General features: G+C 41.0%; 5 protein-coding genes across 10 annotated transcripts in view; 3 read left to right on the forward strand and 2 right to left on the reverse strand.

Annotated features, from left to right (window-relative positions):
- The window catches only part of FAM81B (family with sequence similarity 81 member B), a 23,195-nt gene extending 407 nt beyond the window's left edge, over positions 1–22,788 (forward strand). The window contains exons 2-9 of the mRNA XM_072860951.1: positions 619–724; positions 1,281–1,524; positions 5,146–5,264; positions 10,675–10,804; positions 14,173–14,279; positions 17,649–17,784; positions 20,035–20,230; positions 22,682–22,788. Of these exons, the coding sequence (XP_072717052.1) occupies positions 619–724; positions 1,281–1,524; positions 5,146–5,264; positions 10,675–10,804; positions 14,173–14,279; positions 17,649–17,784; positions 20,035–20,230; positions 22,682–22,788 (1,145 nt within the window). The remainder of the gene's footprint in view (positions 1–618; positions 725–1,280; positions 1,525–5,145; positions 5,265–10,674; positions 10,805–14,172; positions 14,280–17,648; positions 17,785–20,034; positions 20,231–22,681) is intronic.
- A 1,857-nt stretch (positions 22,789–24,645) lies between these two features.
- SKIC3 (SKI3 subunit of superkiller complex) lies at positions 24,646–74,154 on the reverse strand. Of its 5 annotated transcripts, none has more exons than XM_072860796.1 (42): positions 74,018–74,154; positions 73,630–73,740; positions 72,600–72,694; positions 71,947–72,090; positions 70,775–70,866; positions 70,039–70,114; positions 68,490–68,630; positions 66,457–66,555; positions 66,252–66,360; positions 64,328–64,468; positions 62,526–62,627; positions 59,484–59,617; positions 58,732–58,818; positions 58,539–58,642; positions 58,300–58,426; positions 56,909–57,088; positions 55,962–56,086; positions 55,262–55,515; positions 52,727–52,829; positions 51,740–51,916; positions 50,628–50,772; positions 50,382–50,460; positions 50,207–50,268; positions 50,027–50,083; positions 48,860–48,928; positions 47,811–47,885; positions 47,035–47,176; positions 45,757–45,850; positions 45,080–45,157; positions 43,700–43,824; positions 42,695–42,818; positions 40,169–40,387; positions 39,272–39,344; positions 38,474–38,527; positions 38,256–38,367; positions 36,832–36,960; positions 36,072–36,193; positions 34,079–34,237; positions 31,180–31,332; positions 29,190–29,320; positions 27,361–27,484; positions 24,646–25,841 (listed from the first exon to the last, which is right to left on the reverse strand). In XM_072860796.1, the coding sequence occupies exons 3-42, from the start codon at positions 72,687–72,689 to the stop codon at positions 25,764–25,766; spliced, it is 4,689 nt and encodes a 1,562-aa protein (XP_072716897.1). In that variant the 5' UTR covers positions 72,690–72,694; positions 73,630–73,740; positions 74,018–74,154; the 3' UTR covers positions 24,646–25,763. The 5 variants fall into 5 exon arrangements, 4 of the variants coding, with proteins under 4 accessions (XP_072716897.1, XP_072716896.1, XP_072716894.1 ...); XM_072860795.1 differs by having other exon boundaries at positions 72,600–72,697; XM_072860793.1 differs by lacking the exon at positions 73,630–73,740 and having other exon boundaries at positions 72,600–72,697; positions 74,018–74,066.
- ARSK (arylsulfatase family member K) lies at positions 74,142–98,454 on the forward strand. Its single transcript, XM_072860798.1, has 8 exons — positions 74,142–74,489; positions 79,871–80,000; positions 82,043–82,202; positions 87,854–88,136; positions 91,322–91,493; positions 92,916–93,140; positions 96,175–96,399; positions 96,485–98,454. The coding sequence occupies exons 1-8, from the start codon at positions 74,346–74,348 to the stop codon at positions 96,757–96,759; spliced, it is 1,614 nt and encodes a 537-aa protein (XP_072716899.1). The 5' UTR covers positions 74,142–74,345; the 3' UTR covers positions 96,760–98,454.
- Positions 98,455–99,454: 1,000 nt separating this feature from the next.
- Positions 99,455–104,072, reverse strand: GPR150 (G protein-coupled receptor 150). Its single transcript, XM_072860952.1, has 2 exons — positions 103,211–104,072; positions 99,455–99,489 (listed from the first exon to the last, which is right to left on the reverse strand). Exons 1-2 carry the CDS (start codon positions 104,070–104,072, stop codon positions 99,455–99,457), a joined length of 897 nt encoding a protein of 298 aa, XP_072717053.1.
- A 153-nt stretch (positions 104,073–104,225) lies between these two features.
- On the forward strand, positions 104,226–111,057 carry RFESD (Rieske Fe-S domain containing). Of its 2 annotated transcripts, none has more exons than XM_072860799.1 (5): positions 104,226–105,342; positions 106,282–106,845; positions 107,708–107,888; positions 107,979–108,013; positions 108,243–111,057. In XM_072860799.1, exons 2-5 carry the CDS (start codon positions 106,768–106,770, stop codon positions 108,534–108,536), a joined length of 588 nt encoding a protein of 195 aa, XP_072716900.1. In that variant the 5' UTR covers positions 104,226–105,342; positions 106,282–106,767; the 3' UTR covers positions 108,537–111,057. The 2 variants fall into 2 exon arrangements, with proteins under 2 accessions (XP_072716900.1, XP_072716901.1); XM_072860800.1 differs by having other exon boundaries at positions 106,671–106,845.
- Positions 111,058–125,409: the final 14,352 nt, after the last annotated feature.

Here is a 125,409-nt window from a genome sequence, read left to right on the forward strand (position 1 = left end):
AAACCTTAATTGTGCAGACAAATGTAAAGCAGCTCCTGGTACACACAGACATAAGCCAGCTGCAGAACATCATTGCAGCCCATATGGCTGTAAAATTTGTTGCAGAGTATCCTCAGGCGCACTTCAGTCATTAAACTGTCATCTTTGCAGTTTGTGTATTGATTGAATGGGGCAGCTGAACTTTCTTTTCTTCTTCTTTCTTTTTTAAGAATTATTTTTACATCAGAACTTTTATTTATAGCAGTCTAAAAGCAGAGATCAAGAGAAAACGTGTATAACTTCTTCCCCAAATGACTAACTGGGTATTTTTCTTCATCATTAAGCTACAGAATTTAGTGAAACCACATGATGAAAAGGTACTTCATATAGCATTGAGAGGATAAAAAAATATGCCATTCAGGTTAAGCTAAGACGTAAAGCAAACTTCATTTTCTGGATAACATGCAAGCCCAAGTTTCTGCAGTAATGAAATCTCTCTCTGGCTTTTTACAAAAAAGTAAATGGTAACTCTGGTTTCCCTCAAACTCCAGATTGTGCCTATCTAAATCGAGCTTCATTCTGTACCTGCCAGTTTCAGATCCTTGCAACATCCTTCCTCTCTTCTGTATTTATACGCAGTTTCACTGAGTGTATTCGAGCCCCTGGCTCATTCCCCTGGGTTTCAGCAGGCGGATGGGGAGGCGGGAGCTGTGAGAAAACCATTAGGATTTCAGACTTCTTTCCAGTGGGTAGTTGTAAATAATACAAAGGCAAACCAAGCACAAGTGTTGCTGTACTTGGCACGAGCTCTCCTTCTGCCCTCTCAGCCGGGGCATGTTCCTGGGGATGCTCTGCACGAGCATCACCGTCTCCACTGGAGTGTCTCCAAAGGTGATCACTGGGTGTGTTTGGTTTTGCCTTTATTTGAAATGAAATAGGAAGAGGCTTAAATGACGATTTCAGTGATGATATATTACGGAAGCACCTTGAAGCCTCTGAAAAATAAGTCCAGGTCCTTAAGCTGTATGGGTTTTGCCTAATAGCTGCAAAAATGCCATTTACATCACCAAGGCTATTAATGGGGCCAATACCTAATGCTAGCCCTGCGTTGAGAGGTTGTTATTACTAGCGGCGTTACAGTCATAAGCAATGCACAGGAGCATCAACGCCCCTGGTACAGCAGACAGCCTGGTGAGCCGGGGCTGACACTGGTCCCACTGTGGACAGGAGACCGCCAACACTCACATCCCTTGGCTTGCTTGCCATGACTGGTGTGACACCGGGGTTTTTGGTGTTCACAGGAGAGACCCTTCCCTTCCTCCTTGCCCTGGAGACAGGGCTTGCCTGCTGGAAGAGCGGTTATCCAGCCAGGAGAGGACCACGGCTTTCCTCCTCCATCAGGCTTTCCGAATCAAAGATGACATCGTCTCCTACCTCCAAGGAAGCAAAGGTTATCAGCACGGGGCGACCGCTGCCCAGCAGCTGCTGGAAAACCACATCCAGACCATTACGAGCATCGTTAAAAAGCTCAGCCAGGACATTGAGGTAATACACGCCAAGGAGCATTTCCCTGCTTTAGTGGTGCAGCTCTAGACCGTGGTCCTCTCAGCACTAATATTGGCTTCAGGGGCAGAAAAGTACTCAACATGACCGCTATGTTTTAGTTACATTCTGATTTTTCCTGTATAGTGGCACTTGGAGTTACTTCTGAAAACAGAAGGGAGGGAACTAGGGAAAGTAAAGTAAAAAAAAGGAAAGTAAAATGAAATAAAAAGCAGATTAGTTTTGGGGTTGTTTTAATTCACAGGTTGAGATTCTATTTGCTTTCAATTTTGTTGGAGTGAGGGAGATTGAGTTCGAGGAAAATGAGTAAGCTGTATTTTCATCTAAGGCAAAACATCAAGACTCAAGTTTGGGTTTACTTCTTAGTTTTCCTGATGCAGGTGTTCTACTAGTTTACATAACTTCTGCATGCAAACATAATCAAGTATTGCTGAAACTCTTCACAAAGCTCGCTGCAGACCACAATGGAGGTTCAGGTTCACATTTTATTTAAACTGACTGATGGTTCTGTGCTGGAAATGCATGGGATGCCCTTATTCTGGTAAAGACTTTTGATTATTTGCTATTATTTGTCAAATTTATATGTGAAGTTTACCAACCCTGTTTGGCTTTTCTTTTTGCACAAGTGTGTAAAGTACAAAAATATAATGAAACAGACTTCTCCAGAGATTTGTTTTGTCATTTGAAGTGTTAAATGTCTTACAAATGTCATTAAATTCACAATCTATTTTGGTTTTCATGTACTTGGAGAAATAGTTGATCTTCTGTAAATTTGTCTTAAGAAGTGTGCAATCATGGCTCACTTGACATTGATCTGAATTAAAACTAGGGTCTGCGTTCATTTCATACTGATTTTATTTTCAAAATTTTGATACTATGGTGACAAGCAATGCTATAAAACCACTTACTATTTTAGATCATCCAATTCCTCTAACCCTATCCAGATCAAGTATGTACAGGACTATTTTGCTAGAAAAATGCCCAAGATGCTATCAGCATCTAAATCTAATCTTTTTCCTTGGTTGTCAATTACTCTTCTCTAGGTCCTAATCTCAGGTGCGTGTTTGCTTTGTGTATTTTGGTTATGAGGATTTGATAAGGGCAGAGCTCCGACAGAACAGAAAACAGCACAGTGAGACATGTCAATTAAAGCCGCTACGGAATTAGTGGAGGTTTGGAGAATTGCTCCTGGCACACAGCAAATGAGAGTGATTGAGCAATGTCGATTTCTCAAGCATTTAAAAAAAAAAAAAAAGGATCTGCCAGGAAATATGACTCACTCATACTCCAAATCTTCCCCAAAGCAGGAAGAATATCCTTCAGAAAAGCCTGCTTTGGGGAAGATGCTGGCATGCCGTTGCCACCAGGAATGAAGCTGAGCCCCAGTAAATGCACCCCCCTGCCAGAGCCAGAAAAATCAGGGACGTCAAAGCAATTACTGCCAGGTGGAAAATGACAAGACCCTCGACAAAGACATCCTTCACGGTCCCAGAAGAGGATTGCAAATTGCAAGAGAAAAGCATCGATACTAAAAACCTAGGGGCAGAGGGGAGATGTGCCTGGCATCATCCCTGATAACAGCCAGAAGATAACCACGTCTCAGCTGAGGGGCTGCACGCAGACTAAGGGGTGACCGGCAGTCACAAGCACGATGTTGTGCCCATGGCTGTCTCTTGCCCAGGCGTGGTGAGCTCTTGGACGGGAGCACTGCCAGGAGCCCAGGGAACTAGCTGGAGAAGGACAATATCGATTTCCCTCCATAAACAGGAGGCTGCTGCTTTCCATCCTAACGAACAAGCGTCTCGTGATGCACTTGCCAGCGAGGGAGCGGTGGTCCCATTCTGTGCCTCCGTCTTCGCGGACTTGCGGCATCAGACTGGCATTGCCAAATACACTGCCAAAAATACACTTGAGTTGTGCAGTACATTCAACCCTTTGAGAACGTTATTTTTTCTGACACAGAACAAAAATAGGAATACCCGGTCCCAGCTCAGTATTTCAGTTACCCATACTCTGTGTGCAGGGGAGTCAGGATTATTCAGAAATAACTGCAGATTTGAATTAATATTTTACTCCAGAGTTATTGCAGCTTTCCCTGCTCACCTGTGCCCCACCTTTGACAGATGCTGTCTCCTTTTGCTGGAGAAGTGGGACAGTGGTGCCGCACGGGGACTCGGTGCTGGGGGTATTGGCACGTGCCACTGCACCTTCCCTGCTTGCAGCTGACCGGGTAATGTTTGCCCTGACCCTCTCAGCAGGGGCACGGCTGCGGGGGAAGAAGGTCTGATGCTGTGTCCAGACACACAAGCTCAGGGCACCGGCACAACGCTGCTGAAACCCACTCAGACCGTCCCTGTGCCCTCCCACAGCCCCAGCGGTGGGACGAGCCTCCGTGACCCACGGGACGGGCAAACCCATCTGCAACAACTTTGCCAAAATTTAAGCATTTGCAGTTGAAATTTTCCTTGATGTTTGTCCTTTCTTATATTTTTTTTTTTAAATTCACTCAGTGGAGAACATTTCAAATAAAAAGCCAATAAAAGCCACTCTATTTTTGCACAAATAAGATATTTGCATAAAAAAGGGTAAAAGCTGTGCTTTGACCAGGTGAAGTGCTGTGCAGTACTGAATTACACTGAAATATCGGCCCCAGGCTTCTCCTTTCAACCTGAGAAGTGAAATCGGGGAGATTTTAGAAAGCATTCCCCCCCTCCGCTCCGCATCCGTAAAAGGTCACACTAGCTGCACAAGGGCTTCCTAAAATTAATGCTTGTGACACATTAGATACCATCAGGATGAGCCGCTTCAGAAGAGCCTGCAGGGTGGTTACTCCTTCCATCTGTAGATCAGACTTTTAATACTGTGCAATAAATGGGAAATCAGGCCACATACTGAACAATAAGGATCAAACAAGACATTAAAGAGCTGCTTATACTGACCCGCATCCACGTCCAGGGTGGGGTGTGTATACCTGTAATGCACTTTAACAGCAGGTCCATGCCTTCACCGGAGCCAAAACCTGCCCTGTGCAGGACTGTGCGTGTTAAGGACATGTTTTTATACACGCCAAGTGCGGTGCATTAGCTTGGACATAAGCATGCGTGCACTTGCAGCGTGGGCAGACGGCTCCGGGCAGAGCTCCTGCGCCCAGCTCTGCTCTGCCTTGTCCCCCCCGGCAAAGCCTTGCTGCCATGCCCTCGGGCTGCTGCAAAACACTCGGCTTAGCGGTTGCCTCCCCTAAAACACCTGGTATCCCCTGCTGAAAGGAGCCTGACTTAAAACAAACCTGTGTGTCCTTTATTATGGGCTGCACTCTACTGCGGATGTTTGAGGCGGACAATAAAATTAATTTCCCAATTTTTGCATTTCCTAATTTTTGCTTGCTAGACTTTTCAACATGAAGCACATTTTTTAAGGGAAAAATGGACATATTATTTATGCAAATATAGGTTTGTGAAAGAAAAATATACTGTTACTTTCTCCAAGAAAGAAAAACAAGCTTTCAGACCCGCTGCCATAAATGATGCTTTGAACCCTATTTTGATATGAAAAAAAACCACAAAGCAGAAAACCAAAAGTGCATTAATGGTCTTGAATTTACAGGTTTTGGAGAGGCAAATAAGAACAAGGGATGGTGCCGCAGCAGAAACTAATTTTGCTGTTCAAAGTCTGGACCATAAATACATCCAGGGTCTTGGAGACCTGCGTGGAAGAGTGGCAAGGTAAGGAATGCATAATGGCCCTCATTTTCGTCTCCGCTAGTCGATTTGTGCAGAACAGATTCAGAGTGGGCATGAATGTACTTTGCACTCATTTTATATCTGCATTTTAGTGCCAGATCTGTGCTTCACACTCTCCATGTTAGAAAAATTATCAAGCCAGGGAAAAATAACTATATTTTCCTGTCTCATTCTTCATCACACACTTAACATTTTAGAGAATTTTTTTCTTGTCCAGTCTGGCCAGACTTCAGCTGAAGTGGTTATTTCCTCCTACTTAAACTCTCCTGTTGTTTCAATAAAATCTTTACTTCCTCTCTTGGAAAGTAAGTCTTGTTGAGCAAACTTGATTTCTTCTTTTGGTGAGATTGTAAATTTTCATTGGTACAAGTAATTGCATATACGTAACATAGGTGGACTTCTGTGGGGCACTTAGCAACACAAAATATTATGATTAAAAGAAAGACAAAGTGAAACTGTGCTATGTAATATCAAGAGACCTCATGGATTAAGAACTCTCTGAATTTCTTTTTATACCAGAAAAAGTAATAATTAAGGAAGAAATCTCCCCAAACTGGTGTGTTTCTGATGCCTTTTTTTTCTCCAGAGGCCAGTCATATGCTTTTCGTATAAAACACTGCTACTGACATTTGTGGAGAACACAAAAATCGGTCAAGTGAGGACAAGGTGGTAATTGAGAATAACGAGGAATATTGGCAATGTGGGCTGATTAAGAAAAAAATGTATTTTAGAAACCCAAGGAGAGACTGTTCCTCTACTGAGTGCCCCCTGAAAAGTTTGGGGAATACGGCAAGTAAATAACTTACTGTGAGCTCTTACAATGATGCAGCATGAGAAGTGCCAGGAGTATGGTCTTAGACAAGAGAAGCAGAGGACCAGTAAATAGGGGGGTTGTTTAACTCTATGTATGGCACAGAGATTGATTCCAGAATACTGCACCGAGCCCAGAGTCCCCTTTCTGAAATTAAAAACTTGATATGGTGTAAAGAAGAGCCAGGAATGTGATGGTGGGACGAGGAAAATTTCTGGCTGAGAGAAGTATACATCTGTGTATAGTTTATAGACAAAAATAAATCCAGAGATGTCTTCATTTCCATGTATAACTACCAGGAGAGAAAGGAAAAAAATCATAGGGTACCGAAGGACTCCAGACTACTGCAGAGACACCCAAGAATCCAAAAAGAGAAGCTGAAGCCAACACATTCAAAGTTGGCAGGAAAAAGATGGATTTTTTTAAACCTTGTGGCTGATTAGCATTGGAACAAAGTAGGAGGTGATCCTGCAAGAGCCTCCTGATGTTTTTCCAGTTCGGGTTGGCAGACTCTCTAGACGATACGCTTTTAGCGAAGCCGTAACATTTGACGGGTGAAGTGTCTCGCTCCTCTTTTCCCAGTGTTTTCCTAGGTGTGATGCTTGCCTTTCTTGGCTGCACCAGGGCTTGCTCCCATCTTCTGTGCGGGAGCATTTGTCTGCAGCAAAGGAAAGCAAAAGCACTTGGGGAAAACAGGGTAATTGTGGGGAAAAAAATGACCAGTCCACTTCTACTTGCATAAAGAAAAAAAACAGAAGAAACAAGAGGTCAAGCACTCATGGAGGTCCACAACACTTGTTATGAGGTCCCTCTTCCTCTTCCCTCCTTGCCCATTTTTTGGGTGCACTGGTTGGCCTTTCCCACAGGTAGAAGGGAGGATCCCAAAACTCACATATGCAATTGCACATAAAAAACTATCACGAGGGCACAAAAGTCAGCGTCTTATGATGCTGGAAGCTAAGTCCTTAGAACCCCTTTATTTTTAAGGAGAGAGAAAAGAAAACAGCAGGTTTTCTAGCTTCATCCAAACATACTGGTATTGCAGAGCCAGAGCTGGCATTTTAGCAGCATTTCAACAGCAATATAATAACGCAGTTTTATGCGAATGATTGCCATTAAGCTAAAGCATAGTACAGTTTTATGTGATTCATGAATCATCAGCACTTTCTGTTTTTTCTTGCTGCTGAATTTCCCCTCTGGAAATGCCAAGCCTTCACTGCGTACCTGCCCGCAGCGTCGTGGCTGAGGAGTGAGCTGGAACTGACGGGCAGAGGACTGCTGTTACAGTGACGATTAATATTTTGATTTTTCATGTTTCTTTGACCTTGAGTTTCAGGATTTAAAATTTCTATATATGTTAAGAGAGCCCAGAGTGGCTGGAGACAAATGCACGTGTTCATATAATTTACATTTATTGAATCAATAGAAATCTTCCAAATGCAAACTTTCAATGACAGTTTTCCTCTTGATTTGTAGCCTAACCTTAATCCAAGACTATCTGCAATGAAATGAACCTTAAATGGAGCCACTGCTCTTTCTCACAGCAGATGATTCATCCTCCTGTATTCTGCCATGTGTAAAGGATTAAAGTGGATTAGGTCTTGTAATTAAAATTGTGTCTATTATTTTACTCTGCTTTCCCTGAGAAATAGATGGAGACCTCTTGCCAACTCCTGAAGTGGCTGTCCATTAATTCTTGGACCTTCTGACTACAGTTCTACACCGTGTAAACATTTATATGTCAAATAGCAGTGATATTAAAAAAAAACAGCCTTCGGCATCTCAGCTGTAGTGGCATTCCTATTGAATTAACTATATATTTTATTTGTATTCTAACTCTTAATAAGAATTCCTTTGGGCATGGGAATATGTATTACAGTAATAAGAATTAGGTAATCAACTGTAAGAAAAGCCACACTTCTGATAAATATTAATTCATTCTTTTCAGCCTCATCAACAAAAGAATAACCAAATGCACAAATGAGTAAACAATGCCCTTTACACAGATGGTTACATTTTACTTATTTTTCTCGTGAACTTTTTTGTTGGTCAGAGAAGTCCAATGTAGCACTAGACAATCTAAAGCCCTGGTGTGTACCTGTGAAGTTACTCGACCCTTCAGAAAATGCAATACTTCACCAAGTACAGCAGTCCAATATATAATGTTCCTTCCCCGACTTTGGAGAAAAAAGCTCCTTGAACATACAGCAGGTAGCTACATTCCTGTCTCTAATTAAATGCTTTGATATAACCATCAGAGGCTTTTATTTCTTCGTATTTTTTAATTTATATGCAAATCTCATAGGAGTATGCTTTCTGTACCATTCCCAGTCCGCCTGCATTGCTGCTTGCACACTCTCCAGCCTATGCTTTGTATGACTGGAAAACCATGACCTCACCGTAAGCTGCTGAATGTCTTCGACGTGACATATCAAATTAGAGGAGGATCTAAGCAAGTCCCAAGTATCCCCATTCTCTTCAGGACTCAGTCTGCCAAACAGCAATAATGGATTTAACCATTTTGCACGTAATAATGATATTATGTGTAGGGAAAGTGAGATCTGAGCAGGCCCAGAGTTTTAAGGCACATCAGCAGTGCTGAGGGTCTTTGCCAAGCTCGCCACGTCTGCAGGTCCCCAGGCACAGCTCTGGCCCATCAGGCTACACAGTAAAGCAGATGCAGTTGCATTAATCCCATGCTGCAAGCCTAGTTCCTGGTCTTTTTGGATCCTATCGTCAAATCCTGTATTTTTAAGTATTCTCTCTATAGAATATTCAGGTTTCTTCTCTTGTAACTGAAGTTACATCTTCTTACTGCTACAGATCCGTTAATCCTCCTCTTTCTCACACCGTGCACTTCTTGCAAAGCTTTGCAATCGTTGCCTTGGGGTGGGATTTTCCTAAGGGGCCAGCGAACCCCGATCCTCTGATCTCTGTTGAAAAGCTGGCCTACGTGTAGGTCCAGTCAGTCGTCACCCTTGCATCTGACCTGCAGCCCCATTTCATTTGTGCATGCATACCTCAACGTTTCCACCCAGCCCTGCGGGCACGAGGACCCCGCCGTGCCGGCTGTCCCCTGGGACCCTCCATCCCCTCGCCGCACCCGCTCCTGGCTTGTTTGCTAGGTTTGCAGCCGGAGAAGCTGTGACGGCAGCCAGCTCTGGAACAGCCCCCTCCCTCTCCAGATCCATGTTCACCTTCTCAGCTATTTTGTAGTTGTTTTCCAAATCAATGGTTTCTTTTGATCAAAGTTCTGGCCTTTGTACAAAGCCTCTATTATCTGCAGTAACTTCTTATTTCCTTGATCTACACGCTCTGTAGGTGTATCACAATATCTAAGCATCATCAGGAGATGACAAAAAGCTGGTCTATTTAAACTGTCAAAATTTCTCTTTAGATCCCTTATCTGTCAACAGCACCAGCTTTATTTGGTGGTGGTGCTTTGGAGGATAATTTCTCTGGCATTTTAAAACTTAGCTGTTTTCCTCTCTCAACTTCTATTCCATTATCTATATTAAATTGCGCACTACTTTTTGGCCTTAAAGTATTTTTTTCCACACTCTTGTTTTAAGTATTACCTGCACTGGGGCAGGCAGTTACTCCTGGGGGGCCAACGTGCAGGAGGGGTGCAGAAAGGGAAGTCTATGCCTCCTTGGTCGTGTTAACTATACGTATAATGTTATATGTATAATTTCATATACACTAAAGAGAGTCTTCTTGCTTATGTTAAAAAAAATATATTTTTTATATATATATATGTGCGTATATACATATATACTATATATACACAATGTGTGTGTATATATATACACATTAAAGACAGGGGCTGAAACAGTCCTTCATTCTACCTGGAAAGGATAGCTGGTTGAATGCTATTCAGTCCCTGGGATACTCAATTAATGCCACCACTCTCACATCATTCGTTTGTCCATTTTAAATAGGACAAGATATTTTGATGAATGCAGCTGAAAGAGTTTAAATAGCAAATGACAAATGCTCCTAACAAAACACCAAGTGTTTTTGCTCCAAAAGTGATCTCCCCCAATGTCTGTGTCCAGCGACGGAGGCTGCAGGCTGGGGTGGTTGTGGCAGCAGAATGCCCTCTCTGCTGGTCGGCATCCAAAAGCTGGGGGTGCTCAGAGTGTGGATCAGCCTCTTGATTTACACTTCAGATTTAATTTAATTTATGGAGATTGGATAGTGGGAGATCGGAGGGGACTTGGTCTGGCAGGGTGAGCTGTGGATGGCTCCTGCAGCTCCCCTGGAGCCCGTGGGCACCTTGAGGAGGTCTGTGGTACGAGGAGCCCATGGGCATCGCTGCTGCAGCCGAGGGCATTGCCTCTGGCTGCCTCCCGCTTCCTCGCCGTCACCTCCAGCAGCTCTTTTAATGGGCAGGAATGTCTGAAAGCAGATTGGGGATCAGAGCTGCTGCAACAGGGTGTCTCTGCCTATTTGTCACTTGCCAGGGTGGTCCCAGGGGGCTGGATTTGCTCCGGCAGCAGTGCACGGAGACCAGTATCTGCCTTTGGCCGCCCTCCAGCATCCCCCGCCGATGCTCTCTTGTCTCTGGTTTGACTGCAGATGCGAGGCAAGCATTGCAAAGCTGTCGGGAGACATCAGTATTATCAAGCTTGAGGCCCAGAAGACTGATAAAGAGATTTATGGTCTTCACTCTGCCCTCAAAAATTGTGTTGGTGATTTTGAGAAGAAGGTGAGTAGAAAAGCCTACAGTGAAATACCTGGTGAGTGGTGACTATACATATATAGATATAGCTTCTTTTCCTAATTACTGACCAGAATTAAAGACTGATACGGTGTTTACACAATATGTCAGGATTTTTAATTAAAAAATAAGGTTTCCATTATACTGTGGAATCATAGAATCATAGAATAGTTTGGGTTGGAAGGGACCTTTACAGACCATCTAGTCCACCCCCCCTGCAATGAGCAGGGACATCTTTCACTAGAGCAGGTTGCTCAGAGCCCCGTCCAACCTGACCTTGAATGTGTCCAGGGATGGGGCATCTCCCACCTCTCTGGGCAACCTGGGCCAGTGTCTGGCTCCAACAGGTCCATGTCCGGCTCCAACAGGCTCCAACAGGTCCATGTCCTTCCTGTGCTGAGGACCCCAGATCTGGACACAGAACTGCAGGGGGGGTCTCACCAGAGCGGAGCAGAGGGGCAGAAAGTCCTCCCTCGACCTGCTGGCCACACTGCTTTGGATGCAGCCCAGGATACGGTTGGCCTTCTGGGCTGCGAGCGCACATTGCTGGCTCATGTCCAGCTTTTCATCCACCAGGATCCCCAAGTCCTTCTCGGCAGGGCTGCTCTCCATCCCTTCGTCCCCCAGCTTGTATTGATACTGGGGGTTGCCCCGACCCAGGTGCAGGACCTTGCACTTGGCCCTGTTGAGCCTCATGAGGTTCACATGGGCCCACTTCTCCAGCTTGTCCAGATCCCTCTGGATGGCATCCTGTCCCTCAGGTGTGTCCACTGCACCACTCAGCTTGGTGTCATCTGCAAACTTGCTGAGGGTGCCCTCGATCCCGCTGCCTATGTCATTGATGAAAATATTGAACAGCACTGGTCCCAGTACGGACCCCTGAAGGACACCACTTGCCACCGATCTCTGTCTGGTAGTGGCTTTTACAATAGGTGTAAGGTAATAACAGATAATAAAAATATCCTAGGATTCGGGGATCCTCAGATCATAAATGACCCATTACTGTTTCTCAGGATGATTTATATTCAAGTGAAACTGGAAATTTCGGTTGCAGGCATTTGGGAGCTAAAAAAGGCCATCTAAATCCGGGCCATCTAAATCCGCTGGTTTTTCTTTAGTTTTAAGGTGGTGGCAGGGAAGAATCTACTAGCATACATCTCATTCCATACTAATTTTGGCAATATTTCAAAGGCTTTTGAAACTGTCACACTGAAAATGTTTTGGAAAATTGTGTTTTGTGTGAGAGTGATTTTTTCTCCATGGAGTGGGTAAGCCAACAGCACATAACAACTGTTACTTGCCTATCATTCCTTATAGCTGGCCTTTCCTTGTGGGAGATTCACTATGCTTAGTAGCAGTTTTGGAGCCTCTAGCAGGATCAGGAGTGTTAGCAGCAATATTTTGCAAGAATCCAGCTGTACTGGAAAATACAGCTTTCTAAACCTGCAGTGTGATGGCTCCCTGCTCCTGCTCCAAACTAGATGTTGCCCGTGCCTGCCAGGATTGAGCAGATGTGGGACATTCAATTTCTCATGCACTCTGCTATCGAATATAATCTCATTGCTGTATCTTGACTGCATCTTCTGCTGCACAAGGCACAGTGCCAGTCGTTGTGTACCTTGCCTACCCAAGGTCCTCTTCTCCAAGGAAAAATTACTCATGACAGAACTTAAACAAAGATATCTTACCTGGAATTCTGTTAAAAGACATTGTTTGGACATTTGTGTCCTTAAATGCCTATGAAAAATGCTCTTCTTCACCTGGAAATGGGGAATGGAGCAGGTGTGTGAGAGTCACACGAAACAGTACACAAAATTATGTAAAAATGAGTCAGAGTAGACATAGGGCAGGATGCAGAAGAAACTTCCTTGGCTGAAAAGGGAAAAAAATATTCTGATGTGACTGTACGAAAGAAGAAAGTAAAGGATTTCTGAAAAGGAGTCATCTGTTGCTGTAAAGGAAGAAGTCAACATAACGAGTCTTCAGTGGCACCTTTTTGACTTTGATGTGCCATGGCTACCAAACAGGCGGTTGCATCTCCTTGCCAGGGATTTTTTGTGCTCATTTGGTGCAAAATCTCTGAAGAAAACTGCTAGTATTTCACATCCCCTTTAATTTATTAACCTCGGGTAGGCAGGCTGAATCCCTCATCCCTCGCATCAGACTGCCCTTCAAGATCAAGTGTCTACTTGCAGCAGCCGGTAACGTAACCCAGGTGGCATAGGGAGAACTCCTGGAGGGTGAGGTCATGCAAGAAATGGGTTTCTGGTGGCTTCCAGTCTCCTGCGTCACTCGCACTCTATCTTCCAGAGACACAAGGACATCCAGCTTCTCTGGAAATAGCGGGTGCAGTTGCTGGAGCACCCACAGTGTCTCCAAGCCGCTCCACCGTGCTGCATCTCTGATGCATCGGGAGCCCTTGGCATCACACTTTCACACTAATTGTGATGTGCAAAGGCAGATATTTGTAGATGATGGACCAGCAGCTCAGGGCCCTGGCTTGCCAGACCCTCCGAGGGCTGAAATAACAGCTCTCAGACGAGACGTTTCCAGCTTTTCCTGCCTATAGTGCCCGGCGTGGTCAGGCCACCACAGCCAAAGGGGAGCGCACGTGTGTCCGTCCCCACAGGACGTGGGGTCTTGGCTTCACTTCATGAGTCTCCTGTTCTCTGAGGGCCCTCAGCCCACGGGTCAGGTTGCTGAAGCAGCCTCTCTTTCCCTTGCCCCACCAATGAAGGATCCCGTGAAAGGGGGCATCTCCAACCAAAGGAGCGTGGGCGAGCATCAGGTACCTGGGACATCCCACAGCCCAGAGAGCGTGGGGCTGCGCAGAGCCGGGATGCCTGTCCCAGCCTGGATGCAGCAGGAGGGGGCAGATGCTTTGAACGCGGTGCCTCAGGCACCATCTTAGTGCTGCAGCCACCGAAGCATCTGTTATTGCGGGCGAGCCTCTCCGCTCTTCGCTCTTCTGGGGATCCCGTTAGGTGTCAGACAGACAACGCTTTGCAATGCACACGCACTGTCAAGGATTTACCCCTCGGTTCCTGCCACTGTTGGGGAGATTTGAGCGGCGCCCAGTGCCTCGTTCAAATAAAAAAGCATCGCTTACCCATGCATGTAATAGCGAAGCCTGCGTCCAGAGAGACTCTGACTTCAGCAGGTCTTACAGCCGTGGTGACTCTGAGCACAAGTCTTCAGTCTTTACCAAATGAAATTATTTGTGAGAAAAGTTCGGTTGTGTGTAGGTATACCTTGATGTCAGCTGGTTTTTTCCATGCTTGCAATCATAATGCATATTTAAATGTAAGTGCTCATGGTCTGGCTCACAAAGGCGTTCTCTGTTGAATTCTCATTAGGTAATGCAGCTATTAGGCAAGATAGAGACTTCCAACTCTGATCAAAGCTTGAATTTAAAGACAGTCCAGGGAGATCAACAACACGAATTGCAACTTCTGGATTTCAAGTAGGTGATGGAGGGTTTTTCATTATGATAATTCACCCTGAATGCTTTAGTGTGATGAACAGGTTGCCATGAAACCGCAAAACAAACCTGTTAATTAACATCCGTTCAAAACACTAAGAGAAGGTTAATGAAAATCTATGCCATAAAATAATGAAAATACATAATGAAAGTACATTGTCTTGCAAGCTAATTGTTAAAATGCCACCCTGTAAGAAGAAAGGTATGAAACCAGGTAACTTTGCATACTTAAAAGAAAGGCACCAAATACAAAGACGCTATTTACCACTATAATTGGGGCTAATTTGTGACTTGCTTAATGTGCAGAACAAGGCATTTTCTTTATGCACTTGCACCATCTGCCCATTTCTTGGACAGCCGCCCCAGGCAGAGGTGCTGCCAATGAAGAAAGGTGGGCACAAGGCTAAAGTAGCTGCACAGCCTCATGTGCCCACAGATTTGTGACTTATTTGTTTCTCACTTATGCAGTATATTTTTCCTATTCTAGCTGCAGAAGTACTTTTAGGGTGCCATTTTAATCTTGATGAGTTTTAGAGAGAAGGGAGCTCTATGGAAGGAGGCAATGAACAAAAGTATCTGGCATCCGTAGTCAGAACAATGCAAAACAGCCCAGCATTGAATGGCAGAGCCAGCACAAATAATTTAAAATCTAATTATAATAATCCTGCAATAACGATATTTCAAAGGCAATAGTTCCCCTCCTGAAAATGGTGATGTACTTGAATAAAGATTTATTTTAATTAAGATTTTTTCTGAATTGTATTCAGAGGTAAAAATAGGCTAGAACTTTACACAGAAGAAAGTTCTCATCAAGAGAACAGGAAAAGGAATAGGAGTGAATGGGGAAATAACAGCTAAAGTGGGCAATGAACAAAAATTGGGAAAAGGGAAGGAGAAACAGGGAGACAGACAGTAGTGAATGATGGAGATCAAGACGATGTGAAAGGGACAAGAAATGAAACCAAAGTAAGAGGGAAGGAAAAATGGAACAATGCCAGAAAAGAAAGAAATTGGAAAACTGAATTGAAGTAAATGCTGAGTTTCTCAAAAGTTAATGGGACCTTACTGAAATTGTCATCAGAAACAGGAAGCTAGAAAAGAGGTGGCTTTCAAGACACTGAGATGTGCTGGCATTGTGTATTTAACATAAAATCCAAAATACGTATTTACAAAACGTTGAGATTTTATTCCAGTTAATATAAAATTTAATTAAAATAGCATGTCCTTTGGGGAATGTCTGTCTCCTTTTATATTGCTCCTTTAAAAGTCTACCAGATTTATGTATTCTTTTTATAGAGCTGAAATAAAATTTAACTTCTGGAACAGACTGGAGCTTTCCCATAAAACTTGGCATGTTTAAATCAGCTTTAAAGCCCAGAGTTACCTCTTGAACTGACATGCAGCTGTCTGGGACCCAGCCGTCTTTGATTGCAGTCTGGCAGTTGTATTGTAAAAGTACAAACTGATATTGTTACTGAAAACTCGAGTCATTTTTAGGTTTAAATATTTCCTTCTTCGAGGAAGGAAATCCTTTTCCAACTTCGGAGAAATTGGAGCAAAGTGAAATGCCAGCTGCCAACTACACAAAGTTTGGGTTTGAACCTTTGAACAAAGCTGACCATCAGTTCTGTCATTCATGGTTTATTCATCTTCACCCATTGAAATGATATTCCCCAAATTTGTTCAGTAATCTTAAGACAAACAATGGCATGAGACCTTAGTTCTATGCCTCATGGATTAAAATCTCCTGATTATATGTATACATATATATAAGTGAAAATAACCACATGAAAGATCTATCCGAAGAGGTACCAGTCCTGTAACTGCCTGCTGTGGCAGTCGGACAGAGCTATAACTCTTGTAATGACCAGCCCGTCCACTGATCCTCAGGTACGAAGATCCTGCACCGTGAACGATGACCGCAGGGCAGGCAGCGGTAGCTTCGACAGAGCGCTGTCTCCACCCCTACCTGACCTTTCCAGAACAGGGTTTGGATGGCGATTCCTGTTATTCCAGTTAGACAGCTCACCGTTAGGTCTGAGAAAAGCTTGTTATACCTCTCCTTCCCATGCCCAGGTTGGATACTGGTCTATATCATCAGCATAATATCACAAGAGAATTTTATTTTCTCATGAACAAAGATTAGTGCTCCAGGAAGCAAATTCTGCGTGCATGTTCACACGTGCATGGTAGAACTAAAAATGACAAACTCAATACCACAAGGTTTTGTTCATGAAAAATCAAATCTTAGGACTACTAAAATGAGTAATAGTGATAAACGGACCTAACAGGCTGCTTACGTAGAAGATCTTGAAAAGCTGCTGTCTATAGCGAACTGCAATAACACATCACTGAGAGACTTTTTGCTATCATTAATTTTTTTTACCACATTTTACAGTGACTGCTGATGGTAATTATCACTTCATTAGACTGATACAGAGCTGTTATCAATCACTTGGTATTAAAAACATGTTAACTCCAACACCCTTTTGAATAGTGATATTAAATATTAGAATTGCCATAAGCATTGTCTAGTTGTAAAATACTGCTCCTTACCTGTTGGTTCGTATCCTAACTAAGGCCCAAACAAATTTCAAGCGATCATTGTTTGCATGTGTTAGAAATTAATGCAACTACGTTAATTTTTTTCTCGACACTCCTCCAGTCAGGTCATATGCATAAGCATGAAAATTTATATATATGACTACAACTTGGGCATAAGGTCACGTCCGGTCATGGTTCATGTTGTAAATTACGTGTTGCAGCATAAGAAAAGCAAAATCTAAACCATACAGTTCCCTTTAACTTGACTTTGCAGATTTGATCCAAGCAGCGTTCGTTCACCACTCCCACCTGCGGTTCCCTGTCTCCTCCGGGTGCTCCCTGCTCTGTTCCCTTTGGGTGGGCTTTCACATTTCTATCCAGCTGCTGCCTCTGCATTCTCTTTTTGTTTGTAATCTTCCAGTTATAAACTTTTTTTATCCTTATGAACTTCATTTTCAGACCACGAGTGATGTTGCTGCTCTCCCTGATGCCCAGCAATGCAGTCGATGCTCAATGGGACAGTGTGGTTTCTTCATTCAGTTCAAATAGTTAATTCAAATGGGAAATTAACATTTTTCAGCCCTCAGATATTTTCCTAAAGTAGACTGCACTACAGATGTCACATTTGGGCATGTAGGTACAACCTTCAAGGTCAGGATTAATAAAATAATGGAGCTTAGGAAGCTTCTTAGGAAGCTTTTGAAGAGATTTAGAGTAATTTGATCAATTTACTCAAGTGACTCAAGACTCCCCCATAACCCTGACTAAATCTTAGTCTTCTTACTAAAAAACTAATCATAATTTTAGGTTGACAAGAATTCTAAGTGACTTCAGGGATCAGATACAGATTCATCGGAAGTGGACAGAAGCGCAGTTGACACGGTCTGAAGAAGATGAAGCCCACCACAGGCATCAGCTGTTTAATTCAGTGAAGGAGAGACTGGTAAGACCTCCCCGGACGGCAGCCCGGGGCACTGGGGTGGCCTCCAGCCCTCCCAGGACTGGGAGCGAGAAGCACCGCTCCCGTCACCTTGATCCCAGCAGGTACCAATCATGCACACAAAAAATGAGATCTAGCACAAAACCAGGTGCCTCAGGACACGGCCAGCAAAATGATGAGCTGTGGAAATCATGTAATCATAGATTAATTTATTTGGGAAGGGATATCTGGAAGTCATAAGGTTCAACCCTTATGGGTCGCTCAAACAGGGCCAAAAGCAAATTCAGGGCTCGAGCCTCATCCAAGTGATTTTTGTTTCCGAGGATGGAGATGCCACAATGCTCTGGGCATCCCGGGAAATGAAGTCTTCCCGATCACAGCACCACTTCACGTTTGTGTAACCCTGATGTGCCCGACAACGGCGTTTTCCCGTCCCAAGGTGAGCATCGGTGCCACCACTGAAGACCACCCGGTTTCATTCATTGACAAGCTCAGAAAAGGAAGGGATCGTCTGTGCAAATTCTGCCTGGTTTTAAATGTAAACAAACCCTCACCATCCTGCGGTCGGTACATTAAAACGCGACGCGTTTCGGTTCCACAGCAGCAGTTAGCACTTGGCACAGGACCAATGCCTTTTAATTAATTCTTTCACAGCTTTTAAAGCTTTTCCTCCTTTGCTGTGTGCAGTTCATTCCGCTTCATAGTTCAAAAGCAATCGGCACACGATCACCATGTCTTAGCGCCAGGATGAAGGCTGCTGATCAAAGACCAGATTCAGAAGTTGCTTGGAACTAAAACACTCTTGAACTTCAATCTCTGTTTATCCCGCCTGATGATGATCTCTCGTACTCAATCAACCAACACTTAGTGCAGCCTGGAAGATAGTAAAAACGTTTCTGACACATCAGCCGCTATCTCAAAGCTACTGCTTGAATTCCCTTCCTCTGCTAATAGTTTTTGTGATTATTTTGCAGAAAACACACCAATATGTGCTGCTACTCTGCCCTAAGGGAGGCTGCTGTGCCAAAAAAATACAGCGTTAACAGGAGTTAAAGCTTTCAAAGCCACTCTTAAGCAGGTTGAATAAGGAGCGCATCTGGTTTTTTATGTATGCATACATGTACACCCAGGCATGCACAGTGCTTGGAGCAGCTGGTGGTCCTCTGGATGTCATCTCAGTGAAGCATCTCAGTCCCTGGGAGCTGAAGGAAACCTCAGCATGAAATGGGGACAAAGCAGTCGGAGATGAGCTTCAACCTGTGCCAGGAGGGCTCTTGTCCCCGCTCTGCAGTGGGTCCCGGCAGCGCAGGCAGCTGCCTTCAGCAGCAGTCCTGTTTACGTCCTTTCGTCAGGCTGAGAGGACACACGACCCTGCGAGGGATCCGGCAGGCTACGTAGTGGTGGTGGAGCCGTTTTGGGAGTGCAGGGCAGCAGCTCGGTTATTCGCGGGGCTTGCTCACTCCGCCAGCCACCTGCACTGCATGGCAATGTTTGTAAACGTGTTTCCCCCACCGTGCTAAACTCTGTGTCGGTTCGGATAGCTCTGCCAGGTTTGCAAACACCTTCCTTGGGAGGCAGAGCCACTGCCTCGGGCCCACAGGTCTCCCTTGGGCTGCAAGGGCTCAAGGAGGTCGGAGGATTTGGATCACATTGACCCAATTTGGAGTTGACCGGAGGACTCGGTGCAACTTGAAGAACAAGGAAGGGGTGGGCAGCTGCGCAGCTCAGGTTTGAGGACCCCTCTGAGGAGGGGGAAATGCCTCCAAGAGCTGTGCTGAGCTCAAAAGAGGGAGAGGACCGCTTGCCGTCCCTCAGTTTGGCAGCTCTTACCGGGCTCAGCCTCCTTATTTACGCCGGCAGCCGAGCTGGGTTTACACCACAGCGTTGCACCCCTTAGGTCAGGAAGGTTGGGCTTGAGACGGGGACGTGAAAGCAGCCTGAAAGGGGTTGTTTGAGTTCCCAGTCTGTTGTTGCAAAGTGTGACAGCAAATCACTGGATTTAAAATGAATAAATAAATAAAACAATAACTTTAAAAAGCACCTTTGTGCTGGCCCAGCCCCTCTTTCCCAGTTGATTTGGTTGGTTGGGGAAGAGAGGATTGGCACATCCTCCGTGGTAGCAGACCTCACCTGCATTTATTCCGTGCTGTCTTGCATGGGATTAGGAAGCAAGACTGATTGAATGCATGGTTGGCAGGAGGCAGGTTAATTTGGGCATATTTAAAATGTCTTACCTGTGTTATGTATTTAAAGGAAAGAGCAGAAAAAAGAGTAGAAGAAAAGCTCCTACTTCTGTCACTAAAGCTAGAACAAATGGATAAACCACAGAAATACGAAAAGCAGTTGAAACAGATGAAAAGAGATGAAAAAAACCTGCAGGCAAGAATCACCAGATTTGAAAGACAGATCTGGAAGGAGCTTGAGGAAATCCAAAATGAATACAGATCAGGTGAGTATGGGCTTTCATGCAATTTATTTTTAAAATAAATTTCTACGGTAACTTGCTGCTCCAGAAAATACTTTCCAGTAAAGACAGAAAGACATTAAAATTACTATTTCTCTCTCCCAAACCCCATATACAGAGGTGTATGGGTTAACCCGCTTGTCTTTGCAAACAGCAAGCATGACATTGGCACACAGGTTGCTTTCTCTTCCTAAGAGTCTCAAGGTAAGAACATTTAAAAGGCAATTCAGAATCCGTTTTCCAGATTTTTTAGAGTACCTATTTCTTCTGTTAGCAAGGACACTAACCTTCGTCGGGAGGTACAAGTCATTTCCTTTTGCACAGATCCTGCTGCTGAGATCGTGTTTGATGGTTTTATATAATTTTCACCCTTTACTCCCCATTCTCAACCAACGGTAGCTGGAGAAAGAGGCATCTGGATGAGTAACAGCTACCCAACACAGACCGTACATTATGCACATGAATAGGGGAGCAGTTAGATAACAATGCTGAACACATGGCAGCTGCTTCTTATGGGGACAGTCACATTAATGTAACTCACAGAGCATGAACTACTTTACCAATCTGAGATTCTAGCTGTTCAACTTTCAGCAGCAGTTAGAAAGGCTTTCACCTGGCACTAAGCACACGGCTTTCACAAGGAAGATTTTGCCCACTGTAATCTATCCTGTGTCACTCAAACCTGACCTATTGTAATATCCTCCACTTGCAGCTGATAATGGTAACACAGGGGACACATCAGGGTATAAAAAAAAAAATCACTCAGCCCTCTCTCCAAGGGAACAGATGGCTGAAAATCATTACACAAGGGCTTCACATCTTACATGTTCTCACTTGAAACTCAAGCATCTGGTTCTCATCTTCAAAGCTGTCTGTGACAGAGGACCCCAGCTCTTTACTTCAGCTCCAATTCCTTCATTATCTGCAACCCACCTACAAGCCCTGCTCCAAGGCTGTAGCAAACCAAGCTCTAAATTAGCTGAAGTCTTTGTGCAGCCTGACACGGGAAGGCTTGGCTGTCTCCAAGACCATCTGAGTGGGCACAAGACAGCATCTTAAAGAAAGCTATGGCTAAGAAATTTCAGAATAAAAGATTCTGGTGCTGAAAGGAGACAGTTCTTAACTTCAAATTCCTGCCTGCAGAAATTAATGACAGAGGAGATCTGTTTACACCAAACTTTGGCCATCCTTGTCTTCAAACTCAAGTCCAAGGATTGCTCTTCCCCACGGCAGTCCTCCGGTAGGGGCTGACCCCCAAAAAGGGGGAAAAGAGGACACTGAAGAGGTGTGGAGCAGCACGAAGGGCACAGAGGCAGCCTTTAGACTGCCGCAGCAGCTGTTTGTGCTTCAGCACAGACTGGCATCTTGGAAATCAGAGACATGTCTGGAATTTAAAAAATCCTAAGCACTATACAGTGATTTGGTTGAACACTATCTAGACTGTAGCAGTGACAGAATTAATCAATCTTAAACAACCATTCCAAAAAGAAAAACATGTCATCAGCTGCCACATTACAATAAGCACTTAAGAAAAAAAAAAGAGGCAGATAATTAATTTTAATCCACTGTTAGGCTGCTTGCTTGCTAGTAAGTTAACACCTATGTGACACGCTGGACAAATGTGAAGAACTACTACATTGTACTTTGAAAGCTACTGCCATCTAGAAACGGCTAGGTAACAGCAGCTCACAGTTCTACTTTTCCAGTCTTCATTGACAATATTTGACTGTACAGTGGTTCAAAAAAGGTGCCTCAGGTGCTTCGTAGCTCTGTTTTTGGAAAAAAGTGTGCCTGTACACTCCCATCTCTCTCTTTTTATATACCTGTGCACACATGCACAAACACTGAGCCGGTGAAGCTGAGCTCCCATTCTCCCAGAAGCACAGAACAAAACAGCGTCCATCTCAGATGAAGCGTAACTCTTATTTACAGTCGCTACAACTCCGGGAGATCCGTGGCACCAGCCTCGCTCTCTGGTCGGCAGACTGCAGAGCAGCAGTGTCAGTATCTGATGGGAACACAGACTTGGATTCAAGACAAGGACTGCGGACTTAAAAAACCCAAACCAAACAAAAAAATCCCAATGCTCAATGAAAGAACAATATGCTTTAAGGCTAACAATACCCTTGGTTTTAAAGACAGACATAGTATTTTGTTTACTCCACACCACAAATCTGATGTCAGTTGCAGTTTACAGCCATGCGTAATCATGCTTGGTGTTGTCCAATGTATTGGAAGATAGGATTCCTACAGCAAGGAGCTTGCAACCCAAGCTGCTAATGCATGTCCATGGTATTCAATAAAATGATGAAATACGCTGGAGTTCATGTGCTCTGTATTAAACGTGGGTCAGAAACCTTTGCAAAGAAAAAGAACAATCTTTTAATGTATTGAAAGCAAAGGCTATTTAATTAATTGTTCCTATTCTTCTACCAGGATTTCAATCCATTCACGAGTCTCTGGAGCTGCTCAAACAAATACAGAGCACAGAGCTGAAACTTGAAAAAAAGAAAATTCAGAACGACATGAAAAGGATACAATGAAAGTGACCTCCCAGAAGACTGAACACCAAGAGCAAGCCTTGTCCACTCTTGCAGCGCTCTCTCCAGTGAGAAGCAGCATTGAGTTAAAGAAAGAAGTAGCCTTTAGACACTCCTGATTTTGTTTTCCCTTGTCCCTGTAGGATGTTATTGCTGGTTATGATATTGTGCAGCCACAAAAATAACTTTTTCACACCAATTTTACGAGATCACTTCACTGCAGAAGAAAAGTTAACCTCCAAGGATTGACTTGTAAAATTTTACAAGCAGATTTCATACAAAAGTATTCATAGTATTTAAAGGACTTTAAGAAAACAAGTACTCAGTTATTAAGCGTGGTTAGCCCAGTCCTGCCATAAGCTACATCGATTTTAGATTGGTGCAACTATTGAAATCAGGTCTAGTAAATTCCTCCAGCTGCACACAAGGTGTATGTAGTAATAGCATTAGGAAAACTGGTATCAGAATATCTGATGCATGATTTGGACCTATTAAATTACTGGAGCATTAAAAGTAGCTAATAAATTGGGTATAATAAATTGCTAAACAAAAAGCTAATAAATTGACAAAATGCAAGTCAATTATTAGCAGACGCATTATTCAGGTTTATTTCTCATCTTCTCTGGATTGTCTCATGTTTGTATAAAAGGATATGTAAGAAGCACATAAAAGCCTTCATATCTGAAGTAGCAAAAAGTTCTACCTTGAAATTCATTAGATCTCATTCCATTCTGCCTTCAGCATAAGCCAACATAATAAAACACATTACCGTTGGGGAATGTTTATTTTTTCCCCTTTGCAGTAATAGCAGCCGAACATATGACTTCCCAGGCAGTGAAATCCGCAAACAACTTTCTGTTCCCCAACTCAGTGATGCTTACGTGCCTTCGTACAGTACTTTGCATCCTGAACCTGAGCTCTGCAATAGTATAAAATACAGGGCTGTCTCAACCTGCATGAATTTACAAGTTTTTTCAGTGTTACAGCAGACCTTCTACAAGTGCTGATTTTGTAGAGGCTATACATTGTTAAAAAATGAGGAGAGCAAGATTTTTACCTCATACTGTTGTATTTTGCAGAAGCTTAAATTTAAACTCATGTTCCGTGAGCACTTTTCACTGAGTAGGTGGTAGAGATACGTGGGGTTTTTTTTCCCCTACAGGGCATGTAATACAACTTTGGGCTGTATAATTATCTTGTTCAAGGAGTTCATCAGTGATCATAGTAAAAGTAACTTCAGGGTCTGCTGAAGAGAAAAAACACTGTACTATTTCTTTTCTAATACAGAATCATATTCACAGCTGGCAGTTATGTAGCTGGTTTCTCTGGCCTGTTGTTATTTGTCTGTTCTCCTAGGTGTTAGAAAGTATTCATGATCTTGTGCTCAACAAAGTACAGGCTAACGCTCACGTAGAAGCATTTCTGCCTAATGCATTAACAAGGGCAGGCAGCCACTTACTGAGCTGTCGTCAGGCTGGCGATGATGGCTCTCCCACCACTAGAGTAGGAGGCACAAATATCAAGACCATACGCAAGGATACGAACTCTAGGCTGTAAGAACTTTTCCAGGCTTTTAATAGCAGCAAGCTAAAAAAAGTTACAGCTAGTCTTGAGAGTCACGAGTCTGGCTTTTGCAACATTCCCCTTTTAATATTTGCAGTTACTGATAGTTCAAGACGATGTGACAGCAGGCTGTGAAGGGAACCACAATCGATCCAAATTTACCGAAAAAATCTTTTTAAGGAAGGTATTTTGCATTGAGATGGGTGGGAGAACGAAAGTGTGGGAGACAAGGAGGGATTCTTGCCATTCAGAGAGGTTTCTACTCACCTCCACAGAGTAGAAACCCCAGCCTACTGAGCTCAGTTTTCCTCTTTAAAATGTCAGCGGCACGCTCGTGGCTCTCGCCCGCTTCCCAGAGATCACTGCGCGCGGCTGGTCGCAGAGACGCGCATCCCACGCACCCAGCTCGGCACCCTGCTTTCTTTAAGCCCAATACAACTGGTTCCAAAACCAAGTGTATGTTCAGTGCAGTCCCACTGCACGCCTTGGAAGTGCCCTTCCTTCTCTGTAATATGGGATCGTATAAGCCATCATAAGACTTTGGTGGACAGAGTAATTTTAAGAAACTTTAAACCAGGAAATGGACAGCTATCGTGACTTTTATCAACAGCTTGAAAATCCCCAACGGTAACACTAACAGGTTAGAAACTTTGCTTTATTTTTTTTTATTTTCATGTTCATAAAGGCAAAATAACATCACGGCTTAAGATCCACTGTCATGATTCATCCATTTAAGCAGTCAGCAGCAGAATTACCAAGACATAAATACAGCCTGTTATACACATTTATAAATATGACCCTGTCCCTGATGGTCACAAGCTTTTCCTCATGGGAATGTTTACTGAAGCCTGCAGTCAAGAGGATACACTGCTGTAATTAAGATTAGATTAAAAAAAAAAGTTTAAAAAAGTATAAACTGACACCACACAAGTGGATTTGGGTCTCAACTGCAAAACAAAGTATATCAGTGGAATACAGGCATTTTAAATCTCCAAATGTTTTACAGTATCTGGAAGAGAAGTTTGCTGCTACTTAGCTAGTAAGACTCTGTGCCAAGAAAACCTTGCATCACTGCCAATGCAGTTAATATTGTACTTCTGTGTGTGGCCAAAGGGGAAATACAGACAAGTACTCTCCATTGCAAATAGCGCTGAAGCTTCAGTGAGGAAGAAAACAAAAACAAAATTCAGGGTTTTCCTTTCAAATAAATTGTATTTCTACTGTTGAACCCATGTCAACAAGAAAATAACCTACTTTTGTTTAAGAAAAAGTAAAACTAAAGACAAAGTTGCAATTGATGCAACAAAAAAACAAAACCAGACAAAAAAATAAAAAAGCCCAAACTACATATGCTCCTGGAAGGTGGACTGATTAAGTTGCATGAATGGAAGATTTTTCACTTGAGATAGTCCATACTAGGCACTTGCTGACAATATCTCATTTAGTTCCAGAGCTCTAACATCTCCATTAGCTTTGGCATTTTCTACAAGCACCTGCAGAGAAAAAACAAATAATGAAAAACTGAGAATTTAATAATTTTATTGTTAGTATTTTACTGGCAATCTCAAATGCATTTTAATTTCTGCTATGCAGCTTCCCTAAAACATTAAGGAACCCATGAACCCAGATTGGAAATATTCAACGTTACACATCAGCTTCCTTAAAACATCCGGCACTTAAAAACCCCACCCTCTAGTGACTTGCTAAACCTGTAGTCACTTGCAATGCACTACAGGGGCACCATTTGTCACTTGAGGCTGGGACCAAGTTTGACAAGCAAGTTACCTGCTGGCAACGGAACAAGGAGAGCTAGATGAGACCCATCTCCCTGCCAATGCACACTTGCCTCCTGCTAGACATTTGTATAAATCTAAATTTGCCAAATAGGAGCATTCTCTGCAGCTATGTAAACAAAACTGCCAAGGTATCCTTTTGCCTCCCCCATTTAAATTTACCCTTCCTTGATTTACTTTCCACACCTCCTGTTTCCAGCTTTCCTACTAGTTAAAAAAGCTCCCATGACAGCCTAATGTTCACAGATGTTCATAAGCTTCTGGCACTTCTCTGGTAATCCAATCACATTATACATATTAAAAAGGAAAACCATTAAGTAGAATCAAGCAAATCTTTACTCTAGCCATTATTTTTATTGTACTCATTGGTAGAGTACAGACGACTTTGCAGGAGCAAGTGCAATGAGATCATCCGAACTCATTAATTCTAGCTTTTTTATGAACCTGTGTGTCTGCGTATGGATTTTTGTCAATGCTGAGCCTGCTTGACGTGTTGTACCTCCGAATGTACTTTGTTACGGATTCAACGTTTCACCAGGGAACAGCTGTTAATCTGGGCAAAAGAGCTCATCGTGCCAGTGGCAGCAGTGAGATTATTAGCAGAATGTATTCAGAGTTCGAGTAGCAAAGTGATTCCAATTACCCCAAAATGAACCACTCCCCTTTGCATGACATGAAAGAGCTGTGTGGATTTGTGAGTTTGACCAAATACATTTGTCAAGTACTATCAACAGAAACTACGGTACGATTCACTGTGTACTGAAAATAATGTACCATTACATATATAATAAAAATCTTAAGTACAGGAAGTACAGCACTCTACTGTTCAGATCTTTTGGGTCAAGGATACCACACTGTTCCAGCCAGGCTAGAGGGAATTAACATTTTTGGTGCATTAATACATTCTGGTAAAATTCTGATAAAACGGTCCTCATGTCTACTGAAGAGTCACAAGTAGAGTTCCCACCAGTTTGGATTAGAGAGAGATTTTACTGTTTGTTTTTCATTAGTATTGCATGGAGGAATGGAAGACTTTCAAACAAACTGGATGCAATTTCTAAACTGAGGTACGTTTTGTCGGTATAGAATCCTTAAACATTGCAACCTCTAGAGCAGGCAAACCAGCACCTCCCTAGCCTCCCTCTACCCCACTTCCAAGCTGCAAGCACAATATTCAATGCAAATAGACTGAATTTCTATACAAAATAGACTGTCTTACATCTATTAATTCGTAATCATTTTTGGCATACAGATGTTGCAGGAGGTACCAGCGTGCTACTGACACTATGGTTTCTGGATTCCCCGGTTGATATACCACTCTTTCCAACATTCGACGAGTCTCCCTAGAAGCATAATCAAAACATAATTCAAATGAAATGCAACTGACTAGGTTGCACGTAACATACCAGTATCCCAGAGCAAGCAACAATGATCAGGAGTAATAAGGGAAGTTCCTTATTTCCATACCACTCAATAAAGTGAGGGAGCAGAGTTGTACGTTCCTTTGTTTCCTACGTAGGTGCATCTAGAACACTAAGGAATACTGCCACCGTTGTTACGCTTAATATATTACACTCAAGTTAGTGCTTTAACTAGCAAGTAACCCAAACTAGGTTGACATAGCAGATTTTATGACTGCTACGATAACATGATAAACATTGTGCTGTCTGTGAACTCAGCACAGCCTCTGATTTCAGTATGTGATGTGCTGAACAAGTACAGCAGGTATTCTGTTTAAGAGCTATGAAATAAATCTTTTGGAAGACAGTGCACCTGAGAGAAGCAGGTACCACAATAAATCTTAATAATCCCAATATAATTTAACATTGTACACAAATGTACTTAATCCAGGCACTCACAAAAAGTACTGCAATTCCTGCAAACCCAGAGGCAAGATGTGAAATTGCAGAAGAGAAGGAAATTGGAAGAGTACTACGCAAAGTCTAAAATTCTATTTGGCTGACACTACCTTCCACCACCGCCCATTTATACCTAACCAACACATTTTCAAATTCACCATGTCATTAGAAATCTGGTAAAAACTGGCAATTAAGTTTAGGGATGTCATATTCATTCAGTGGTGCTCCATCAGCTTTGGCTCTTGTTCCAAGAATTCTGTCCTTTATAAGCAATGTGATTTTCCAGTACATTGTGATTTAACAGGCTGTTGAGAGGTTACATCTGTTTTTTGTTTGCTATTTGTAATTAAGATTAATTTATTGTTTCAGGATTTTGAAACACCTAGGCAGATCAATTAGATCTTGTGATATACCTTACTGTTCATGTAAGTTAATATCTGAAAATTGTAGTAAGACTGATTTTTATTGATTAAATGAGTTTTCAGCCCAATTTTGCTACAACTGACAACCTTCATAATCATATTAAGCTGCTGTCACCTTCTTAAAAGTCCACAGAGAAAGTAAGCCAGTTTGTTAGAAATATCTATAAAACCAGGTGAAATTATTGAACAAAACCATCAAGAATATTCCAATTTTCCATAGCTTAAGCAAAAATACTATAAAAGACAAACTAGACTTAATAACCAAACTCACAAAGTAGGAGGCTTCCAAGCCCCCTCCCTCAGATCTTCCTCTCCTTCCTCAAAAAGCCACAATGAGCACCTGGTTGTTTGGGAATGAACACAAACTTTGACTGTGAGCCCAATTTAGGATGAAAATTAATCCCAGCAGCAGATAGGGCAGTGATACCTGTTTCCACTGTGCTATTTAACAAGACCTTTGAGAAACATATAGTCTTCCTGATTAATTTACTTAGGTAATATGCAATTAAAATAAGTTGTCTTACAGCTGTTTTTCTCTTGGTATGAAGTTCATTGACAGTTTTTTTGAGAAAAGGAGGAAGATTCTGCTGCTTCCTGCTCTCCACACTACTAACTCCTTCCTCCCTCTCCCTTTTAACTGCCATACTACTTCAAGAATTAATTCCTGTTTTCAATTTTCTTATAGTTCTTGGAGTTAGATCTGGGGATAATGACTGCTTGTACGTTTAGACAGTGCGTTCCATTTAAACTTAACAGACCACGCATACCTTGCTCCCATTTTGCGATTATACTGTAGCAGTGCTTGCAGGAGAGCTGCCAGGGGGCAAGAAGAAAGTTTCAAAGCTTCAGTTGTTGCCTCCTGAACCAAGGATGGCCAGTGCTCATTTGAGACATTAGCCTATGATAAAAGGGGAGGACAAAAAAAAGAGGGGGCTTTATTGTAGTGTATAGCGTAAATCAGTTTTTGTTTGCAGCTCTTTAAAGAACAGGTTTAATTCAAGCTGTTCTGAGTTATATAAAAGTATTTGGCAGGTTATAGAGAGATTTCTTTAAAAAAAAAAACAAACCAACAACAAAAACCCACAGTAGTTAGAAGATGCTGGAAAAATCACATTAAATATTCTAGGACCGGTCTTGCCAGCACTCCACTTGCTTGTTTAGGCAAAGAATCTTTTTAATTTCTCCATACATGTTTTAGCAATGGTCATTTTAACCACAAATCCTTGTTTGCTTTTCAGCTTGTAAATCTTCATCCCAGGTACAAGAATATTCCAGAATGTAGAATTTACCCCCAGAAGTGACATAATCTTTTACCAGAAGTAAAAACCAACTCCAAGATGGCAATTATCTAATAGAGCAACTATTGAGCAAATCCCTGTATCTTTTGGCTTAAGAAAAATCTTATTATCCCCATTTGTCCGGATAGCATTCAAATTACTGTACTGGAAGGGGTGCCCAAATTTTCATTTGGACAGATAATTGGGAGACAAGCAATTTTCAAACACAGGGCCTTCTTGGATCTCAGCAAGGTTTTCACCACGCTTTTGCACATTTCATTAAGCCAGTGCAGATTAGAGAGGCTGAACAGAAATTCGTGGATGAGCTGCTCTGCTCATGCAAAAAGTAGAAATGAGATAATCAAATTCATACTAATCACATTTTTAAACAAAGTCTTGTATATTCTCATGCAAAAACTAGAGATGAGATAATAAAATTCATACTAATCACATTTTTAAACAAAGTCTTGTATATTCTCAGGCAATTCAGGCCAGCATTTGAAGAAGTAGTATTAATTAAGTTAGAGGGTACCTTGCGACCTGTGGAGACATTTAGGAGGTATAGGAAACAGGGAGCAGACCACTAGAAAATGGCCAGAAGAATCATGGGAGGAAAAATCCTGTCACTTGACAAATTCAGCCGTTTGAAGCATATGGCTTGTGAGAAAGAAACTTGTCTACACTGAGGGGGATTCTCTTTTCCCACCAGAAGCAACAGCTTTGAAGCTTTATCCTCGGTAAAACTGACTGCCTTTTCTTATACAAGCACTCAGGATATATGGGGTTCCTTTGCCTGATTTTGATTATGGCTGCTAGCTCGATCATCTGTTAAAATACATGAAAAAGTGTTAGCCAAGATCACAGCATATTCTACCTTTTACACTAGGGTTTAAAGAAGTCTGGTAGTGCACTTCAAGTTTCTAGAGTGACAATGCTAAAAGAGAAGACACTCGCCAAGAATTTGAGCTATGTTCACCTGGCCCCTCGGTGCAAGGAGAATAATAATTTTCTTTATACCACAAGATACACTTTCCTTAGATTGTTTTTATACGTCAAGGCAAGGCACCATATATAGAAATGACCATACAGCATAAAGTTACTTGAAACTTGACTGAAGTCTCCAGGCACCAGTGCAGGAAAAATGTTTATTAAGGCAGTTGTCAGAACAAGAGAACAGAGACTTGAAGGGTACGTCAATTTGGATGATCAAACTGAATCTGTTATTAGAGAAATAAGTCTTATTGAACAAGTTAGCTCTTTATGTACACAGCAGTTCTATGTGATTATTTCACAGCAACCTCTCTTACAAAGACACCTTCTAAAAACAGTCCACTGCCCCTTGCAGTCTCATTTTATTCTCTGGTTGTCATTCATAAAATGCAAACTCATTTACACAGGGACTTCATTTAAAGACTGCAGAAGCCCTACATCCCAAGAACTCCAGTGAAATCATGCAGTTATGTAATTTTGATTACCCTACCATACAGATTTCCAGTGCGAGCATAGCTAGCCTGAGCAGACTGGATAACTTCCCGTTCCAGCTGCCCTGCTGTGACGCCAACTGCAGACTCTTTCTGTAACACATCTCTGCTCCAACCATCATTCTTTGAGACTGATACACTTTTGCCAGCCACTGAAAATAAACATCCAACAAAATCGGTTATGGAACAACCAAAACACACATCCATTAGGTAATATCTTTTAGTTCAATTTATGAGTGTACCACAGCATACTATTAGCTAACACACCACCACCCACCCAGCCCTCATTCCAACAACTTACTGCGCACCACCCTGCAGGAAAATGTAGTCTGCTGCAGAGCTGGCAGTACACCTCACTACAGTAACTTATTTCCGAGTTCCCTTGACCACCCCCGGACAACTGTTTGACAGCTGTCTTAATCTGGAGATTGCTCACAGGTGAACAAATAACGTGACTGGCTTTGTGAAAGTCATCCTTCAGACTAGAAGACCATTGTGTGGTGCCTCATTTGTCTCTAAAAGTTCTGTAGAGGTTAAAAGATAATTTTCCTCTGGAACAAAGGTTTTTCCAGCCCATTTGAGTAATGCCATGAACATGAAAGACATTACAGTGTGAGCCTGAGCTCAGATGATGGGTTGGGCTACACAGTTTCTGACCCAGAAGGGTCATGCTGGAGGAGCTAGATGGGGGTCAGGAAGTAGACACTGGGATCTGTGCAGAGTTTCATGCTGCTGCTGCCTGCTCTGACAGCAGAAGGGGTCCTGGATTTGCCCATGAAAAGAAGGAAAAGGATTCTAACTCCTCCCTCTTTAATTCTGTAGTCACGTCACATTTTTTTGAAGCAGACACAGCCACAAGTTTGCAAATCCCTGACATGTACATGATATGCATCAAGATGTATAAGCCACATTTAGAAATATTCTTTGCTGGATCACCAAGCAAACAAAGTAACTTCTTCTTAAAAAACAATTCCCTTGATTTTAAGCAAAGGTCCTTAGACTTCTGCTAGCTAAAGACTGCCTGGTGTTAGAAGGGGCAAAATTCTTAACCCTTTCTGATGCATAGAAGTTATTTATCATTAAGAAGAGGCACACTAGAAAGTATTTATTAGCACTAGTGAGACTGTGCATCCTTGATATCAAGCTGCAGGACTGCTTTGTAAAGTAAAACATCCATTCATGTGCAGGAAAAAAAGCTTTCCTTGGCTGCAGTTCTTTGCAGCTGAAGATATCTAGCACCAAAGATGTGAAGGAGAAGACAACCCTCATGCAAAGGCAGAACGGCAGCTCTGCCAAGACCAGCTTTTCTCTATTTTCCTGGTAGGCCACAGCACAAAAAGTAGAACAGCCACCAGTAGTTCAGCCAACAGTAGTTCAGCAGCACTCCTAAATCCTGCAAAACAACCATTTAGATAAAAGCCAAAAACTTAAGCAAAAACCAAAGTTAATGGCCCCTCTAACTTAGTAAAACTGTAAGGCATCAGGATGGATACTTCTGAGTAAGACAAAACATTTATCAGACTCTTAGGAAGTCTAGAGCCAGAAAACATAAAAGCATAGATCTATCCATTAGGAACAGATGTAGCAGCCAGGCTTTTTCAGAATGCTATCCAACCCCTGAGAAATATCTTCTTTAATTGAAGACTGAAAAGATCTTCCTCAGAGGTATCTATCTGTGGCCTGGGTTAAAAAAAAACAACAAAACAACCCTTACCTCCCTCCAAACCACATACACTTTCAGTTCACTTCTTCTCCCTGCTTGTAAGCAAGATGCCACTTGGGTGTGCAAGGGATGCTTGAACAATGTATATAAGCCCTAATCCCATTTTCAAAATATATTACTAAAATAGAGGATACAATCATATCTTGCATGCCCCCACATTTTGCAAATCCAATCCGAGTTCTGCAGTTCAGAAAGATGAAGCCTCACAAGCGAAAGAAAAATGCGTCAAAAAAAGCACCTTTCCACAAATGATACTCTCATGTTCCAGAAGGGAAGAGGATCTGCAGCCTTATAACAAGTGAGATACTGATCTCCACAGCAGCCTTGCACTGATCTTCTAAGACTGAAATCAACTTTAGCAAATCTTATCACAAACAAGGTTTTATTTGTTCCATAGGCAGAGGGAGCATCATAAATCCTGCAACTACATAAAGGAATCTAAAAGTTCACGCAATTTTTCTAAACAACGAGCTGCTAACATTGGTAAAGGAGGATAGTAACTGTAACTAACAGCAACGGTTAGGAAATAAATAAATAAGTATGCTGCATCACCAGAAAGATCTCTTGGCATGTGTGAGACAGACTTCTCAGATTGTCTCACAGAAGCAGCACATGAAGCAAGCTATAGCACCTTCAAATTAACTAAAAATGATCTCTCGTGATGCCATGGAAGGGAGTGAGTGAACACTGTTACTGGGAGTGATTTCCCTGTATACTCAACTTACTCAAAAGAACAGTGACACCCGACACCAGGAGAATATGGAGAGAGAGACTTACTTATTCAGGTTTTCAGACCCTGAATAAGGAATTGTATACTACTATGTTAGGAAACTATTTTCTTCTATCTATTCTTATGGGTTATGAAATATTTCACTGGTTTCTGCTCACATGCCAAGACACAGGACCCTAACGACACAGGTGCCAGGAGTTTATCTCAAGTTTGTAATTCTCCTGCTTCCATGTCTGCTTGCTCTTATGAACAGTCATTATTTCAACTATTAAAGAAAGTTAACATAACATTACAACTTTATAAAGAATTGAATACAAGCTGTTTTTTCTGTCACTGGCTGTCAGCGGACAAATAAAAGCAAACAAGGAAACAAACTCTCCCCCACTTATAGTGCATACTCTGCTACGAGCAGCACACCAAAGTCAGGGAGAGAATCCACACTTACTTGCCAGGCTGCAACCGAAGCTGAACTGGTCATGACTGTCTTGCGAAGCTCCTCCAGGATGGTGTCAGGAAGTTCTTTGTGAGACTGCAATAGCTGCTTACACTGAACTTGTCTCAGAAGCAAAAACAGAGCTGGGTGCTCAGGACAGCTTTTTAAACCCTAAAACCAAAACAAGGCTCAACATATCAGAATTATCATTTCCAAATATCCGAAGATACTTTGATTTTTCCGTTTCAGTCTTTACAGAAAACAGCATTGAAAGCAGTCTCAGGAAGCTTACAACGTGGCATTTTCCTCCTACTCTGCACAAAGGAGTGTTCCAGGAATTGACACGTGAAAATAGAAAATGTTTTTTCTGTCCTTGAAATACATTTGAAGTCTATCCTAAATTTTGTACCTGTCCTACCCTTACAGGTTTCTGAAAGACAGATAGGTAAATGGCAGACCTCTAGTTCTCCGTTGGCTTCACAATCATTACAAGTTTTGATCTAAGGAAGGCAAAAACCTGTCCTGTGGATAAAAGTGACCTTGAGTATGTTCCAACCACTTTCAGTTCTCCCAGTTAAGGTGCTTTATTCTCACTGGAGCAGAAGCACTTTACTAAACACTTCTTCAATAACAGCAGATACCTATAGAGTATTTTTCAGAACAAACTCATGCAAAAAAGCAAAGACAGAAAACTAGCCATCTGTTGCTCTACCCTTCTAAGGTGAAGCATGTGAAGCTTCTGCAAGTCACATTACATGTTACTTTACCTGTTCAAATTACAATACTTCCAAGAATTATAACTCAAATCAGATCTGTTCTAAGAAACAACACTTGTACTTTTCACCTATTTTTTTTTTAAATAAAATATGTTGTCTGTCAGTCCTTAACAAGCTGCTGCTTTGCAAAGAATGCACGGACGTGCAGAGACCTTCTGAAACACAATAGAAGCTGCTGGTATTTGCTGCTGTTTTCCCCCATTAGCAAGTGTGGAATCACATTGCCTGTCTCAAATTGAACGACTGCAGTGCCTGACTCATCATTCCCAGCTATGTTGCTTTCTGAGAATCCTGGGGTCCAAAACTGTCAGTGAGAGTTTGTGGTGCCGGAGGGTGTTAACTCTTGTTTCTTCACAAATTGCAGGCACTGATTGTTCTTTCCCCAAGCTATTTAACTAACACAAAACAAGCAAAACCCACCATAACCTTCCCCCATGCCCAGATACCAGATAACAAGGATATATCCTTGTTAATGTAAGACAGGTCAGTAGACATGCTGGCAAGAAAAGGAAAACACCTCCTCACCAAGCAAAGAAAGAGACAAGGAAGTACTTCCCCCTAGAAAACCAGCATGTTTACAAAATCTGTTTTTTCGGTGTTGTTTTTTTATTTTAACTCCCTTCCCCATTAATACAAAAATGCCATAAGCAAGGAGCACATTTGTATGGAATTAGCCATTTTCCTTAATGAAAGTCAGGAATGTGTGCTGCTGAGTCCAATTGTTTTTTTGCTTATCTTTTGCCAAGTCATGAAACACGTACAGATGCACACACTTCAGGCTTGTTAACACCCCAGTCCTCTTCCCCAACTGTGTTGCCTCAAGACTTTTCTTTTTAATAATTAAACTTGTAGCATCCACTGTGACTTGGAAATGGAGTACCAACACAACAGAGCAGAAGATATTGAAGTCCCCTGCAAGACTCCTACCTGGACTTCTTGCCTTGAATTTCTGTAGTGTTTTGCTTAATAGTAGGCTAATGAAAAAAGGCAGGAAGGGCAGACTTAGCTTTGTCATGTCATACACTGCTTGTTTCAACTATTAACACGGTTTTGGTGTTGCAAATAGAGTAAGTATCTTGGAGAGGGGGGAAAATGCTAACAATTATTGCATCTTGTAGCTCTGATGGGATAGACAGTTGCTAAATCAAATACTACCTTTTTGTAAAATGCACATAAATCATGATTTCTATACAATTCTACTACAATCTGCCAGTATGATGCCATCATACCTTGGTACAAAGAGCTTCAGCTTCTGAGAGTTTACCAGTCTCCTCTAGACTGGTAATAGCTTGACATAGACACCAGTCTTCAAGAGTCCGGATATAATTATGCGGAAGGTTATTTTCTCCAGCTGCAAAAACAGATAAAACACTTAACCAGATTACTGTTTACGCTGCAGTGCCATACCATGTCACATGCTCTAGATCTGGTAAGGGAGAACTTTTAGGAGTATTAACCTGACATGGCTTCCTTCATTAGGAGGAACATTAAGAGACAGTAAAATGAAAAGCAAGAAGAGGCGAAAAAAGAATACACCGTTTAAGTTAACGGTTTGAGAACAATGAACCAAACATGGAATTTTAATGCCAGTTTTCAAAACACTATGGACATTGAGCAAGACTGAAGCTGAGGTTATCCCTCTACAGGAAAAGTTACAGAACTCAAGAGTACTTTAGTCTTTCCTTGTAAGCAGTGTTCCTGTGCTGTAATACATCCATCCATCCATTTAGGCATCAGAGTTCAGAAGTACTATTTTAAAAAAGCATTTGAGGCTTTGGAGGGGAAAGCAAGCTGCAATTAAGTAATTAACCCTAGCTGTGCATTAGGATTTAGCATTTTTATGTGATAAAATACAGTTACAGCTCAAACCACTACTAAGCAATTCTCAGCTTACTTGGAAGTTTCTGAAATTCAGAAGAGTATTACTGCAAGCTCAGAGCATTTAAATTTTATTTTATTTCTTTAAACTAGAAAACTTGTAGAGCTTACTTTTGGCTGAAACTGTAGATACAAGTGTCATCTCTAGATCTGTTCGCTTCGGCTGAGTGTTGTTTAGACAGACCACGGTGTTTTCAGCATGACAGGCTGCCATTAGCACTGCCCAGGCAGCAGGATTATCTAGAAAAGAACAGTTAAAGGCAACTCGTGCCCATTCTAAATATGCTGGTAGTTCATTTGGAATGGTCTTTACCAGATTAAGCATAAAAACATAGCCATCAATGGAACCACACACTAAATAGGAGATAGCAAGAACAAGGCAAGTCAATCAGACCCTTACATCAGCTCAGCCCAAGGCAGCTGATAACTATTTGCCTCTAACTACTAAGATTCTTCAAATTCTAAGACAAAGATGCCATTTCTAAAGCCAACTAATATATTTTTCACATAGCCACTGGTGTGCTAACCTGAAGCTGCCAGTTTTCTTCTGACTACACAGATTAAACTTGACTATCACTTAGCGCTGCGTAACAGTGGCAGCAAAAATCCCAAGATGCCATCCACAGCTTTTAGTCATACAGACTGAGTCTTGCCTGACCACTAGCATGCAAGTTACGGTGATGGGTGCCTACTTCTAGTGTCAGCTAATTCCAGTGCCAGTTTTACCCTGACTTAGCCCTGTGAAAAGCAACTATGACTGGAAGAGTGGTCTCTGTCCTGAACTGGACAGAGCTCAGTTAAAGATTTCACCCATGTAAATTTTCATCCCAAAGATAATGAATTTTGCCAGCAAAACAAAAGAAAGCTTAAAGATCTAACAAAGTAAAATGTAAAGTATACTGCTTTTGAATAGCAGTCACAGTCTTGTGTGTACCTGTAGGAAAGTAATTGAAATTTTTAACTTGCAGCCACACTAATGCACCAGAGCAAAATTACTGCAGAAGAAACAAGTTTTGGTATTTCCCTATCAGGTGCAAATTAGCACTTGAAAACCCCACTAGATTTGTGTTTCATACATTTAATGAAGATCACCATTTAGTAATAGGTGAACAGTTGCCTGTAGTTCATAACCAGCGTATTGTAACAGAACATTTCCAATCCAAATTCTCAAGCTAGATGAATAAATCTCTTCTGCTTGGTGTAGCATACTGACTCTGAGGGAACATGGGTTTTTCTTTTTTGTCTAATATACAAAATAATACTTATCTCTTCTCCTGCTGAGGGATTAACAAATTGCCCATGCTTTCAGAACAAGCCTTAAAACTCAGCGATTTTTTTCGTCTTGTCTAGTCTAATTCCCCATGTCTAAACTTCAAATGACAGTTAAAATTTCAGCTCTAAGCATTCTCCCCAAAACATACACTGACAACGCAAAACAACAGAACTAGCCAAGAAAAGTAGATTTTTTTGTTAGCACAATAATTTTGTTACTGATGGGTAAAAAAATAACTACTGTGTTTGAGAACAAGAATAACCTGGACAGAGGTGGATAGCCTTCTGAATATTTTTCAGAGGATCATTTTTCTCATCTTCTAACACATGACATCCTGCTGCCAACTGATTAACTGCAATATTGAGCAGGACTTCCTATAAAACAGAACATAAAAGTGACTTAACACTACAAGTGATCAGATGGAATTAATTTCAGGATTGCTTATGGAATTATAAAGTTGGCATTTTAAGAAAGCCAAACCTTTCCATGGTTTACATCAAGTACACGTGCGACGTTTCCTGCTACAGCTCCCCCCTGTAAGATTTAAAAAAAAAAAAAAAATTATTTGGTTATATGACCGATTAAGACATTTTATACAAAATGTATTGCCAAGATCTTTTTATCTTTGTTAATCAGAAATACAGAGTTTGCACAATGAGATCTTTTGCTTGCCTACAGCATGATTTCTTTATGAAAAATTAGGAAGAGACATTCAGGATTAGAGCTTGTCCATATTTTGTGTTTCTAATTTTAGCCCCATATAGAAAGGGGTTTGTTTTCAGGTGCTATTTCTGTTTACATAATTGACATAAATTAAGACAAAGAGGTTTTTTTTGGAGAGGAGCTAATAATAAGCATAAAAGGGGCAAGGAAATACTGGCTAATGCGAAAAGTGAAATTGACTAGATTAACAAAATTCAACATACATAAATCTTAATATATATTTATATACACACATACATATGTATAAAACTAAACAAAAAAAATATACATAGTACAGCCTTTTCTTGTTGGAATAATTCCAGTAGATTTTTCCTGTAAGTTTATTTCAAGAAGATAAAGAATTGCTAACCCATGAAAGATGCAAATATAATTGGATATGTAATTTCAGTATGTACCTGTGCATTGCTCCATATGTGCTTGTGTATGTAACGCCTTAAGTTTTCATACTAACTAGTGAATGTCCATGTACTGAAGGGTGGGGGTTTTTTTAGTTAAGAAACAACACAGACCACTCAGGATGTAGACAGCACATGTGTATTACAGCAATACACTTACTTTTGACTTTTGTGATGCATACAGTGGAACTAGTCGAGACAGAAGAGACCAGAGGGCAGGATTATCAGGGTTACTGGGAAAAGAACAACAATATTAGACTTTCTGGTTTAGATATGAACACGGTCTCCCATGACTCAGTAGGCAGTTGCTATAAATCCCAAATGGATCTTTTTCTATTATGAAAACAACCCAGTGTGGTTGAAAATAGACATGGGTAGTAATTTAAAACAAACACCACAATATTGAAGTTATATTGCTGGCTAAAGAAATAAAATGTACCATACGCATATCAATATTCATGGGAAGAAAATAAATAAACTCTAGGACTACAGGTCTTGTCGTCATAGTCTCAAGAACAACATATTTTAATTGCAGTTGGAGGAAAACAATTTGCATGAAGAATAGTTTCTGAAAACACCTGGAGAGGCTACAAGGTGTGGCTTTCTTAAAGGCACTGATTAAAATTCCCCCTTTCTATATTGCTAAGGCTAATCAAAACACATTTAAACACAGACATTTAGCTAACAGAATGAACACCTTCAGAGGCTGTTAAATATTAAATAAAAGCCCTAGAGACTTTTCTAGGCTGAAGGTTCTGCTACATATGATAAAAAATGCTTTTATAGGACAGTGAACTGATCTAGCTACCAAAGAAGCCACCAAAACAAAACAAGAAAACCCCAAACAAGCCATGAAACTTCTGCTCTTTGATCCCATAAATCAGAAAGCAAGCTTGTCAACTGATGCTACAACCTTAGATGAGGACTTCACGTTTGAAAAACAATATTTTTTTTTTTTTTTAGAAGAATGCTGCAAGTGAACAGAAGTTTGCTTACTATTCAATGTAATCAAAGCAACATATTTACAAAGCAATCTAAAGAAAGACAAAATACATACCTGTGTATTGCTTTGGAGACTTCTCTCTGGACCTCCACATTTCTACCTTGCAATGCATAAACAGCAGATGCAATAAGGCACCTCTCATAAATCCTATCGTCCCCTTTTTCATGCTTCAGTAATTCTTTTAGGGCTGCTGTTGCAAGTGTAGCATCCTGCTTTACCAGTCCTAGTGTGCACAAGGCCTTCAGACTTTCTGTACTAGGTTCCTTTAATGAGCTGTTGAATCAGAGAGAAGGAAGGAGACGCTATTTTGGAGCATAAATTAAACTTACTGTTAACATTACAGTACTTGTTACTTCTGAGTCCTCTTGCTCCTATGTATCTTGTATGGTATACAGAGATAACAGCCTCTCACTGTGGCATCGTGGATCAAGCTAGATCAGTATCCTTGAGATCTCAGGATATGGAAAACAGCAGTGGTTATGTGCTGTTTCAGCACTCAAACTTTTAATGTGTAACCACTTGGCAAGACTCTAACACATTAATTGTCCTTCAGCAGCAGCCATTAAATGAATGGTAAGAGACAAAGTGTAACACCGACAACTGTTTTCTTTTCTTGAAGATGTTTGTACTCCTAACTACTATCAAACCTGAGTTGTAGTGTGCCTATTTACAGCTTTGCAACAGAAATCCAGGAAAGAAAAAAGCCAGAAATGAGCCTGCTGCATAGAACTGCTCTTTCTGAGAACAGGGAAGTTCTGAGATTATGCCTTGTTTACATCAAGATTTGTTCCAATGTAAGGTAGTTTGAGCATGCTTTCCACCATCTATTAGTACCACTATCAGTTGCACTGTTCCATTCATTTCATTATGAGAGGCAGTTTAATCTCCCATCAATAGCATTCCAAGCTTTGTTGGAGACCTACTAGATACAGTTACTGATTTTTTTCAGCAAATTTTTCTAGTATAGGTGGGAACTCTTAACTCAAGTTTATCCCCTGATCTTCAGCTCCGGTGAAAACAGTGAGCTCAGTACAAATAACCAAAATCTAAGACCTTAGCTGACGTCCCAGTTGAAGGTGTTCTTACCATAAAGGCAATTCAGTAAATTGCAATACAAACTGAATGGAGGCAAACAACAAAACAGTGCATGGCAACAGTAATTTGGACTTACTTCACTGTAACGTCCTAAACATAACTACAAAATGAAGTGCTGCTTACTTTCACTTATCAGGTGACTATAGGTTCCTAATCAAGCTTTTAATGATTTTTGCCTTCAAAAAAAGTCAAGAATGTAAACTTCCAATTCTATGGTTTGTATTCAGTCCCTAGCAAGAGAAATTTCCAAGAGCTGTTAAACATAAACTTGAACAGCCAGCACTATGTTATCTGGTGCAAAGGTGCTGCTCTTAAACAAGTAAGAAGTGGGATTCTATCATATTAGCTATAAAGACATACTCACTGCTAAAAATCTCTGTGCCAAGCTGGCCATGAGAAAAGAAGAAAGGCAGCTTCTCGTTCAAGGTCCTACTCAGGCCCTTTAAGTCATCTAGCATAAATTCCAGTCAATAAAGACATCTGTCTATTGGACTAGAATGCACCATTTTTTTTTTCTTATTACTAAAATCTACTGTATACCTTTGCACCACTGTGCTTTCAATTCAGGTCTAGACATACTCACTGCAGTATTACTTTCCTAAATCATTTACTACTTTGTTTTTCTTTAAACACAAACAACTAATGTCACGTAGAAAATTCTCATTGTTGATGTTTATGTCAAAAATAAGAAGTGTGCAGTGATTAACAGGATGTAGGAAATATCAGGTCCCTAGCTAGTTAATCATCAGTTACTCAGGATTTAGAGTGTACTAGGTCATGGACTTTCATGATTTCAGTAACTTCAGGAGTCTACTGGCAAGACAGAGGCTGTACAGCCACTACTGGAGTTCTCTACTGACAGAGACTTAATCCTGAAAGGCTGAGATGTTAGCTCTTAATCCACAGCTACCAGGAGACTAACAAAGATTCACAAGCTTTTAGCCTCCACAGCTCGGGGGGGGGGGGGAAGAGAGAGAGAGAGAGAGATTCATGACTTAAGTGAACAACTGATACAGATCTGTTTCTTTTCATGGGGAAGATACAAGATTGTCCTTGTCTATGACACTTGCAACACAATTGTTCCGGAGATTTCTGACTATTTAAACTGAAATTGTTTTCATTAGTCATTTAGATTTCTTACAGCTAAATAGCAAAAATATTGCCTAGTGCTTAGGACAACTACAGATTAATATTATCTTAAAAGAGAAACCTATTAAAACTACCATTCAAGGATATTAGACATGCAAACTGCCCAGCCCACTAACCCTTCCATTCCATACTGCTTTAAGAATATGGAAGAAGACACAGGCCATAAAACAAAACAGATATATCACATGAATAAGCTTAATAGAACACTGCATCCACTCCCACTTTTAATCTGCAACACAAGAAGAAAATATCCACCTGAGATCCCCCAAAAAGTAAATCTGAGGATTCAGAAGTACAACAAAACATCATATATTGATTATTATTCCCTCCACTCACCATTTAAATAGCAGTGTCTTTGCAGCATCCACTTTGTTCTGTTTATACTCTATTATTGCCAAGGCAGTCAGGATATGTGCTTTATCTTGTTCAGACTCAGCAACAGACAAGGCTTTTTCATAAGCTGGTAAAAATTCAAGACACAGAATTGAAGCAGGAGGACAAATACGTTTATAAAGCCTCTAGAAAGGCATGATATTAGAACACACACACAGGGGCACTTTTGTTTCAGATTCTCTATATTTTCATACCTCAAATCACAGGAAGAAGACAAAAAAAGTTGAACTAAGACTTTGGAAGTAACTGTATGTTGAGAAATGCCAAATATACAGGGCTGTTTAGAGCCTGGGAGTTGTTTAGTATGTAGCAAGTGGAAATAGAACTGAAAAGCAATATTGGGATATCCAGAAAATGCCTTAAAGAACACAGTTTAAATACTCCCCTGTGATAGTTTATTTATGAAACAGTACTTCAGATGGGCACACATCACTCCAATTAAAAACTAAGAGTTATTTAAAAAGCTGAGCTGGCTGCTCCTTTGCGAGTCCTTACACTTCTACACTGACAATTCCGTATACCTTTTTGTGAAGTCTCACATCTTAGCAGTGCAGAACATGACAATACAGCACTTACATTTAGCATTAAAGCTAAAGTGCTTTGAACAACACATTAGTCTCCTACCCAGAACTGATTTTTCCAGGAAAGCCATTTCATTTGAGAACAAGGGAAGCTAGGAGCACAAGAGCTTAATGGACAAGCATTAAACACTTTAAGAAATGTAGCTTCCCTTTGTACATTTTAATAGTTCTAGCATCCTGCTGAACAGCCGAATGATTAAAGTAGTTGTGGAATTGGTACTTATGCATTAGGACTGAAAGAGTGAAACTGAACTACAGCTAGGTTGGTTAGACAAACAAATTTTGATAAGATTAATCTCAAGACAAGTGTCCCATCCATAATGGGATGCTTTGATTTAATAATGCTTTGAATTAGGCAGATGTTCACCTTTGATACTTTCTTGTAAGAGTCCTTTCTTGAAGTAGGCTAACGCTATCCCCACAATGCCATCAAACTCAGTCAGGGGTGTTGATGTGTAAACCTCAATGGCCTTATCACACTGACCAAGGGCACTGTAAAAACAAAAATAGTCACTGGTATGAAGGATGTAGCAAAAGCTGCTATGATTCAGACCAGTATCCTCTTTTCCACATCAGTTGTAAGCAGACATCTGGAAAAGAGCAAGATTAGGACAAGAATGTGCAATACTCCCCACCCTCTGTCTGTTATAAGCAGTTACACTCCCCAAATATCTGTTGGAGAATAACTGACAGGAAAAAGTTCTCCCCATCTGCATGACAGCTATATGTAAGGATATCACTTAATGGTCAACACAACGGAGTGGGAGAAAATAGCAAAGGAAAAACATGAAAGAAGCAAAGCAGGCAAGTGCACATGAAGACAAGAGATACAGCATTCTTGTTCTAAGACCACCATGGAAGAAGTTATACAGGGTTGTGTTTATTAGAACTAGTTAGTAGTTACTGGAGCTTCGCTCTTGTGTAAATGGCACACAGGAATCACCACACATACAGCTTGGACCTGAGACTTCAGGAAACTGAAGAGTTGCTTCTAAAATCTTCCCTGAAGTTAAAGAATGAATTATCACATTATGACAGCCTAGAAGTTCCAGTGTCATGTACAGAAACTTAAGAATATAGCCCTAGAGAGCCAACAAAAATCTAATTAGCAGAGCTTGAGCTATCTCATACCAAAGATAAGTTTGAAAGTCTTAATCTGTTAAGACTTGTGTCCTGAGTTCCCTCAGAACCAGAAAGGAATTGTGAAGGGAACTTAGAATTGTGAGTAGGATTGCAGCAGAGAGGGTCATCAGCAGAAAGATCACATACATGTACACAACACCCCAACCCCACATGCTTCAGGTTGTACAAGTCAATACAAATTCAAAGGGCAGGTAGAAAGGATTGCGAATAAACCCTGAAGCAGCTATTTTATTCAGACTAAGCCTACTGTCTGTCTCAAGTGTGGAGATCATAAAAAAATCGACTTATTCTGGAGACCATACAACAGCTACATTGTGTAGACTATGTTAAGGCACTTAAGTATCAAGCTAAGGATAAGGGAATCACTGATATGTTGTAAACTGTGAAGACATACAACAATTCCTTGCAATCTGATTTTTTTTTTTTTTAAATACCCATTTCTGGAGCACATACAAAGTTCAGTCAAACTTATCTACAATTAAGAATGATGTTTAATATATTATTTTTAGCAACCACTTTTACCTTACCCATGTTTTGCACCACTGCATTCAGTACATCCAAAGCTGAAGTGAGGGACTGGGAAAACATGTCAACAAACACTTACCACAGTGACCTGCCATAGTTTTGCATTGCTGTATTATATTTCTCAGTATCCTCAGAGTTTTTCAGCAATGAAGCTGCCCTGAAAATAACCACAATTAAGAATAATTACCATCTGACTATAACATGCATAATTTGACAATAGTTGTCAGAGCAGAATGGACAATTGTTTTATGCAGAAGCTTTTCTATGCTAATTAATCTTTGTAATTGTAATGTACATGTAACAAACAGAGCTTATTTTACAGTTTTAATGCATCAGCAAACGTCTTCACCAAACATGGTTTCCTTCGCCACCTCCCCACACCATTTGTAAAGAAGAGAGAAGAAAAAAACCAAAACAAAGCCCAACCACCTCCACTAATTAGAATGGTGTAGAGACCAAAACTAAAACGGAGCTAACCAAAATTTCACTTAAATCCCATACAGTGAATTAGGTAAATGTCCTGGTAAGACACTCAAGCCTTGGAATGCCTTCTCCAGTTCTGTGTTATGCATTTCCAAATTTGATATAAGAACATCCCCACACCTCCCCTTACAGTACACTTAGTTGAAACACACTGTTGATTTGAGAAAGCAAGGTTTACCAAAGGAAATGAAAAACCCTTAATTTTTCAGCTGGTACATAGAAAAAGAGGTCAAGGAGCTTCTATTAGGAGACTTTTCAGGGTGTATGGCTTACCTCTCATAGGCATCTGTTGCCTGCCTTTTTAGATGCAGATACTCATTCAAATAACCAAGCATTGTGAAAGCAGACGCATCATCTGGATTTCTTTCTAGAAAATCAGAATTGACAATATAGGAGAACATGATCAGAAAGAGCTGTGAAAAAGCATTACAAAAACATTGCTACATCGATGCTACAGTGTATACATATATACAAAACACTTTGCCAAGTGGTTCTGTCAGTTGCTCACTGGAATCATTTTGACAGGCTGCAGCCAAACAAAGAAGAGATACTAAGACCAACAACATGACATCAGGTTAGCTCAAAAATGTTTAAAAATCTTACGACATAGCATTAATGCACTCGGTATATTTTAAGTTTTTCAGCCTCCAGTGGTTTGGTTTTTTAGTAATGAAATAGGAAACTATTCAGCTTCTATTGACTCTAGTAAAAATACTAGAGGAATCTTATGGTTTACTTTAATACTACAACTTCAAAATGCTTATTAGTAGCTAAGGCACAGGTTTGTCAGCTGTCATCTGACCTCAGACTTCCAACCGGTTTTCCCGGACTAGAAAGGATCCCATAGGCCCCTCCCGCAGTCTGTTTAAGAACAGGGATTTCACAGACAAAGAAATAGTGTCTCACGTTTATCTCATTTTAAGTGCTTGCATCTTATTTTGTAGCTCTGAAAAATCAGGAACATGTTACTCAAAGGATTTATTTACTGTAATAAACGCAGGTTAAAGAAAATCCACATTTGCTCTATTGACCTTCTGGTCTAGACACACACAAGCCCACCCGAACAGGGAGACCACAGCGGCTTGGAACCATGCCCAAGAACATGGTCCATCTCCTACTGAAGGTTAACACAATCATATGCTTGAGGCTATGAAGTTACACAGCGCCCAGGAGCAGGCTTCTGACAAACATCAGGGCACAGGGGAAGAGGAGCTAGCGTCTATCTGCACCTATGCATACAGACGCACCCAAAGGAAGTCCGATAGCAAACACCTGATGGCAAGTGTGACAAGGCTCTGGTCCATATTTTGATCAGTCTTTGAAACAATCTGCTGGAATCAGTAGAAAGACAGAACTCATATGTATTTCACCTTTGCCCGATAATAAAAATCAGCGGCTCACTTACCCTGTTTTGATTACTTACTTTACAGTTCAAAAGCCTCTCCCCAACCCAGCCAGATCACTCTTTGCCCAAACTAGTACAGGTGTAGCCATTCATTCTGAATGCATCTCTTAGGCTTGACAGGTTAGTGAGGCATTTAAATTACCTACCTGTATATTTGCTCAAGACCACCTGGGCTGCTGGAATAGCATTCATTTGAACAATGTTGTACAGATATAGTTCAGTGTTTCTGTTGCTTTTATCCTGCAGCGTTGAACATACCCAGTGGGCATAGCCTTTTGCTCCCTCAGTCTCAAGAAACAAACAAAAAAACCCCAAAATAGGAGTCATTAAACCTGCTCAAGCAACAGTGAAATAATTAAAGATTATAATAACAATTCTGTGGTTTAAGGGCAGAGTCTTGGCTAAAAATCTGCGTCAGTGTTAAGCAGGAGAAGAAAACACCAAACTGAATTACTCCACACACAGTTTTAACTTGTCATTTGGGCAAAGAGAATTCTTACATTAACATATCACTTGCTGCACCACTGGAGGGATGACAAGACGAAAAAAGGTGTAAGAGAATGTAAAGTCCTCCACTTTCTTAGAACTCAGGGTACTGGCAATATCCTTGCTCTCTCCTGGAATAGGTATAATTTATGCTTTTGATCTCTGTCCAATTCTGTGGAACATCAAGAATGTTTTTTCATGACTTATGGAGCTGATTTCTTGGACCATTTGGACTAAAGCTTTTAATAAAATAACTGCCTGCTATTCAGTGCCAGCACAGGCCAGGAACAACAACACAGAGTCAGACAATCTCATCTGGAACATGACCATAACTGTTTCATCATTCAAGACGTACCTAATTTTTTAAAAATTGCATCACCTAGGCAGAGAGATTAGATATGCAGAAACTTCAGGACAATAAAACTGTTATACTTACATGCATACTGAGTTCAGTGGTGTGCCTGAAGAGATCCATAGTATCATAGCTGCCTACTGTCTCTGCAATAAGAGCCTACAGAGAAGCAAGAGTTGCTGTGGTCAGGTACTTTAAAAATTATGACATTGACAAGAAACTCAGCACACATTACGTCAGGCACGTCTTAAGTATTTAACATGAAGACACTTTATTTTCCTCATACTCTCCAAGAAACATTGGTTTTAGGAATAAAACTAACACAAATAAAGGGTTCACAAGCAGTTTCCACCATATCAGCACTTGAAACTTAAAGTCTTCTGCTGCTACTTCACATTCTTCAGGACAAAGACTTTGTGCATGTTAGCACAACTTCTAACAACATCTGACAGGAGGTAAATTTTGCCATGTGATGATGCTAGTTCTTCCCTAGAATCCGGTTTCAATTAGATATTATTAGCAGGTCAGCAGCATGGGATTATGAAGTGCACGTATAGCTATCATAAAAGCATGAGTCACAAGTATTTCTAGTATTCATGGATGGCCTAGATACCAGTGGGTGCACATCCAACCCTCAGTGGTAGAGGGAGGAAGGCACCTCCCAAGGAGTAAAAGCTAGTTTTGTCCCAGGTACCTTAGAGACTTACTATTTCTAACAGTGGCATTAGAAGGGGAGAGGCTGAGAAGACAGTTAAGCAGCGCTATGTAACAAGCTAGGGCTACAGCTGAAGCTGAAATAACTAGCACCTTATGAAGACAGTGCTTTGTTGACAATGCTCAATAAAAAGCCTCAGAGCACAAACAGTGATTGTTTTTTTAATTGCTAGTTTCTTACAGAACTCACAACATCAGCCAGGAAAACATTATATAAAGATATCTGATGAATGTACCTTCCATTGTATTACCACTATGCAAACAAAGGGTCCCATCCACAATCAGGAGAAGCAGAAGCTCCCTTTACTTAAAACATTTAATTTTCAGGAACTTGCTTAAGTGCCAATTATTAGGATGGAGTCCAAGTCCTCTGTTTGACTAACAACTGGGTTTGGTATTATGATTTTTTGTCATCTTACCTGCCCAATCCAACACAGTAAGTAAGAAGGCTCCAGAGACTGGGCTACCTTGAAGGCTTCATGAGCTTGCTGTAGAACCAAGGACAATAGTGCTATTGTACCGTCTGGCCCGGTAACATAGCACTTTTGAGTATACACAGGTGTTGGCATGCAGTAGTATTGGAAGAGATTTCATAGACAAAATCAGGTCACTACTAAAAACATCTACTGTGCCATGGAGAACAATGCATTGCCCACAGAAATAAACCAATTTAGTCTTATTAAAAAAAAAAAATCTTTACAAGATCAAATTCCCCCTCCCTTCCAAATATATTTCCTTCTTGAAATAGTTCAGCAGCTAGATTACGTCTTAGAACAATTACTATTTTAAAATCTGACTCTTGGAGGATCCAGTTTTGGAAATTTGCTTTTCCTTCATGCAAACAGTTAAACAAACACATTTTCAAAATGGTAAAACTGATTACCACCCACAAATTATCTTTTCCATATGGATTGCTTATGTTTAGAGTTCCTCCCTCAATGTAGCATAAGGTGAACAAAGTCTAAGCATTAGTAATCTTAGCAGTAAGCAGTCTGCAGTAACAAGTCATTTTTATTAAAAATAATTGTGAGCATCACATTTCCAATTAAATAATTTCTGTAATTCTGACCAGCAAATAGGAGAGGATGTAGTTTCAGCTGCATGAGAACTCTGGACTTCACTTAAGATGTAGTCTAACTTTTCTCCAGAGAACCTCTGAAGGTTACACAGAATTACAGTAAATCATATGACATGCTGATGAGCTGAAAGTAACTACCTATAGGAAACTCAAACTCAAAGTTCAGTTTGTGACTTACAATTAAAAGAGTTCTTGGTCAAACCTGCTGTGCGCTCATTTGATTAGCTACTTCTCAGTCCTTCCAAATACTTTTCATTCCATCCAGTTGCTTGGAAAGCAACCTCACCAATTCAGAAGTTCACTTATCCCCTCCGGAACAAATATTTAATTAATTTTTGTGCCCCAAGTAAGGTACACATGCCAATTTTATTTCATTCAAAGGAATTACGTTTCTTGAATCTGAGAGGGACGTTCTTCACTGTTTGCCCACACCCCCACCCCCATACACTCCCTTAAAAAAAATAAAATGGAAAGGGAAACTATATCTGAGGATGGGAAAGAAAGTTACCTCAATGTTTCCAGTTGCCAGATACAAAACCCCCAAGTTGGTCCAGGCAACAACATTCTACACAGAACAAATAAAGTTAAAATCAATGTATTATTACTATATTCAAAAATAACACTGCATCTGGGGAAAAAAGTTTTTAATGCCCACTTGAAACAGATGGCAGCTGCCTACAGCACTTACGATTTGCTCAGCTTGAACAGATTTGATGAACGAATGTTGAGCAAGAGCATAATTCCCAATAGCTGGGGGGGGAAAAAAAGGAGAGCTAGATCTAACTGATTTTCATAAACACCATTAGTCAAGTTGCCTTCTAATTTAGGATATTATGGAGCTAGGGGTTTCGCTGAAGACTTACCACTACAGGAAGCAACTACACCAAGTGCATTCCAATAAAGATGATTTTTGCTGTCAAGCCTCACAGCTTTTTTGAGACACTGGAAGAAAATCAAATGTGGATTATATCACTAAAAGAGCAAAAATTAAGACTTTATGCACTTACTTATTCAGAGATGTAGGTTTTATTGAGGACAGAGAGAGTATGCAGACAAGCACCAACACCAATTTAAATTTTAAAGAATTTAACAGGAAAAACAGGCAATACCTGTAAAGACTTCTCTAGCAGTTCACTGATCTCATTCATGTCAGTGCCCATTGCTGTGAGGTGCTCTGCTTGTCGATAATAATTTATTCCAAGATCACACCATATGCTAGGCAAAGGCATCAATTTAAAAGCTCTGCCGTAACACCTACAGAAACATGAATCACAGAAGCATTATTCCAAGCCTCTCTACATGAAGAGCAGAAAGCTGAAAAAACATTCAAAAGAGTGCTTAAAAACCTAAACCAAACAAACATGCATAAATGCAAACAAAACCAGACAAGAATGGAAAGCAAACAACAACTAACCAATTTTCACTCAGACAGCTATCTTCACAGAATCTATCCTGGTCTAAAGGCAGTCTGTAGTGCCCACCACTTGTGAAGCCACAGATGTGTATTAAATCAAAGCTGTGTCAGTTGCAATATGCATGCTTTTACTTAAAACAAACATCAGTCACTTTTGCAGTTAATCAGAACTTCCCCTAGGAAGTATTTGACTTCACATATTGTGGTTGAGATTTACTAAGCAGCTGCATTTCCTGCCTTATACATCCAACTGCACAAAGCTCAGAGGGAGTCACAGAAGAGGCTACAGAAATACTACAAATATTTTCTACCATCATGAGCTTCCAGGGCCAGAAACAAGGAATTCCCTGTTCCAATGTACTTTAGACCCCATACCTAGGGCAAGAATTTATGACATTTTTAAAAGAAAGAAGTACAGACAGAAAGCTTAAAGTATTATCTTGGACTTTAGTAGTCCTGGGAGAATTAGTTAGCAACTACTGCAACCACTCCATTTAAAGAGGTGCAATTTGTTGAATGACAGGCAGGATGTAGCTGTGCTCCGGAGACAGAAACAAGAAGAGCAGGTGCTAGATGAAGCATTGACAGCCACTACGGCAATCCAGCAAACATATTCTGAAAAGAGCAGTGTAATTTGCAAGAAGCATGAGACCCTATTTACCACCTCACTAATCTTTGCTCAATATGCAGGTGTCAACAGATCAGCGTGTTTTTCATTTTCTAGAAATGAAATAGTCTAGAATACTTCAAACTCTATATATAGAGTCTCAAGCTGCATAGAAGCTTTTGATAATAAAAAATTATTACCTTCCTCCCAGTCTGAGCAGCTCACTTTTCTTCAGGATCTGTTTGTCTGCATTTTTACCCAGAAGGGATCCTAGAACTTGAACATTCACTTTGGTTGGTGAAATAACATGCACACTAGTACAGGTATCTCCAAGCAGTTTCCAGAGGCAAGATACATCAGGACGGTGCCTTGTTGCCCTGTAATTAATGATACAGAAAACTCGCACAACACCCATTCAGACACTTCAATATCCTTTTCTGAAAGAAAGTCCACGACTTTGAAGAGTGGCACAAACTCAAATGTAATTAATCAATGAGCTGTTTGATTTTTTTTGATTCATTTTTCTTCCTATTCAAGCTATAGGTCTAAAAGGTCAAAAATAACCAAAAGAAGAGAAACTACAAAATGACAATGTATCCCAACTTTGTTGGGACTAAGAGTCAGTTCTGAAAATTAGCCATTATCTATCAACATGTCAGCTGACTACATCCACTCTTGCACTTCAGGGCACTATCATGTTACATTACAAGACATGACTCATCTGCAGAAACCTGATGGACCTTCTCCTATAACAGCAGCTATCCCAAGGTTTAATTTAGGACACTAAAGCATTTTGTATGAAATGCAAAACAAAAAGATTGAGGGAGGGCAGGAAAAATTTTCTCTCATCCACCACTTTTGGTAAAAATCCCCTCCTCCCAGCCCCATATATGCAGGAAGACCAGCTGGAGAGAACTGTGTGTCATTTCACACTTGTGTTATAATCAAATGACTCTGTATCTTTAAACAGAAAAAACAAAACTCTATAATTACCATTCATTTAAGCAGCCTAAATCCAGAATGAATTATTCAAACCATGTTCAATAAGCACATGCTTACTTCTAGATTAGAAGCCTGGTCCATTAGATTTATTTTAACTGAAAATCCTCAAACACTTAACTCTTATTCTTCTGCCTGTCAACCCACAATCCCAGCAGAAATTAAACAACAGAATATTTAGTACTAACCTTGTAAAAAATTCAAGAGCCTGCTCTATGTAATCCACAGCCTTCCTATCAAGATAGTTATCAAGGGCTGATCTTGCCAGCATGAGATAGCACTCACCAAGTCCTGAAAATAAGAGAAAATATCCTCTATAAAAAGAGATGCTTTTATGATATGTTTGATAAAGGAAGTGGGGTGGGAGGGTGGAAGCCTGCTCAGTGTTCTGCTTGATATAAAGATTTATACCCTGCACATACTATGCCAAAATCAAAAGACTGACAGTGCTTACAACAGAGACTTTGCTTTTAACCTATCCTGTCAAGTGTGAACTGTAGAATAATTTGAATATGAAAATAAACCTAATTAATTATTAAAAAAATAGCATTTAAGCTTTGGGTTTGTCCTCAAATATTAACTAAAGCCCTGATGAGAAATCTGCTCTGCATTGGTAAGTCTTTGACAAACACACCAACTTTCAGATCACACAAGTCAAAAATCATTGCCAAAACACAAAAAGAAGAAAGAATGTCAAGGTAGGCAAAAAACTTGAAGACTTGAAATCAATATTATTTAATCCTATTTATGTAAGAATTTACTTCATATGGAAATAAATCCAACTGTTTAAAAAGGAACTGCAACTAATGCCACAATTTCTAGCACTTTGGAACCAACAAGGTAACTGCTTGGTTTACACCCTTGCAGGCACCAGCAGTGATTCTGTCTGGCAGTAAGTCACTGGCTATGAGTACCATTCATTCTCAGTATTATTTTCACAGTTCTGAAGCTACCTTCCTCATGCTATCGTACCCTATACCGAACTACTAATCACAGTAGTCATGTTTTGCAAGCATCTTTATCTTGTCCCCACTAGGTATTTGTCTTGACCACACAGAAGTCCCAAGATCATGAGCTTCTCAGATGTCAGGAAGCTCTGTAATCTAAAAACAAAATTGATTTTATTCCTCAAAGTCATACTTTAAAAGATATGCTGGAGCAGAGGCAGAGTAACCATACCATTTAATAACAAAAATAAAATATGATGCACTCAAGTAACAGCAGTTTAGTTTTCTCTCACCTACTAGGAGACTATGGTTCCTCAATTCAGAAACTGTCTAAAACTATCAGAACAGTAGCAGAAGTGCACTGACGTATGTTTCGGAGAGTTTTAAGAAGGCCCACAAAAGATAGCAAACCAGGTTAAATATTAAACAGTCTCAAAGAAGGTGAAGACTGTTTTGGGATTCAAAGTAGAATCCAGAGCTAACAAATCAGAGATTAGGATGAGAAGGATCATGAGAGGAGACTTCGGAGATATAGAAGAAGATATACTGAAAAGAATAAGTATAGAGGCAAGCGAGGAGGGAGGGAAACTTTGATACTGGGTGCTTATGTCCTCTCTCAGCATTTTATTCCAGATAACACTGTCAACTGTCACCTACAGACACTAAAAAAGCCATATACACATGGACGTTTCTATACAACACCTTTGCACACTGCTGCTGCAGTCAGCTGTTGCCTTCTTGCCTGACAACTAGTAAAACTGCCTATCCACAATACTCTCCAACTCCATCATGGAGCTTTTGACATGTCACTTTAGTCTGGCAAACTCCAAGCAACAAAATTATACAGAGGTACAGGGACAACCACCCTGTTGCCCTTTCAGATGAAAAACTTACTGTTGCAATAGTAACCCAACAGTTCTTAGTCTTACAAGAATCAGCTTACATTCACCCAAAAATCAAAAGGCCTTAGACACAACAAAACAACACTCTGTAACTTAAAAACTCATACCAGTACCAAGCAGCAAACAGCATCTATTTCAGACGGATGTATAGGGTGAGAATGACTGAAGACTAAGTGGCAGGGAGAATGTACACCAAACAGTTACTCATGGGCTATCAAAACGTTATATGCTCCCAATATTATATATCTTGAGAATCACAGTTCTATCACCAGAAAAGAGTTCCAGATCCCCCATTTCGCTCTGCTCCCAGCTATATATTGAAGACCTCTGCCTATCACCACCTCTAACACTTGTGAGACCTCTTGGGATACTTTACTGCTATTTTTCATCACTCGAAGAAGCTCAGAGGGGTCTGAATCATGAGTGTTAACACAAAAAGTGAGGAACGCATGGTCAGGAGCAGCAGAAAATTAGTATAGCCCACCTCTTTGAAATGGCAGCCTGACTCCACTGCCTGCTGAGCCAGTGTTTGACTGCTTAGGCAAAACTGCAGCACCATTAGCTGGCTTCCTCTATCTATCTTCAATTCTTCTACCCATTTAGCCTGGTAGCTACACAGGAATAATCACCTTCCATACTTACTTGAAAGAGAAATAATCACTCCCAGGCATCATGATTTAAGAGCTCTTCAGGTATTTGCAGGCTACTACACACTAGCTTTCATACAGGGAACCACAGTGCTCTACATACCCAAAATTCACCCTATCCTTCCATGCAGGAAAACCTCAATACACCAAGAACCTCTCCGCAAGACTGAAGTACTACAGTGTGTAGAGGGAGAACGAGTTAACACTTTCAAATTCAGACATATTACCTTTCAGTGCAGGCACATAGTCTTCTGTCTTCTTTAAGATTTGTTGATAGGTAGCTATAGCATTTTCATATTTGCCTAGAATCTGCTCAACTGCTGCAGCTCTGTAAACACTGTACACAAGCTCTGGGTTCAGCTCACTTGCTTTCCTGAAGGATTTTAGAGCTGTTGAATAGCTACCTCTGCTCAAGTAAGCCTCCCCTAGAGACTCCCAGCAGTTGGAATCCTTTGGATCAGCCCTGAGAGCTGCCTGCAAACTGAAGATACCGAGATATAAATTTATTTAAATAAAAGGTGATACAAGTTAACATAAACAGATTTCCTTGCATTATAAATTCTTGGGACACAAATGCACAATTATACAGAACTTTTAAACACAGCATAGTGGTGTTTTCATCTTCACAGCCCATTATACAAGTTTAGACATTGTACCTAATCTTGGCTCATTATTCAGTGCTATACCGTGCTTGTCTATGACAAGCCTGTCACCAGGCTTGTTAGTACAGAACACTGCTATGCTGAAAAGACTACATTGTGCTAATTCTGGAACTGAAGATAGACGCTGCTTGCTCAGACCCATTTCCCATTGTTTAGTACAAGCCATCCTATAATCAGCTAACTTATTTTCAAAACTTGCTAAGATCAAAGACTGTTTTATTGGGAGTTATAGAAAATGGCTTAAACCAACCACTAGTTCTCTTACTCAGCCACTGCTTGTGACGGCTGACCATTTCTCAGGTAGTAAAGTCCACGATGAAGCCAGGCCCATTTTGCTGTACCAGTACTCGCTTTTTCAGTTACCTCATTCAGGATTGACAGAGCAGTGCCCTAACAAAGCACCAAAAATGCCAGGTTAAATAAACATATATATGTGTAAAGAACAAAGTTCTTGTGAAAGAAGAATAGTCCTAATCCAGCAAACCATTAAACTGTCTAATCTGTTAATTACTGTAACGAAGAAATGTTACAGGGGCTTTTTAAAGGTGGCAGGCTGAGTGGCAGATTAGAGGAGGAAATTATCACATCCAAAGATGTGATTATTTCTTATGTACCTGTCTTTGCAACTAGACAGTAGCTTCCTGCAGTTTTGTAGAGACTATTTTTTTAATTTTTTTTTTTGAACTAGAGAAGGATACAAGTATTTGCAGCAAGTCAGATACTTAGACTGGTTTTCCAGATGTTCCAATGGAGTCTGTCGAAGTATGGGTTACACTTGCTCTGTAATATCATAGGCGAAGAACTTTTTATACAATGCTATATAAGAAATATTTTTTAAATTGTTCTGATGACTTTCTATGCTTTTCCTGAAAGGAGCAAGGTGGAGGATGGAGAAAAGAAGTGGCAAATTTAAATATGAAAACGAAACTAACTTTCTCTTCCTGTTCCCTACTGAAAAAATGCTTCGTCTAAATCACACATGTGATGACTGTAATGTTATACTTGGTTCCCCTACTCTTCTCCCCAGATAGATTTAATTTGGAATTGGAACATAAAATTGAAGCAGGTCCAACTATGAAAACTGCTAAGCAACGACAGAACATCTGTTTTCAGATCTTATTCTCAAATACAGAAACCTGAAGTGATTCATCAAAGAGCAGGATTAACAGAAAAACAAAACAACAGTAATCCAAAGCCCTGAATATACAATACCATGTCTCCAAGTTCCATGCTTAAGTCTACAGCTGCTGTTCCAGATTCTTCATCGGTTCCATCCAGTTCAAAAGCCTTTTTATAGCAACCACGAGCTCTACTTTTGTCTCCAGCAATGTCTCTATAGTAGTTACCTAAATAACAAAAGACACTTCCCAAGTAGCTGTCCAATTTTGCAGCCTATAAGGAAATATAAACACAATATAAGACAGCATTTTGAAGGATTATGCTGGTGATACAGCTGGTCCAGTGATAACTACTTGTTCAATCTCTGCTTATCAACTTATTTAAGCTCCTTCTGTGATACATCTGAGTAGTCAAACTTCATTTTAAGATTTCAGAGATTACTTGAGCTTTAAATATTTGCAGAATCTGCTACAAACCTCATGACACAAAGCATTCTGTACATGAAGTACTAACAAGCTAGTTGTGCTAGGAGAAAACAATTCCTTACTACATCCCATCCTTTCCATATTCTACTCGGTTTCAACCATTATGCTGATACTCTTACCATATTACATCACAATTAACTCCAGCCTTTTCGAAAGTTTAAGTTCCTTTTTAGATACACTTGGCAGATTTGTTTACACTTAAGAAACCCACACCCCCCCAAGCAGCAGAAAACAGCTTTGACAATAATAATAATAATTTTAAAAAGCTCACATAAAACAGTTTAGAACCAAAAGTATTGTTCACTTCAACTACATTCTCCAGTATACTCTGCTGTTATTGAAATGCAAGCAGTAGGCAGTGATTTGAGTTGTCAACACCTGTCATGAAGTTACATGGTGAGTTTACAATGTCTAGAGTCTTATTTTGTATAGTCCCATGTTCCCAATAAAGATGTCAGACTAAATCTTGTGGCTTCACATTCTTACCTATCTTCAGAGAAAAAGCCACAGCCACCAAAAACCCAAAGATCAGGAAAAGTATATAAATTGTGGGGTTTTGCAGACTTACTTCCCTGGACAGACATTGAAACTATAACACCATTCTCATCTTTTTCGTTCCTCACTTTTTTTTTTTCTCCAATTTGAATTTTGCCCTCCCCATTTCAAAATGTTTTCAAAGATCTATGCTGGTCATCTAGAGGCCTCAATTTTACAGCCCTCAAGGAGAGAAGATTGAGAGAATCACCACGACATTTGGTTAAATCAAAGGCCTCAAGAATTAGGTAAAAAGAAGAAAACAAAAGCAGGGAGATTCCAGGTAACTGCAGAGCTCCCTGCAATGCCTTTTTGCACAGTTGAGTTGGCTTACAAGCTCTGGAGGCTTGTAAATGGTAACAAGCAGAATATTAAAGTCTGTCATTCCAGTCAGTGTATTTTCCAAATTTGGTTTCTCATACAGGAAAATACTAATTCTACATGAATAGTTAGAGCAGCCTTTACCTTCAAGAACTGGGTGAGTGCTTTTCCTTTGTCTTTTTTTGTCTCATCGCTCATGAACCAGTAAGTAAGCCCCAGGTACTGATGATACTCTGCAGTTTCAGCCTTTCTTTCAATAGCATTTAGAAAACTAAATAAAAGGAACAGAGGTCAGATCAGACAAACTCTCAAAAGCTGCAAAACACTACGTTCTATTCTCCCCCCTCATTTCCCTGTTAGAGGAAAGAAAAAAATAAATCTACCTTCTTTCCGCCTGTTCATAGTTCTTTTGGGAATAATGGATGAAACCCTCTAGAGCATGGGACTCAGCCAGATCAGGGTGGGACAACAGAAGCTCTTGTGAAATCTACAAAAGGATGTCATTTTTCCTTAGTTATTTCCTCTATGAATCCAAGAATTCTACTTAGCTTACAGGAAGGACAATAGAGCACTAACCTTGGAAGCTTGATCCATTAAGCCTTTGTTTAGATAAGCCTGACCTCTGATAGCTAAAACCACTGGATCACTGCTTGCATCCACAATCTAGAAAACCAAGTAATAGACACAACCAAGTTATCCTCTCCCCGGATTAAGAAATCAAAGGTGTCAAAAGCAGGCCAACTGCATGAAGATAAAGACAAGAAAACGTTTAGATAGAGTACCCTGGAGAAGCCTTACACAGAATAATTTGGATGGCGAACAGGTAGAAGATCGTAGAGAGCAAGGACAAAGGTACAGAAGTGTAAACAGTGAAGAAGGAGTGTACATGAAACTGTGAGGCAAAAAAGAGGGGAAGCAACTTCTGCTTAAAGCTTAACCATTCAATCTTAAAATATGCTCTCGTTCATGACTAATGACAAGTGAACGAAGGACGTGGGTAGTAGTATTATAGCAGTAATTCAAATTAAGATGAACAACAGCCAAAGAACTAGCAAGAACCCAGCAGCACTGAGCAAGACCAGACAAGGCCAAAAGTGACAGCTTCTAAAATTAGAATCGTGAGTGAAAGAGTTGTAGCAAAGCCTAAAAAAAAAAATGAGAAGGAAGGAGTGTTTGGATTACATCACAGTTGGTAGGAGTTGTCTAAACCACACAGAATGTAAAAAGGAAGCAAGGAGAGAAATACACAGCTTGAGTTTTTAGTAGAGAAAGGTGAGAGCACTTTTTAAAATAAAAAAATATATATACATTTTAGTCAGTTAAAATACCTGCTCAAGTGATTTAATGGCTTCTTCTGCAGCATCAGCATCAGCTATTTTAATCAAAGCCTCTGCTTTCAACTGAAGGATAAGGTTCTTCCACCGAAGATTAGGACCTTCAGGAGTTCCAAGAGCGTCAAGCGCTGTTGACAAGAGAAAAGTTTCATTAAGTAAAAATAGAAGAAGGAACTATAAAGAGCACCACTGTTCCCAGGATTTTTTAAATCTTGTTAATTATAATTTTTCAGTCTAATAGAGCACCACTGAATAGAACAATTTTTTTGACTGCTCTCCCCCATGTTGAAGAAATTGTTCTGTAAGATTTCTATCAATTCAAGTTTAAAAGTTAAATCAATTTTAGAAAGGTCCTCTCAGACTTGTGGAGAGACCGATTGCTTTCTAGCTGCTGGCCTTATAAATAGAATGCTACATTTTTCCGATCAATGACCTTTCAATAAACGAGTTATTTTACACTTCAGCATTTAAAGAAAAAAATATTACTGAAGCCAGGGATTTAACTCTCTGTCTGTGCAAAGGTAACTTTGTACCTTTCTACGCAGTATGGATTACTTCTCCAATACACAGTATAATCTCACCTCAGAGAACAACGGCATCTCTGTTGAGCTTCAGCATTCTCCGAAGGCAAGAATTTTCTGAATAACTCAATTAACTATATTTATTTTCACATATGATGAACTTTTGTCTGACTGGATACAGCCAGTAGGACAAGTCAAGCATGAAGCAATGCTTCCCCAGAATTGTTTCCCACTTCCCACACATTCTTTGAACTCAAGGAAACTTTCTGCATTAACAGCATCTTTTAGCAAGGCACGACAGCTTAATTTACACCTTGCACTGAGAAACAAAACTTATTTTGTTTGTTCTGAGCCTGCCAGCTTCTGGTTTCATTTGGTACTAACTAGACCTCGCATAGGAAAACAAAACACTTGATCTTTGTTCATCTTCCACACCACTTGCAATGTCGTAGATTTCAAAATCATCTCTTCTCCAGGCTGGAAAAGGACTTTAGAGGCTATTTACTTGTTCTCATATGCTGCATTTTCCATACATTTGATCAATCTTATTACTAGTCTATTAACTTCTACTATTATTTTCTTTTTGAGAAGGGGTGGATGAGTCCCAAAACTGCACACAGATTTCACCATGCCGCTAAAGTTCTTAAAGTAACTGCGTGTTGGTGTTCTGTTTCACTAACCACTCCCTTCCCTGTAATTCCTAATATTTGACTTGCCTGTAAAGCATAGAAGGGGAAAGAAACAGTCCTATTTTTTTCATACAAAATGAGGACCTTTCTGCTCTCTACTTCAACAAGACTGTAGCATAGCTTTGTGGGAACATTTCTCACCACAACTCATGATTTTGCCTTTAAGACTATGGAATTTTATTAATTATTTTAATACCTAGTTACCCACTCTGGTAACCTTCTCTCAGAGTTTTGCAGTCTGCTTTGAATAGCAGCAAACTTTATAGCTTTATTACTCAACATTCATAAAGGACTAGAAAAGAGGATGAACAACACAGGTGTTGGTGAAAATGTCAGGGACACCTCCTTCCAGCCTAAAAACAGACATTATTACTACACTGTGCTCTAGCTTTTAACTTAAAACTGACAAAAATCACTCAATGCTACAACTCTACTTCTTAACCAAAGGCTGCTTAGTTTCCTTAATAGTCTTGTAAGAGATCTTATCAATTACCACCTGGAAATCAGAGAAGACTAGATCACATCTCCCTTATCTATGTGCTCATAAACTCCTTCAAAGAGTTCTAAAAAAAGCAAAATCACTTTACAAAAGCCATGCTGTCTATCCCCCAGAATAATTTTTCTGCATAAATTCCCTAACTCTGTTCTTTCAGTTTTAACTAATTCAGCCACTAAACTTACCAGACTTGTCGGTGGTTTCCCTGATCTTTCCTAGATCTTTTTTAAAAGTTAGGATCATGCTATCTACTTCCAAGCGTTTGGGTGCCAAGACAGCTTAAGCAAGCAATTGCATAAACCCCTTAGTACTTCAGCAATTTAATCTTTATGTTCCTTGGTCACTTCCTAGGTCAGTATCTCATAGTTCCTTAATGCTAATTTTTCTTGTCTTGTTTCATAGCAACTTCTATTAATGCTATAATCACAGACAAGTTGTTTGATGAATCCCCTGAAAAGAAGAGTCATGGTGTAGAAGTCATCCTGAGCTCTTCCACACTGAACACAGATGGGAAAAGAATCACCTCATTTTCATTCTTTCTGCAATAAATTTATTTTTACCTACTTTGTTCTGTTTTCACATTTCCTCTGCCCAAATTTATAGGCCTTTTGAATCTCCCTCGCTGGCAAGTACTTCCCCCTTGCTTTTAACAATTTCCCATGACTGTTTAGCCAGGTCTGCATACTTTTACCTCTTCAAGTCTTTCTCAAGAAGTCTTTAATTCCATTTGTCCCTGTCACAAAAAAGTCCACTTTGGCTGCCCCTTCATTTACAACCATCAGATAATACCTCTATTCAGATTAGATGTGCATCATTAGATCATAATAACTGCCCTCATTCCCAGCCAGCACGGATGAAGATTTACACTCAGTGAGGTTTAAGATGCAGTTGTACTATGCAACAGTTCTGCATTTTACATTAACTTGATTAAAATCTTATCTTTTAAGTCTAAATATGAAGTCTACCAGACGAAAAATTTGTGACACCTACCCTTGTGGTTTCAGGCAATTATCTACTGTTTGGCAGTTTGTCAACCACAACCTGAAGAAGCACATCAGAACATGCAAACCTTCTAAATATTAACCATCCAACAGCATTCTGGTTCTGATTAGCCAAGTATTTCCTCTTTTCCTGAGACTAAGCAGCACAAGGTGCTTTTCAGCTGTCATAAACCAAGAGAAGCAGGGGACACCAGCACAAGCCCTGAGACTGCAAAAAGCAAAGGACTATGACTGCTGCTAACTCAGAACTACCATGCAAAGCCCACACTGGCTGGACTACGTAAAGTGGCATACCCCTCCAGTTACTCTTTCAATTAGCAGGCAGTTACCTTGATTGCAGGACAGGACAGCATCCCTGTGTTTGTGAATTTTCATCTGTGCCTCTGCCAAATAATGCCATGCTGCTGGACACTGGGTAGTTTTCTGCAAACCTAATAAAAGAAGAGTTTAAAAAAGGCACTAAAGAACGTTGCTTAGGGCTGCAAAGACACTGTAGCTGGCAGTTGCTGTATTGCCACATAATGCCATCAAAAACATATTATCAATCAGATAATAAGACTTGCAGTTAATTTTTTCTTTGAGTCTTATTTTGAACTGTTTTAGAAATACAGGCCTCCATGCAGTAAGGCAAAGACTAAGAAGCACATAAGCTGCTGTTAGGCTTAATTTTGCATGTAACATTACATATACAGAAAAGAAAAAGGGGGAAAAAGTGAGGTAATATGCAACACTGGCTTAAGGTGCACTTTTGTTTCAAAAAGAAAAAAATTCCTTCATTTTGATCAGACATTAACATCAGCAGCCTGTAGATCGCTTTATAAAGTTTTTCTTAGAAACCAGAAAAGGCGTATAGAACTTCAAGACAGAAAAAAAAATGATGGCAAGAGTGTTTCACTGAAACTTCATGATAAACTTGCCCTAATTAAAGATTCAGTAATAAAACTTGAATTTGAATCTTCTGAGAAAGATACATATATATATTACTACTAAATAATGCCTTGAAGCTTCAATGCCTAAAATGCAAACACTTGGCTTACTGGGAAGGACATTATTTCCAAGCTTTATACATTTCTGCTGATACAAAGAGCCTTGCCCTTTGCATTCTCCCCTTCATGAGCAGAGTATTACATGTAAAAGTAAAAATAAATAAATAAAATTATTTGGGAGATGTACCTTTTGTCAAAAACAGGATGTATGTTTTTTCAAAACATCCAATGGCCATTTAAGCCAGAAGAATTTGTCTTCCACAGAAGACTTTTTCCTCTTAAGCACCTGAAACTTTTATTTCAGATTTTAGGCAAGACATGTTATTTCACTGTGGGTAAGCTACTGTAGAATACTGTAGAACACTCCGAAATCCAGTTTCAGAAACAATATTTTTCTAAACTTGGGTGAAAGGATGCAGGATGTCAGAGCATAGCCTGGCTGACTCTTAATTGCTTAGACCCCAAATGCTTATTTACCCAGCTTTCTCAATAAGCAGTTTTGAATTATCCATGGCCAGCACAGTGAGAGTGAAGAGTCCTAATTTCCCACTAGTATACTTATGAATAATTTTCAAAGAGCTTTGCCATTTCAATACAAGCAAGATAATTACAGATTAGTAAGGCAACTCTTCAGCAATTCTGGCTGGTGTAAAAAATATAATTCTTTAATGTTTCTCTTTAGATACCCAATATAAGTGTTTACCCAACGTAAGTGTTAAAGAGGTCTTAAAATGATATAACTTTAAGGGGAAGTCATTTTTGTTCAGGTATAGAAATGCAGTGACTAAATTAGAGGAGCTGCATTATATTTTACTTTGTAAATTCCACACTCCTTCCTTAATTTCTATTGCTGTATTTACTGCTTCATCTAGGTATTTCCCCAATAAAAGTCAGATTAAAAAAAGTTTAAAGTGGGTCACACTAAAATACTACAGAGCTGACAAACAGCAATGACAGACTTCAGAGGTGTTATACTTAAAGCTATATTTAAAAAAATTAATCCCCAGTCAGAGAAAGTGTTAAAGTAATTCTTTTAAAATCTAGCTGGTCTTAGAATTGGCAAAGTACTATGCAAGTATAAGAGTCCCAAAATACTCAGCATAAACTAGCTGGTGTTCAAGTTATACCTCATATTACACATTTACCTTCAGTAAGACTCTTAACAGCCTCCTTGTATTTCTTTTCTTGGAGGCATTTTATACCAAAACCAATGATGCCTGGACCGCTGCTTGTGTCCATCTCCAAAAGCCTAGAAAAACAGTGCAGGGCCTCTTCTGACAAAGTTCCTAGTTTCATAAAAAGAAATACTTTATAGAGTTTTAGATTAAAAAAATGCAACAGCATATCTTATCTACATAAATATGACCCTTATCCTTTGAGCTCAAAGTAATGAATTTATTACACGTTTTTCCAAAAGGTACTACATACTTATCGCCTTCCACCCCAAAACTAAACCCAAAAAACAAGTAGTAATCTAAATACTCAGTACCACCAAACAAAAACTGTCAGTTTGAAACCTGAATTTTTAACCACTCATGTTAAATTACTACACGTATACTTCCTTTATTAATAAAAACTAATTCCTTCATATACTTTTCACATAAGCCCAGCTGAACGCCCATGTCAAAATCTGCCACAAATAAATCAAAATTATTTCCTTCCAGAGTAGGCCTTGTGTACCTACAAATTTGCTGTGATGTCCTTGCTGAAACAGTCTTGCTGTGAAACCATGTAATTTAATATCTTGGCTTAATTTTAACTGATGCCACTAACTTTTTATGCTTATGTTTAGCTGTGATTGTAGACTTGGCAACTGTTGTGACTTGCAGCAACAGTCTTTGAACTACTGTTTTCTTTAAGAAATTATGGACTTATTTGACACAAAGGTTGCCTTTGATTTGCATTTGGTAAAGGTGACTAATAATGCATCTGAGTTACAAGCCCACAAGTTTGGGGCATGAAGGACTATGACATGGTTGGAATGACTCAGATACAAACGAACAGTCTTACTAAAACCTAAGCATCATCCTCCCCACCCCAAGATGGCTGTGGGATGGTGAGATGTTGTCAGAGCATTGGCATATAAGAACTGTGCCAACCAGGTGCTCCTTTTCCTTTGGAAACTAGTTTCTGCATGTTTCTCCAAACTGTAAAGCATTCTTATGTGGAAATGAGAGTCTGGGTCTCATTTATCTTCATCCTCCCAAATCAAAGTGAAAAATTCTCTCTTGTTTTATGTTACTACAGTATTCCATGAAGCCTTCAAAACTGGATAAGACATTCTCCTACCTAAGCTGAAAGTTATTTCTCTTTATATAAACCAGAGGGGTTTTCTTCCTGATTTTCTTTCCTTGTTTTAAAAAGAAATAAAATCAACTTCTGATGTGTTAAACAATAAAAGACCAAAATCTAGTAGTTATCTCTGAAAATGCTGAGAAACTGTCCAACACTATTGCAGTGTTGTTTAGTGAACTACTGAAAATAGCAGTTGTATACTTTCAGATCCCTGCACTACTGAACACATTATATTTGATTTTTTTCCCCTCAGAGATTCTTTCTACTTAGAACAAATATCTAAACAGATCTGTTTATTCCCTATTCACCAGGCATTCTTTTGAAGAAAATTTCACAAATGTTTGGTTTTTTCGCCAAGAGAGACTTTCTGTGTCAAGAATAACCTAAATGTAGCCCATCCTCAGCCTTAGAGCACTGGTTAACATTCTCCATTCCCTCTTCTAAGCTTAAGAAGCTAACCTTCTTTTATCTGGAGAGGCTGCTGTTGAGTTTTGTAAGGCATTCTTTCTTTGCGACTTTGTACATTGCCAGAGTTGGACTTAACTCGCAGAATTTTTTTGCCAATTTACAGTCACCACTCAGTTACAGAGCTAGGAAACAGCAAAGCATAGGACCAAACATTTCTCATTTCCAGACAGGCAGAAATATAACATAAAACTAAATAGTGCACTTGTATTGGGTCATGAAGGGTAAAAACCTGTAAAAAGATTGTCACAAAACAAACTATAAAAGAAATATTTTAAGCCCCAAAATGCCTAAACCCATCCTACTCACCTGACTGAATAAAGTGCAAGCAAAGTACTTCTAAAGGATAACTCACAGTAGGATACAAAGCCATCATATCATTACAGGCCTTTTCCAACCTAGCTGTTTCATGAGGAAGCTTGAAAGGAAAAAAAAAAAAATAGTTATTTGTGTGAATTATCAGATTCAAATATTACATCTATTCACTGATGAAGACAGATTAACATAACCTTACTTTTGACAAGCACTGAATAAAGTCCTTGTAAAGATTTTGGTGGTCTTCACCAGGAACAGTGTCAGCAGAGTTCACCGCATGTTCAAATGCAGTCAAAAGCTGAAATAAGAAATAATTAGGAGTGCACCAAACAATGACTCTAGAAAAATGTTATCTTCATTGAATAGAATAGTTCAGTTGGAAGGGACCTACAACAACCATCTAGTCCAACTGCCTGACCACTTCAGGGCTGACCAAAAGTTAAAGCATGTTTTTAAGTGCTCTGACCAAATGCCTCTTAAAAGCCGACAGGCTTGGGGCATTGACCACCTCTCTAGGAAGCCTGTTCCAGTGCTTGACCACCCTCTCGGTAAAGAAATACTTCCTAATGTCAAGTCTGAACCTCCACTGATGCAGCTGTGAACCGTCCCCGGGCGTCCAGTCCCTGGATCCTAGGGAGAAGCGCTCAGCACCTCCCTCTCCACTTCCCCTCCTCAGGAAGCTGCAGAGAGCAATAAGGTCACCCCTCAGCCTCCTTTTCTCCAAACTAGACAAGCCCAACGTCCTTAGCCACTCCTCACAGGACATGCCTTCCAGCCCTTCCATAGTTAAGTGGATAGTTGCACGTTATTATCTGGATCCTACTCATTAAGTTTACGCTAGTACCGTGAACAGAGAAAGTCACAAAGCAAGTTCCTTACTGTGAAGTAGTACTCAAATAGGATACAAACCATGTTAATTGTTTAGTATAAGAGGAAGCAGCTATGTACCGTTTCATAATGTAAGATGGGTACAAGGAATCTATGTAAGAACAGAGATTCTTCTCCATACCTAATCCCGATTCAAAGAAGGACTTGGTACACAAAACCTAGACTACTATCCTCTATGGTTAGCTGTCAGCCCTCCCCCCTGCTCTGGTCTAGGTATTTAATCTTTTGTTTCTTGTCTCCTTATATATGGGAGAACACCGGCACCACAGAGTCCAGGCTACCAAACAAGCATGCTAAATAAAAAGTTGCTCACAGCTTGTCAGAAGTGAAATACTGAATAGGACATTGCCTTCAATGCCACACCCTTCCAGGTTCAGATGCTTTACTCAGAAACAAGAGTAAAGGAAACTGCAGATTTGCATGTGCAATCCATTCCTGATATTTATGCAACTTTTTTCTTTTTTAAACTCCTTGTCCCCAAAAAAGAAAGCAGTGCTGCCTGCAGCACCTCTTGTCTATAACAGCTCATGAGTTAGAGCATTTGCCTTCTCAAAAAGTAGAGATCCAGATTTAGTTTTCTTCTGTCTCAAATTATTTCAATTTGCATTTTCTGCCTTTCTGGAACACTGCTATCAACCAGATTGGTGATGAGAAATTCCCACCCTTCCTGTTGAATGAGGTTCATCTTGCAAGAACAGATAAATCAGATAAAACAAAATTAACTTTGGCCATTGAGAAAACAGGATCAGTATAATTCATGATCATTCTGTTTGCTCCAATTAGCTTTGACATTCTCCTAAGAAGTGAGAGCTTAAAATCTGCAGGAGAAAGGAAAATTTTAACCCAAACATTGCTATCTAGGATAAGCACTATGTATGAAGAAAAGGAAAATCAGCGCAAAGCTACCTTGTTCACCCTGGAAGGAAAGAAGAGAGGAATTTCTTGTTTTGAAGAATGTCTACATTCTAGACTCTGTCAAAGCTAACGAATGATGATTATGAGTGATGCTTCTTGTAACATACAGAAGTAGAACAATGCATCACTGTGCTGTACAGTGCAAACCTGAACTCCTGCAGAACTTAGGAGGCAGTTAATGAAGGAGTTCCAGGACGAGTGCTTGCATTTAGGTGCCTTATTCCACCTAAGGCACATCTCAGGCTGCTGCACCCTCAGTGTTTCTGTCAGAAGGTAAAATCACCCACCTTTTCCCCGAGAAGTTTAGTACCACTGAACATTAATGAGACAAGCAGTCACAAGATTTATATGTTTTTTAAGGCTTCATTTGAAGTCTAGCTGCACTGTGCATATATATGTATCTAGATGAGTAAGAATGAGAAACATTACCGACTGCTCAGTCTTATTATCCCGGTTTTGTGTACTGTCCTTCAGTAACTGGATCATCTTCTTCCAAAGCTCGTGCAGCTCTGCCTTTTCTGCACCTTCCTCCTGTTTTATTTGTATTAGTTTCTGCCATGTTTCAGCCACCTGTCAAGAGGAAACAAATGCTGTGACTGTTTAAAGAACTGGAGGTCCGTTCCGAGCTTTCCATTACTGTCAACTCTACCACACTAGGGTAGACGACAGAGTTAACATTTAAAGTAACGACCCAGATTTACCTACTTCCTGATGAAAGCAATAACAAGTCCCAAAGCATTGTGTGGGACCTGTCCACCTCCCAAGGTACAGTAAATAAGGGAGGCAATATCAAGAGCATGAATTCTAATTGTGGCTCCTGGAGGAGATCAACAGTAAAAATAGACCTAAGCAGTCCTCCAATAAACTCTGAAGAAAAAACCGAAGCCTTATTGGATCTACAGCACTACGAACAGAAACAGAACAACAGCAGCAGTACATGTGGAAGTTTCAGCATGGAAAAATTAACTGAACTGGAAAAGAGAAAATAGGACCCTGAAGCCTAACTTGCAGTTTCCTGTTGCACGTAGAGCAAGTGTGCCTTCATATGCTAACTATTAACATTGAATTTAGTTTCAGAAACTGAAACTAAATTAATTAAAAATAAACTAAATTAATTAGCTTTGGAGCTAATTAATAGTCTTGAGCCTGATGTTAAGTGATATGTAAACTCTTTCATTTTCCATTGTTGGAGGAAATGGGAGAAGATGACATGGAGTAAGACCATACACCACCTTGTAAGAAAGAAACCTTTTTAAAGAGTAAAGGAAGAGTGAACAGCATAACTGCAAAAATATGTATCCGGTAACATTACTGCAGAGACTAAAGGCAATGTTACTGTGGAACCATTCCGGCATTTAACAGCTCCACCTCGTGGTAAGATGACAAAAGCCATGACTATTTCTGCAATGGTCATGCTGACGCAGACTTTGGGAAGGCTACATGGGCTGAAGCTTGGGTTGCCCTGGAGCAGCTTTGCATGTTCTTATTATTGTACATGGAATGCAGTACATAAGCCACAGGCAATCATGTTCAGGTTATTTACAAATTCCACCTTACTCTCTGGCATGAAGTAGTATTAGGGACAGTCTAGGATCACCACACCAGCGAAGGGCTAATCAGATACCTAGAACCGGCCAAGCTAGGCAAAGGACACCTGACTCACACATACTGCATGTAAATGTGCATTTGGGATCATGCTTGACTTCTAGAAATAAAGCAGAAGAATGAAGTTGCACCCTTTCAGCCTCTATACTAATATTGTTTGTCAAGTTTTGTCAGTTTAATGGATTGCGCCCAAGTCTTACACAGTGGGAAAGAAAGGAATATAGTTAAAATCAGTTCTTCCTGGTAGTGGTCCACAAGGAGACCTTAAGTGGTCTGTGGCCCACAAGACTGGGGATTCCTTGATGAAAAGTAGCTAGTTCTAACAAGAAATTCCCATTTGATCAGAATATGGAAAGTAAAGTAGTCAACCCACCTCTAAATATTTCTTTTCTTGATGATATAGTTCCACAAGCTTGTTACATACATCGCACCATTTCTGCTTGTCACCACTAGAAAGGAGGAAGAAAATCCCACACAAAGAAACTAAGTTTTCCATAAAATAGTATAACATTTTTCTAATTCTGACAAATAATTTTTTAGCAGGTTCAGTTGCCAAACAAATATTTAGAATAAATACTACAGATTGCCCTAAAAGCTTTACTCATTGCTGCTGTAACTGAGTTAAAAAAAAATACCTTAAGGGATTGTACTTTTCTTTTTGAACAATTTTCAAATTAAGGAACAAATCAAACACTCCAGTCAGCTACCGTGACAGCTGAGAGTTAGATTTGTTTAGAAGTGTATGAATCAGATTACATTCATTCTGTGATCTTAAAAGCAGAGAAAAAAAAGCCTACTTACTAATGCAGACAATAAACTATCTGAGCTAAATGCTTCAAGGCAGTGAGTTTAGACAGAGGACATAGGGTAACATTAGAGTTCTCTAAACTACTAACCTCAAGTACAGTTATTCCAAGAGTTTTTGCCCTATCAAAAGGGACAGGATCAAGAAACCTTATACAGGTACAGAAAACCTTAGTAACAAGTGCTTACCCACTGATGTGACAAGGCTTTAAGGAAAAAAAACTTGCAGACTATCCTGTGTATCAGCAATGGCATCCACTGAACCAGAAATCTTAGACTGAGTTACGGTATTCAACATCCTTTACCTTTCATAGAGTTCCAAGAGCTTTTGGTAAACATCTGCTAAGTCTCCTTTGACATCTGTTTGGTTGGATTTCTCATATAAATTTGCTAATCCCTTTAAAAAAAAAAAGATAAAAAATAAGTAAGATTTGATGTCAACAGTTATGTGTTATGAGAACACTGCAAGTACTGCCTACAAAAATTATTTCATTGCCTTCAGTGGGGTCAAGTGTTAATATAGTAACGTAGTGATCTCTGAGCAGAATCTACATTGGTACTTCTGTACAGCCTTATGAATCTACTTATTATAAATGAAAAGCTTTCCTCACTTTCTTAACTAATACCAACAACTATTTGAAACCTGTATATATGACATAATCTTGACTGCATAATAGACAATACACAAAGCACACTAAATCATATGATAAAAGATCTATATCCAAGTACCATACCATCTTGTATAGTAATAGAAAGCCAGAATCTGATTGCAAAACGGAGGAAATGTCAATATACCTTGAAATCAGGCACCAACAGTGATACTTTAAAAAGCTATTTATATTGAAAATACTCAGAACCTTACTAGCTTAGAAAAATATCTATTGTTGGTATCTGAGAGACAGACCTAATATGCAACCTTATGCTCTGCAAGTCTCCAAACAACACAACTGTATGCTTTAACTATATATTGTTGTAGGTTGTCATGCACACGCCACCCAGCACACAGCTATTTTAAATGTATACTATTGTCTTTAAGTAACAACAACAAAATTCAGCAACAATCCACTTAATGCTGGAAGCTGGAAAAATAAGTTACTAGATAAAACATTTTCTCTCCTACCAGAAACACTGTCAAATGTTTCTTGAGCTACAAGCACGGAAATTCCTAAGCATGGACAAATTTACTGTGTCTGTTTCAACTCATGTTCTCCCTTGCATGTTTCACTGCTATCTAGCCTACACAAGAAATACAAACTTAAATATACTGGAACTAAAGTTCACCCTGCTATACACATGCAGCCTCTCAGAGCTTTACTTTGAACACACAAATAATATGAACTTCAGCTACTCTGAACCTTCAGTAGAACTAAGGGCCTCAAGAAAACACAGTGCAATCCTCAGCTCTGCTTTGTTCTCATATTTAACTCCACAGTGACATTTTCAGAGAAAGAAAAAGTGAATCTGGATGTTCACTTACCTGCCATGCTAGTAACTGGTTTGGTTCAAGTTCAATGGCCTTCTTATATGCTCCTTTGGCCTGATCAGGCTGCTCTAACTCAGCAGCTGCCACGCCAATAAATACCCAAGCATTGTAGTTATTTTTTTCTTGCTTCAAGACTGCCTAGAAATACACAATTTTAAGTGAAACTGATGAATGAAATGCATCTTATAGATCCATGCATTGAGTTTTATCATTACAGTTTGGTGAATTATTCTGTATGGTAATATTAGAAATTAACTAATTTTTAGGAAAAGGCTAAGATTAATAACTTCAGCTTTTTATGCCAGAGAATGCTTCATATCTGAACTGTTCTGTTAGTAACCACATCTGTAGCTCAGCAATTAAAGCACTCCTGTTGAGGTCTGGATTAGAAATGGATTTTATCACTATCATTCTAGACTTAATATTCTTATCGCCACATATAAGCAAATGCAAAAGGGAAGCAGAATAAAGGTTTACCTGTGGGCAACTAACATGAATGCTCAATGAAGTTAAATCTGAAAATCAATCTCAACTACTACATCCATAAGGTACTCCACACTTTGCATTACTATACAGCTGTAAAGGGGTATGGGAACAGCAAACAAAATGTGCAAAAAATATTAACTTCCAAGTAAAAAATTAATTACCTTGCAATGTTTTAAGGCTTCCTTATATTCTTTATTTCGTATGGCGTCTCTAGCACTCTTTAATGCTGCCTTCACCTCCTTATTTGACATCGTGGCTACTAAGTAAAAAGGACATATAATCAGGTCTTATAAAAAGATATACTGAACTCAAAACATTGTTTATAACCTACTATAATTGCACAGAGAGCATTTTAAACACAAAAATAGAGTGCCATATGCCAAAATGCATACAGCACTAAAAACTGCTGAAACAAATAATCTGGTTACAATTAGTCACTTATGTTTCCTCCAAGACAGGATTAACTCAATATTCCAAACAGTTAAATGATACAAAGTAGCTGTCCCAGAAGGAATTTTGTTCATGTGTAACATAAATTTAAATCGGATGAGAGGTGTTACATGACAGTCAGCCTCCTAAAAAGACACTCTGCATATAGTTTCTTTTAAAAGAGGAATTTCTAAGCTGCGAACTGTGCTTAAGAGGCATATTGCACTGGGCATGTACTCCAGGGGTTCCCAAGGATCAGAGTTTTTTGTGTGTGCTACCTACATCAGTACCATGGCCAGCCTGTCACTTGGCTTCAGGCGTGGTCCACAATATTCCTCTCCGGGCACACACACTTACGGCAGACCCTGTTTCTGACTATGGCTGTATAGCGAAAAAGAACAAGCCGTTAAGGACACACCAAAGAGGCTGTCACGCCTTTGAGGTCTGACATAATCATGTAATCATGCACTGTTTTGATGCATATGGTAAATATTTTGCCTCGAATGAACTTGAGAAACACCATAGTCAAAACTGCCTAAATGGGATGAGGCTGAGAAACAACACATCTGGTGCAGGCACTGAAAGATACCGGAAAAGTGACAAGCTAAAGAACAAAAAAAACTTTTAGCAGCTGAAGAGGAAAAGATAAAGAGTGAATGAAGGGCCTAGAGAGACATTAGTAACGACAGGACAAAGGAAGAGGGCGGATTTCAAATACTCTCTCAGAGCCTAAAAAAACTCTAATAAATCCATCAAACTTACATTGCTCAATGTAAGTTTGAGATAAATTTGCTCCCTAAGAGGGCAGAGGCTCCTCGATCGTCACAGGCACCCCTCCCCGCTGGCATCTCCGAGCCTGAGCTCCATTTTCACCTACAGAGAAAAGGGACAACACCTCAGCGCATAACCGGGCACCTCGGAGGAGGTCAGCTCCGCAGCCCTGCCCCGGAGCGAGGGACGCCCAGGCCAGGCCGCCGACGGGGCCCGGTGCCCGCGTGAGGGAGCGGCTCCGCGCCGGCCGCCCCTCCGAGCGCGTCTGCTCGCCACGCCGCAGGCCGGGCCGCCAGCCATCCCGGCGGGAGAAGACACGACGCGGGAAGACACGACAGGCCAAACCACCCTCCCTCGGCCCCCGCCGCCTACCCTTTACCTTCACCACCTGCCGCTGTCGCCGCCGCCGCCGCCGCCGCCCGCCGCCGTCGCCGCGCATGCGCACCCCCGCCCACGTCGGCGTAGCGACCCTGCCCCTCAGCCGCCATCTTGCTTCGGGTGGGAGATGTAGTTCCTGCCTCCCGCCGCCCCGGGGCACGCTGGGAGCTGTAGTCCGCGGTGCCGAGGGCTGCGGGGCCAGCTACTGCGGCGGCGGGTCCTCTGCTGCGGCCGGGACCCGGCCGGGCGGCTTTGCCGACGGCAGGATCGGCTTTCGGGGCTGCCGCTTCCCCCCTCTCCGGGAGGGGGGCGGTCACGGCGCCGGGGCGATGCGGGGCGGCGGGCCGCTGGGGCGGGCTGGGCTGGCGCTGCTCCTCATGGCCGCCGCGCCCTGGGCCGGGGCGAGACCGCGGCCCGCCGCCCCCGGGGACCAGCCCCGGCCCAGCGTGGTGCTGGTGGCCTGCGACTCCTTGGTGAGTACACGGGGCGGGGTGGCAGCCGGGGGCGCGGGGCCGGGCCGCCGCCCGGCTGAGGGAGGGCGGGAGAGCGGCGGCGCTGCCTGGGCGGCGGCGTTTTGCCTGACTGGGACCTCCGAGGATGTGGCGGCGAGGGCTTTCCGTGGCTTTGCCCGGGCTACAGCCACAGGCCTGCGAAAACAGGGCTGGTTTTTATTCTCCAGCACCTCCACGGGGTGGAGGGCTTGCCTGGGAGGATGAGGGCAGGCCTCCCGTGTCGCTGAGGCACTAGGTAACTCCTGTTACCTAGACTAGTGTCCTGAGGCACTAGATAACTAACTCTTGTTACCTAGATCAAACTCGTCATTCTTCCCAGGAGTGCGCTACGTGTTTTCATCAGGTGCATTGCAATAATCAAAAACTTCTGCATAGGTGATTCCTGCGGTCAGCTGTGGCACGTACAGCTTGTCACCACGACTTAGGGTGGATGGGGGCATGTCAGCAGGACTGTGGGGCAGGGCAGCCATTAGCGGAACAGACCTGGTGTGTAAAATGAATGCTTTTCTTTTGGCTTGAAAAGCAAAAAGGAAAGGAAGGTCACTAAACCCTGTTATTCCTGCCATTGTAAATCCTAAGAACGTTAGGTGTCCACAACAGATGGAATGGAGAGTTTCTGTAATCACAGATGAAATGACCGAGTTAAGCTGTTGAGCATCATATACTGACTTACTCAGACTTTTATTAGCTATAACAAATACTACCATAAACTTGTCAGATGAGTCTACAGCTAAAAGGATAAAGGAACCAATTTTATAAATTTCTAGTGGCTTTATTACAGTGATTTATTGATACATTTGTTTTAACCCCCAGACAGGTAGAAAGGATTTTTTTTTTCTTTCCGTTCACAAGTACTAAGTATATTTCCTTGGTTACAGCTAAAGACAGCACATTTTTCACCCTTTTCTCACCATTCTTCTGTCTGTCCACTCAGCATACTGGAAATGCTTTTATTAAGGTTTTACTTTGAGGAAAGGGAAAGCCTTAGTTTCTCTGCCTCATCTGAGCTCTGCTTTCTGTTAAATCAAACATAAGCTCCTTGGTATTACTTCCACGTCTCATCACTGTTGAGAAATCAACACTTGGCTCCCAGTCATCTCAGAATGCTATCCTTGACTGCACAGGTAAGAGCACTTGACTTCTCGCCCACTGCCTGTCATTCTTGGGATGAATTCTTCCTATGTGTTTGGTAAATGTGTATTATCCTTCTTCAAACCCTTTCTTAAAACACGTGTTTGCTATGATTTCAAAGATAAAGCAATAGCTCCTTATTTACTTTCCTTCCTCTGACTGTATTCTCTGTTTATTTTTATTTTATTTTGAGACTATTATCTCTCTTAACATTACAAAGTAATGCATGGTTTTTGTGGATGACAATTTTTCGCCAAATTTTCAGCTTTTACTAAAACTATTATTTACCAATAAAATGCCAAGTTTATAGTAGTTTAGATTCTTGGAGTTCATCAATGGCCAGTTTGTCTCCAGATGCTAGCAGAAGCTGCAGACAAATTTTAGTAAGGCTTCTGTACATTGTCCTGTAAACAGGAAGATTCTCATTACTATCTTACGGGGATTGGTGAGGTAACCCTTACAAAAATGAAAGACAAAACCCCAGCTGTTTGTGATGTTCTTTACAAAAGCAATTAAGAACAAGGTGCTATTTCTGAAAAGTATCGTATTTGCGTAGTGCATACGAAGAACAATATGTTAAAGGAATCATTGTGTTGCATAAGTTTTTTATGAGATGGATTTGAAGGCAGAAATAGATTAACTATTTTGATTCCATCACTAGTAGAGAACAGGAAGAGTAGGGTACTTTTGAAACTAACAGTTTTTCTGGGGGGGAAAAAGCTCAAGTCCTGTAGGCTGTCAAAAGGTATGAGCTTTCATTTGAAAGTGTGCCTACCTTTGTTGTGGGTGATGCTCTCTACGAAAGACTCACACCTGTTTCGTCAAGTGTGACAAAAATTTTCTTCTCAGTGATGCTGGACTGTGTTTGACTCCAGAGCAGTGACATCTCGGTTGAACAGCCAGCTTTCTGCTGTTGTGTCACATCAAGTGCTGTGCTTCTCACAGGGCTTCCTGGTGGAATGTGCTAGTAGGCAATTCAGCTCCTAAACGGCTACTTGAGGTTAACTGAGTGATGACAGGCTTTGCTTACAATGCTGCTCAAGTTCCTGGATGAAATGTGCTTGCTTGTATTACTCAGAATAATTGTATTGCCTCAGGTACTTTAAAACCCACAAGTCCTACACAGTTCTCGGAGAGCGGATTTCCAGAAATAGCTGTAGAGCTTTCACCTTCTCAGCCTGTTAAAGAAGCTTTCTTCTTTCACTGAATAGACGTGTTGCCTGTCTGTCCGGTATCAAAAGAATGAGCTCTTGACTCCAGCTGTTCAAACAAACAATATCTTTGTTGGAGAAACTTGTGAATATGTTATTGACAGGATGACAGACACATCAGTTGTGTACTTTCTAAAGAGCACTTTCAGCCTGAGTTCCTTTCAAGTTCATGTTGCAGATTACAGCTTTATTTCCAGTTTGTCCTACTGAATGCTTGTTCTAGTTGCCCCTTGTAGTAGTGTACAAAATTAGGTGATCAGTCTTTTATCATATTCTGATGTCCAGTAGCCCGGTTTACTGGGTAGTCATGCACTGCAACGTGCTGCTGGGATGCCACAGTTAGCTCTCCTGGTGCCAAATGAAGTGATTCTCTCTACAATGCTGTGTTATCCAATAGCATTTTCTGCCAGAAAACAAATGGAGGGAGTTGTTTTCTTCTGCATGCAGTCCCTGCATTGAACTCTAAAGAGTGAAGAAAATGACATTACTCTCTGACTGTGGACTTAGTATATGAGCAATGGCTGGGTGGCTAGTGAGGTAGTAAAGTGCTCATGCTGTAAGGTTAAAATATTTTAAACAATGACAGAATAATTATAACCTTAAAATATTCTGGTAATTTGTAAGAATTTTTTCCTACTGTGGAGCAGAATTATGCTGTGCTTAACTCTGTTCTCTGGGTTCTTTCTGAAACGTTGCAAACTCTGATTATGTGCAGTATTCTTTGTAAATTTTCACTTGGACAATTAGTGCCTACCACTGGGGAATTGTGGGTAACGGAAGCAGTAGTACCACAGGCTGTAAATTCTTCAGATTTGCTCTCGCTTATCTTTGGATTGGTTTGGGTTTTTTTTTTTTGTCCTCTCACAAATTATTCCAGAAAATTAAACTAGTAAAACTAAAGTGAAAATTGAGAAACACATCTGCTAATGTGCAGAAAGAGCATAGTATGAAATTGATAGGAAGTCTTACATTGTCTGATCTGTACTCTTAAACGCTGAAGACAGAAAGAAAGTATTGTTCTTTCCGTGTAAGCTTGCCTAATGTTTCATGTAGGAGAATATTATGTTAAATACAATGTTTGTTTCAGCTATTTTCAAAGCAAATACAGTCTTTCAAAAAAAAAAAAAAAAAAAAAAGGCATTTTCTTAATTAAAAACTCTAGAGGCTAGCAGTTCCCAGAACCCATGATCCATGTACCTGTTTTGTTCTAAGCTAATAGCATTTTCTGTTATTCCTTGGAGTTTTCACTGTGACTCAGATGCCTGAGAAGCATTTGTACCTGTTTCAAAGGTACCATTATTTAAAGGTGAAATTTCACAGAAGGTAAGGCCTTGGTCCTGCATCCCTGGAGACTGTACATGTTCTTTACATTTTGAAGTAGATGATCAAAGGTCTCCATCGGAAGCAGTCATGGAGTTTTTATTAGTTGAATATAACTACCTATTCTGTATTAAGAGAAAGTAACTCTCATGATTCACTGTTGGTCATATCTGCTGATTTGCATTATTATGATTCAACAGGAGCAAAGTGGCCATTCAGTTGAATATTTTCTGTTGAAGAGGTAATATCTCACTAAATAATTGTTTTCAAGATTTCTCACCTAACAAAAAAATAACAGTAAAAGCCACAGTGCAATTTTGTACTTAATGTCATGTAATGATGACTGTTAGCTTCAGCAGACACCAAGAACCCATTGTGCCAAATGAGGCTTGCTCAATGTATGGCGTGGAAAGCATTTTTTGTAGGCTGCTGATGCTGGTAGGCTGTGCGTGGATACAAAGAAGTTAATGCAAGGTTACAAGCGACCACATACCAGCTGTTTTGCTGTGGTTTCTCATATAGGAACTATTATCACTTACTAAAAGTAATTTAAAGTGACTTGGTAGGATGGTCTCCATTGCCCATATATGGATTAGAGGTAAGAATTTCCATGCTGGCATTTATTATGCAGAGGCTGATGTGGTAATTTGTGCATCATCTTTGGAACAAATAAGCCAGTAGCTGGTGAATTTGTAACTGAAGTTTGATGAAGTCTCCTGGCCTTCTTGTCTGCCTGCTTACGTGCTGTTGCAAACTAAATGCTGTGCAAAATGCAACTTCTAAACTACCCATGCTTTAAGGTGTTTGTCCTTCTGTCACAAATCTAGAGGAGGGTTACTCAGATGCCTACATCTGAGTAATGTCTCTGATTGGGAGATCTATTAAAACTGTGCAGATACACCATCAATAGTCTCTTCACCAAAGAGCTAACCAGTAAGGCTGGGGCTGAGTTGAGATATCTTACTGAATCAGGGAAAGACATACAAGTGACAGGAAAAGCCAGTGACCTGAAACAGGGCAGTCTACGTGAAACCTGGTTTCACATCATCATAATTTTGTACAGTAGAGGTACTGATTAAAAATTTTGGGTCTTTTTAAAGTTACTGGTTAAAACTCTAGCTAAAGAAATAGGTAAAATAAGTATCAAAAGGGAACCATTGCAGGTGGCATTTCAGTGGGAGAAGAGCCTTCCTTCAGCTCGCTGATCACTTTTCCAGTCCATAATTTAAAATAAGTTCACAGAGATGTGGTGTGGATAAACCTTTAAAAAGAGCAAAAGGATGAGGGATCAGTTCTGGTTTCACAGAAATATGTACCAGTGCACACATCTGCATGAGGATTCAGACTGACTCCTTTTCATCTTTCACCATACCTATCCCTGTTGAATGCTTCATGGTAGGACCCTACTCCTGAAAAAAATGGAGCTTAGAATATGTATAGTGATAGAAGGGAAGTAACTTTACTATGAAGAAGTCCAGTTATCTTTTACATTATACTTTTTCATAAGTAATCCATTTCATATTGATCTAATTAAAGCTTCTCAACACTTTATTTTCCATACCTGAGTAGAATTGGTAACATTTGAGAAATACAAGTTCAAGGTAACAAATCTATGAACTAATGCAGCCAGTAGTTTGGGTTAATGCTGTTTATGTACTGTTTTTCTCTGTTTGATTGCAGGATGGACGCTTGACATTTTATCCAGGAAATCAAACTGTGGATTTGCCTTTCATAAATTTTATGAAAAGATACGGCACTGTCTTTCTCAATGCCTATACCAATTCTCCAATTTGTTGTCCTTCCCGCGCAGGTAGGACCAAGCAAAACATTGGATAAATACTTGCACATGTCAATTGAAATATGTGGTAATAATGGGAAATTTCAAAGGATTTAATTTTGGAGGATTTGTTTTCTTTTTCAGTAAGACCTGATTTTTTTAGCTTGTATCTGAATTTATACAGTATTCTCATGTTTGATCTGTTTCTCTTTTCTGTTTCTTGTGTTTCTTCCTTTCTTTTTTTTTTCATTCTCCTTTTTCCAGTTATGTGTGAGCTCCCAAATCTTTTTGCAAACTCCACTGAAGCTTCAGTATTTTTTAAAAATCTTCAGGATTTGTAGATAAATCATCAGTTTGTCTGCTGCAGTGCTGAAGCTGCATTCAGAACTACTCTTCCTTCCCAACACAAAGTTAACAAATCTCTTTCCTGTTCTCAGGAAAAAGTATTAAATAATAACAGCTGAATAAATTGGTGGCTGTTAGCGCTGCCTTCCAATGACATTTAATCCAAACATTCTATTAAATACATAGTGTATCCTTCAGTAGCTTTAATTGAATACTTCAGTATTTTTCTTTACTTGCTGCAATCATTGTCCTGTATTCAATTTCACACTTGCAGAATTTACTTGGAAGTTAGAAGGAAGCTATATTCTTGAATCAAAGGTTACATCTTAAAACATTTCTAGCCCTTTCCATTGTTGCAGAGACCCTCCAGAGGCGATGTAAATGAAATTTCATCTATAGCTGAAAGGGAGATCCCCCTTTCTCTCAAGTATACATTGGAAGAAGCAACCTGTCCTGACTGCAGCAGGCACAGGCTGTCAAATTTAGTGTTTAGTATTCCATTTATTGATAACCTAGTCCCCTTTTCTGTTTCTCAAGGTCACATTTTAAGTGAGTGAGATTACATGAACATGCCATCAGTCTTGTTTTCTTTATCTTGATTTTTGAGTCTTTCAGCCAGTCTTTGTTGCTGAGAACAATAACCTTGTGTTAGGTTATTTAATTTTAAGAAGTTTTGTGAAAATAGCAGCTGGTGCTCCCAGTGAGGAAGAGGCTGCATGATGAATTCAGCAATTCATCAATTCCTTTTTGGCATTTTAGGTGTTCCATCAACGACATCATGACCACTGGTCAGTCATCACAAATATAGCTCTGAACCAGTGTGACATCTCTTGTTTAGCCAGTAGCTTGGAGACTGGCAAGGAACTGAGGGTACATCTATTGTGGAGGTGTCAGGGATGATACTAGAAGAGATGGTGGGAAGGAGGATTTTGGAGTGGGGAAAGTAGCAGTATTGCCATGGTATGGGGTTGGGGTTGACACACTGTTTGTGCTTACAGGATATTTCCATTGCTTAGAGAACAGCTTAGTTTTGTTTTGGGACTCCCTTTGACTCTAAATTAGTATTGGGAAGAGTGAACGATTCTTGACAAGCTGCAAAGAAACACAGGAATTCACTAATAAAAACTTTTGTTATAGTTCCTTTGCAACTCTTCCCTTGGTTTCATTTCTTCTTGGCCTCTTCTTTAATAATCTCACTTCATTTCTACAGCTGGTAGTGAAGTAGCTTACCTAAAAAGGATAAAACTGAGGGCATATAGTATATATAAAAATAATATACTCTAATTCCCTCCACAAGCATACTTAAGTTTAAAGTCACATTAAAATCTAACTGAAGTAAGGGAAGAGAATGCTGTGGAACACATGTAAATACATGACTGTTTCATCAGTATCTGTACTACCATGGCATTTTCTTTCTGCAATCAATAAGAATATTTCCTGATCTATAGAAAACCTTGATTTAATGATTGCATAGAGCCTGGAAAGATGGGACCTTCTTCTGCGATTCTGGGGATTATTTTAGTAAATGTTTTTATTCGTATTGATGACGAAAATAAGTTTTGGAAGAGTAATACCTTGTATTCCCTGCTCTATTGGATCACAATGTAGACTTTTTACCTCTAAAATAATGAGAAGATTGATCCTTTCTCAAGTATAGTCAACTTACATTTAGGTAGGAGGTACCACTTACTCATCAAAAACCGTATCTCCCCCCCCCTTCCTTCCCCCAGCTATGTGGAGTGGTCTTTTCACTCATTTAACAGAATCTTGGAATAACTTCAAAGGTCTAGATCCAGGTTATGTAACATGGATGGATCTCATGGAGAAGCATGGCTACCACACACAGAAGTACGGGAAATTGGACTATACTTCTGGACATCATTCATTAAGGTAATCAGGAGTGGAATGGACAGGAGTGAATAAATCATCTAATGGTCTGGCAAGTGGTTTCTGTCTTTGATTGAAATGGTAGTAGCTTTAATTTAAAAGAAATTGAGTTAGGAATCCAGCAGGGGTCTGTCCTGCAACTTTATGCAGAAGCAAGCATATCCCATGCAGATGTACTTTGGCTTTTACCTGTAGCTGGAAGGTGAATATCAAGACTCTGGTTTTGCCCAACATGAATGAAGGTTATTTTTGATCATTGGTATTGCTCCCTAAGTGAAATTAATGAACCATTTTGCCTTGCCTTGGGACTTCCTGGCTTGATTATACTAGTAGTGTAGGACAAAGAAACATACTTGATAATACCTGAATATTAAATCTACCATCACAAAACATGAGGTGTTTTGTTTTGGTTTTTTTAAGGCTATATGTTTTCACAGACTTGTGCTGTACTTCCTGTGCTGTAAACCTTTCTTTTAAAAAAAATGTGACTAGAATTACAGCAATTTATGAGAAATACTTAAACATGTAGAGACTAACTGCATTATGTTCAAAGAATAATAAGCATAATGTGTCTGGACAGTTGGGACAAAATACGGTGTCTTTCTTCTGTGCAATTTTTATGAAGATGCACTATCTCCCTGATTAATGATGATGTCCATTGGTGAAATAATAATAAAGAGTAGCTTTTTCTTTGATATTAAACAGGTTAGAGTTACTTCCCTCACTAAAATGAGCAATCGGAAGTTGAAAGGTCACATTAGTAGTTAATTGTATGTTGCACGTACACACTGCTTTTTATCTACAAAATACTTTATAAATAGCATCTGCTTTGGAATCTGGCCAAAGTAGTAATTTCCTCTCCAGTTTAAGACTGTCAAAAGAGGAAAAAAAAGCTTTTTTCCCTTTTTCTGTATACCAGTTCTACACTGGAAGTAAAAGATTATTCAAATACAGATGTACAGCAAAAACTTCATGTTTACTTACTTTACCAGACAGTGTACATATTTGTGTACTACTGATGCTTCTCTCTTGTCTCTGTCTGCAGCTCTTCTTAGTAACTTAGCATCTAACTGAACAGATAGGTGTTCATCGGTAGTCATTTGGTTTGAATTTTTTTTCTGAAGTCTGCATTACTCTGCATTATTCTTAAAACTTTTTTGTTTTTTTCCAGTAAGAAACAATTACTTGTACAATGTACTTAAAAAGTCATCTTCTGTAGTAGTATTCTGATTCTTTGTGCTTGCATATATGAATGTTGGGAAAATTTGCTCTCTGGCAAGAAATAACTGAACATTAAGATGAATGCTTACAGATGTTTGTATTATTGTAGTGTAGAGAGGGTTTGTTGTGACTGCCTCAGGCATTCATGCTTTTCAACAGAGCGTGGTCTTAACACTATACTGTAAAGTGCCAGTAGCAGACCATTCTTTGAGAAAGCAAAGGGTCAGATTTTGTTCTATGTAATGAAGCAAGACAGAAATGATTCTGTGGGTACATCATTCTTAAGCATTTCTAGAATAGATTTTCAGTAAATTAAAATTACTCTGAAAAATGAAAATTATCTGCAGTATTATACAGACCCTTACACTTTTCTTCTGAATCACTTTTGCGCAGAGAAAATTCTGTGTTGTCTAAATAGTATATAGAATGCACTCACCCTGCCCTTCACTGAGATAGAAGAAATGTTTTATAACATTGAAATCTTTTTATCTCTAATCTAAAGTCACTCCAGGTTTAAAGAAGAGCAGCTCTAAGTAATTCCAGAAGTTCCTGGCTGTTCATATGATAACTGGAACACAAAGGTGGCACTGAAAAAAAGGTTGGTTGCGTATAAATGTCTGGATTCCAGAAGTCTTGCTTGCATTTGCCTGAGCTGAAGACCATAGGTGAATTCTGGCTTCAGTACAAAGGCCTTCACATGGGGAGTGCAAAGCTGAACAAACAGATAGTCCTTAGTTCTCAAATAAAACTTGTCATGTAGGAATTAATGCAAAGAGAACCTTAATGTGAAACTATATAGAAGAGGAACATAATTTTTATGTTGTTTGACTTTCTAAGTTGGTAAACTCTGCCAACACACAATCTCATACCCACAAACATACTCACAAACAGTAAGATTTGTGTTCAAGTAGTCTGAACAGGATTGCTGGCATGTGATAGGGCAAGGGATGTCATCTGATGAGGTCTTTCCTATTTTTCTTGGCAATTGATTGGCAATGATGAAATGGCATTTTGCATAGGTATCTTACAATCTTTAGGACTGAAAAGTTGCTATGATGTGGTACTTCGCCTTGAAATAGTGCTTACTTCAGTCTTCAGGAACTTTAGGCAAATAGCCTTTTTGTTTCATTATTGTGGCTATCTTTTTGTATTCTGGTTTTCTGTTGGAATAACAGGAGGAGGAGGAGTGGCAGACAGGGCGCACAATGACCTGGTTGCCATCCTGCTATCAGGATGCTGCTGACAAGTGTATGGCCATCTTAACACCGATGGCTTCTTCTTCAGTACTGACCTGTTTTGCTGATGTCATTGATGTTCTTGGCTATCGATGCACGCTATTGCTTTAACCTTGCTGTCATACTTGTTTTGTTTGGTACTCTCACATTTGAATAGTTCTATTGATACCATTCTAAATGTTTTTGTTGCAAGTCTCCACAGATGAGAAATAAATTAAGACAATTCAGGGTTTTGCAAAACTGTAGCAGCACCAGTATCAGTGGAGTTACAACCATGTGCTCTGATTTTTCTAATTCTGCCATGTATAGATGCATCTACTTCAGTGTTAGGGTTCGAGTCTCACAAACAGAAATTACGATGTAACCATATAATCACATCATGTTTGCTCGTGGTCCCATGAGGCTGAATTCTTAGGCACTTCAAAGGTAACAGAAAAATAGTATGAAGTCTATGGTGTTGCAGTTTTTAATTATCTTTTGTCCTAGGCCTTTATCCTACGTTTTTCCCTGGTGCAAACTTTTGATACATTTTTTCTAACTTTCCCTTCAGTGAGAGTTTGAGAGCTGTACTTAACAGGATCAAGCCCTTACTGTTACTTGAATAAGTGTGCGTAGGGGTTCAGAATAAATGAAAATAAACACATGGTTAGTCAGCCTTTCTATGCCTACACAAGAGGAATTTGAAAATGACAGTTTACACAGTTTTTAATTCAAAAAAGGAAAACTGCAAATACAATGCCTCAGTCAGAGAAAAATGTACATCTCGTTCCTAGCATGGCATCTGTGTAGACATTTAAAAACCCTAAGTAGCTAATTAAGTAATCTATAAATAGTGTAGAAGAGTTATAACAAAGGTTCCTGTTCATTGTGGAGATGATTAAAATGTCCTGCTGTTTTAATTTCTTGTTAAAAAGGAGTCTAGCGAAGGGATATAGAACAGTTCAGCTAGCGCAAGATTCAGTGGGCAGTATTATCTCTTTAGAAACTTTTTGTAAGCACATACATTGTTTAATGAAACAACATAACCACCACTGCTCCCTGATCCCATATTGACCTAATAAAAAAAGAATTGTTAACTTTTCTGCTGCAACATTGAAGTTGTGTGACATAAATTGATTCTGCTTTGTCCTAGCCTGTTGCAAATAGTGCATTGCTAACACAAATAATCTCTGTAACTATGGAAGTTTACATATCTCAAAAATACAATTACATAGTGAAATATACTAAGTATCCATTTGAATGTGGCTTATGCATAAGATAATTATTCATAGCTGTGAATTAATGAGATTTGAGGAAGAGAGCTTCTAGGAAGTGCATGCAAAGAAATGCATACTAACAGAGAGAAAGAGCTAGATCTTCAGCCTCTGGACTGTTGAATATGTGAAGCCTCTGCTTTCTGTCAAAAAGGCTCCATGTGTCCTTTTGCATGTTGGTGGCCGTCTTAAGTTAAAATTTAAAATAGATGTAGTTACTGACTGTCATGTAATTACTTTCACATGGGTTAATCATGATGGTAGTTCATTAAGCTTTTATCTTCAATGTTGCATTGTTGTATTCCCATCCCTTATTTATCGGCTTTTTTCCATTGTATGTTTATTACATCTCTGGAGTACTATCCGCTAGCAAATGATCCCCCTTCGTTCCCATTGAAAGTGTTCAAAATTGGACTTAATTTCTGAAGCTTTTAAATAATTATCTATTAAGCCCTTGCTCTTTCCTTTTAAATTCAAGATTTGAATCTAGTATTAACCCATTTTTCAACTTTCCACCTGGCTTTTTGAAGGTTCTGATTTTGGCATATCTTTTTCTCCTGTTCTGCCTGAGGATTAGTTTTCCTCTTGGATGTGTCAAAACATCTCCTTTGTTGCTCCAGAATGTGGAAAGGGTCTGAAGTGGGATTTTGGGGTGGGGGTTTTTTTGAGTTTTGGGGGTTTTGTTTTTGTTGTTTTAACTTGGTCCTAACCTCAGTCTGATCGGATAGTCAGACTGGCCTGTGGCCTACATAATATTTTTTTCTGTATAAGTCAGTATTATGACATTAGATGCAATGTGACACACCCACCCACACACCCCTTTACCATCATTTCATTTCAATGTTGATGAAACGTGTTTTCTCTATAGGCCATCTAGCTACCTTAATTTGTTACAAGTAAATTGTTTAAGCCTGTTTACCTTGAAAGCATGAGCCTAAGCAAGGAGTTAAAACAATAAAAAACATGTTACAAATAATTCTTACTAGTTTTTCTTGAGGTTAAAAGTGCACTGATAAAATTCCTCTGGGGACAAAACTGATTAGATGTTCTTTAAATAATAATAATGCTGTGTTTTGATGAAAGTACATGATCAAACCTTGAGCAGTTTCGTATTTTCTTTTATAATTTCTTTGGTCATGTTGAAATTGCCATGAACAAAATGAAACAGTCTTAAATAGGCTGTTTCCTCCCAACCCTTGTTTATGGCAGTTGTGTCATTCACTCTGGCAAAGAAACAAGGACATCTGCAGCTCAGATTTCTCAGTGTTTTAGGGAGGCAACAATTGTCATGATATTAGAAAATCTGTTCCAAAAATATTTTATCATTAAAGTGTTGTCTTTTTTCCCCCTTCTGGCTTTCTCTACGCTCTTCTCCTCTGTTATTCCCTTTTCTTGATAGCATTTATCAACTGTATCAAAAGACATTGTACAAGGTAAATCACTCTTACAGATTTTTGTCATAAGTGATAGTGTTTAAAAATGTTGTAATAGTACAATCCAAAACCAGAACATTGCTTCTAAAGGCAGCCTCTCCAGGCAAATTATTTCCCACAGGACTTTTTCAAATAACAAAAATCTAAGGCCCTCTTTACCAGATAAATTGTATGTGAATCCATGCCGGACTGGGGACCAAGGTCAACAAGATGGAAATATTATTTCTAAATATTATTTTATAGATGTGAGAAGAACCATTCTGACATGAAGCTATAATAAATAAGAAAGAAGATTGAGAACCAGAAAAAAAAGGCTAAAGCTTTGAGTCTAATATAGATGCACAATAGCTACTGATCAATTGAATAACTATTATCCTTTATGTAGAAATTACAAATAGATTGCAGCTACAAGTATAGGGGAAGTTCTTCAGGAATTCTTAACTCTTTTGACTTGGAGGAAAAGCGAAGAAAACATTTTCCACTGACTATGTATCTTGCGTATATATTTTCAGTAACCGTGTGGAAGCCTGGACTAGGGATGTTGACTTCCTGCTCCGGCAAGAAGGGAGACCCATGGTGAATCTTACTGGTGATAGGAAGCATGTGAGAGTGATGGAAGCAGACTGGCGGAATACTGATAAAGCAGTAAATTGGATAAAGGAGGAAGCCATTAACCTTACTCAACCGTTTGTTCTTTACTTGGGACTAAATTTACCACACCCATATCCATCGCCCTATGCGGGAGAAAATTTTGGATCCTCTACATTTTTAACATCTCCCTATTGGCTTGAAAAGGTATGCAAAGATGAAATTTAAATATAAATTTATTTATAACTGTACTTATTATGAATCGTATTTTATTCCTCACGTGATTTTTCAAGTCAGACCCAGTTTTGATATTTCCATACACGGTAAGACAGTACTTGGATGAGATGTTAGATTTCTGATTTAAGGCTAAGCAAATAGAAGTGAAGAATTTCTCTCCGTTGTAGGAAAGGGTTTGTTAGCAGTTGTCACTGAATCAATAAAGAAATTCAGAGTTCAATGGCTAGAAACACATTAAATGGAGAATGAAATCATTGCTATACTTAGCTGTAATTTTTTTTCCAGTAATGGTCTGAAGTTCATTGTTTATAACATTCCCTATTGTGCTTGTGATGCTGTATGTAATCATTCTGAGTTTTATAGTGAGAGATTGACTTTTCCTACAATATAACCTAGAACATGAAGTAGTAAGACACAGCAGAAGTCTCTCTTCTCTGTTAACTTCTTTCTGTGCTACTGTAGCTTTTCCATGTTTTTAGAGTGCGGAAAAGTCCCATTATGTCCATATGTGGAAAGCTAACAGATAGCACTCTGTTCCAAAGAAGAAGTAAATATTTTTTCTCTGTCTTGTGTGGTCTCCACGTGCCATTATCTGTCATATAAACATAAACGGGTTACAATATCTCTCACTGCATAAAGGCATTAAGATTCTCTGCAGCTGAAGAACTGAGAATTAGGTTTGAAAAGACTTTATGCTTGCTTCAAGAAAAACCCATGCGCAATTTATAGAACTCATTTGGCCTTTTCTACTGGTGAACTGCAAAATCTCCTTAGGTGCAGCAAAAATAAAAAGACTTAGAAAAAAGGATATACAAGTGAAGGTTGAGAGATGTGAATTTCTTTGTAATAGCAAGGGTTGTGGGTTATTTTCTTCTAGGAATGGTGAGATGTTTGTGGGGAGAGGAAGAGTGTGGGGGAAAAACCTTCATTTGCAAAAAGCAAGATCTAGCTTGAATATTAAGGAAGACTTTCTAGGTGCTAATTGCTAGGTTAGACATGTCTTGGGAAGTGGGGGTACCTTTTTTCAAGTCACAGACAGAGTTATAACATCTCTGACAAATTTTTGTCACCCTTAATCCAGTTAGAGTACTTAAACTCCATAGTTTGCTGAGGTCCTTTCCACCACTACATATACATACTCAGTTATGTGAACCACATATTACTATTTATTGACCATTGGCTGATTCCTCTGGAATGTATCTGTGTTTTGGCCATGGAAGAAGCAGTCTTTGAAAATGACAGAGGTCAGTCTCATTAAGAAGTTTGAGTGCATAGATGAAGACCTTGAATTAAATTATATGTTTACTGGGGAGCTAATACAGAACAGAGTATCAACACAGTATGTTTATGAAACCCTGTGTTGCTAAGCAGATGGTCCCCTGTATTTTGCACAAGCTGGCACTTTTTCAGGACATGTGGCTTCTTTGCTAGCTGTGAATTACAACAGAGAGACAAAGGGATTATGACTTTGTGAATCCTTAAAACCAGGTTGTAGTCCTGTGGAAAAGGGTTCAGTCTTCTGACGAATCGTGGAGGGAGGGGGACACATTTTGCTCCCATTCTATCTTAAGCAACTAGTAAATACAATTTGAGGAGTCTAAAATGTGACTTTATGTAGCCAAGGACCTTCAGCAGTAGGAAGGTGACTGAAGCAGTTTGCTATTATTTTATCTTACATGATTTCTTCTTGCAGCCTATTTTCTATAGGGTCTAAGGAAACTTAGGTTTTGGTATGTCTGACTATTACAAAGCTGGGTTTTATCCCTACGGGTACTTTAACTCTTGCTGTTTCACCAACTGTTTAGATGACTTAATGCATCTGCTAGATAACTCAAGCAAGAATATTGACTTTTGTGGGAGGTGGAACTTTGTGGATATTGGAACACATAGCTGAAACAGCACTGGTGGTCAAAGACATACCTGTGCTCGAGAGACAGGCACAATGGTAGCAGCTCCCCAGACAGCTCTTAGTTGTCCATGCCACACCTTGAGGCAAAACCAAATTGGGTTCAGCAGGGATTGATACTTAAATTGCTACACAAATAAACAGGGATGTAATTCTTCTAGGGACAGCTTTGGTCTGATTGCTTTTGTGCTGCATAGAGCCCCTGGGACAGTAAGTGTCTCAGTTATTTTGGCAGGGACCAGTGGTGCCCATGTTTGGGGCCAGCCCAGGAGTGGAGCTGTGGCTGCAGCCCTGGGAACATGCTACACAGGCACTGGAGTTGCTGTGGCATAATCTAGGCCTCAGCTCTGTTAGAAGAGATTTTCAGAGGTACATGAGAGCAACAGGTATGGTTTTATTTAATAAGCTTCAGGTTTCCATACTGAGATTACATCTTCTCCACTTTATGGTAATTTGTGCTTTAAGTCTACAATATAGAAGTAATTAATTGTTAAATGCAGCACTTACTTAAGGGAATGCTTGCAAGTGTGACTGCCTAAGCTAAATGTATATGTCAAACTTTGAGGCTCTAAAGCTGGTACTGCAGCGCACAGTAAGTGTGGGCATGCCAGTTTGGATATACAAATGCAGCATTATTTGTAACTGATTGGCTCTTACTTTTTAGTTGCAAACTGATCTTATACTTCTTTCTAACTAGATGGATGGACATCTGTAGAAACCAATAGAAAAGTATTAGAAAATTGGACTAATGTAGTTAATTTGTTTTATCAAGATGTCAAGACTTGTCATCCACTGTCCTGGAGACATTACCAAACTCAGTAAATTTCTGTGTTGTTCTGTAGGCTCACATAGCACCCCATCTCTTTGATACATATGGTTTATTGTTATCCTATAGTTAATGAGACACTAGGCCAATACTTCTGTACTTACTCTAGAGTACAGTTCTAGAAGATTGTTCTGTGGTATCTCTCTTAAAAAATATATCAGCTGGTAAAGCACATAGTTCTGGCTCCTAGACTTAGTTTCTAGCTGATTTTTATAGCTCTCATTTAAAATGACTTGATACCTGTGGAAGCAGAGGGGAAGTATGGAGGAGGTAGCAGCACCATGTAACAGATAAGCAGCTGGTGTTCCTGGACCTCAAATTGGGAACTGTGAATTTATGCTAAAAAATTTTAAATTAAATCTGTTTTTTAAAAAATTGTTTAATTCAGTTGCTAAAGTAATGTTAATTTCCTCTTATTTTTAGGTAACTTATGAAGCTATTAAAATACCCAAGTGGTCTTCTCTTTCAGAGATGCATCCAGTAGACTATTACTCATCTTACACCAAGAATTGCACAGGAGAGTTTACGAAGCAAGAAGTGAGAAATATTAGAGCATTTTATTATGCTATGTGTGCAGAGACAGATGCCATGCTGGGTAGGTAATGTTTCATTATACAGTGGGTTTTCTTGTTCTGATTTTTTTTTTAAGAAAATGCTGATAGGGTTGGTCTTCTGGAAAAAAAAAAAGAAACAAACCCACAATTCAGATCTGGGAGTAAGTCACATGGATGTTGCTTAATCAGTCTATATGATAAATAACTGGATAGCTTTTAAGGCCATTGCAAGGTGAATTCAGAGCACTCTGAAAAGTAATCACAACCACCAGTCGGAGACCCTGTAAAAGCCCAGTAACTGCAGCGAAATGTTGCTTGACCCATGTACAAGAGGAACTAAATACTCTTTGATTAAGTGCTAACTGAAATAATTGAAACGATTGTGAAAGTGACGGACCGGCAAAGCAAAGCTGGAAAGAAAGATAAATTTTAGGGCATAGCAGTTTCCTTGGAGATTGATTTCAAATGCATGGACTGGATGACAGCTATTACGCACAGACTAAACAGTAAGGTTACCTTTGAAGTCTCCCTTGGCAGAATATTATTGAAAGTTAAGAAGAAGGAAAAAAAACCCAACTAATTAGGTATTCAGAATTCTTCCTAGTTTGCAGTAAGGTCTACATACCTAAAAATTATAATGCAAATTGTTCTTCATTTACAGTATTTTAAGTTGAAAAGTGACCATGAAAGAAAAAGAATTTCCTTGCATTCTAATTTGAAATTCATTAATAAATAAGCTGATCTTTTTAGCAATGTTAGAATGATAAGGTAGTTTAAAAGACATAGAATTACTCTTCCACATTTCATGAAAGAAAAAAAGAGATCAACGAGTGCCTGACAGTTTTAGGGCATGAAGGTATTGCAAAGTATCTGCACTGGGGTTTAATTTGAAAACCTATTTTAAGTTTTTAACTGGTCTGTTTCACCAAGAATAATGTGTAAGTGCTTTGCTTCATTACCGACTTCATTGATCTTGGCTCTGTCTTGGTTGCACAAATGTATGTGCAAGGGGCTTCTGTGGGGATATAGGCACAGGGAGGAGAGACTCACACTGATTATGTGTAAGGTGGGTACTGTCAAGAGTCCTTCACCCTAAATGTAGTGTCAGGGCTTCTGCTGACCTGTTTTACTGCTGTTGAAATAACTATTATTAGTTATGCTAGAAATTAAACAAAAGTGACGATAGCAAAAATGCAGCTTGTCCTGTGGTGCATCCTTGCCTTTTGAAATTTTTATGGTTGGTGTTCAGTGCCCTCCACACTTCATTAGGAGCCAGGCCCTGCAACTCATTGCTGACTGTATGTTATTCTGGGGCGAACACTTTGGGCTCTGCCTTCCATGGCAGAGAGGAGTTTCCAACCCTCTGTCTAGGATTCCTCAGGGTTTGCATGCTGCTTTGCAGGTACAGAAGTTGGAAGGAATATTTTGAAGGTATCCTTTTCAGTATCTTTTTCTTGTTGCAGGTGAGATTATTTCAGCTCTGAGAGATACTGGGCTGCTTAAAAAAACAATCGTTATATTCACTGCAGATCATGGAGAACTCGCTATGGAACACCGACAGTTCTATAAAATGAGCATGTATGAAGGAAGTTCCCATGTTCCTCTGTTAGTTATGGGGCCAGGCATAAAAGAACAGCAGCAGGTACCAAATGTGGTATCTCTCGTGGATATATATCCTACTATGCTTGGTGAGTTAAGTCATTTCAAATGAAAATTTTTTTTCCTAGTTACTATTATTATTATTATGCATTTGTATTATAGTCAGAATTATGTCTCCACTTTGTGAGGCAATGTAGTAACACAACAGGAGATTATCATACATACGGACTTAATACAAAATGCAAAAAATGGACATAAAAATTAAATAAAGGAGCTGATGATGTTCCTTATTACTGTTACTGTCATCAACACAATTATAGTGAATGATTATATATAGGATTGTTTATCACCTTTTTTTTAATAGCAAATAATCAGATGCATTTTACGTATGAATAATCCTTGCTAGGCTTCATACCTAACTGTTTACTTTTAGAAATTACAGTGTAAATGCATACAGAGATGAGATTAAACCTGAAAGGATGGCAGCTTCATTAGCTTATCAAAGGAATGTCCTTTATGAAGGGTCATGGGAAGAAACGTCATAAGGACTTTGTATAGGAAATGTACAATTGATCTGGGCAAGCATAGTAAGATATGATAATGGATATCCATTCTTACCTTCTTGGATATGGAAATATTCATTATGGGGCAGAAAATCAAATAAAAAGGGCTGACATCAAATTACTTACACACAGATGGAAGTTACTTTTAAGAGTGAATTTTTGAACAGTTACCTGTGATAAAGCATGCAAGAGATGAATCTCATTGGAACTAAACATTAGGTGAAGTTGCCGTTCTAGGCTTTATCTGGGATCTTTTAGGCTATCGATCAGAAAAATGTTATTTTCAAGGCAGTCTGCAAAGCTCACTCTTTAAGAAGTGTCACGTGTACACTGCAATTGCCTGAGACAACGTGGGGCAGTAGATAAAACTGTACTTCTGTCAGTGAAAGCCAGTGAAAAATCCTTTTCTGTATTGTTTTAAGTTGATTTTCTAAAAACAGAACAAAAGATATTTATCTGCCTGTCTCTTCTCAAAACATTTGAACCAGTTATCCAATTGAAAATAGGATATAATCTGAGTAGCTTTCTCTTCCAAATTCTGATATCAAATCTTTTGTATATATAAAAAGTAATCTGTATTAGATATGGTTCTAAATATAAGTTGTGGTATCATATGTGAAGAGTTAAAAATCTGTTTTTTTCTTCTTTGTGCCTTTTCCCCAAATAACATAACTGGTCAAGTGGCTTGACATCCTTCCTTGTTCTTCTTTTCCTCCTTTTTTATCTTCCCAGAACTTTGTGTTTATAAGTCTTTTCCTTCTGTTCTGGCAGTTCCCCTTTCCTGTAATCTGAATGTCAAAAAAGGCACATATGTGAAGATGAATGTGAAAACATGAAGAATCATCTCTGTGATCTATTATCTCTTCAGGCTGCATGCCACTGCTGACTAGTGAGGAAACAGATTTCAACTCTTTTTTTTTTTTTTTGTGATAAATGTAATCCCTTTGCTTTGCGTTGCCTCAGGGCAATAACCTCTCTAAGACACCATCCAAATGCTTTACTCGATACTTCCTCCTTTACTGACTTTGAGATTAGGCCCATCCTATAGTGAGTATGGTACAGATGTTTTGATTCCAGCAGAATCCGTGTGATATGGATAGTTCAGCCAGGAGTGCAAGAGCTCTATCATTTTTTAATGGTATTCTACTTAGGATGTACCTAAGCTTTCCTCCAGACAGCACTGGCTTTGTTGGTCTGGATGGAAGTACCTTCGGATCTCTGTTGGAAAAGCAGGAGCTGCTGAAGGTGCCAGCCTGGAGCATTCTTTGCATGTGGAGAATGCAGTTACTGCAATTAATAGCATTACTGGTTTAGGATGACGGAAGAGGAAGGCTTATATCTATATCCCCTTTTCATTTGTTCAAATGTAGTATGTGTTTGTTCAAGTTTTTAGCCCACACACTGGAAGCTACTGAGTTTACATGTTACAGGTCTTCCTAGTGCTTAGTCAAATGCTGGTCTTTTTATGTACTAGAGGAAGAACTACAGATTCATGGCAGGTATATGCTGTAGAAACAGGAGGAAACAGAAGATACATGGTGATTAAGGAAAAAGTCACCTATGGGCAATCTATATGCACTGAGTATCACCACTCGGTGTAGAACAGAAGATGAAATACTACCACAGTGCTCTGTGAAATGGAAAGTGTTGAATTTTGAATGACTGTATGCTATATTCAGTAGGGTGATTAAAAATAGCAGCAGTCATACCCTGTTTTTAGGAACCACCGAAGCTGAGGTAACATCCTTGGAATTATCAGATATGTTTTTCAGAATGTCTCTGAGAGATCTTTGCAGCCTCTTGGTATTGACCTGATCTTTGGGACCTAGAGACACTTGTGATGTAAGTTGATGCTGAGGAGCTTATTCAAGTTACAGCATCTTCTAGGGGCCATCTAGTAGGCTATAGAGTCATCCAGTGTTTTCTGTATGTGCACTGTATTGATACCACCTCTGGTACCATCTTTATCTCCATCCCTACCAGAGAAGCAAGTGGTGCTGTTCCTCAGTTTCCGCACCAGTTATAGGTGATAACCATAATGGCCACCTTCGGTAAAGTGTTTTGTAATTCACTGATGAAGAATGCTAGATAGGAGCTTAGCACCGTTATTATCAAAGAAATGAATGGTTTGACCATGTTGGATATGGTCTTTTAGAGTCCTTTTAGAGTCCTTTCATGCCATGACAATCTCCTTCTCCTGCCCGACATGGTCAGAGCAGAAGGGAAGGGTATACAACCATGAATAAAAAAAATTAAAAAGTACCACCCATCACTGGAGGCTATCGCGATTGGTTTTAACAAACATCTGTTGAAGATTGACTTAGACATAGCTGATGCTGCTTCTGATGAAGATGGTGGGCAGCTGACCTTTGAAAGTTCCTTAAGGTTTTTTGTTGTTATTTGTGTATTTTGGGGTTCCTGTGTTCTACAAGGACAATAATTAGGAATGCATGTTTTATTACGGAACTGGAATTTATGTTCAGATGCCTGTAGCATTACATTAGGCTTTTTTAATCATGGTAAATGCGGTAGCATTTTGACTTTGTATATCTTTGCCTAGATATAGCAAGAATTCCTGTCCCACAGAACCTCAGTGGATATTCTCTTATACCACTGCTACGTGGAAAGGCTGAAAACGAAGTGTCACCCAGAGGGCCTCGGCCCTCGTGGGTGTTGAGTGAGTTCCACGGATGCAATGTGAATTCTTCCATGTACATGCTTCGAACTGGCAAATGGAAATATATCGCGTACTCAGATGGCCATTCAGTACTTCCGCAACTGTTTGGTATGTTACAACTTGTATGTCCTGACTGACTCATTAGTTTACTTAAATGCAAATTGGCTCTTAACTGACTTTTTGTTTGTTCCAGACCTTACTGCCGATCCAGACGAGCTAACAAACGTTGCCATAAAATTGCCAGTAATTGTACATTCCTTGGACAAAATACTCCGCTCTATAGTAAACTATCCAAAGGTTTCTTCTTCTGTTCAGGAGTATAACAAAAGACAGTTTATCAGCTGGAAACAAAGTTTGGGTCTGAATTACTCAAATGTTATCGCCAACCTTAGGTGGCATCAAGACTGGCTAAAGGAACGAAAAAAATATGAGAATGCAATTGACAGGTGGCTTAGTCTAAGTAAATAAAAACAACCTAGATTTAATAAGACCGAGGATATGAAAACATTCTGCATTTGTAATGTTATGCTGTATATCAAGTGTTAGAATTATTGTCTTGCATAAGCTATTGAAGGCAAAGATGCCTGAACAATTACTGCTTTGTGTTAGAAAGCCAAAAGCATTTTATATAACTAGCCAGCACAAAAAATCTAGATTTTTACATGTTATAATTCTGTAACACTTGCGTATACATAGGAAGGATAGTACCTAAGTACTAATTGCATGTGTAGAATATTTAGCTAGTTGCAAAAATGCAGAGTATTAAGCATTAGAACTCAACAGAAATTTCCATTTTTAAGGACAGACTAAAGCAAGGATTATAAAATTTTGTGTAGTGGGATACCAATTACAGTGGAATGTGCTGGAGCCAACTTTCCATCAAGACAGATTTTACCTCCACAGTGAATACACATTCATCCACCTTAGAGAAGCTGTAGCAGTTAAAATATAATCAAAAAGTTAACAACTAGTGTTGGTCTGAACATAGATGCAGTTTATTCAAGTACTTACAATGTCAGCATTCCTGTTCTATGTATGATTGACTCTCCATCTTTTCAAGATCTGCCTTCCAGTCTCTTGCTTTTCGATCTGGTATTTATCACTCCTTGCTGTTTAAAATTTCATAATATGCATAGGCTACTAATTGAACACGTGTGCAAGCGAAGAGGAATCTGGTCTCTGGTCACTGTCAGGAATTAAAAAAAAAACCAAAACAAACCCCTCTGACCAAAACTTGTGAGTAGAGCAGTTGTCTGAAAAGTGATAATGTGACTTGCATACCATAAGATGAAAACTGCTTGAATAAATCTCCATTATGCAGTTAGATTCTGCGGGTAAATGTTTTACTGTGCATCAGTGAGTGGAGAACTGGAACCTGCTATGTTCACAGAGGAGACGCAATTGAAGCTTGCAGAAGAAGTTAACATAAAAACACTACTTTACATTTTTCCAGGGAAGTGATAAAAAAGCAAAGCAGTTTTGGAAGAAAGTAAGGTTTAGCTAGTAACTCTTCTGCTTAAGGAAAAACGTAATTGTAGCAGCACTTAGGTTTGCTTATTCTTGATCACAGTTGTTGCTGCTATAGTAACAATTCAGGATGACATCTATACTTTATACCTAAATGCTTTCTGACATCTGTAATGAAATACTCAGCAGTAGCAGTAAGCTAGTAAAAATAAACATGAAAAATACATGTCTTTTCTGATGGCTAAGCATGCTGCATGCGTTTCATAAACTAATTACCACACTAGAATTAGGTACATATTTATGAATATTTTAGCTGGTTTATATTTTTATGTTGCTAGAACATTAAGGCTAACCTTATACTACTTACTGCTATGGTAGCATTTCTTCCTTTTTTCTTTTTTTCTTTTTTCTTTTTTTTTTTTTGTAGGCAAGGAAGAAATTAATAGTTAAACCCTCAAACACTGTAGCACGTCATTATAATTCTTGCTAAAATGAGTTCAGATAGTGATGAAATAATTTCAACAAAAACCACGTCTCAGCAGTGTAATATAAAATGGCTGCATAAGAAGAGAAAATAAATATATCCATATGAAGGCTCATTTAGCAGGGAAAAGAATAAATAAATTGGTCACTTTCCAGAGGTCTGGATGGAATGCAGTACATTGTACAGAATATAGCAAAATAAAATTATAGTGAACCGGATGTGTTTTGTGTGTGTGCTTTTTTTAATGACTAGATGTTTAAAGAAATTACTAGAAAATGTTTGAAGAACTTACTAGGGGAAAATTGTGTTTTGTCGGTTCTGTGGCCAGCGCTTTGTTTAAAGACACGAGCTTTTAAGATGTACTTCTTCACAAGCGTTAGGCTTACAGAAGTATCATTTGTGATACTCCATGAACTGGGAAAACAAACTTCTTGCCGCAATTCCTTGCAACAACTTCTTGTATCGCAGATGGTCCAAAGAAGCCCAGTGCACGGGGCCATGTTTCCAGATAATGCAGGAAACCCCAGGAATGCGCCAGCTCGCAGAGCAAAGCGAGAACGTCAGGAGGTAGGGATGCTCCCTCGCAAGGTGATTCTGTGGCGCGTGAGCCAACCAGTAGCAGACTGTGATCGGCTCTGAAGTCAGTGTGCCTAGTCTAGTACTTCTTTTTGTATCTGGTCTTCTTAAAATGCTTATTCAAAAAGAAAATATTGACCTGTTTGTTAAAAGCAAAACTTTGACTTTTGCCAGTTATTTATTACTTGTGTGTGAGTGAACCGTTGTTCTGAAGAGTTAGAAAGAGAGAAGGCATTAGGGGATGCCTTCCTGCCTCCATTTGCAGTCTACCTGCGTTGGTACAGAACTGAGCTAACCTGAGTCCAAAACAGATGCATTTATCAATGTGCTCATACTCAGTTACTCTTAGTTATGCTAACGCATCTGCATTATTGTAACACAAATCAAACGAGGTTTGCAACACGCAAGGTTGGCCAGCTAACAAAGGAAAAAAAATCTGGTTTTCGACCACACTGAATGAGTTTCGTGGTATTAACACTGAAGAGACATTGGGGAGTGAAAGGGAGAAGGAAGGCTGGGATGCCAGCAGGTTCAAGCGTGTTTATTGGATGTAGTCAGGCCAACACAGCCTCATGAGATTAACCTGAGTCTACCAAGGGCATTGGCCTGAGCAGCTTCTGAACCTTTCTTTTACCGTCAAGTGTTCACAAAGGAGGAGAGGTACCACTGTCCTGATGAACAAAAAAGGGAATTATTTTTGTAAATACAAGGTGCTAGTGGTTACTGGAGAGGTAAGAGACAGCCACTGTGAATTTGTCAACAAGTCACATGAAAATAATCATCTCCTGCCTTTGTCAGGATAAGTTGGTAAGGAAAAAATCAGTGGGGAAATCCAGACTGTGAATGCACGTGGGCAATGGCCTATCTGATCATATTTTAAGCAAGCTATGGAAATAGAGTCTAGATAAAATTACTGTGAGGTAGGTTCACAACTGGCTAAAATCGAAATCAGTAGTAGATACCAAAAATTAAACAGTGGGAAGGCTGATCAGATAAGGTCTGCAAGAATTTGATGTAGTACCGTTTGGTACTTTTTTAATAAGTAACTTGAGTGTAGGAGTCGGCACTTTTTTCTTCTCAAACATGAGAAAATGCACCCTGGGAGAGCTATCAGCACTTCTGAGGATAGGCTAAAATTCAAAGTAGTCTTGATTGGCAGGAAAAATGATCGGGTAAAATTCATCATGGATTAGTTAAAGGTCAAAATAAGTGGGAAAGGGAAAAATATTAAAATGGTGAACAACAAACTGTCTAGGCTGCAGTTCTGCAGGAAAAAAAACCCCCACACGCCTGGAGATTTTAGAGAACCAGGAGCAGAGTATGAATCAACAGCACGATGTGGTGACGAAGGAAACAAGTGACATTCTAGGGTGATTTAAAGGAGTGTTGTATGTAAGACACAAGGCAATTATTTTATTCTTCTTAACACTAGTGAATCCTCAGAGTATTGCCTCCGCTTTGTGGCTTTTAAGAAGCCACAGGCTTCTGTGTGTTTTGTGGCTTTGTGTGTTTTAAGAAGGATGTAAACAGACGAGGGGATTCGGAGGAGAATAACAGAAATACAGGACTTGTGAATCGTATTAGGTTTGTTTCAGCCATCAGAGAAACACTGCGAAGTCCTCAACTACAAACAAGGCTCATGTCAGAGCACAGCAAATGCTGCCACTGAGAGTAGAGAAAGAAATGTCTGTTTTTCAGGCAGGGCTGTTCTGATGAGCTATTTGGAGGAAAAAGAACTATAACATTAAACAGCCCGACTAGAGAAGCTATCTAAACTCTGTCACTGGAATTTATTAAAAATAAGTTGAAAATATTTGTCAAGAATGGCCAAGGTATGTGTGGTCCTGCAGTAGATCAGGGAGCCAGACGAAGTGCCCCCGGGACGCTCTTTACAGCCCTTTTCTGCGTGCTGGGTGGGGATTTAGGCTTCACCACTATTTGTTTCTTACTGAACAAAGTTCAGTCCCATTTACACAGCACAGTTTCAGCTTTACCTGCCTTTATAATAACCTTTTATCAGCAGCAGTAATTATGAGTAGACATGAATTATTGTAATGAGGTTCTGTTCAAACATCACGAGGTCACTGCTTTCAGAGTGATGTTGTCTTCTAAGAAAAGTCACCCTGAGCCTAACTTCCTGAGAGGAAGCTTGTTGAGACTGAGATGCTACAGCTACCTGTCAGACAGCATCTGGTACCTTTACAAGCGACTCCAGTGCAACACGAGCGCCCACCAAGAGACAGTTTCGATACAAGACGTGATAGCCATAGAAAAGAGTGAGGTGTAGAGAAAAGATTATTGGACCAGCTGGTGAGAGCCAGACAGACAGCAAGGATTTAATGAGCCTCAAGTCCCGTGTCACGGAACCAGTGCTAATTTTTCATCCAGAATAAGCAAGAAAAAGCCCTGCTGAAGAGACAGCAAGACCCTGAGCAACTAGGAGCCTTGCCCCGAACTGACCTTCCTCATTCCCCACGTGAGTCACGTTAGTGAGAGCCTAAACGGACGCACATCGCTGCAGGCTGTAAGAACTGAAAAGCCCCACTTGGCAGCTTCCTATGAAAACAGATGTTGCCATTAAAGATGCTATGCAGCCACTGGCACCTGCACAGATGGGCACGCTGTTCCCCACGCTGGTGGTACCTGCACAGAAACTACAGCCAGGGTCTTTGGGGGAGAAACAGCTTCACGCAATCACAGCATAAACACACTTCAGTTCATGTTCAGTGTCTCGAACTCCTCGAGGGTGTCAGTCGGGCTGGGAATCCACTGCAGCAACCAGATGGGGCGATGCAGGTATACCTCCCGCTCCGTCAGGTATCAGCGAGGTCCCTCCCGGGTCCGAGGATAGCATCTAACACTGCTCCTGACTGCAGGTGCAGAGCTCTCGCCGTTCCCTGCTCCGGTTTGTCAATCATTTGCATACATGTGAGCGATCATCAACATATGGAGGGTATTGATACGCATATGCTACCAGCTATAAACATTGCACATCATTCGTGCCCAGTCCTAGAGAAATAGAGCTCTCATATCTCAGAAAAACATAGCTTCGGCTTAATTTGCAGTGTCAACATGACAAAAAATATTCAGCTGGTGAAGTGGGTGTAATGGAAATCTTACGAGTAAAACCGGAGCTAAATGAGAAGGATACAGTCTCAGTGCAGTGTCCCTTCACTGCTCTGCTTAAAACATGCTAGGCGGGAATACATACAACAACGTTTTAGAAGACTTTTGACACATTTTACACACGTACATCCCATCGCAGCGTGCCCGTTAACAGCCCCCTGCTCAGTCTGTACAGCTAATTAGTTAGCTAATGCAAGAATTACACCAGCCCACCTGAAATGAAATGGTCACATCCATGCTTTTCCGGTGGAGTTAGTTATACAACAACAGCAACAACAAAAAAAGAGGAACTTTTTCTTGGACTGACCGAGTTTATTTCCGAGTGAGGTATCACGAAATCCACAAAGTACGACCGAAATGCTCACAGGGCTTTGTAAGGATGACAAGCACGTCGGGCTCTGAACGGGAACAACGTTCGGGCACTTTGCATAGCAACAGCCATCCTGCTGATTTTGCCCTCTTCCATAAGCGCGTTTGACACGAAAACGCCCCCAAAATAAAAAATAAAATAAAAAAATATATATACATATCCCCAAGCTCAGCCAACGCTAAACGACCACGGGCAGAGCTGCGCGGCAGCCCAAGCGCTTCCCGCGCTCAGCCCCGGCCCGGCCCCGTGGCGGGACCGAGCTCCTCCGTGACGACGCGCGGCCGCGGCGCCCACCCGCGCGTGTCCCGGCCCCGCGGCCGCGCTAACACCGCGCCTCGAGCGGGGCCGCGCCGGGCGCTGCCGCTGCCGCTGCCGCTGCGGGCGGCGGGGCGCCGGGGCCGCCGGCGGGGCCGGGGCTGCCGGGGTGCCGGCGGGGCCGGGGTGCCGGGGCCGCCGGCGGCGCCGGGGCTGCCGGGGGCGCCCGGGCTGCCGGGGCCGCCGGCGCGGCGGCGGAGCGGGCGGCGGAGCGTGGCCCCGCGGCGGCCCTGCCCGTCGGGGCCGGGGCAGCAGCAGGCGACGGCGGCGGGCGCCGTCCCCGCCCCGCAGAGGCCCCGGCGCAGGCGGCGCGGCCCGGGCCGGCGGCCGTGCAGGAGGAGGCAGGCGTAGGGGTTGAGGGCGCTGCTGGCCGCCGCCACGATGCCCAGCGCCGCCAGCGCCTCCCGCCGCCCGCCGTCGCCGGGCGCCGAGGCCAGGCCGAGCTCCAGCGCGCAGCGGGGCAGGCGGCAGAGGGCGAAGAGCGCGGCCAGCACCAGCGGCAGCCGCAGCGCCCGCGCCCGCCCGCGGGGGAGGCCGCCTCCGCCGCCCGCCGCCCCGGGCGGCCCCGCGGCGCCGCCCGCCGCCCTCCGCCCGCCGGCGCGGCCGTCGGGCGGCCCCGAGGGCGGCCAGGCTGCGGGCGCAGGCCCAGCAGAGCAGCGCGGCGGGCGCCAGGAAGCCGGTGGCCGCCCCGTAGGCGGCGAAGGCCAGGCCCTGCCAGCGCGGCAGCTCCTCGAAGACGCTGCGGCAGCGGGGCCCGCCGGGGCGCGGCGCTGGGCGGAAGGCGAAGGCCTGGGGCAGGGCGAGGAGCGGCGCCAGCAGCCAGCCCAGGGCGGCCAGGCCGCGGGCGGGCAGCGCCGGGCGGTGCCGCTCCAGCGCCAGCAGCACCAGCCCGTGGGCCGAGGCCAGCGGCCCGCAGCGCTGCAGCAGCGGCAGCAGGCGGCAGGCGGCGGCGCCCGGGGGGGGCCCGGCGGGGCCGCGGAGCTCGGCCGCCAGCCGCGGCAGCAGCGCCAGCCCGCAGCCCGCCAGGTCGGCCAGCGCCAGGTGCCCCAGCAGCAGGTCCCGCCGCCGGCGCGGCCGCCCGCCGCACAGCCGCCGCAGCACCAGCCCGTTGCCCACCAGCGCCAGCAGCAGCACGGCGGCCGCCCCGGCCGCCCGCGGCCCGGGCCGGGGCGCGGGGGCGCCGGGGCCGGAGAGGTTGAGGCCGGCGGGGAAGGGGTCCTCCTCCATCGCGCCCGCCGCGGGGCAGCCGCCGCTCGGGCCCCCCGGCTTCCCCGCCGGCGGCGCGGCGCTCCCCGCAGGCACATATATATATATATATAGGGGCTGGCCGCCATCCGGCGGCGGGGGTGGGCTGCGCGCACGGCGGATCGCACGCCCCCCGCCCCCGGCACCGGCGGGCATCTTCCCCCCGCGGCCGTCCTCTCCGCGGGCACCGGCGGGCATCTTCGCCCGACGGTCCTCTCCACGGCACCGGCGGGCATCTTCCCCCAGCGGTCCTCACCGCGGTAACCGGCGGGCATCTTCCCCCGATGTTCCTCAGCCCCTCCACCGCCCGGCACCGGCGAGCATCTTCCCCCAGCGGTCCTCACCGCCGTAACCGGCGGGCATCTTCCCCCGATGTTCCTCAGCCCCTCCACCGCCCGCCACCGGAGGGCATCTTCCCCCGGTGGTCCGCTGCCCCTACATCGCCCGGCACCGGCGGGCATCTTCCCCCGACGGCACCGTGACCAGCGGAGCATCCCCCGGCGGACAGCCGGGGCGAGCGGCGGAGGAGCGGGGGCAGCCGGGGGTCGCGTCGCCCCTTGTTCGGGTCCCCGCACGCAGCTGTTGGGACCCGGGGCAGCCCCCGACGGCCGCCCGCCCCCACACCCGCGCCTCCGGGGCCTGTCGGGCCCACGCCCTGCGCGGCAGTGATTTTTTTTTTTCCCTTTCCCCAAAGGAGGAAAAGACGTTAGAGCAGGGTACAGCAATTAATTACTGCGACTCATAAACCCAGCTGTATTTCTTGCCAGAAAACGGATCCTTTGGCTGCTCCCAAACCCCTTTGACTGGTTCCCAGCGGATGCCACTTGGCTGCACGGATGCCTCCGTCCAGTGACGCAGAAAACATCAGAGCAGCCGAACTCTTAAGAAAGCATTAGGAAAAATCTAGCAGAAAATCAACTCAAAGTGTTTGTGTGTGGGGGAATAACCTTTTTGATTGAAATGTTTTTACTTCCGTTGGTCGGTGCCACGCTGGTAGCTGGTTGGTAGCTCAGGATTCCGTTGTGGGACCCGGGGGGGTTATGTGGGCCATTATACGCCGTGTCTTGTTTGAAGGGGTGGTTTTAATATGGTCATCAGCCTGGAAAAAACAGGAGCAAGCACAACTGGTTATTATTTCACCTTAGGGAGAGTGTAATGGAGAGTGCGTTTCCCAAGGGGCTGTGAGAGGGCAGGCAGGCAAATTGCCATTTTAACGTGCTTTTGATAGGCAGGTGAGGCTCACCAGCTCAGCTATCCACTGAGCCGGGCTTAACGCCCAGGGCTGTGCTGTTTAAACAAAGGGAGGAGAAAGCAGGTCTTTGTTCGACTGGCTCCAGCTGTTGCGGCAACGTTGTCCGGGTGGCCTCAAGCTGGAGGCTGAGGTGGAAGAGGAGAAGGTCACGTTGGGTGAAAACCACCTCAGAGGTCTCTTGCCCTTCCCTTATGCTGGGTCCTGTCCCGAACTCAGGTAAGAAACTCCTGCCTCCTTTGGGGCTTTCAGTGCCTCCTGGGCTGCTGTAGGTTGAAATATCTCATTTTCTGTTCATACTTTGTGGGTACACGTCCACTTCATGGATGAGAAAGTGGCCAACAGTAGGCCTGCAGTAAGAGGGTCTAGTTACAGGTCTTTCACGATGAGGAGTCCTTAGCTGCGCTTTTTTTCGAAGGGAAAAAAGTCTTTTGCCACCATGCATTTAACAAACTCATTAGTGTATTAACAAGCGTGCATTGCCTCGAGGGCTTTCTTCTGGAGGACTTCCAATGAGCCAAGGCAGTTCTTAATCTGCAGTTGGTTGTAGATAAGCATGGAAGTCTTGACTGTAAGCCGTTGGCTATTCATTGCTTATGCCGGTTGGGCCGTGTAGGGTCCACAACGTGCTGACAGTCTGAGCCAGGTTTCAGACTGGCGTGCCTGGATAATTTATGTCTACAAAATCCAGGCTGACTGTAGAAATGCCATCATTAAATGAACTGGAGGTTTGGTGCCAAATGTTATTTTAATACTGGTCTGGACATATATATTTATGTCTCTGTGTGTGCGTGAATGTATGTAGACATTTGTGTGTGTCTCTATATATGTGTATGTATGTAGATATACAATTTTTTAGAGGTGTCTTCATAAGAGTGTTTCTAACTCCAGGCTTCTGCATTTTAAGATTTTGGCCAATTTGGGAAGTTTATACGCAGAGTGCGCCAAAAGGTGATAGTAAAAAATTGGGGGTTTCCTACTCCGGTTCTTGTGGTTAGTTTGCTACACGGTATGCTTATTTTCTAAAGAAATACATTTCTAAAGAAAATAATTTCTAAAGAAAATATTTCTAAAAAAATAATAAATTTCTAAAGAAAATAAGCGTGAATGCCTTATTGGATGGTCCTGTGAGTCTGACAGTGACGTTTCATTTTCTAGGTAAGACTGGGTGGAAGTTCCTGTAAACTGGAAAGCAGAGAGTCGGTCCTTATGGTTGGTCGTGTGCAAATCAGATAACAACTCTCCTTGAAAACACCACACTATTATTTACACCAGCCTTCCCCATGTAGCGGTTTATTAGGAAGCACACGGTTGCTGATCCCAAATAAACACCTAACGTGGCTCTGAGCAGGGTTTCGGTTCGGCACGTCCCGCTTGGAGAAGGCGGTGGTGGCACGGGCTCGCAGGGAGCAAGGCGGCAGGAGGAACGCAGGGCTCTCTTCTTCCGTTATCAGGCCAGCCCCAGCACGTCTTCGCTCCTTATCGGCACAGGCAGAGCTGGCTCCTGCCACGCTGAGCCTCCATACAATCTGCTTCTGGTGCTATAGGGGCCGGCCCCGCTGCACGTAAAGAGGAGCTGCGACACACGCCGTGACATATGTGAACAAGGCAGGACAGTTGCGGTAGGCGCAGCGAAGAGAGGCAATGCTGGACCTCATTATTCTGAGCCTCCATTTCTTCATCTGCTTTCTCATCTCCGTTGCGATCTGGCGTGGACCGAAGGTATGGTGTGGCTTGCTGCCACGCTGCTCCTCGTGGCTCGGCACCCCTCTGCAGCGGCATCCCCCCCGCCCACGGTTCCCCTTTGGTCTCAGTGCCTACAAAGACCTTTTTTAGCCTGATTTTTCAGAGGAAGCGAGGGCGGTATGGTCATACTGGGAATTTGGACAGAACTGGAATGCAGTAGCTAACTGTAAGCAAATTTAATAGGAAGGCAGGTTTTGTGATAAAACTACGTATGTCCTCTGCTGGGAGAGGGAGAGGCTATTAGGCATTTGAAATATGTAAGAGGAGGAAGGGAAAGGCAGACACATTTGCTAAGAAGCCCGGGTTGAATACAGCTCCTCAATAAACAATTTTTTTTCCCTTTTGCAGATGGTATTTTCAGTTTTTTATCAACTTACATCAGTTTGTATTTCTAGCCATAATATTATTTAAAGAGTACTGGATTTACATGTAAAGGCTACTGTTTACCCATTGCACAGCTAAACAGTATAATATTTTACATGTAGCACCCTTGTATTTCTTTGCATGTAGCTTTCCTGGGGATACGGTGACTACAGTGCAGAGTAAATGAATAGTGATTTAGAGTTTATCTTGCCTCAGCCTCAGGTATCAGGTTTGCAACAGCTGGTTTTCCTCGTCCCAGTTCTGTTAGTGAACACGTTGGCCAAACATTATCACCAATCTCATGTGCTTTGCTTCTTGTGCATGTTGATAGTCTTTTACTAAAACTTCTGCTCCTTTCACTTCACGTGTTAAATGGGTCAGGGCTTTCTCCGGGACTAAGACACCCATTCTACATGTAGAAATTCAAACAAAATCTGTTTCATAAGGTGGCTTTTTGAATTTTTTGTGTTTTAAGGATGTGGATTTGCACAGCTCAAGCACAGGAACAGTTGAAGTGGAGCCAGACGGGCTTATATTAATTGGCAAAGAAGATGACATAAAGAGGTCCGGAAGAACAACAGCCAAAGTCAATGGCAGACAAGTTGTTGTTTTCTACCATAAAGGGAAATTTCATGCAATGGACTCTCGCTGCTACCGTAAGATATTTGCACGTATTATCTCAATGTTGCAAGAATTAAGCATAAAATCTGCTGCATAAATTAATACTGTGTTCTACCATGTTTCAGATGAAGGAGGCCCTTTACATCTTGGAGAAATAGAGGTACGTAAGCAAAATAAAAATAATGTAGCAGCATAGGGTCATGCAAAAACTCTAATGCATTTTTTTGAATACGTTTATCTGAACATAACGTCGAAAGAAATGGATATATATGTAAAATAGCAGACAGCCATAGAGCCAAATCACCAAGCATGTCTTTTGTCCTAGAGATTCTTCCAGGAGAAGAATCAGAAGCTGATGACTTGCTATTTTTATCATCTTCTTCTTGCAGGATATCAATGGTCAAGCATGTATTACTTGTCCTTGGCATAAGTATAAAATTACTTTGGAAACAGGAGAAGGATTATATGAAGGAATAAACCCTTTGGAGCCATCACCAACACCACAGTGGCGATCGAAAGGAGTCAAACAAAGGATTCATAAAGTCACAATAGACAATGGAAACGTTTATGTGAGTCCTCCAGATTTGTCTGTAAGCTTTGACTCCGATTATTTTGCTGACAAGTACAAAAATAATGGGGATTTAGCTATGGAAAAACAAAGCAACTCACAAACAGCAGAGTAAGTTGTGGCCAGAAAGCGGAATCCTGGTGAATGCACCAACGAAGAACTATGGTCGTGAAATAAAAATGTGCTGTGGCCATAAAGATTGTCTCCAGATTAAACTCCAGTGTTAATGTTATGTTTAAGCATTGAAACACATAGAATTGAGTAAGATAAGAAGCTCTGCATCGTCAGAAATATGACTGGTCTTGTGCCAGTGATTTGTTTTTGCACTTGCATTTCAAAAAGACTTATTTACAGCAGAGTGCGTAATGATATTTGATATTTTAGAAATCCTATTTTGCTAGAATTGTTTTAATTTTTAGGAGGGAATGTAGTATATTACTGCTTATAAAACGTATTACATAGTTTAAGGTAAATAGTCAGGTGTAAAGGTTATGTTTATATACTTAACAGTTTATACTTATATGTATAAATGACATGGAAATTTTTAACTTTTTAGATAGGCAAGCAATCTCTGGATGTTTGTTAAGTGCCACAAAGAGAAGTACAAAACTTAAGCATATTTTAGTGACCTTCTTTATGCCTATTTGTGTATTACTACCGTGATCTCATAGAAGTATTTATTTTCCTTCTCCTCATGGAACTCCTTTTGGTAGTTCATCGAATAATGTGACAAGCACTTGTCATATATAGCTTGTCCTTCCTGATTCTGTTGGATAAGGAAGAAGCTGTTGGGTATAAAATCCTGATACATAATGGCTCTTGTTTGGTTGGTTTTATTTATTGTAAGTACATTTTTGTACATTCCTTTGAAAAAGCGTGCTTTCTGTTCAGAGCCAAAAGTTAGGTTTCTCTGTGTGTGTTCACTGTATAATACCAGCTTTGCCCTGATATAACCCTTCTGAGAAAGTTTCCCTCCGAGCTGTGCTGGGTGAGGGACAAGCTGGGCTCTGGGACATGGTGGGTTCCCCTGCCCAGCCCGTGGGGTCCAGAGTGTGGAGATGCTGTGCGAATGCTTCACATGATCTTGCAGGGCTGCAGTCCTTTGGGGTACATTTTTGGGTGATTTGTTGGCTGTTTGCAAAATGCGGTCATAATCAGGTTGCCTGGTCTTCATCTGTAAGTTTCTCTTGTGCACGCAGTGGGTCATCTTGCTGTTAATGTATGTGAAGGGTAAGTAGGTCTGTGTCAACACCATTGTTCATATAAATGTATTTAAAAGTAGTGAGGCATAGGGAAGTATCAGAGGAAAACATCTGTGCCCGATTGATCACAATGAAAAAAGCAAAGCACACAATCAATTTCTTTCACCGTATTTAAATGTAGATGTCCACCTCTGATCATGCCTCCTTACATTGTTTTCATGGTCGATAGGGAGAAGTGGCACCTTCAAAGTGCTGTTGAGCTGACCCGTTTCAGTTTTGTATTTTATAAGAACTACAGCACAGCAATGCTTTCCTCCACCTCCTCCTCCTCCTCCTCCTCTTGCTGACCACTCGGCCAGCCAGTGCTGACGCGATTAGATGCAAATGCCTACCTTCTGTCAGATGAGTCACATCTTGATCATCTGCTAGAAAATGCTGTTACGTACTGATCAGTTCTGTGGGGTTTGTTTGTTTGTTTGTTTGCTTTTTAAAGGAACACATGAAGTTCTCCTCTTGCAGCCACAGGGTAGATGGCAGGAAGGGAAGGCAGGTGGGGAGGTGATACAGCTGATACTCCAAGGGCCCTGGAGCACGCATCCCTTTGGGTGGTCCAGAGGGGGATGGCGAATCGCTTCCCTTCCCTCCCTCCTCACCCAACTACCTGCACCTGCGACGAGAGTTAAGCATTGATATCTTGTCCTATTGAAAGACATGGATCATATAAAAGAAAAATATTGTAAGACTGTCAGATATACCTGCATTGACTCATGCGATTGCTTAGATAGTATTTTTATTGCTTGTTTTTTGGAAGTATTGCATTAATAGAGACTACTATTTAAATCAATAAAGATGCAGTTCAGTTTAAGAAAGTCCCAATTATGAGTAATATGCTATTGCCTGTATGACATTTAGTAGAATGCTAGTAATAGGAAGTTTTACTTGAAAGTTTCATGAACATGTTCATATTAGTGGAATAGTGCTCAGGCTTTTGCAGAATTGAGTTTTCTGGCTAAAATCCAGCAAAGTGTTTCATCATATGTTTACTGTTAATCATATGAAATCAGTGGCACTGCATGTCCAGGCTTAGGTAAGTGTCTTTTCTTCAGTACTTCTCAAGCATAATAATTATCTGCAAGCTTTTAAGGTGTTTTTGCTTTTACTTTAAACATGTTCTTATTCTCAGGGACATTGCATTAATTTAACATCTAAAGTTTGTCAGTTAGTTTTCTTTCCCCTCAATTTTCTTGTTGATGATCATGGAAGGAACAGAGAATTATTAACTCAGCTGGCTGTGAACAAAGGAGGGAGACTTGGCTGGCTGTTAGATTTTCTTTTTTTTTTTTTTTCTCTTTTATTTTTGGACAGCAAAGGACAAAACCTACAGTGTGTTATAGTTGCTACCATTAAAAAAATATATGCACTATTCAATTTCATTTGTCTGAGCTTTGAAGTGCTAGAATATACACTTGATTTGAAAATACTGTAACCATTTAATGTCCTAGAGTTGGACATTTCTGAGTCTCTTGTCCTGCCAGCGCTTTCTAGGTCTCTAGTTACACCGGTATATCGTGTGAAGACAGGGAAAACTCGGGGGATACCCTGAAAGGGAGCCAGCCAGGAGACCGGTAGGGAGGGATGGAGAGGGAACACGGAGGGATCTCGGATGGGATGGGAGAGCAGGCGCCAGAGCTGGGTGAGAAGTGAGGAGTGTCAGGAAGGGTGAAAAGAGGAGGGGTTGGTACCCATGGGGGAAGGAGGCTTCAGTGGGGAAAACCAGAAAAGGCAGCAAAAGGCACTTTTGGGAGCAAGGAGACTGAAGCAGGGTGGGGGAACCGAGAGCCACCCAGGGAACCGCTGGTGGGGATGGAGGAAGGCTGGGACGTGGCTGTTTGCAAGTAGAGACTAATAACGGGACAAGGAGGGAGATGAGGAGTGGTTAAGTTAAGGGACAACGAAGAGACAGAAGGAATGAGTAGTTGTGGGCAAGAGACCAAAAAGTCACTGGCTGGATAATTAGAGCTTCCTGGAGAGGTGTGTTAATGAGACCCATGTTAAGATCAACCCTGCAAACCGTTCAGGAGGAGTGTTTTGTTGGTGGTAGTTTTGGGGGTTTAGTTTAATTTGACAAACGAGCAAACACCATCTGTTTTCCCATCATTAATCAGCCAGGCAAAGAACAGAGAAATGTATTTTGTGCTTTGGCTTGAAAATGTTCATGATGGCTCTGCGAGACATGCAGGCTCTGTAAGCTGCTTTCACAAGCATCTTGAGCAGAATAAACAAGTTATATTTATCATTTCATGGAGCCATCTTTTTGAGAAAGGCAGGTGAAAACTATGACTATAGTAGTTTGAACTGCAGCTTCAGCTTTGACCTGATGTAGCTGCACCGTAAACCTTAAGTAGGCAATATTAACTGTAAGGCTGGGTGCTGTACGTTTCCCTTCTGCATGTAGCGCCTTGTTCTGCAGTGTCCCCTTGACTTCCTTTGGTGCTGCACATGAAATGAAGGACAGCTTCAATGTTATAAAGTCAGTATTGAGAAGCTTATGAACATACCCCGTATGGAGCACATACAGTGGTGACAGCAGTCTTTGCAGGATAGGAAGTCACACCAGGCAGGGAAAAATGTCTAGTCTGCAGGAAAACAATTTTAAAAACAACCTTTCACTGTTGAAGCCCTTTTCGATAGTGTTGTACGGTTCCTAATTTCATGCTTAATTGTGGAATGAAATCAGGTCTGAAGTTTGCACCTCCTCTTTCCAACACGGTTAGGAAAAGTAATTCACGTTGTTCCCTTGCTGATCGTACAAACATGGGCTGCGAGAGTCGGCACTCACCGATTCCCGAGTGTCCCATCGCCCTGCCCACGTCGCTTGGCAGCTGCTTTCAAAGGTTACTGGAGGAAGCAGGAGATGGGGAATGGAAATAATACTGCTGGAGAGGTACCTGAGCCTCTGGTTGTGTGTGGGGAGGCTGCCCTTCGCTGGCACTGCTGTGGGAGAGCCGGTCCCACAGTGGATCCGACTGGTGGGGGCTTCTCCCCCGCCACCTGCATCTGAGGCGTCCGGGGTAAGTGGCTTTCTGCTGGGCTAGCAAGTTCAGCCATCTCTGCCGGTGGCTAAACCGGCACCGTGCCGAGGGTGCGGGGATGCAGGGGGAGTAGGTGAGGCTTAAGGGGGTGTGACGAGTTGGGTCAGCTCTTCGAACTCTATCCAGCAGAGGTTTTTTGTGGAATTTATTCATGCAAACCTACTGATTTTGTTAAGCACAATTTTTCCCTTGAATGAAGAGTAAGCACAGTTCTCAACATCTGAACTAGGCTAAAAGTGAAAATGCCAGTTTTGCTTGTAGGTACACAAACTGAGAAATCGATGCAGATATCCTGATTAGCCCATTAATGACTCTTCTTCTGTGAGATGAAGAGAATGCCCTGACAAGCACTGCCTGTGATGCTTGAACAGTGGGATTGTCTTGCTAAAAGAGGTGTTTGAGAAGTATGGTTTGTTGTTGCAAGCTGTGGAAGTTAGAAATCCAAGGCTGTAAGTACTGAAAATGAAACAAAAATAATATAAAACATGGTTTTTGGCATTTACCCAAAGACTCTCCCCATATCACCCCATTGCAAAATGGAAACAAGAAGGAATCCAGAAGTTCCTTTAGGCTAAACAAAATAAACCTGATTTCTTGTCTTTTTAAGTTCAAAAGAGACAAAACCAGTGGTGTTCTGAATCCCCTTCCTGAGATATCAGATAAGCAACACAGCTCGTAGTTGCTGCCCCTTGCCAAGGGCAGTAGTTATGCTCTTTAACAGTGATGACTAGCTTTTCCATTACTTAAGCAATGACATATTTAGCCACTTCGCACACATAGGAGGCTGCTTGCCAGAAAGCTCCCGAACCCTCCCTGTGCCTGGCTCTGCAGAGCTCACCCCAGCCGTGGTCAGGACCCGAGGGGACAGCGTGTTCCTGCACAGACTGTCACTGACTGCCAACGAAATCCATGCATCTGTGAGAAACGGCGGTTCCTGCTATCGCTGCAACGGCTCGGGTGGTTGCCAGCAGCAGCTAGAAATGCACGTGGATGGTCTGTGCCCATTCCTTGGATGACTTTGCTTAGGGAATTTTGCAAACAGCTGTTGATGGCTGCACGGCAAGGCTGGGGTCCTGTGGTGGGCCTGCTTGTGGACCTGCTGTGGGGTAGCTGGGAATCTGTCACCAGGTTGAGTACAGAGGAGGATGGGGTTCCCACAGGCCCCTCCAAGTCCCTTTACAAAGGAGCTGCAGGTGGGAAGAGTGACAGTGAGAATATGAGTTTATTTGGCCAGAGTTGTTCCAGGTGAAATAAAAAGTGCAACTTCACCTTGGGACCCCTAACAAACTCCTTGTGTTTAACATAAAACAGGCTTCTGCAACATCATATCTATACCTCCAGAGCAACATAAACATTAGTAAAGAATGAATACCACTAATGAAATCACTGTCAAGGTCTTTCACATATCACCCATCTCCAACTTTCCCTGAAGCGAGGGAAATGGAACAATGGAAGGCAAGGTGCCCAACAGCCAGCAAACTTCAGGTGTTTATTGCAAAGGGGAAGAACTGAGTTTCCAAAACAAGCAGCCCTCACCCTTTGCAAGATCTTTTTTAAACCACTGTGGTCAGTTAACCCCAGCTGGCAACTAAGCCCCACCCAGCCGCTCGCTCACTCCCCCTGCAGCGGGATGGGGAAGAGAACGAGAAGGGTAAAAGTGAGAAAACTTGTGGGCTGAGATAAAGACAGTTTAATAATGGAAATATAAGAATAACAAAATAATAATAATAATAATAATAATAATAATAATAATAATAATAATAATAATAATAATGATGTAATGAAAAGGAAAATAACAGAGAGAAACAAAACCCAAGAAAGACAAGTGATGCAAATGAAAACGATTGCTCAGCACCAACCGACCGATGCCCAGCCAGTCCCTGAGCAGTGCCCCCTGCCAACCTCCCCGCCAGCTTTCTATGCTGAGCATGACACAGCCACATGGTGTGGGGTGTCCCTTTGGGCAGCTGGGGTCAGCTGTCCCAGCCGTGCCCCCTCCCAGCTCCTTGTGCCCCCCCAGCCCCCTCGCTGGTGGGGTGGGTGAGGAGCAGAACAGGCCTTGACTGTGTGTCAGCACTGCTCAGCAGGAACGGCAACAGCCCTGCGTTATCAACACTGTTTCCAGCACAAACCCAAAACATAGCCCCATACTAGCTACTGTGAAGAAGAGGATTAACTCTACCCCAGCCAAAACCAGCACACCCAGTGGCCTTTGACAGCATACACGCCTGAGAATTGACTGTAGCTGTGTCCTGTCCTGCTGAACATGGGGCATGCGTGATGCTTACTCTGCTGAGATGGGATCGTGGCACAATACTGCATGGTACCTGGGAACAGTACCTAGTCATAGGTTTCTTTTAATTTGGATTAAGAGGAGCTAAGGTACATGGTTATGCATATATATGCATATTATACAAACTTTCTCTGTAAATAAAGCTCTAGCTGCCAGGGTATAGCACATGGTGAATGGCAAATGAGGTAGCTGTGAGATCATTTCTTCATTCAGATGTTCATCCTTTTCGGAGTTTGATAATCCAGGTTCCAACAGAAAAACATAACCCTTATAATTTAGGGGTGTTGTAGCAGCTGAAAATCGATGCTTTTTTATGAGGGCATGACTTAGCAATACTTTTTGAAATAGTGCCTTCATTTGGCTTGAGAATGGGTTGGATGAGAATCCCATTGTATTAACATGCACAGTTCATCCTCTCCTGGCATGATACAGTAGAAGAATCGTGTCTCACACCACCTTTTTTCAAATGCAAAACCATGACAGCCTTGAAGTTAGGGGCAAAACTTCTGGAACGATAAAAAGACTAGGAGATTTTTATAGAAAGTTCACATACCAAGAGATGGCTATCTCATACTGCTCACTGATGCAAAGACAAGTTTAGCAAAACTCATTAGGTGAATAAAGACACAGGCACGTACACTGTTTTGCAGGATTAGACCTAATGTCCAGTAGTTTGCTTCTTTACTTATGTGTTAAATATTCGCCGAGCTTTGTTTTACCTTAATTGTGGTACCTCAACCTGTACCACTGCAATATCCAAGTTTTCATTGAAAAACTTATCACAATTTTCTAGCAAGATCAAAGGATAATGATCCCCATTATTCCTGGCAAATGAGGCAAAAATTAACATAAAAGGTGCTTGTTAGTTTTGGGTGCAGTCCCATATCGCTGAACTGAGATACTGAAAACCTAGGGTTTTTTTCTCAGTACATAGTAACATACAGCTCTTTTATGTGAAACAACAGCTTTCTTCAGTGGTTTCAGGTAAGCACTCCGTACTTAAATGAATCATAGCATAAAGTGTCAAGAAAATGAGAAATGTACGATTAGTCATTGCCCATTAAAATTTGTTTCAAGTGACTTGCCTAAATTTATTTAAGATTTCAATCAAGGAAAAAATTATTTAACAGTAGCTAGAAATTTTTCACATCTATAATGAACTCATTCACTCAAGCTGTAAGTGACAGCGTTACTGCAAAGCTTTGAGACTTCTGAATGCTGTCATGGTCATAGCTGCTATCCCAAGCCCGTGCTATTACCTTGGTAATGGATTTGAGACTCTTCATCCTTGTTTCCTCCTAATCTGGAACGTAACGAGATAATTAAAATGCGACAGAAAAGAAGAGAAGGTGGAAGGCGAATGTTCATGGAGACCCAGGTTGCTTAATGGGAGCTGCAGCGCTACGTGATGACCCAGGTGCCTTCTGATCGCTGAGCATCTCTGAGTGCTGTCGGGAGCAGCGGCGGTCTCTTGGGACCCGAGTTCAGCACGGCACCGTCCCTGCACTCCTCTGGTGCAAGCGGCACAGGGGCACGGATGAAACTGCATCTGGAGGTGGGGGGCGAGAGAGAGAGCCCATGTCGGGGGTCACAGGCGCGGCTTGGCGTCGACGGAGAACCAGCTCTCCTGGCGCTGCTGTCTCCTGGCTGGAAAACCAACAGACCTCAATTAAGGCGTACGGTGAACAATTAGTGTACGGTTAATGACAATAGAGTATATAGCTTCTAAAGAACTTGAATTCCATCAGCAAAATGTCTTTAATGTGCTCAGGTAATTAAGCTTTTATTTTAAAAAACTTCCTTGAAAATATACGACTGTGGAGGTACATGGTAGTGTGGCCAAAAAAAAAAAGAGACAATAATAACAGACAAAGGTACATTAGTTGATTCTATTAGAACAGAAAGTTTGGAAAAAATCTGGAAAGGCCTACGTTAGTATTGAAAACAAATGACCAAGAAATAACAGCACAAGATCTGTTTAAAACACAGATAGCATTTTAACGTCACTCTGCTGATGTTTCCCTTTTTTATAATTAACTTTTTCACTTGCATTTCCCAATAATAATGTTAATTACTGTATTTTTAATGCTTATTTTTGCCATTATGCTTAATAATCAGAAATTAGTTTAAAAAAAGAGTTTTGCTGGCATTTGTGGTATTACATAAGAGGCCTTCCTTCTAAAACATAAAAAGGGTCCTTTAAGCTATATTCAAGACACCTCAGAAAATCCTGTTGTTCCTCTAGCTGGTTGCGTTACATCCTAACATGATTTCCCATTCCAAACCATCTGGTACTACTGGCCCAAATCCACCAAGTTTAGCTGTAGGACTTTATAATGTCTTTCTAGATGAAATGATAATTATGATCTATTTTCTGGTAGATGGTGTCAAGACAGAAATTAGGCATAGATTCATCTCTGGACAACGCAAGATGTTTCAGTACTAATACATGGCAATCAAATCCATTAGCTAAAAACAAACAATGCAGAACCTGTTTGAAGGTCTGAGAATTTGTATTTCATTAATTATGATGCAGTATTATTCAGAGATTTCCTTTAAACTTGTTAAAAGCAAACACTGAGGCTAAAATAGCTAGGTGTGGTATTTTTACACTTTGTTATTTCATTTCAGTATACTAGATTAATAAAATACCTTACTAATTTTGAGCATCCTTGGTGCTTGTAATGAGGTAACTTACATTTGTGATCTCACATGCCTTCAGGCAGCAAGACTTTTAGCTGACATGAACAGCAGGTACTTGTTCAACATCAGATACACGTCATTTATTTAGGTGCCTAATTTATATATCCAGTTCTGAAAGTCCAGGTTACGTAATGGGACCATGAGTTTATGTGATCCTTCCTTTGGGCAATTTCCCTGACATGAAGTCTTTTCCTCCTCTCCATACGAAGGTCAGAGATGAAAACAAACTTGTTTTTCAGGGCAAACTTTTGTACTGATGTTCTGAGAAGATGCAAGCGCAGAGACACACACAAATATTTTATTTTTCTGCCATGTGAGGATCTGGCTAGGAGAGACAAATAAACTGTTCTGCAGGATCTCCTTCTGGGAGCCATGGTGTTTAATAAGAACCATTTCGTAAAACCACAGTGTTTTTCCAAATGGATCACTGTCTTGGCATGACTTCATTCTAGACCAGCACTTAACTGAGAAGATTCTGAGGAACCGTGGTTATTTAATAGCCTGTAAGTATCTGCTGCCGTTAATTTCACAATATGGGTAGGTCATCACCCAAAGGAAGAGAAGAGAAGTGAAACTTCTGCTGGTTGCAATCAGACAAAATGAATGTGATCATCTGGTTGTTTATTTTGACACAATAAAGCTAGTATTTAATTACTTTTAAAGTCACAGAAGTAAAGATGGATTGCTTTGCCCTCCTCCCCCCAAGTATTCTAATAAGAAATAACTTTGTGAACTTGTTTAAATTCTCTCTCAACTTTATGCCAGTCATTCTTTGCTGTACTCCACTTGATTTTTTTTGCTGTGAGGGCAGAGCACCATACAGTGTGTGCGAGCAGAACCAAATTCAGTCCTAATCCTCAGTTGTTTTAAGTGTCTCGAACTGTTAAATGATGAGTCCAGATTCTGCAGGCTAGTGGCAACTGAAATGAGACAGAGGACAAAGAATCGAAAGATTGGCAATTAGGAACGAGAGGAATTCTTCATTAGTCTTCAAAGTCTGCCTGATATCAGGTTAGATATCAATATAAATGAGAAATCCCTAACTTCTTGTGTTAATGTATACATTCTATATATAACCATAGCAACACTCAGTATTCGCTAGGGAATAGGGGCTGGTGTTCTCATGTTTCTTGGGTAAAATCCACCCTTCATAAAACTCCATTTCAAAATTTCTGTGCAGACTGTAAGGCAGCAGCAGGGCACAACCCCCTGCTTTAAAACATGTCCTGCTGTTTATCTGCAGCAGCAAGGACTGAGGTGTAGCTACCCCCTTCCCATCGCACCGCATCTTGGGAACCACCAAGAGAATGAGGTGACATTGTTAACATTTCTGAGATTCATTGGCATGGAGCTAACCTCAAGCATCTTCCACTTGCAGTGGAAGAGGTGGGTGCCCGGTACTGTTTCTATAAACTTCATTTATAAAACGGAGGACTGGACCTCCATCTCCCCAGGAATGCTCAAAGTTCACTTGTGCATGGCCATCGCCTGCAATGATCAGGCCTGAAGATTTACCATCCTGAACGAGTGAAGCGGTTTTCATTAAGCTAGCGACAAAGAGCTCATCCTCATCCTTGCAAAAAATACTATCTAATCACAGGCAAAATATTGCACTATCCATTTTCTTTTAAGTTTTCTTCATTACCTGTTTCAAAACGTCGTTTTTACTGTTGCTGAGCTATTCCTGTCTTCAGTGGTCAAGTATGAAACTGCCAATTCAACAAACTGCCTCTTGTATAATATAAATTGTGAGCCCCAATTTCAGAGGGATGCAGAATACCGTCAGGAGAATTCAAAACACCAAACCATAAAATGTTCATTTCTCATCACCAGCAAACGTCTTGATCACTCACTGGTAAAAAGTTAATCCTTTTTTACTTTAGAAATTCTGGAGCTTCTAGGGAGAGGTATCTAATGGATAGGCATTTACCGTATATGGTCCATACCACGACACAGGGGTTGCAAGAAGGTGGATAAGATTTTGGAAGAGCCTACTCTGACTGCATCTGAGGTTTCTGTAGTATATATATGGCTTGAACTAATTATTTTTTAGAGAGTTCAAAAATTTTGTGGATGATATTATCAGATTTGTTGCTCTTACTGACTGGTTGTTGAAGGTTTCTCTTGGTCAGGAATTAAACTCATAAAAGGATTGGATTTTAAAACAACAGGTTCTCTAGCAGAGAAATACATATTAAACCATGGATGTACCAAAACAGGATTAAAACTCAGTTACTTAAATCCCATTTAACAATCTGTAGAAATGTATCACACAAAATATTTCTATATACTAACTCATTACTTTGCTGACAGCTCAATTTTAGATTAGTACAAATGTTTTGACTGACAGAGAATGGAAAATAATCTTAAAGACCAAAGCTTTTCAATTAAGTCCCATTTATTATTTTTTTTTTAATTTTCATGTTTTCATGTAGTGAATAGGAAATAAGAGCCCAGCCATTAAGTCCAGCCATTAAGTCCAGCCATTAAGTAACTCCATTCCTGGACTTAAAGCAGGAGTTGTTTTTGTTTTAGTAATGATGCTGTATATTATTTTGTTTTGAACTCACTTGAAAATACTTTTGTTAATAAGCACAAGCTGCATAAACCATTGCACACAGACTTTACTGAGCATTGCCTTTCAGAGGGGGAAACTAAGTATAAAACCAGAATATTCTGTCCCAGCAGAACACATTTTTGTCAAATAAACCAAAGAAGAGAAAAAAACTGTCTTGTAGGGGTGCTGTTGAATAAACTACTGTTTGTAAAATACATGGGAAAGTCTATAAACCTAGAAGCTTATAGAAAACCACTATTGCTATTAAAGACAAAACACAGTTGATTTTGTTCTTTATAGCTCATTTTCCGCTTTGTTTTATCTTGCGCCCAAATGTTTTGCTCTGCTTGGTCTTTCTCGAACATCATGCCCTTACTTTCTTATTTTTGCCAGATGAAAAAGTATTGTTAGGCAACGCTGGCAAGATTTCTGGAGATACATATCTACGCTAAAGACTATGGCTTAAGTTGCTGCCAAATACGTAACTGAAAATCACGATGTAATTTAAGACTCTTTGCTGTAGGAAACTGAAGATTACTGATGATGCAAATATAAGGAAAAAAAAAACCCAAACCGAGAACTGCCAAATCTTTTCTTGCAGCTAAACTCTGATTTTTTTGGTAAATGTTTTCAGAGAAGAAAAAACATGTCAAAAGTGTGCCTGAAATGTTACCTTTGAGTAGTATTTACTGTTTATACTTACATTGTAAGAATGTCAGAGCATCTTAATTATTTGGAGACTTATGAGTGCCTCTGAAGTGAGGGAAAAACAGGGCCTTTGCCACAACAAAATTGATGCTATTTGTCATCTGCTGCTTCTGCCTCCAGTTTTAAACTGGGAAGTGAGATGTCATCGTTAGCAGGCTATGAACATGATTGTTGAAAACAATACCAATTCTGTTATTTTTTAAGATTCAGTAGAGAAAAAGTTAACATTAAGAAAGGAGGAAAAAAGATTTATGAAATTCAAACAAAATCGCATTCTTTTATATTCACAAAGCATGATGTTTTACTATGAGGTTAACTGAAAAGAAGATGGAAATTTATAATGCATATACTGACATCGGAAAATCACCACACCTGCCATGAAAAAGAAAATACAAAGTGAAAAAGGAAGTTTAGACAAGTTACTGGCTGCAATGTTTGCTAGACCTTTGTAGCCAGTAAGTGGAAAACAAACCAGATATGTAACTTGTACGTGTGTTCTTTTCATCCAGCTCAATTGCTTGCCAGCTCCTTTTTCAAATTGTATGGCAATTCTTTTAGTTTTTCTGCAGTATCAAGAACAGTATAGTGTTATAATGTAAGAAAATGCCTCTTCTTGCTCTTTTTTTTTGCCACGTGAAAATTTTAGGCCCTTAATGCCAATCTATTTTGATTGTTTCTGAGTGGACCATCTTTCATGCTGACCAGTCTGGCCTTTAGGCCTCATTTTTCTTGCAACTACAATACTATTAATAAAGCAATAAACACTGAACCTAGTTACCACAAAATACCTAGTTCTAATCAGTCAGCTTATATCTGTGCAAACTCTAGACCAACAACAAATACAATGTAATTTGTGGTTACTTTTATTTACCTCAACTTAGACAAAGTAAAGCTAAAGGTAGGATACTGATTTATGGATTAAGTCAAGGTTTCCATTTCAGTTTGGAGAGCTGGCATTCAGAAATGTCAGTTTTTTATTGAAAACTTTTTACTTGAAAACTTACCAAATATGTTCTGGTCCTCCTTAGTGATGTCCGAGGTGAGGTATTTAGTGCAGACGTGCACTTCGAATTTAAAAAAAAAAAAACAAAACCCCAAGACAACAACAACAATTCCAAGAAACTATTGTGAAAATAAAAAATGACACAGTGCTGTGAATTTCCATCTCTCTCCTCTTCAGAGGGAGCAATTGCCAGCCTGATTTCCAGAGGAAGCAATGCTTAGAGAGTTATGTTGTCCATACCTGTCCATCTGTCAGCCCTTAGTAGTAAACTTTGACTATAGTGGAATGATGGTGGAGAAGCCTTGAAGATTGTAAATTCCTATCAGTTTTGTAAAAATAGGCTGTTCAGTAGCAAGATGTCAGTAACACTCCTACGGAGACAACAGCCAAAACAGGAACCCTTCTGTGACTATGCATTATATACCCAGGATCCGAGGTGGGAAAACAGTGAATCACTGGCTTCTGCTCTTAAAAAAATCTCTTTATAAAGACATTTTCATTTATGTCCTTTTATCACGTGCCCTTTCTCACATCACACGTATAATTTATCACCCAGCAAAGGCTCCTGAGCAGCCAAGCACCTCTTGAGAGCATGCACCAGTTTTGCAGTAAGTAATATAAGAGTACAGAAGAATGTGAGAGGCTATGAGATTAAAATTAAGTGATTTTCTATTACAGTGAAGGCAGTAAGGACAACATTCAAATCATGAAAAACATTCAGTTTCCACACACAGATTATCCTCTCTCTTGCTGCCTGGATACACACTTCTGTAGTTAGAGGTATATGAAGGACAGCAGAGGCGGCTGAGAACTAGTGAGAACTAGAAGGAGTATTGAATAAGAACTAGAAGGAGTATTGAATAGCTGTGAAATCATAACAGAAGGGAAAATAAGAAAGCAGAAATAAGATAGATAAATAAAGAAATAAATAAACGTCCCATTTAAAGCCTAGATCTGAACTGGATCTTTGGATTTTTGGAAATGAAAACAATTTTTTTTCAAATATGAAATGGCCATCCAATGACCACTTGGAAGATGTTTAACATCTGTATAAGGAAAGCTAATTAACAATGTGCTCTGTCTTTTAATTCTGGGGAAGTGCAGTTGTATAAAAAGAGTTAGAAGGTAACTTCAAACAGGAAACTTACTCCTGGTGCAATTTTATTTATGACTTATTGAGAACTTACAGCTTTGATAGGTGAATAACTGGTTTTGTTATGCATAGGCTATATGGTAGCTATTTGTATGTCTAGGTATAATCTTTGTTCTTTAATTTTCTCTTCTTAAAATGCACATTAACTCACATGTTTAGCTGACATTATTAGATTATTTTCATTTACCTGATGTAATGAATGCTATCTGCACCCCTGTAATATGTTTTTAATAAGAAAAACTAGAAACTTTATACAATACTGAACAAAGTTGTGGGCAGGCAAAGGGCAGAGCTTCTTCAGGAACACATTATGTAGTTTTGGGGCACTTCTCCCTGTGGAATTCACGCGCTGGGTCGCTTGGTCTTAAGCACTTATCCAGGGGATCATAAAGTGGATTAAAATAGCCCAGAACTTTCAATACATGCTGATCATATGCCACCCCTTCCCTGCCCCCAAACTACAGCAGCATCTTTTGCCAAGGTGGTCCCACGCCTCTCCAAGCACCTCGCGGAAGGGGCCACCCAGGCAGCAGAGAGCTGTGGAGCGGTTTGATCAGTATGTCTGGCTGGGCCATGCCAGAAGAGACCTTCCCCACCTCCTCGGTGGGGAGCACCTGCCCCTTCCCCATTCCCCTTGGTGCTTGCTCCATGCCCACCCCTCCCCACAGCTCAGCCTCAGCATCCGGCCAAGCCAACAAGCCTCGGCAAGGAGAACCAGGGCGGGCTGGGCGCACGGGCTGGCGATGGTGCTCCTCTGCATGATGTGATGGTCCCTGCCCACCTCGGGGCGATGGCTTCTGTTTCTATAACAGCAGAAATAACATATAAAGTACTTTTTTGATCCTTTGACCTGCATGCTGATGCAATTAATAACTCTAATTAAACAATGACATGAGAATTACACGGTGCAGCTGTACTGCTACAGTTGGGGATTCTTCCCACTGTGAACGGGGTGTCGTCTTCTTCAGCATGTAGCGTTGCTTCAGCCCTTCATCTCTGCAGCAGGTTGAGGTGTGTAGGCAGCAGATGGGTCCCCTCTTCATGGTACGGGAACTTGTTTCCTCACCGCCGAAGGCAGCGAGCTTGGAGGGCAGTCCTTCCACTGGCCTTCTGCAGCAGCAGAGCTGGCTTCTGGTAATCCACGGCTCACCCTCACTGTGTTAGCAGCTTTCCACAACTCAGTAGCTGCTTTCACAGTGCTTTCTATTCTGCTACAAACTGGATCTGCTTTACATTGAAAAAGTGACATTTTTCTTTCTCCTTCTCCTCCCATCAGATCATTTTCCATCCCCTTCATACTTTTGATTCAATATTGGACTGGTATTACATTACTTGATCCCATACAGTAACACTAGAAAAAATAGACGAAGTAGATGTTAATAAGTATCCAGGAGTGGAAAATGTTTGCGAGAGTGTTCCTCAGAAACTCGGATAAGAAACCACAGAACTGGGTCTGGGGTCTGTCTATCATTGGAGGTGCCATCGGAGGCTGCTAGTATGTTCAAAAACATTTAGCAGGGCCTGGGGAATGCCCAAGCAGCAGGGTCGGCTGCCATTCCTGGTGAGATGATACAGTCTGTGATCGAGAACGAGATCAAGGGACGCGTAGGTGAACGCAGTCTGTTGGGAAGGTGTTGGAGAGGCTCCGGTGAAGTCCTGCATCACCGGCATTTGGAGGAAGGGCAGTAAGAATGCCGATAAAGGGGGTCGTGTGGGCATAATAATCCTCTTGCATTTTCAAAAGGCCTTTGAGAAGCTTTTTGTAAAGCTTATTAAACTTCGTAAAGAAACTAAGTTGCGACAAGATTGGATGGGAGATTGGTTTTTGGGTTGAAAGCTGGTGTAAGAGGAGGAAGTGAAGGACAGGGCTTAGCAGTCAGTCTCCAGGAGGGAGGGAATTCATGGAGTCAGGGAATAATTCAGGTCGGAAGGGACCTCTGGAGGTCATCTAACCCAGCCTGCACTCCAGGCACGTCTAATGAGCTCAGATTGCGCAAGGACTTTTCCAGTGAAAACTTGAATGCCTCCAAGGATGGCGATTTCACAGCTCGGTACAAGATCGCTGGGATTTGTGCTGGTTTTCCTCGGTATCTCCACCAGTGACCTCTGGAAAGCAGTCAGCAGTGAAATCTGTTGGGCTGGAGGGACAGTAACCTGTGGCCGGGAGTGCCTGTGCCACCTCTGAAATTGGCTGGAGTATTCATGTGGGGGAAAATAAAAAAAAAAAGTGCTTCCAAGCCCCATCAACCCTACACCATTTTTCTGGCATAGTTGTAC

The sequence above is a fragment of the Ciconia boyciana genome, chromosome 4, assembly GCF_034638445.1.
Source record: "Ciconia boyciana chromosome 4, ASM3463844v1, whole genome shotgun sequence".
NCBI lineage: Eukaryota > Metazoa > Chordata > Aves > Ciconiiformes > Ciconiidae > Ciconia > Ciconia boyciana.

Excerpts from the sequence above, each read along its gene's own strand:
- SKIC3 (XM_072860796.1), bottom strand. The coding sequence starts at position 72,689 with ATGTCAAATAAGGAGGTGAAGGCAGCATTAAAGAGTGCTAGAGACGCC. Across the intron at positions 72,091-72,599 it reads AAGCCTTAAAACATTGCAAG|GCAGTCTTGAAGCAAGAAAA; the intron begins GTAATTAATTTT and ends GTGTATTTCTAG. Across the intron at positions 70,867-71,946 it reads ACCAGTTACTAGCATGGCAG|GGATTAGCAAATTTATATGA; the intron begins GTAAGTGAACAT and ends TTTTTTTTAAAG.
- ARSK (XM_072860798.1), top strand. The coding sequence starts at position 74,346 with ATGCGGGGCGGCGGGCCGCTGGGGCGGGCTGGGCTGGCGCTGCTCCTC. Across the intron at positions 74,490-79,870 it reads TGGTGGCCTGCGACTCCTTG|GATGGACGCTTGACATTTTA; the intron begins GTGAGTACACGG and ends GTTTGATTGCAG. Across the intron at positions 96,400-96,484 it reads AGTACTTCCGCAACTGTTTG|ACCTTACTGCCGATCCAGAC; the intron begins GTATGTTACAAC and ends TGTTTGTTCCAG.
- GPR150 (XM_072860952.1), bottom strand. The coding sequence starts at position 104,072 with ATGCCCGCCGGTGCCCGCGGAGAGGACGGCCGCGGGGGGAAGATGCCC. Across the intron at positions 99,490-103,210 it reads GCGCCGGCGGGCGGAGGGCG|GACAGTGGTACCTCTCCTCC; the intron begins GCGGGCGGCGCC and ends TTTGTTCATCAG.
- RFESD (XM_072860799.1), top strand. The coding sequence starts at position 106,768 with ATGCTGGACCTCATTATTCTGAGCCTCCATTTCTTCATCTGCTTTCTC. Across the intron at positions 106,846-107,707 it reads CGATCTGGCGTGGACCGAAG|GATGTGGATTTGCACAGCTC; the intron begins GTATGGTGTGGC and ends TTGTGTTTTAAG. Across the intron at positions 108,014-108,242 it reads TACATCTTGGAGAAATAGAG|GATATCAATGGTCAAGCATG; the intron begins GTACGTAAGCAA and ends TTCTTCTTGCAG.